The 144179-nt window shown below is 35.6% G+C and overlaps 4 protein-coding genes and 1 pseudogene across 4 annotated transcripts; 2 read left to right on the top strand and 3 right to left on the bottom strand.

Moving 5' to 3' along the window:
• Positions 1-20936: 20936 nt before the first annotated feature.
• Positions 20937-27250, bottom strand: LOC114301057 (ribose-phosphate pyrophosphokinase 4). The gene is made up of 7 exons (XM_028245959.2): positions 26758-27250; positions 23566-23881; positions 23324-23419; positions 22830-22898; positions 22591-22719; positions 22353-22452; positions 20937-21471 (listed from the first exon to the last, which is right to left on the bottom strand). Exons 1-7 carry the CDS (start codon positions 27132-27134, stop codon positions 21338-21340), a joined length of 1221 nt encoding a protein of 406 aa, XP_028101760.2. The 5' UTR covers positions 27135-27250; the 3' UTR covers positions 20937-21337.
• A 15709-nt stretch (positions 27251-42959) lies between these two features.
• Positions 42960-51695, top strand: LOC114301050 (glutamate--glyoxylate aminotransferase 2). Its single transcript, XM_028245950.2, has 14 exons — positions 42960-43322; positions 44501-44708; positions 45496-45561; positions 45714-45831; positions 47354-47435; positions 47551-47638; positions 47974-48132; positions 48659-48832; positions 49144-49275; positions 49887-49952; positions 50105-50169; positions 50745-50836; positions 50913-51069; positions 51358-51695. The coding sequence occupies exons 2-14, from the start codon at positions 44592-44594 to the stop codon at positions 51485-51487; spliced, it is 1446 nt and encodes a 481-aa protein (XP_028101751.2). The 5' UTR covers positions 42960-43322; positions 44501-44591; the 3' UTR covers positions 51488-51695.
• A 10398-nt stretch (positions 51696-62093) lies between these two features.
• LOC114301060 (cyclin-dependent protein kinase inhibitor SMR6) lies at positions 62094-62408 on the top strand. The gene has a single exon (XM_028245962.2). It carries the CDS (start codon positions 62094-62096, stop codon positions 62406-62408), a length of 315 nt encoding a protein of 104 aa, XP_028101763.1.
• A 30882-nt stretch (positions 62409-93290) lies between these two features.
• Positions 93291-95845, bottom strand: LOC114301070 (uncharacterized; annotated as a pseudogene).
• Positions 95846-98077: 2232 nt separating this feature from the next.
• Positions 98078-100324, bottom strand: LOC114301059 (uncharacterized). The gene has a single exon (XM_028245961.2). It carries the CDS (start codon positions 100146-100148, stop codon positions 98328-98330), a length of 1821 nt encoding a protein of 606 aa, XP_028101762.2. The 5' UTR covers positions 100149-100324; the 3' UTR covers positions 98078-98327.
• Between the last annotated feature and the right edge of the window lie 43855 nt (positions 100325-144179).

Raw genomic sequence — 144179 nt, forward strand, 5'->3', positions numbered from 1 at the left:
CAGTGGCATATATGATCCTAATTCTTGTGTAATATCTTATTGTCTTTAACCAGGAATTTTCTCCAAATGAACCCCTAAAACTGGGAGAGGCTTTCTCAAAGCAGAACATTCCCTTCAACACCAATGAAACACGCATTGATCTGCCTATCAATCATCAAGAAGTGTTGCAAAGATATCAGATAGTGTTTAGCTCTCTCACAGTTATAAAACTGAAGTTGATGACCACCGGTTAACCAAACCAGAGACCCAGAACTAAAAGCCTTCCCGAGAACTCCATTTCCGACGATCTCTTCCCCAGCAATGGTGAGAGCAAGCAAAAACTTTTATCACTAAAATAGCTAGGCAACTTGAGCCGTTGGACAATGTATTTTGCTAATGGGTATGCTTTGTCCATTTGATTTGGGCTGTCAAAAGTTCCAAAACTATTTTTGCAAAACTATTCTCTGGGTTGAGAACTTCTCTGGTAATTTAGCTCATAGAACATCTATTTCGATTATTTTTTTTCATTTGAATTGAATTTTCTCTGGGTTGAGAATTTTCTCTGGGTTGAGAATTTCTCTGGAGAAAATTCATAACCTTAGATCACACTTTGGGGTCATTCCACAAGATCCAACTCTTTTTTGTGGGTCTGTGAGATTCAATCTAGACCCCTTATCAGAACACACTGATCAGGAAATATGGGAGGTAAGGTTTCTAAATCTGACTAGAGCTAAAAGACCAAATTTTGACTGTTCTACTAACACGAAAAAAAAAGGGGCGTAAAACTACTATTCTAAGTGGTTATACATGTTCTTGAATTGTTATACTAATTAGCTGTGGATCAGAAATACTAATCACTAATTGTGAAGTGTAAATGGCATGCAAAAATTAGAAAAGAGCCAGAGAAATTTGTGCAGTGAGAGAATTTCTCTGGAGAGAAGTTCAATTTTCTCTGGAGAGAATTTCTCTGGGACTGAAATTTTTCTGGACAAATTTTCTCTAGATTGATGTTGAGGGACCTTAGACATCATGAAAATATTTGATGTCCTTTATACTATGAAATCATAATATCAGGGACCTTAAAAAAAATACCCCTTTAATATAATAGTACATAATCTTATTGATTTCATTATTGATTAATATAAATTTATTAATTTTTCTCATTTTTGGTTTTTTTTTTTTTTTCCTTCAAGTATATGTTAAAATTTCCTTTTAGCAAAAAGATTTTTTTTGCTATACTTATTTTGGTCCTTCTTAAAACAAATTTCTGACTTCACCCCTGCTCCTCTCCATACTTTATTTCATGACCTGATTTGCCTAATTTCATCAAAACTATTTGACGCCTCTTCAATCTCCGCAAGCCTGCATATGACTGGCCTTTATGATTCTAAAACTACGGGGACATCTGTACACATGAAATCACTTTTGGATGAGTTGGTAATATATTGGTGTTAGGTTTTTGTAATTAACAATCTTGTTTAACAAAACTTCTTTCAGTTGTAATTTTACTCGATCTTTTACTTCAGTGAAGCTATGAGTATTTAGATGCGAATCAAACCATAATTGTGTCTATGCAGAGGACTTTGTGATTTTAATCCTATCATGTTTACCACTTCGCTGACTATGTCAGGGATCGAGCTGCCCGGTCAGCTCGTGGAAGTCTAGGGTCAGCGCCCTATAGCGGAGTCGAAGGGCAGTGCCTTGAAGCAAAAAGAAAAAATGCAGTCGAAATTATTTATTCGCTCGAGCGAAGAAATGTGCGCACGACTGAAAAATCTTTGCTCTCAGAAATTTTCATTGACTGCAAAAATACTGAGAAGGTTTATTGTTCGCTCGAGCGAGCATTCATTCGCTCGAGCGACATCGCGGCCTTGTTTGCTATAAAGCTGTGTTTCAGTCAAATTTTAAGGTACGACTTTCAGATCTTCTTTTTAGGTGTTAAGGTTTTCATCTGAAGCTTCTTTACTTGTTTCCTTTGATATCTGTGAGAGTTTATATCATGAATTGAGTGGATTATATCAAAGAGTTTGTTTATTTTGTTTTATTCACAAAAGAGAGAGTTGTTCTTCGGTGGATTCCGTGAAATTTAGCCCTGAAGCTTTGGTGGATTCTGAAGTAGCTTATTGTTGTGAATTCGACATCCTCATTGTGAATTCAACGTTAAGCAAGACAATTTCGAGATGAAGACAATGGTGGAAGAGGTACATTGGGATCGATTCAATTTGGGCGTGGATTCACTAGGTAATTGAAAGTACTCTTGTGTAATTCCTTTTTTTTGTCTCGTTAGTGGATTGTTTTGTGGCTTTTATCCTTGATTTTTTTCTCACAATTGGAGGCACTGTAATTGTGATTTTTCCACATTAAATCGTTGTGTTGATTTGTCTTTGATTGTTTGATTAGAATTTTTATTTAAAATTTATACATAATCATAAATCAATATATCAGAAATTTTAGATTTTTCAATTGGAAACACAAACAATAGAGAAAATAGAATCTTTATTTTCTTAGACTTGGTTTGTCTAACCTTCCATCTTTTCTTCATGAAGGTTTTGGCTATGTGAGGAGGAGAATTTGTTAGCAGTCAAGTAGTTCGATTCTACGTTTGGATCTTTTTCTCTATTTTTCGAAATTCTCTTCTCCATAAAAAGATCATGACCAGTATGCACATTGCAAGAAATGCAATAACAACTGATAGATGCCAATTATTATGGCGAACTCGTGCCTCTTCATTACTGATAAACCCAAAACAAAACAAAACAGTTAAAAACATATACAAGTCCTGTAAAAAAATATTTGGAATCTTGTTGATGCAAATAGAAATATCATATATGTGTGCTGGGAAATTCTTGCGTTTAATATTTATGGATCAACAACAGGAAATGATAGGCGTAATAGAAATGAATATCATATCAGAATTTTTTTAACACAGAATGAAAGAAGTTAAAAAATGGGTATCCTACATGATAATACGGTTAAATAGAGCATCCACATTAGTCTCACCAAATGTAATTTTTGGTTAAATATGACTAGCAAATCATAAAATTTTTGCTCCATCAGTCTCAACAAAGTATTTCTAAGCTAGCTTTTGGTTGAATTTCCTACAGTACCTGAACAAATTTGTTGAGGTACTATTCATTAGTTATTCAATAGTTTATTATTTTTTTGAGACAGGTTAATCTGTTTTTTATTATATTTTCTCACTCACCAGGCGTCCTCTCGGATGTCCACCCAGATATCCTTGAAGAAAAAGAAGTTTAGCTGAATTTTAGCCTAACCGATCGACCGCCCCTCAGTGGGTTTGCCTCCTTCAGCTACTGCTCTCTGCTGTTGCTATGGTGCACTGGAAAAAATATATTTAAATTAAAAAAGATAAAATAATAAAAAATAATATTTTAATGAAATAGAATTTTAGAATAGACAGTTTGATGGAATGTGTACATAAAAAAGAGGTTAACTAAAATACAAAAGTAGATTTTGGATTATAATTTGGCTTAAAATTTGTTGAAATTGATGCGGATGCTCTTACACTTTGAACTCGTGTACTTTCACTCAAATTTTACTTTGATCTCTTTAATTTTAAAATAAAAAAAAAAATTAGTCCACGCACTTTAAATTCAATTTCAATTTGGTGTTTCCGTCCCAATTTCCGTTAATTTTTTTTAGAAGACAAAAAAGTGTCCCAAAATTGTTAACTGTAACCTCCAACTTAAACGTAATGACCAAATTGAAACTAGGTTTAAAGTGTAAGGATTATAGGAACCAATATTTGAGTCAAACTATACAAGTGAAATGCGTAATTAACCCTCTTTTTTTTTTTTCTCTTTTTTCCCCTAAAGTTTGCTACAATGAGAAACCTAAAGTCAATAGAAAATATTTTCTATGATTAAGAAAAAAATAAACTTATTTGGGTCAAAAATATTTTTAGTCACCATTGGCGCCACCACCGCTGCCGCTATCACCCCACCATCACCACTCACCACCACCCTAAATGTGAAAATTTCTATTCACTTTTTCCTATCATCGTGACAATTTAGACAAATTGAAAACCAAATTGATACAATTGAAATATTAATTACCAAAATTAAGGGTGCATAATTTGGGGACAAAGAGCTATATATATTAATGTAATTTTCTAATTAATCAAACCTCTTGGATTTCCCCCCCCCCAACATCTACCAAATTGACCCAACACCTACCAAATTGAACAATAAACAAGTTTAGAATTCCCTAAAGATCATATTATTTAGGGCAAATTTCACGTTATCCATTATGGTTTAACTTATGTACGGATTATCCCTTTTTATTTGGAAATAATTACATCGATTTTTTATAGTTTGTGAACTGAAATATACCGTTAGGCCTATTAACAATTAAATGAAAAAAACCTAAAATACCTAGGTATATAAGTAACCTAAGTGTATGAACTATAAATATTTTCGTCATTTGTTTGAGAGACAAAATGCACTGTACGGGGAGCAAATATTCCGGCAAGCCCGTACTCCTTTCTTCCGAGCTCCGTTTATGTCCGATCACCTGCGAGCAAATAACGGTGAGCTACCCGACGGTGTGTGGCCGGAAAAACCCTTCGACGGTCAAGTTAGCACACACCTTAGGATAGGGAGAGAGAGAGAGAGAGCAGTGTTTTAGTGTAAGAATTTCCTTACAAAGTGTTCCTCTTGCGCGTATGGGGGGCGCAGACATGCTTATATACCCTCTGCGCCCCATATCCACTCCCAGTCAACTCCTGACACGTGGCTCTGCTATCCCATCTGTCAGCATAAACCTTGCTGAACATCACCTAATCTCAACTACCTGCCTTCTCAACTGGAGCCCGGCAGCCGAGCTTCTCTATCCACGGCTGGGCTGGGCTTAATACCCAAGCACTTCACTAGCCAAGGCCAAGGAAAACCGGGCTAGGCGGCATCTCGGCAAAGCCTAGCCCGGGGCACCTCCTATGGTCGGCCTTCCTGCCGATCAAATGATTACCTCGGCTAACCACGCCTTTCCGGGTGCCGGTCACTCAGCTTGACTGGCTCCGCCATTGCCTGATCAAGCAGCTCGGTCCAACCGAGCACTGCCTTGCCGAGCAGCTTCTTTACGGTCTGGTCGGCGCATGTTTGGCCTAACTCCTGCCCGGCCCAATTCCTGGCAGCCCGTCAACGGGTGGATCGCCGGTCATCTCGGCCCCATGCATCATTAGGCTCTAAATCTGCTCGGCCATTACCTCGGCCCTACTCCAGATCATAAATCTCCCTCTCATGCACTTAACCCTATGTATATTTTATTGCATGTGCGATTTACTCCCTTGAAATTTGAAAATGAGCATATAACCCTTTTATATTTGGTACGTATTTCATACTTGTTGTTAAATTGGACGGAATATTTAACAGTACACTTAAGATAGTTATTTTTGAATAAGAATGGGATAATCTACACATGGGCAACAGCACAATGAGTAAAGTGAAATTTGTCATATTATTTATGTATAGGTTTCCTAGATAAGATGGAATAACTTGGAAAGAAAAAGAAATAGATCTTCAACCAAAGTTCCTACTCACCGGCCTTCTGAGGTAGACCTACATTCTTCTCCATGGGCACAAACAACACCCAACCGACATCCAAAAACCCCGGATTCTGAGACAGTATACTGTTAAATTTCTCAATCTCACTTCTTTTAGAATGCAATACCCGACAACGTATCGTGAAGCTGAACTGTGTAAGTCATCACAATCTGAGACTCACTTTCCAAACACCCACACAAAAGATCTATTTGAGCTTCTTCTCCTGCTTGATATGACCCTTCTTCTCCCCCGTGCTTCCAAGCCTGCCCGCTATAGCAATCATCAGAAACATGCACAAACATGTCATTCGGCTGCAATGTACACACCGTGCTATAAAAATGACCTTCAATCACCCCAGACGTGCATGCTATTCACTTGTTTGCAAGAACACAGCGCTGTCACTACGTAGTGTGTGTGCTTGTTGACATCGACAATTGGGCTAATTTGCGATGTGTTGAAAGAGTAAAAAGTGGAGATTTGTTCCTTGCTGATATTGTTGTGTTGGTAGAGTAAAGAAGTACAAGTGTTGATTTGCTTCGAGCAAGGAAGAAGGTTAACACCGGATGACTGGGCATAGCCATCGGAGGCAAAAATTGTGACAAAAAGAGTTGTCAGAAGAAGGAGAAGGAATGCCATAGATTTGGGCATTCATTCATGTGAAGGAAAGGAGGAAAAAGAAATGGAATTGTGAAATTTTGATAGGTGTGTAGTTTTTTTCATTTTTTTATTTTTTTTTGGCTCTCTTGTCATGACATGGTTGTTAGTTATCGATGGGTTATGGGTCCAGAGAGACTAGCTTTTATGTGGAAACTGCCAGTTCTGGTATGGGTACTAACAATCAAAGAGATGACAAGTCCAAGCCTATAAATAATGAGTTTGTAGTAAACAATGATTCAAAAAATAGTCAACTATATTAAAATTTTGTTATTAGCTGTATCCTTTGAGGTATTTTGTCGATGATTACAAGTTAACAATGGCGACAATATTTTGTCTGTGGTTCACCAAGAAATGGAAAAATCATTAATAGAATAAATAAGCAAGGTAAAATGTAGCTGGAGGAGTGTGCACTGCACATGTAAAAGCCTTTTATTCATTTAAAGATCCGCATTGAGCCGGGTGTGAAAATGGTGTTCAAATCTGCATTCATAACTGTTTTTGTCAGCTGGGCTGGGCTGCCCAACCCTTCCCCAACGGGCTTGCTGGCCAGGCCAACGAGCCATCTCTCATGAACCAACAGGCTGATCTGTGGGCTGAGATTCAGGGCTATTTTGAAGTTTTTTTTTTTTTTTGCCTATTTCATAATTTCTACCAGGTTTATGGATCGACGGGCTGCCTTTCACAAGCCTACAAGTCGGGCTGAGTTTCAAACCTTAGGCTTAAACCTAACCCAAATCTTATTCAAGTAGAATAACTCACCTGGGTTATGGGCTTAGGCTTCGTCTGAGAACAAATTATTTTAGTAATTTTTGTTTTTTTGGTTAAAATATGAGGTTAATGACTTTTTAATTTTTTACAAAAAGATGTGTAAAAAGTAGAGAGAAAATAAAATTTTTGACTTTTTGATATGAATTATAAATTTTTTTAATTTTTTTTTTATAATTTTTTAACTTGTAAACTAAAACTATTATATGTCAAATGAGACCTTAGGCTGAGTAAAAGCCCGACTATCCTAGGCTAGGTCACAGGGCTTTGGGCCAAACGAGGATCCCTTACTTGATTATGTGTTTGTGGTATGGGTATTGAGCCATATGTGAATGGCAGTGGCTAAGGAGTTGAACATAAAAGTTCTATTATAGGATACTATTGAACATCCTATGTTCAATTAACATTGTGAACTGACATTTTTTTTTCCTATTTAACATGGCAACACTTTTATCAAAAATTCGCTTTAATCATTATACTTTAACCAAAATCTCACTTGGTCTTTCACTTTTAATCTTCATCAAACTCATTACCAGTAGATTGATGGAAGGGAGATCTTACAATTTGATTCAAAATGAGATTATGTTGAAAGCGTGAGGGTTGGTATATTACATTTTGACCCCTTTCTCACTTTGACTCATTTATGTATTTTTTTTACTTTGGCCTTTCATATTTCAAATTTTTTTCACTTTACTCCTGCAACTAATTTATGTTAACAATTAGACAGAAAATGTCATAATAACTATCACATAATATAAAAAAATATATATTATTATATTAGACTTTAAGTTTATGTCAAAGGTATGAGTTATATATAATAAAATATTTTTATATTACATAACTGTTAATGTGTTATTTTCTGTCTAATTTTTAACAGAAATTAACTTTAGGAGTAATCAGGGGCGGCTCCAAGGCATGGTCAGGGGTGTCACCCGAACCCCCTGGTTGAATTTATTTATTTATTTATTTATTATATAAATATTAGATTTTAGGAAAAAAAATTAGTAATTGAACCCACTAAAATACAATTTTGAACCCATAGTTTTAAGTCCTACTATTTTGAACCCACCAATTTTGAACCCATATTAGATATTAGCATGTCTTTTTGCTTAAACAATAGTATCAATATATTGAAATATTTTTGTTTATAATTTTAGAATTTAAATTAATTTGTTGATTTTTTTCTCCATAGGTGATATAATGATTAATGTGAATTTTCTGTAAGATATATGGTATTTAAGTTTTTGATTGACACCACTGACAAAAATTCCTAGAGTCGCCACTGGGAGTAATGTGAAAAAAACTTGAAACATGAAGAGTTAAAGTAAGGAAAAAAACAAATTTTAAAAGCCAAAATGGGAAATTAACCAAACATAAAGAAGGCAAGGTGTAATTTACACTATAATTAACCCAAATAAAAATCAAAAATCAAAAGGGGCATTTTTATGGCAAAATTTGGGAAAACATAAGAGCTGTATTTGTGGTTAGTTGAGTGTATTGTATATTTTATATACATAGGATTTGCTATTTCCATCGACCATGCTTGGTTTTATAGACCTCATTGTTCATATGGAAATGGATATTCCCCCTTTGTTAACTTAGCTGTTAAAATTCTTTCCTTTTATATAAATTTTGTATTTCTTATAGCAATCTTGGTTTTGATTATCCCTTACATTCCATTTGTTTTCCCATACATGATATTAGTGAATATAACCTTGAATTTGCAGGCTCAGGACACAATTTTTTTTTATTGGATCGCCCTCATAGAAGAGCATAAAATAAGCTCCAAGTGGCATGTTATCTACCTATTTAGACTTCAAAGAGGAAAGTTGACCAGTTTTGAATTTGATGATAGAATTGATTAGGCCTCCAATAATTAGATAAGCATATCCAATTCTCTATTAATATTAACGTCGTACGCTTCAATTTGGGTGGAAGTTTCTACAACTTAATTAAATTAATAAATCTATAATCTTTGAAAAAGGGAAATGCTTTTTCAAATTTATTTATTTTTTATTTTTTTTGGGTCCAAAATTGCTCTACATCTGCCATTATGACTGATGTGGGGCAGAATAAACTGGGAAAAACTAACGGGTTCACCTAAAACCCCGGCTTTCTTTCTTAATATTCTATGATTCTAAAGGAACATCATCAATCAATCATGCAAAAAACTGAATAAATAGAGAAAACTTGGCTATTGGAATCGATATGATGAATCCAAAAAGGTTGTTGAACACCAACATTCCAATTTTTTTTAAGAATTAGTTTGACTCAAATATCATTTTTAGTCTCTATAATTTTAATTTTAATAATTTAATCCTTACACTTTAAGTATAGTTTCAATTTAATATAACATTGGACCTTTTTAACTCATGACAAATAACGTAATGACATTTTATATATCTTTTTTTTTTTTGCAAAATACGACTTTTTTAACTTGTTACCAAATGCCAGAGTTTACCTTTAATTTTGTTGGTCATACCTGCCAACCTGCTTTGGCCGAGGTAACCATCATCCCGGCCAAAGAGTTCAAAAATTTGTTGGTCAAACCTACCAACTTCCAGCAGCCTAGATCCCTATCTCGGCTTAGGAGAGCTAAATATTGGTTATTTCTGCTAACCTTCTTCAGTGCGGATCCTTATCTCGGCCTAAAGAAGAGCTAAATGCTTGGCCATTCTTGCCAAACTTCTTGATTGCCCCCCAGTAGGGCAAAGACTTGTTGGTCAAACCTGCCAACTTTCTACAGCCTAGATCCTTATTTCGGCTTAGGCAAAGTGTTGGTTTTTCGAGCCAACCTCTTCAGCCTAGATCCTAATCCTAACTGAAGAGAGCTCAAAGTTGGTTATTTCGGCCAACTCTGAGCGAAGTGTTTGGTTTTTCCAGCCAAACGCCCTGCAACCTGGATCCTTATTCTCGACTTAGGAGAAGTGTTGGTTTTTCCAGCCAACCTCTTTAGCCCAGATCCTAATCCTAGCTGAAAAGAGCTCAAAATTGGTTATTCCGGCCAACTCTGAGCGAAGTGTTTGGTTTTTCCAGCCAAACGTCTTGCAGCCCGGATCCTTATCCTTGGCTTAGGAGAAGTGTTGGTTTTTCCAGCCAACCTCTTCAGTTCAGATCCTAATCCTAGCTGAAGAGAGCTCAAAGTTGCTTATTCTGACCAACTCTGAGCGAAGTGTTTGGTTTTTCCAACCAAACGTCCTGCAGCCTGGATCCTTATCCTCGGCTTAGGAGAAGTGTTGGTTTTTCCAGCCAACCTCTTCAGCCCAGATCCTAATCCTAGCTGAAGAGAGCTCAAAGTTGGTTATTCTGGCCAACTCTGAGCGAAGTGTTTGGTTTTTCTAGCCAAACGTCCTACAGCCTGGATCCCGATCCTCGGCTTAGGAGAAGTGTTGGTTTTTCCAACCAACCTCTTCAGCCCAAATCCTAATCCTAGCTGAAGAGAGCTCAATGTTAGTTATTCCGGCCAACTCTGAGCGAAGTGTTTGGTTTTTCCAGCCAAACGTCCTGCAGCCTGGATCCTTATCCTCGGCTTAGGAGAAGTGTTGGTTTTTCCAGCCAACCTCTTCAGTCCAAATCCTAATCCTAGCTGAAGAGAGCTCAAAGTTGGTTATTCCGGCCAACTCTGAACGAAGTGTTTGGTTTTTCCAGTCAAACGTCCTGCAACCTAGATCCTTATCCTCGGCTTAGGAGAAGTGTTGGTTTTTTCAGCCAACCTGTTCAGCCCAGATCCTAATCCTAGCTGAAGAGAACTCAAAGTTGGTTATTCCAGCCAACTCTGATTTTATTTAGAAAGGATTGGTCAATCCTGCCAACCCACTTTGCCCCCAGTTGGGCAAAGATTTTTTACTTGGTTAGTCCTTCTTGTCAACCATGCTAACTTTTGTCGAAGGTGTTCTGTTCGACATCGCTGTTTGTGCCGAACTCGGCCTTGGTGTTTGTTCTGAATCTGGTCACAAATGTCTCTGCTAGTTGCGCCCACGAAGCTATGCTACCTTCTGGCAACCTCTCAAACCACGTTAAACCCAGGTCACCAAGGCTGAGGGTAATGGTGCGTTCTCTATTGTCGGAACGAGCGGTAAGCTCTGCAACCTTGCTAACGCTTTGTCTGCTGGTTCATAGGCAAGGCGTGGCTATGGAATTCCAACCTCGACGCTCCCATGTGTTCTAGGAACCAATCGTTGTAATGCGAAGACTCTGCGGGGGTCGCAAGCCTGAGTGTCTTTTCTCCTTCGAGCCCTTTCAGTCTTCATTCTCTCAGGCCTGGAGTAGCGTGTCCTGGAAGTCTTTGATTGTGTATCACTCGACCTGAGGCTTCTACTTTTAGTTTGTGATAATGTGACTTGTCTGTCACGATCTTCTGAGTGGCAAGAGTGTGTGTTGCCTTTTATCTGGTGCTTCATCGTCTCTATATCAGCTGCCATTCTTCTTATTACTTCGTCTTGCTCCCTTACGCGATCTTCGAGAACCTAAGGATCCATCTTCCGCCTCTGTCTATTAGGACTTTGAGAGCGGTGTGGACTTAAGCCCTGTCTTTCTCTTGCTTCTCTCTGCGAATTCCTTCGCTGGGGATCTAATTTTGCCATGGGTGGGATAGAAGGTAAACCTTTGTGCCTCCCACCCCCTTCTGGTGTTTGCCCATCAATAGCAGATTACGGTAAGTCTTCATTGTTCGCCATTGCTTTCAACTAGAGAGGAAAATTTGATCAAGAGGTTTTGCTCTTTATGAAATTTCCACAGACGGCGCCAATTGTACGAGCACGAAATAATTCTTCTCGTATGATCCTGTTGATCAAGTTTGCGCTCCTCTAAACGTCGTCGCTTTACTTCCTGAAAACACAACTGTGAGCTAGCTAGCGGGTGTGTATCGGAAACCCGTACGTCCGATGCCTAAGTTAGCAACTAGACAATAGACAATAAGTTCTGTGTATTCTAGAGTAAGAATTGGGATACCTGTACATAGGTCTGGTCATGAGCTTTTATAGACTTTACTTTGGCACAATCCTAGTAGGATTCCAACTCTCCCTATGAGAGTCCTCCTAGGAATCACACACCATACTTACTACCAACCAAGTGAGATGGTTTTGCATAATCCTAGTAGGACTCTCCTCTCCTTAGCAGAGTCCTCCTAGGAGTCATACTCCTACTCACTACCAACCAAGTGAGATGGTTTGCACAATCCCAGTAAGACTTTAACTCTCCTTAGCAGAGTCCTACTAGGAGTCTCATCACTGCAAGCCAAGTGAGATGGCTGAACCCTTTACCTCGGTTATATATTTCTGATCGAACTGCCTTGTCTCGGTCCCCTGTCATTCGGACCGTGTGATCGAAAGCCGATCTATCGAATGCCACCTTGCTGAGCTATACAAAGCTCGGCCATCGCCATTGATGTTACCTCGGTTTGCTACAGAACTTTCTTTACTTCAGCTGTCATCTTTAACTCGGCTCTGTGCTCAACTAAGTAATGGAATAGAAGCATCGACTGAGCTATACCTAGCTCGGCTATCTGTCTTACCAAACACCTCGGCCAACCCTGTATAGCTCGGCTATCTGTCTTACCAAACACCTCAGCCAACCCTTGGGCCTACTATTTAGGTAGCTCGGTCAACGCCCTTGCCCAGTTTGGTACTCAAATAAAAAGGGACCGAGCTACCCGTCGTCCATACTCCGACCCTTATCTCGGCCCATTACGCAGCCCAGCTCCCAAAGAAGACTCTTCCTAACTCGGCCCAATTTGTTTACAAATTACCCTCTCACTTCTGTTCTTCTGCTACAACTCTTGAACACACACAAAATCTATGGATTCATGCGTGAGTACGTAGTAGAAATCATATATGACGTGGACTTTTAAAAATGGTCTAAGTTACGATTTTTTGCAGAGGAAATATCATTTTGTCCCTAAATTTTTTCACATTTTTTAATTTAATCTCCAAATTTCGTAAAATATCAATTTGTCCTCCAAACTTATGAAATTTTGATCAATTGGCCTCTGAAGTTACATGCTATCTATAATTAAATGGAACTTCTTGAGGTGACATCATATTTCATTTAGAATTTCATTTTATCCCCCAAAACTATACTTTAAAAATTAATAAGCCCCTCAAATATTAAAATATATATATATTTAATATTCAACTAATAATTAATAATTTTTTATCTCAAACATGAAATTTTAAATTATAAAAAAAATTAAGTATTAGTCATGTTGAGTATTCTTTAGACAGTAATTGAATTTAAAAAAAAAAAAAATTCCTACTCAATTTTGAAATTACTATTAGTTCGTCAATTCTATTGAAAATTTGGAGAATAAACTAATTACAATTGTGCGCCCGTGCATATATAGAGTAGCCAAGAAATTTTCGACTCAATAAGTTTCTCTAGGATCAACTAGAGATAATTTGAGACCTATGAAACACAGGTATAGGTACTATATTAGTATAATACAGGTATATCGATACAGTAAAATCTAAAAAAAGTAGGATACGGGAACAGCTTGATACGTTTGTAAAAAATATTTATTTTCAATTTGGAATAATATAAAATTTGATTAAATGGTTTGATTTGTTAAGATTCAACATAAAATTGACATTTAATGTCAAAAGTACAGGCATAAGATAAATCAAAATTAAATGTCATTATATTAAATAACTTATAAACCATAACTTTTTTTTTAAAATCATGCTAAGCATAAAACTAAAAATGAAAAAGAAGTCTAATAAAAAGAATTTTATCTCTATAGTAGAAAAAAAGATTGTTTGGACTGAAGTACGGCACAACTTAGGTATATATACTAGGTATGTTTGGGTATGTCAAAAATTAAGAAAAAGAAATACCATACGTCAATGAGCACCGGGAACAGGTACACATGTTTGTCGAAGTACCCATACTTCATAATCTTAAGATAATTGTAAATGAGGATTTTTTTTTTTTGTGTATGTGCGCAAAGTATATATTATTTTAATTTTAATTTTTTTCATTATTGAGATGAAAAAATTATTTATTAGATATTTAAATTTAATTTTTTTATATTTGAGGAGCTAATTAATTTTTAAGATATAATTTGGAGAGCAAAATGAAGTTTTAAATGAAATTTGGTGTCACGTCTGCAAGTTTCAGTTGATTGTAGATGGAATGTGACAGTATGGGTCAAATTAATCAAAATTTCAAAAGTTTAAGGGGCAAATTAATATTATACAAAATATGAGATCAAATTAAAAAATAGGTGAAAATTTGAAAGAGAAAATGTTATTTCTTTTTTGTTTTTGAGATAAAAAGTTTTAAATGTTCCTAGTATGTTAAGCTGGTGTATAAAAAAGTTACCAATGGCGAATTATGTTGTCGGCCCTAAGGTGAAAGTTATTTTTGTTTTTGTGCAATGATGACTTTAGAAATTAGAAATTTTAACAGATGGGGTCGGCCCACAAACTTAAGTTTCACAAATTTTATGAAGTAAGAGAGAGAGAGATTTTATGAAGTAAGAGAGAGAGAGAGAGAGAGAGAGAGAGAGAGAGAACTTTTAGACTAAACAATATCTACTCTATTTGGTTTTGAGTTTTTTTGTCTTTCATATTTTGTTGTTTTTAAGTTTTTTGTTTTTCATTTTTTAGTCAATTTTTTTTTCTTTTTTTATATTTTTTATGGGCTAGATGAAGCTAACTTAGATGTACCTAAAAATTAAAATATTTTTAAAAATTTAGAAATTGTACTGAATTTTGTATATATATATATATATATATTTTTTATGTTTAGTGAATTTTTAAAATATTTTTTCACAAATTCTTTACTTATTAACACTGTATCTGATTGAAGAATTTGGGAAGAGATTTAAAAAGGAAAAAGGTAAAAGTAAATAAAATGTGAATAAAATATACTTACGTTTCAGTTAATTTTATATACCTTTTTTTTTTTCTTTTTTCAAATTTCAAACTAAACACAGCGTAAATGAATAAATTGAAAGAGTTTTATAGAACTCTTAAAATAGCCAAAAAAAACAATCGATCATATATAATAATTCTAGGCTTTTGACCTTCTATTTTTATCATGGAGTTGAACTGGTTACATTTGCACCATAACAATATTGTCAATTTTAGACACTTCCACAAATCCCAACCACACATAGATCACATTTGAGAGTCCCTTCAACATAGGGTTGTTGCCTTTCATACCCTCCAAAAATAGCCTAAAAGCTCGACCACCCTAGCTTCTCCATCACATTTTGCCTATATATACTATCCTTCACCTTCATAACAAAAATGTCAATAAACATTCCACCACGAGCAATATTCAAACAAAAAAATAAAATAAAATGGAAGGAAGAATTAGAGTACGTGCAACAATCTTCATCTTGTGCTCTATCTTCCTTCCGCTAGCTTCGAACGCTAGGCATCCACTAGCTTCGGGCTTTAGGCATAGGCATAGGCATGGAAAGGTCGCTAGGCATGGGTTTGGTGGGGTCACTCAATTGAAAGACCTACAAGTCGGATTCTATGGGAATACCTGCCCACAAGTTGAGCAAATTGTGAATGAGGTTGTCACTAAAGCCTATAAAAAAGATCCAGGCGTTAGTGCTGGCTTTCTTCGCCTTTTTTTCCATGATTGTTTTGTCCATGTAAGTTTTTCGCAATCTTCTTTCTTATAATTAAGTAAATCCTTATCTATCAAATCAGATGACCTACTCGACAATAGATTCTAACCAGTAAAAAAACTAAGATTGAGATCACATTTCTTTTTCTTTTGTTTTTTTGTGACCAGAATGACTTGTTCATTGTTCTGAAATTATAGATTTATATTATTTGGTATTCAAATTTTATCAAATTTTCAATTTGTAGAATTAATTTTGTCAAAAAAACTTATAGAGGTTATCTTGGAGAATGCAAAATCTATTTTCTTTTTAAATTATAGGTTCAAGTTCAGCCATGTCATTTGTATTCAATTTTTGTACATATTTTCAATTGGTATAAGAATCTTGTCAACAAAATTATATATATATATATATATATATGTATAAAAGTATTATTACAAGATCAAACTCAGACAGAGAAGGATCAGACACAGAGTGAAAGAGAGAGAGAGAGAGAGAGAGAGTTCTTATGATAGAGAGGATCTTTAGAACACAGATATGTTTGGTTTGTGTTTAAGAGATGTGTTTTAGAGATAAAAAGTATGAAAAGTTATTTGGTTTGATTTTTTTCAAAAGATGTTTTGAAAAATTATTTTGAGAGAGAGTTTTGGAAAAAGTGATTGATTTGATGTGTGTGAGAGAGAGATTTGTTTGGAAAACTTGTTTGGTTTATAAGTTTTGAGAAATTTCTTTTTGGAAAATTTATTTGGTTTGATTACTTTTAAAAACTTATTTGTAGAGAAAATTTCTCAAAATTTTTTCAGAAATACAAACCAAACGAACCCAGAATCTTTAGCCCTTAAAGTCTTGTTTTTCCAATTACTTAGAATACCATTATTGAGAGTAACAAAGTTTTGGTTTTACCATATAAATAGGAGAAAAATTGACTCAATTTATTTGGTTTGCAGGGCTGCGATGCCTCGATTTTGTTAGATAAAACTGCATCTGGCGAAAAAGTAGAGAAAGATTCACGTGCCAATGGGCAAGGAATGAGAGGACTCGAACTCATTGACGAGGCCAAGGCAAGAATAGAGGCTGAATGCCCTGGAATCGTGTCCTGTGCCGATGTATTATCCTATGCAACCCGTGAGGGTTCCGTCATGGCCGGTGTCCCGCACTACGACGTGGCAGCGGGCCGACGCGACGGTCTCATTTCCCGAGAAACAGATGTGGCTGGCAACATCCCACTTCCTAGTCAACCTCTTCAAAACATTTCACAACTCTTCATCAGCAAAGGCATGACCGTAGAAGATATGGTGGTTCTAATCGGTTCACATTCAATTGGCATTGCTCACTGCCCTACCTTCCTTTACAGGGTAGCCCAGTACAATCCCACTGTCAAAGTCGACCCCAAGTTGACCACAGCAGATGCCAACAATATCAGAAATACATGCCTAAGGCCGGTTCCATTTGAAGCCCTGGCACAAACATTTATGCCATTTGACCCCGTCACACCGTTCAGGATGGACAATATCTTCTACAAGAACCTGTTGGAAGGGAAGGCATTGATCGAGTCAGACCGGTTAATGGCTGACGACATCACGACAAAACAGACAGTACAGGCAATGGCTGGCAATGAACAGAATTGGCTTGCAAAGTTTGCCGATGCCATGGTTCGATTGGGGATGGTGGATGTGAAGACCGGAACAGAAGGAGAGATCAGGAGAAACTGTCGGTTTGTTAATTCAGTCAACCCTCAACAACCTGGCGATAATAATGGTGGTTCAGGCATTGGTTTTGATAAAGAGGATGAAAAGCAGTTCCGCCAAATCATTGGTTCAACCATATTTGTGCATTGAGAATCAGATTGGAAATAGCAGCAGGATTTGGTGGTCTAGACATGTTTGATCAATTCATTTCCAAGTCTTTTTAATGTGATTTGAATTTTTTTATTTTTTTTAGTTTCAAAAACAAAAAAGCATTCCCAAGAATGGAAACAGCAGATGACTGAAGCAGTCTAAGAAACAAAAATGCAAAGCAGAATGGAAATTTTGGTGTATCATAATTTTATTTTATTTTATTTTATTTTTTGAACATGTTTGTTCTCGTGGGTGTGTATGCATAAATGGCAAGCACATCATTGAATATAATATGCAACAAAAATTAAACAAACAAAAGCAAAAACAAAAATAAAAAAGGCAGTTACATTAACATCATTCAGTAGAACAATTTTTTCTTTTTTTCTTTTTTTTTCTTTTTTTCTAGTGTTTGATTCAATAAAAAATAAAAATCAATGAACTTTTGCGTGAAAATGGTTTCCGGACCAAACAAGACAAACCATTATTATCACACAGCGGCCGCCAACCCTTCACAGATCCCCCACCACCAAGAGAGGGGCAAAGAGGGGTCCGCTTGTGCTATCCAAAAAACAAAAAAAAAAAAACCCTCTTTATTATCGTAGCTATTACTTATCCCCAAATAATACAAACTCGCCACCTCTAATTTTTTTTAAAAAAATTTAAGTGGTTCCTCCCTAGAGGTTTACCAAAAAAAAAAAAAAAAGGTTTTAAATGGCCACTACTTCATATTTATTGGCAGTTAATATATAAGGGGAGAATTACATCCCAATGAAACAGGGGGAAAAAAAAAATCACAAACATATATGCCTCCGTTTGGGAATGAAGGTTTGGGCTAAAATAGTCATATAAGAAAAAATAGGATATTTTAGCCCAATAAAACAAAACATCACATCCTATCCATAATCATTATATTCTTTCTTTCACAAAAAGTCAAAAAATCAAAAAACCCTTCCCAAACGAAACTTTTTAGCTCCATGCTAAAAAAGTCAAAAAGCCAACCCACTTTTTAAACGAACCCATAGAGAGGGGTGAGAGTCACACTTGCACCCTCCCCGTTGCACCCATTATTACAGAATCACTTGCATTCTACATATTTTTATATATTTTCTTTTCTGTCTCACTGCGTTATAATTTCGCCATTTATAAAACTCGAAACATTAGAGAAATGTAATATGAAAAATTAATTTACCATAACTACGCCATATATAAAATTAAAAACATTAGAGAAATATAATATGAAAAATTAATTTATCATAACTAGTATCGAATATAAACCTAACCTACAGAGAATAGAAGAAGGTGGATGAGTAGTCAAGAACAAACTAAATCATATTTATTGAGAAAAACATTTTTTGAAATTTTAATGTCTATTCTATGATATATGTTTTTAATTAATAGGGCAAACTTTACTTTACCCATGTGATTTGCGCTATGTGCGGATTAGTCCTATCATTTAGAAATAATCCCATAACTCACGTGGTTTATGACTAAAACGCACATTAACCTCTGTTAACCGAACTTATAAATTAACCTTTATGCCCTTTTCTTCTTCATCTTCTCTCTTTTGAATTAAACCTGCAAAAATATATATATATATATATACACACCCCTATGTTCTTTCTTCCTTTCATGTTGTCAACTCTAACAAATTTCATTCCAACTTCTGCAAGCAACTCACAACTAGGCACTCACCCATTCTCACCATTCATTAATAGTAAATGAATATATATAATCTGTATATATATGTTTGGATTTTGAACTTAGAGATTGCAGATGATGTTGCTTGAGTTGTTGAGTCTCTTAATGGACAAAAATTGATAATGAGTGGTATGTTGGGACAACTCAAAAAATAAAATAAAAAAATCTAAGAGAGAACTTGAAAATATCATGGGCTAAATCTGTACATTAAAAATTTAGATCAAAAAAGTATTCTAACAATTTCCAATCTTTCCCCAATCCATCAACCCAAAACTCGAAAGTGGTTATTTTTGATTGCGGGACATGTTTACTAGTTATCATCTTTTGGCAATGAAAATTCTCAGTGGACAAGTTAATTCAGATCCCAATTTAAAAAAAAAAAAAAAAAAAGGGATCGTAACAGTAGTATCGGTCATGTGTTTATAACTCAGAATTCAAAATGCTTTGCAACTGTATATATATAATTTGTAAATGTATATATATTATCCAATCATTTAACATTGATTACAAGTTCATATATATATTTATTTATTTCTGGGTCAGTGCCCATTGCCCCATCCAAAGAAGGAGTAGAGGAAGTTGTAGTATAGTGGGTTGGAGTTCAAGAATAGAAAGAGAAATAGTAGAGAGAGAATGAGGGAGAAGAATGGCATGCTTTTGTAAATTTAAAAATGTGTAAATGATATTTTAGTTTTAAAATAAAGCTTATTCTTTTCATGGGTATGTGAACTTCACAGTCACAGTCAGTTAAGTTGGATTGAAAAGTAAGTGGTGTACCTTGATCCACAAATTACATGGGGATTATGTGGTCAGTGGCGGAGGCAGCAAGGGACGTGTCCCCTGAATTTTGAGATTTTTTTTAAATTTTTTTTTATGCTTTTTTTTGCAAATATAAAAAAAGAAGGTGACTATTGGTTCAATGGTTAAGACATAACCTAATAACCTTAAGATTATGAGTTCAAGTCTTGGGATTGTGCATTATGTCAAAGGTTAGGTGTGTGCTCAATCTTTCTCTTCCCAAACACACATTAATGTGTACTAATTGGACGTTGTTGTTGTTGTTGTTTTGTTGCAAATATAAAGAAAATATTTTAAATAAAAAAAATTACAAAAATATTATTTGAGTGAAATGTCAATTGACATTTTAAAAATTATGAGAACAATAATGATTGTTTTGAATGAAAATGAAGAAACTATTATAAACTATATCATCTATAAAAAATTTATTAAAAATTTTGCATGTAATGGTGATGTCATTATTATTGACATGCAAATATAAATAATCTCACTATAAAGATATGAAATTTATTGGATTGTTAATTATATCTGACATGTGAGATTCACTCTTTATGTGTTTATTTACTATTAATTGGTAATATCACATACTAATGATGACGTGATATTACCATTATATTGAATTTTTAATCAAATTTTTTATAATTTTTTTTTATCATTATATAATTTATTTTAAGACTTATATCCATATTTTTTTATATTGTCCATGATACACTAGTTATAAATTACATTAATTTTTTTTTTTTTTTTTTTGATGTTTCTCAAAATTAATCATAAAAACTTGCATTAAATATTTTTGTAAAATTTTTCAATATTATAATTAATAACTGCCCCTCTAATTTGATTTTCTAGCTCCGTCACTGTATGTGATTTTGTCCAAACGTTAGGGGACAAACCACATATAGCCCAAACCACACGAGAATAAAGTGAAATTTATCCTAAATGATAACATAAAAGAACGTGGGACACAATTAAAAAAGAACGTAGGACACAATTAAAAATGTTTCAATTTAGTAGAGAAATTATCTTCCAGCTACTACAGTATCATTTATAAAACGCCATCAATAAAATAAAACATGCTTATTTATAAATGCCGGTATAAATTAATGCTATAGTTTTCACTTTGTAATCAAATGTCCAGATTTGAGATTGCATTGATGACAGAGCATACCAATGCAAAGGGCACACGAGCGAGAAGCTTTCATATGTAGGTCTCTAGCAGTGTGGTGTACTCATGAACTACCCATACATCAATTTATTAGTGTTACAATTTGTGAATATGTTGCAGACGGTAGGGAAAATGCTGTCTGAATTTTATTGTAAATCAACACTATGAACACCAATAAATTCCTACTGTCTGTTAGTCTCCTATAGATGTTGATTCCGGGAGAGATGAAAACAAGCACACAATAAACCAACATGTCCCATTTATTAAGAGTTAGGAATCATATGCTTCAAAACCACTGTTAAATTTGAAGGGTAGCGGATATGGAAGCTGCAAGGCTAAGAACTTCAAATGGGGGTCGGCTCTTCACTGCCTGCACTGTCCGTGGACATGAGTCTGTGATCCAGAAGTACGTTAATCCATTCTCAGGACACCCTGAAGGGAACAAGTGCATACAAAGGAAAAAGAGATGAAATTAATTAATGGTTTGGAAGACAAACACAAATGAAAATGCAACTTAGGATAATAGAAGCTACAGGTATTCTTGTCTCTGGGTAAAATTGTCATTTAATTAAAATCAAATCATCAAGCATTCGAAAATAGTTTGCCAAACAAGATTTCCATATTACTTTCTGTTTCTTCTGTTTTTGAAAATAGACAATGAAAAACCATTAAGAAGAATACTACTGCAAAGATCAACATGATATGCTAAAAAAAACTAGTACCAACATGAAGTCGTTGCAACTACATGGTTTAATTTGAAGATAGTTTGCACTCAAATGGTGGGCGTGCTGGATGGATCTAAAGCTTTTTAGGGTCAAGTGTCAAAGAGTACATAAAAAAGAATATGCATCAAGATAGTAAATTCTAAAAGAAGTTTTGGAGGAGTTTCAAGAATGCCATTGAATGCAATAGCGATAAAAAAAAAACACAGGATTTTTCGAACTTCATTGAAGAAAGGAAAAGGTAAAAAAATTAAGGAAAGCAAGAAAAGAAAAAGATGGACTGTATTGCAAACATGGCACCAACCAAATAGTGATAGAATGTCTTCTGGGTTGTATATTTATCACCAGGGAATGAGGCAGGTTAACAAAATGTCTAGCAGAATTTTTTCACAGAAATTCACAAATCAAAGTTCTAATAAGACGAGCTTAAGGGCCTTCTGAGAGGCAACGAGTTCAAATATAAACCTTGTAACTCTACTCAGAAGTGGCCGTTTTAAATCACGGGACAAGATAAAAGCACACAAAAATACTAATAATGAAAAGAATTATCATAATGGAAATACAAAGATGATACATTCTTTCTATTCATACCTCCATTATCATATTCAAAGCGTTCCCATGACCTATTGGGAAAAATTCCATGTGTCACATAGGCACTGATTTTTGTTGCTCCGTGTTTTGCCAACATTTTCTAGAAAAGTCAAGAGACAGGAATTCAAGGATAAGTACAGCCTTGCAAATAAGAGAAAAGAAGAAGAATTCTTGGAGTTCAATGTCTACAACCAGAGATAACAAAAGGTTAAAGCATCATCTTTAAGGATTTCCATACCTGGCACTCAATCAGCGTGCCACCTGATTGTACTAGATCATCAACTATCACAACATGACGTCCTCTAGGGTCTCCCTCTTTGAGCCGTACAATGCGTTGATTGCCTTCCCGAACTTTGGCACAAACAATCTGAGAATCATGCAATAGGTTATGCATAACACAATAGAGATATTTTGATGGATTTGATGTACAAGGTGGTGAAGGAAATAGACCATCCTTATTATGAATAGGAACAATACCGTAGGGAAATGCTGCAGCTGGTTATGAAACCGTTTCCACGCACCATCGTCAGGAAAAGCAATGGATATCTAAAAAGAGAGTGAGAATATAAGAATTGTTAGACATTAAAAAGAATTGAATATGCAATAAATCTCATCATCTAACCAGTGCAAGTCCTCAATGTCAAAGTTAATCAAAACACCAAACCCATCTTCAGCTAAGAAACTGAACTGAGATCTCATGCCAAATTATCTGGTTTAAAATTTCAACAAAATTACACAGGGAAGAAATTGAAATCTTATGATGTATAGTATTTTGCCTGTAGGAATGGGTTCATTTGAGCACCTTTGCATTCAGTATTTCATGCCATGGGTGCCCTTCATCAAAACATTGGGTTTGTCAGCAAAAACCAGCAAATCAAAGACGCTTTATTTCACAAAATTAATTCTGAACAATTGATATATTCTCTTAAAGTCTTCCACAGTTAAAATAAAAAATAAAAGAAAAATGTTACGTTGTTTGAATCGGGGAGCTGTTGAAGCCTATTCTTAAGCAAAGGAATCCCGCTTTCAAAGCATGGTAAAACATTATCACCAAAGTAGAATCTCTCCTGGGCAACAAAAATCAATGAAGCAAAGATGTTCAGTGAATCATAAATAACACTGCAGTTCAAGAAAACTATAAAAACACAAAAACTCATCAGTGAGGTAATGTGAAAAGTACATCAAATCATCAACGGCAGCATATTGGTCAAACCTGCAATGCATGGATATCAAAAATAACCAGACTAGTGGGTCCTCCCCTTGAAATTGGAATATTTGACAATATCCTAGCAAGAGTGAAAGCTGTTGCAACATCTCCTTCCTCCTCCATACGCTCAGAAGTGCCGGTGGGGAAAAATGGAAGGACAAGAGTGAATGAGGAGACAAATAGCTTGGGTAATGCATAGATAACAGAGAGTTGCTCAAAAATCACTCCTGGAGAACTAAATGAGGCAAGAAATGCTACATGTTGTCCACGAATGCCATGAGCATTAGATATGAACAAGTTTGGGAATCCGTCTTGAAATGTCCTAAAGCATTAAATTGCATAAAATGTGTTCAGGAACAAGAGCTTCAACTTCATAGTTCACGCATGGACAAACTGAAACAGCATGCAAGGAAAATTTAGTGAACCAAATTTGTTTGTTGGTTAAGTGCATGCACACCCCCTCAAAATCACTGAAATATTACTTTACCCCCTTAACTTCAATGTTATTAAAGGTGATAGGCGCACCAAGGCGCCAAGGTCTCCTAGGGCTTAGGCTCAAGGCTCAAGGCGCAAGGCGCAAGGCGAGACACAGGCTTCACCGAAGTGAGGCACACCTTGTACGAAGAAAAATATAATTTAATATAAGTAAATACTTTAGGGTTCAACATAAACAAAATGAAATGTTAAACATTTAGTGTTTTTTGAAGATTAGGAATTAGGGTTAAGTTTTCTTCTATCATTGATTTGGGGTTGAATAGCCAATGTATTGACATCTGTAATAAGAGTAGGGATCTTCTGTAACTGTACCATTTTAAATCAATGGTCAAATTTTAAACAAAACCAATTAAAGCAATAATAAAAAAAAGCCCTCAAGACGCAAGCCTTGGGCCAGTCAAGCGCCTTATCACAATCACCTGGCTTGAAACACTATGGCGCAAACCTTGGGCTTGGACGGGACCTTAGTTGCACAAAGCGGGAGCGGGTGCGGGAGCGGGAGCGGGGAAGCGTGAGCTGATAGAAGTTTCTTAGGTTGGGAGCGCCTCGGGGAGCGGTAATATATATATATATATATTAATACAGATTAGAAGTTTTTTCATAAATATTTTTTATAATACACATTAATTATTTTATTTATTTATTATATTTTTTAAATAATATGTTATTGTTAATTTATTTTTTTATTTTTAATTGATATATATATTATAAATAAAAAAATATAACAAATAAGGAATAATAAAATATGTTAAAATAATTAATAAAAAATTAGATGATTTATTTTATAAATTTTATTAAATTTTTTTATTATATATGATTTAATTAGATTTATTATATAACAAATTATATTATTTATTATATAACGAATTATATTATAATTATATTATTTAAATATAACAAATTATATTATTTATTATATAACAAATTATATTATAATTATATTATTTATTATACTCATTGGTCATGTTTGATTCAAAAGACTAATAGTGAAGTATTAATAATCCTATTAAATTAGTGTAGGATTCACTATCCAATTGGATTAATATCCATTGGATTAATAATCCCACCCCTACCCCATTACTAATAATTCTACAAATTTGTTGGATTAATTATCCATTGGATTAATAATCCTAAACCAAAATGTTAAAACAAACATGAGATAATTGGGTCCACGGATTAATAATCTTAATCCCATGCTCTAATCCACCCAATCAAACATGCCCATTAGTTACAAACGGGAGGGGACAGATCTGATCGACGAAAGAGAGAGAGAGAGAGAGAGAGAGAGAGAGAGAGAGGAAAAAGAAGACGAAGACGACCAGGTCAGAGGAGATCGAGAGAGATGAAGACAGAGAGACAGAAGAGGAGGTCGAGAGAGATGAAGACAGAGAGTGAAGAGGAGATCGTGACCAGATCAGCGAAGATCGTGACCAGATCAGAGGAAATGTAACAGAGATCGAAAGCTATCTTCGTTGACTGAATCGAAGATGTGTCTGAGAAACCCTACCATTGTTCACTGTAAGTTTCTCTGAAAAACCCTTCTTCCTCTCATTTCGACATGGAAGGCTAGGGTCTCTCTCTCTCTCTCTCTCTCTCTTTCCCCTTTACGACCCCGTCTTGGACTGAATCGCGTTTCTCTTTGCACAGAAACGCGATTCCTACACGTTTCTCTCTAAGAAACGCGGAATCGCGATTCTTACTCAGAATCGCTACCTAGTTGGACGATTCCTGCAACTAAGGACGGGACTTGGGCCTAGGTGCACGCCTAGGCACGTCTTATCGAAGTCGCCTGACCTGAAACACTACAAGGCGCAAACCTTGGGCCTAGATGGGACTCGAGCCTAGGTGCATGCCTAGACGCCCCTTTAATAACACTGCTTAACTTCTAACCATACATTTAGACCACTCAACTATAAAAGACCGTAAGGGTCAACATGATACAATTTTATAGTTGAAGAGTCGAAATGTATGGTTCTGAAGGTGCAGGGCTAAAGTAATATTCAGTTGAGAGGGTGTCCGTGTAATTAATCCTTAACTCATACTACATTGTAAACATGAAGACAAGGAAAAAATTTATTAGAACCCTATGATTTTCTATTACCAAAGACTATCTGCAATCGTTACTCTTTCTTCTCTCTCTCTCTCTCTCTCTCTCTCTCTTCTTCTTCTTCTTTTTTTTTTTTTTTCCCATCAAATTTGAGTGACAATTTGGTTAAAAGCTTGATCTCATATTGGAACACTCCAACCCTTTATTTTCGTTTTTTATCAAATCTTTTTGAAAAATTCCAAACTTATCCTAAAAACCAATTTTAACCATTTTTGTGAAGTTAAATCATCTTAAATCCTTACTCCTTTTAAAATGCATCAAATTTGAGAAAAAATATGACTTTTGGAAATTTGGGTGAAGCATTTTGTTTATCACTGATTTAGTGAAAATTTTGCCTATCTCTTAATTTAATACAAGATTGATGAGCAAGTTTTTAGCTTATTCATAAAATTTAAGAATTGGTGAATAATTGGAGATGCTCTAAATAAGCCATCTTGCTTCTCATACTTGCATCAAAATGTGTGGAAGATTAACTCAAATAACAATCCATAGAGACAAAAAGAGGTAAAATCACAATGCCATTTGCAATGAAGAACTTAAATTTGAAGTATATCTATCAACTCGTATAAATCTAATGATCAACACAACTACAATACCTCCAGGTGATGCTGCGAAGCTCAATTGCGTCAGATTCAGCGGCGACTCGCTCGGCAAGAGCCTCCATTTCTGCACAGTAGAAGAGGCAAACCTTCTTAGCGCTCTTCACAGTCGAATCAATGGAAGCCATTGGAATCGAAGAAGAAGGAGGAGGTTTCAGGATGATGTGAATCGGATCGCTTCCGGAAACGCAATCGACTGTCCATTTTTGAGGACCATCGAAGCTACTGAGATCGCATCGAATTCTTCGATTGTTCACAAATGATCGAAGGTGTGGAGGCTTCGAAAGCAGAGGAGAAGAAGAGGAAGAGAGTTTTAGGATTTTGCTAGGGTTTCTAGCAGGAGACGGCGGCGGCGGTGGTGGAGCGGCCGGCATTACGGTGTCGTATTTGTGCGCGTTGAAGATCTTTGGTGCGCGCGTAATGGGGAAAAAAATTGACGGTGATGAGTATTTGTTAGTTGGTTTTCCGATTATACCCTTGGTGGTTTTTTGTGGTGAAGGTTGTTTGCGTACTTTATTTGTGAATAATAGAGTTTTGATTGGGTTAATTCGTCTTTTAGTGTTGTACTTTGAACTTGGAATTGACACTGCTGCGGCTGACGTGGAATTGAAATGACTAACTCCGAAGCCGCGTGGTTGTTTGGATTGTTGAGCAAATCAACCAGTCTGCTTGATTCAGTTTTTTTGAAAATTTAATTTTTTATCTTTTGTATTTTTTTTATTAGTAAATATTTTTTAAATTTTAAGTAATTTTTCTTATTTTTTTAAGATGAATATTACTAGATATATCTAAATATAAAATATTTATAAAAAAATATTTTAAAAAATTAATAAATGTACAAAAATATAAAAAAAGATACTGAATTTTTGTATTTTTTGATATTTTAGTATGTTATTTAAAAAAAATTCATAATATTATACTTTTTAAGTGTATTTATATTAGGTGTGTCTAAAAATAAAAACAAGAAATTGCTCAAAATATTAAAAAAATTAATTGAAAATATTAAAATACGAAAAATAAAAAAGTAAAATTTTTTAAAATCCGTTTTCTAAAAACCAGAACCAAACAAACTGAATAGTATTTATTTTCATCTTTTCCCATAAAAAAAAAACAGTATATTTATTTTTATATCCAAATTTTGTGATTTTAAAAGGAGAATATCAGGAAAAAGAAGAAAAAAAAACATAGAAAATAATTGAAATATGGTTGGTGGCCTCCTTTGTTAATGTTTTCAGTTTTAGGCCAAGTTTGGAAAGACTAAATAAGTGCACTTTTTGACTTTTTATGAAATATGAGTTGAATTTGGGTTGGGTTTGAAGTGATGTGTTAGAGAGGTGATGTGACTTAAATAAGATGATGTGACTTAAATAGGATAGTGACTTTTTGACTTTTTGGATTTTTTGGAGGATGCCAAACTTGGCCTTAGTTTACAAAAAATAAAAATAAATAATTTATTTAGTATCTAAAAATATTTTAAAAATAAAAAAATATATATTTAATGAGTTATCGAATTTAATAACCAGCAATAAAGGGGTGGGCGAATATGGTGAGGCCAAAGGTCTTCACTGGATTTAGTGTTTAAATGTGACTGCCTACCCACTAGAGAGTTGCTCAAGGTTGACCTGGGCTCGCTATCCACTGGAATTTTTTTTTTTTTTTTGGGTGTGCTTTTAAAAATTTTGAAATCATTTTATTTTTTTGAAAACGAAAAAAATATACAGAAAACAATAAACAAAAAGGTTAACAAACAACCAATATTTTTGTTTCTTAATTTTTGTTTTTGTTTTTACTTTTTTTAAAAATTGAAAGTAAAAACTTATTTGGTATATTATTTTTGTTTAAAAAAATGATTTCTAAATTTTTGAAAACACACACACGCGGAGAAAAAAAAAAATGCTTTCACTTGTTTTTAAAAACAAGTTTTTGATTTCTCCTCTCCTCCACTACCTTCAGCCACCACTTATTGCCATCGGACACTACCACACATCGCCAATAAGGCCTAGTTTGAGAAGACTAAATAAGTGCACTTTTTGACTTTTTTTGTATTATGTGTAGAAAAAGTAGAGAGGAGATGTTGATTGATGTGACTCAAAAAATATAAAAAGATGAAATAAGTGCACTTTTTTCTTTGTAGCCAAACTTGGCTTAAGTGGCAAGATCTAACCAGTCTCATACGACTTTTTGACGGTTGATCACCGTCGTGATCTTTGACCACCTTGTTAGCTATCTTGTAACTTTTGACGATATTTGATCACTAACTCTATAAAATACTTTTAATCACCCACCATTACCAATTAACACATCTATCCATCGTCCATTTCTAGTCACTAACTGTAACAATTCAGATTTTTAATTATTCTGTAGAATTTATACTAATATTATTTAATCACAGTTAGAAAAATATATAATTTATTTTGTATTAGTATGTGTAATTTTGTAAAATAATATAATTAGTAAAAAAAATTAGGAGTCAAAGTATAAATAAATAATAATAGGTGTGATAGTAAAATAAATAATTAATTTTTTATTGATATATAATAGAATGTAATTTAGCCTCCGTTTGGGAAGTGGGTTGGCTTTTTGGCTTTTTAACTTTTTTGGCTATTTTAGCCTGGGCTAAAAAGCTTAGTTTGGGAAGGACTTTTTGGCTTTTTGACTTTTTTGCCTTTTTTTGTGAGAGAAAAGTGTAATGATTATGGGTTGGATGTGATGTTTTGTTTTTTGTGGCTAAAATAGCCTATTTTGTCTTTTGTGACTAAAATAGCCAGAAAAGCCCGGAAAAGCCCTTCCCAAACGGACCCTTAGTGTTTTTATCAAATAAAGGAAGAATATAATTATTTATAAACCATTGGGGCCAAAATATAATTACTTTAAACTAATAAGATAAATATAAATCTAAAAGGATTTGAATCCAAATCGGAGGAGGATTTGCCGTGGACACGTGGAGGGAAATGGTTCGGCCTGCCTCCTTATAAATGGAGAGTGGAGCAAGATCAAAGAGGAAAAGAAAGAAAAGAAAGAAAAGAAAAGAAACGGAAGAGAGACAGGAAAAGAAGAGAGGAAGGAAGGAAAAAAATAGTGGATGTTGAAAAGATTTTTGGTAGTAAAAAGAAAGAGTGAAGTATTAAAATTAAGGTGAGTTATATTATATTTTTAGTTATCATAATATTTTACGTATATTTTGACTTACTATATTTATTTTACACAAGTTATGTTTTATAAATTATTATAAACTATATTATTATTTCAGTTAGGTGGATTATTTTCTAAATCCTATTTGCTTAAAAGAAAATTCATGGATATGTTTGTTTATATTTTAAAGTATATTTGACTATTACCTTATATATAATTATGTTTTGTAAGCACCACCACAAGAGTCTTATGGCTTAGGGGACTTAAATAACCATTAGTCTCTGTTTAACCACTTTGTAGCCCTCTATTTGTCATGGATCCATTGACCTCTGTTTTGTGTGGAGCAAAGTAATGTGCGGAGATAAGTGTTACACTATTGTGGGAGCCACCTCTATAGTTCGTACGAGTCACCTCTTGAATCCGTACTTCTGTTATGACTATCACTTTTGTGATCTCTGTTCTATTTTGTTCAGTACCGTGGTTATGGTTATTTATTTACATAATTTATGTATTTCAATTTTTGCAGCTTAAATGATTTGTTTACCAATGATTTATTTACCAAACTGAATTATGTAAATGTTTTGGCCTAATTAACTATCCATGGTTATTTCGTGTCCCTTATACTCTTGGTATAATATTTCTCACTCTGTCATATGCTTATAGTTTTTTACCAATTTTCAGGAAACAATACAATTCAAAAATAGAGTTTGGGAAGTCAGGTTGTGAAATAGACACACACAGCACTTATATGTAAATATCGTCTTTTTTTGTCAATAAATTTTGTAATAAAAATAGAAGCTCCGATGATTATTTTGGTACCCTCATTTACATATTACTTTCGCTCGCGTTTATTGATTTGTTTAAGATTTGGCCAGAAGTAACTTCAATTGCTGGCCATCACGATGCTTAACCCTTGGGTACAGGGAGCGAGTCGTGACACCAACTCTAGGAACTCATTAAATATATTTCTTTATATTTATTTATTTTTAAAATATTTTTGCACATAAAAAAAAATATTTTTATTTTTTTACAAAAATAAATGAGAATCTATTACTTATTTTTTGTAAACAAAAAACTGAAAACCTTAACAAATTAGGCATGAATTTTTTTTAATATTTTTATTTTTAATTTTAATTTTTTTGTCGTTGCAACATGGGGATTGTGCGGGGGGCAAATATCCAGGTGAGCCCGCACTCCTTGCTTCCGAGCTTCGTTTCTGTCCGATCACCTGCGTGCACAACAGCGGTGAGCTACCCGGCTGTGTGTGGCCGGAAAACCCCTCCGACGATCAAGTTAGCACACACCTGAAGATAGAGAGGATGAGGAGTGAATGGAGTGTAAGTATTTCTCTTACCAAATGTTCGTCTCCAGCATGGGGGGCACAGACTTGTTTATATACCTTCTGTGCCCCAAATCTACTCCCAGTGATCTCTCGACATGTGGTTCTGCTATCCCATCTGTCAGCACAAATCTTGCTAAACATCACCTAACCCGACTGCCAGTGTCACGACCCAAACCCGGCCCTATGGGTTTAGCACCGTAACCGGCCAGTAATCCGAGATTACTGATGGCCTACAGAACAGTAACACAGTAAAACAGAGTACAGGGCCTGGCGGAAGCCAATACAGTAAATAAATAATGTCCATTGAGCTGTGACAGTCTATATGGAAAAAGACTTTCATACATTATACGTAAACAGTACAGAACAGTATGCACAATATTTACAATCGTTCAGACTAGGGACTCAACCCTAGGTAGCAGTACAGTAAACAGTCAGTCTATACAGAACAGTAAGATGGTACAGAAGGGGGAATTGTAAAACTCCCCTAAGCCTTAACACTATAGGCTCGGAACCTCGCAGTGAGGCACGGTAGTTGGCTTGACAAAACTGGAGTCTAACCTGCGCTCCTAGCTCCGGTCTGGTGGCTGAGCACCTACATATATATATGAGCAGTGAGCTAAAGCCCAGTGAATAACATAATGCGTAAAGAGGTTTAGAATGAAATGTCCTTACAGTAATGAAAGCAGTTCATTAAACAATACTTCAATCTTTCAGTCAGAACAGTTACAGTCATATGTGGTACATCCATTAGCATAGCAGTAAACAGTAGGTCTTAAAGACCGAACAGTAATGATGGTCATCAGTCAGTAAACAGTAGTGGTTCCACGAGGGAACCGACAGAGATCTCTGTAACAGTATAACAGTAACAGTAAACAGTGGGTGCTAAGGATGCCACAATACAGTTTAGAATATAGGACATACATTCATTCAGTTAACAGTAGACAATTCAGAAAACAGTACAGTTCAGTCGTTCAGAAGATATTCATTTATGAACATATCTTTACACAATCGTTACTCACAGAGTTTGGGCTACAGTGTGCTAGAGCGTGTCTCCCCAGTCGCCAACCCTACAGAGTTCACAGGTTGAACACACACTAAGCTACACAGTTGGGAAATATCATAACATAATCCCTAATTGCCTCGGTGTGTTCTACATCTATATCCTCAACAAGATGTCTTAAACTAGGCCTAAGAATGCCTAGAATGGGACGAGGATGCAAAGATGTACTCAAAAAGCAGTTTCAGAATGTTCAGAAAAATAGAGTCCCGCTCGAGCGCAGGTTTACCCGCTCGAGCGGACACGTAACAATGGTACACGCTCGAGCGTAAACTTTCCCGCTCGAGCGTACTGTAAAAGTACTGGATGGGTGAAATCTCCGCTCGACGGACGCTCGACGCCCGCTCGAGCTTGAGACACATGACTCCGCTCGAGCGCCCAATCCTCCGCTCGAGCGGAATGTAAAACAGTGCAGAGATACTGGATGCTCGGATTCCACGCTCGAGCGCCACTTTCCCCACTCGAGCGGAAGTGCAAAATCTGGGAATTCCAGATTGCACCTCCAAGCCAAAAACCAAGTTCAAAAGCATCAAAACCGATCCTCTTGGGCTGAATTTCCAGAAAACATTTATAAACACATAGAATGACATGGTTCAAAGCTCAATTTTAAGAAATCAAAGCCCAAGGGTGTTTAAATCAAACTCAATTTCAATCCATTTTTCAAGCACAAGATGAACATGCAAACATGCATGAATTCAAATCATTTTGAAGCTCCAAATTGAGGCTCTAAGGGGCCAATTGATCCAGAAACAAGTTGAAAACATGGACCATTACAAAATTATGGACATGCATGTACCATTTACCATGAAATCAACTCCCAACTCAACAATTCAACCATGCATACATGAATTATGCTCTATATCAACATGTATGAACTAAAACATGACTCAATCCTCAACTTTGACATGAATCATGCAAGAGCAAGATAAACAAGAGGGTGATTACTCTACCTTAGGTCTCCAATGTAAGATTAGGAGCTCAATTATGGAGGCTATACATCAATTCTTCAATCTCTCCAAGCAATTCACAAGCACAATTGAGATGAAATCCAAATTCTCTCACTCTCTCCCTCTCTAGGTCGGTTGAACAAGAAGAAGGGGCTGAAGAAGTGTTTTGATTCAAGTGTAAGGCTCAATATGTGTGAGTGAAGTAGTGGTCCAATAGGGGTAGTTTGGTAAATAAGGCCAACCTTGCATTAAGTCAATATTTAATCTAATCTAATCATACCTAATCAGTTTTCAAATAAATATACCATAAAAACATATTAATTCTAAGGATCATAGAACACTAATCAATTCTCGGTTCGGCCGCCGATAAGGCCTTCAATTAGCAGTTTGAACATAAAACGTGAACAGATCAAATGAACAATCAAACAGATAGAATGCAATTCAAACAGATGTATTCATTCAACTCAGTTTCGATTTCGGTCAGTCAGTTCAGTACTTTTAATCAGTTCAATTATCAGTCATAATCAGTTCAGTTTAACGGTAATCGGTGGTTATTCGGTAAACAGTAATGAGGGTTGCTACAGCCAGCCCACTCTACTGGGAGGGAGCTCGGCAGTCGGGCTGAATCTACTTGGTTGTCGACGGCCATGTTGTGTTCCATGCCCAATTGCTTCGAGAACTAAGATCCTTTCTAGCCATGCTCGGCAGCATTTCGGTGGAGCCGACCTTCAGACTGGTCGTACCGGTCAACCAAAGGCCATCTAGCCGGGCTTCTGGCACAAGCTTCTCGACCGGGCTAACAGTGTGCGCCATCGACCGAGCAACACAAGTTGCGCGGTTGTCACCTGCGCAGATCTAAGTGGCTCGGTCCATCTCTGAGCAGCCCCAACTCCGGGTAAATCCAAAGTTATCGCGGCCCAACACACTATTGGGCCTCCAATTTGCTCGGCCTCTAACTCGGCCCATAACCGGCTCATAATTCTCCCTCTCAGGGATGATTAAGATTTAAGTTGATGCAAGAAAGAATTATAGAGTTTTTTTTTATACTTTTTTTATTTGTACTACACACGTGTTAACCCAAGGTTATTCAATTTTAAATTCTTATTAATTTTGATTATTGACAAATATTTAAAATTAATTTTATTATTCATGTTTTCAAAATAATAGTATACAAATTGTGCTTCTAGAAAATTTATGATTCTAGAGTGCTGTTTTTAAATGGTTTTAATCTCTCAAAACATGAGTTAGCACTTGTTTGCAAAATTCTATTTATGCTTGAAACATGTCTAACGGTCGACACTAGAGTGAAGCTCAAAATGTCTAAGTGTTCCAGAAGCAAGAGTCGACACCAAGACAGCAAGGGTAAACACTAAATTTAAAAATGCATTCCAGAAGTAAGGGTTGTCACCAATAACAGCAAGGGTTGACACTAAATTTCAGAATACAATCTAGCAGCAAGGGTTGACACAAAAAACAGCAAGGGTTGACACTAAATTTCATAATGTAATCCAGCAACAAGGGTCGACCAAGAATCATAAGGGTTGACACCAGGAACACCTAGAACAAAACTCAGAGAAGAAAAGAAGAGCAAAGGGTCAACACCCAAGTTGTGGGGGTCGACACCTGTAAAATCTGGGTTTCAGAAATACAGCTGCAAAATCAGATCTGTACTGACACAGCCCCTTTTCTCAATCACTTTTTCAGAGTTATGTGCAAAGTATGTCATTTTTTCTGACCCCTGAGCAGATCTTCTAGCACCATATATTCTCCATGAAGTTGACTTATGAGATTAAGCATTAAATTAAAGCTTGTGTATTTAATGAACCTTCTCTTCCCAAGACCCGCCTACAGTCTGCCTTCTCCATACTCTGATCAAACCCAGCTAGAAGATATCTTCCATGATTTGCTCCAATGGCTAGAACATGTGTTTTCACCTCTCTTCAATAGTTAGAAACCATTAATGCTATAAAGAAGAAGCTCTTCTAGTTCAAAAAATACACTTCTTCAATACAAAAAACCAAGAGCATTCAAGAGCAATCATGAGCTTTTAATATACTCCATTGTACTTTCATTTTCACATCTGAGTGAGTCTTAAATTACCTGTGAGCCTACACTTTCATATCTATCTTTTGAGAGAGAATAGTTGTAAAAGAAGACAGTTGTACCTCATGTAATTGTTCCTTATTTTCTTAGTGAAATACTTGTAAATTGAGGCATTTAGTTAATAGGTCCTCAACAGATTGAAGTAAGTCCTTTGTAAAAATCTACAAGCTAGGTGAATCTTGGTGGTCCATTGATTCATATTAAAGAAATTCTCAAGAAAGTCTCTTGAGGAGTGGACGTAGGCTGATGAGCCGAACCACTATAAATCTTTGTGTCAAGCTCTTCTCTCCTTTCTTTTCCTTTTATTTTCTGTGCACTTATGAATTTTCTGCTGCATTTAATCTCTTAGTCTTTGAAATCTTTTTCTGGCCAAATTTTTAATTATCTAATTCACCTCTTCCTTCTTGGGTTGCTTTCTTATATAACAACATGTTTTACTTATGTTTCATTATAATTTTTTGGGAAAATTTGTCTAAGGTCCCTCTCTCATTTTTAGTAATGGAAGAGATCCATAATATTATTTTGTGATGTCTAAAGTCCTTGAACCCTTGATACCCGCATATCACAAAGAAATTTGATCCCCTCAAATCAAACTGGCCTCTCCCTCTCTTCCTTTCTCTCTCCGCTCTTCTCTGTCCAACGAACTCCACTTCCATCGCCGGAGCTCATTGTCGTTATCGTCCTCCGTCAAGCGAAGCTCAAAGCATCGTAATCTATGGACGGTTTCACCGATATCGAAATCGAAGCGTACAGCAACGAGAAGCTCCGAAACGTTTCGTCCAAATCACTGTTCTACACTTAGACACTATCGAAGTTGAGAGCGTAAGTGAGAGGATTGTACTAGAATTTCCCTTGCCTTGCTCATCCTCTGCCAATCTTGCTCCGATTGAACTACTGTATGAAAGTCTTCCATCGTGCCCCAACGACGATCTCTGACCACTCTCGAAGCTTTTTCAGAGCGTTGATCCCTCGAACCCATCACCTCTCTTCCTTCTTTTCTGTCCTCATTCTCTGCCACCACTGCACTTCCACCATCATCGATTTGTTCGAACCACCGAAGCAAGGGATGTAGAAGTAGAACCACCTCATCGGGAACAACATTTCGGCCATTTCTTCATTCAGTTCTACATCTTTGTGAAAGAATTCAAGGCCTTTATTAGCTATATGTGTGTGTGTGTGTGTGTGTGTGTGTGTGTGCGCGTGCGTGTTTGTGTGTAGGGGGTTCAAGGTTAGAGAAGTGATTAGAAAGGCAAAACTATGTTAATGGTCCAATAATGGCGGAAGTGGCTGAAGAATGAGTAGCAGCAACTATTTAGGAATTGGAGAGTGTGTAGCTAGGTGAGGGTGAAGCAAGTGGCCCAAGAAAAAGTGTATGGCAATACCAAATTAGGCAGCATCTCCCCTAAATCCCTAAAATTCCTTTTGTTGAACCTTAGGAAATGGGTCCTATATATAGGCTTTTCCTTGGTACCAAGAGGATACCAAGTGGCCAAATAGATAGAAGACATGTGTCCCAGAGTATTACATGAAATATTCTGCCTTGAGCCACCAGGCTAAAGGTGCCACGTGTCCCTCTGCATGTACAGTGTACTATCTGTTTGCCTTAATAACTGCCTTTTTTGAGCCTCAGCAAGTGTAGTTGCAACGAGAGTGTTTATTGCTGCAACTCCCTTTTAAGCCTTAGCAAGTGCAGTTGTAGCTGGAGTGTTTCCTTCTGTACTTGTCTTTTCAGTTTGAACCTCAGCAAGTGCATTTGCAGCGGTGAACCTTGCCGCTGCACTTGCCTTCTCAGTTCTATTTGGCCAGAACATGCATTCTCAGGACTCCATTAGTCTGCTATCGACTATGTTCGTGTTCACCTCAGCGAAGCCTCTACCCTTAGCCACCTAACCACAAACTCCCCAGCTTCCCAAAGCGAACACCACAGCCAAGCTTGTTAGCAGCTATACTATGCCTTAGTACCAAGACCAAGGGGGCTTCCTTAGTCTTGTTAGTACGACTAAGGTAGGTCCATGACCTGGGTAATGGAAATAGAGTCCCTTATGTTCGGGCTACCTTGCTCTCATTTTCGCGGGGTTGCTGCAGTAAACTGATATTTCTGGGCCTGCTATTAGCTCCAACTAGTAAGTCTTGATGCCTGCTATCAGTGCCAAGTTAATAAACTTTGGGGCCTCCTATCAGCCCTAGGCCAGTAATGCCTTGGGGCCTGCTATCAGCACCAAGCATTAGCCTCTGCTTGCAGAGGGAAGCCTCTCTCAAAGGCTGCTATTACCTTGATAGGATATTGCCTCTGTAACTTAGTTGCTGCGGTAACCATTTCCCGCGGTGAGTCCAAATAGTAGAACCGAGAATATTAGAGATGGCGGTGCCAACATAATGCCACCGCAACTTGGGTGCTGCAAGTACTGTCTTTGCAACTTAGTTGCTTCGGTTTTCTCTTTTCCTCAACAATTCCAGATGGATGTGGTACCGACATTACTTGGAACGGCGGCGGTACTGACATTACTTGAAATGGCGGCACTGAGACGAAGTGCCTCTGCAACTTGGCCTTTGCAACTTGGTCACTGCAAGTGTTGCCTTTGCGACGTAGTTGCTTCGGCTTTCTCTTTCTTTCAGCAACTTTGGATGGCGGCGGAACCGAAGATATTAGGAATGACGACGCTGAAGCAAAGTGCCTCAACAACTTTCCCGTTACACATGTTTCCTCGGCAACTTTACCGCCGCAGGTATTGCCTCTGTAATTTGACTTGGGCATTTTTCCTCGCGGAGTCCATCTGGAGCCCTAGTGGATCAGACCTGCCTCGCCCCACTTGTTGGCCCACTTCCATTGGGCTTTGGCCTATGCTCCTTTTTTTATCCCTGGTCGCCTCTTTGGAGCGATATCAGTGCTTAGGTCCATACTTAGTTTGGGGTTGAACTTCTGACCCTCTACAGTGTGTAATTTTCTTAATCAGAGAAACAGAGAAATTTCCCTTCATGTCCGGCGTTCGACCCTTGCCGACCGACCTCTTCCTTCCTTTCCTACATCGTCATTTCGTCTATCTCAAGTCCCCGATCTGTCTCAAGGAGAATCACTGTAAGGATGAAAACGAGCCTCGAAATGAAAAATCACAGAAAATGGAATTTCTCTGGGTTGGAGAGGGGAAATTTCTCTAGTTTGAGTGAATTTCTCTTGGTTGGAGAGCAGAAATTTCTCTGATTTTGAGTGAATTTCTCTAGGTTAGAAAGGAGAATTTCTCTTATTTTGAGAAAATTTCTCTTGGTTGAAGTGAATTTCTCTAGAAAGTTGATTTTCTATATGAAGTTTAGAGAAATTCTCTGGATCGAATTTTCGCTGAATTAATTTGAGGGACCTTAGACATTATTAAAATATTAAATATTCTTTATACTATAAAATCTTAATATCAGGACCCTAAAAAAAATCTCTTAATTTTTTTCATTTTATATTTTATTGATATTCTTTCATGTTAAATTAGTACCTCATTATGTGTCATTTTATGATTCCCCACTACCCCCAAAATTGAGTTAAGAGAAAAAAATTTATTGAAGTGGTGTTTATTCATTATAATTTCAAATTTCAAATTTCTTCCTAAAGGGTGTTTTCAAGTTATGCTTTTGTGTTAAAATTGAGTTTTAAAACATGATTGTTAAAAGTAATTCAAGTTCAAAAAATAAATTTAAAAGTGCTTAGATTTGAGAAATAAACCTATAAAAATATGAGTTTAGTAATCATAAAAATTAAAAAAAAAAAACTCCTTTCAATCATCAAACATTTTATTCATTTCTTAACCTTTTCCTTGCTTTTCCCCCATTCCTTTTATCCCTACTCAAACTAGTTAACTAATCAAATTGATTTATGATAGGCATATAATATTGAAAATCTTATCGGATGAATCAAATTCAAAATGAAAATTCAGTATAATGATGATACAATGTTATTATTGACAAGTAATATTTTTAATCAATAATAAAAGTAAATATGAGAGGGTGAGCTCACTATTTTTGTGGAATTTTTTTTATTTCAGAATTATTATGTAGTTGTCACTCTATTGATTTCCCCTTATTTTGGATCCTTCTATCCTTGCTAAATCTGGTTAACTCATCAAATTGATTTTTTCTTTCAACAGAAATCAAATTGATTTCTTGGAGCAATATAATATTAGAAATATTACTATATGAGTCAGGTTGAGACCCCCATAGCTGTTTTGGGTCCTAATCTAAACAAAAGGTCAGGCTGCATAAACAAAAAATAATATAAAAAATTAAAAAAATAATGCTTGATTCCGCTTTCTTTGTGGCTGCCGGCTTCCAGATGACACAGAGGGAGAAAAAAATCTAACAAAAATAATCAAATTAATGTTATATAAATCAAAAAATCTATATAAAATTATGTGTCAAGTATTATATGAAGTAATGAATTTTATAAATTTTTTTTACTAAAGTGATGTGTTATAATAAAAAAAGAGAATTTTTTTTAAGGTCTCTGATATTAAAATTTTATATGATAAATAATATGTAATATTTTCATAATTATTGTGGTCGCTTAACATTTTTCTAGAGAAGTTTCGTTTTAAAGAAATTTCGATCTAGAGAAATTTCAAAACACAAATTTCTCTAGGTTGAAATTTTTCCAATTTGCTCACAATTTTCTCCGTGTTTTAATCAGTTTTCTCTAATTTGCTCACAATTTTATTTGTCCTTTGACCAAATCAGAGAAAATTGTGTTTTGATTCAATTAAACTAGAGAGAAATTTAGACTTGGGCAAAGTAGCAACTCATTACAATTTTCCGTTCAATTTAGACTAGTGTTGTTACTTAAGCATCATCGTTATAGTAATGTCCATATGCTATCATCAATCCAAAACTTAACCTTGAGATGTAAGAAAACCCCTCTTCTGTCTCTTCTTCTTCTGCAACTCTTCTTATTAAACCTGAGCTTATATTCACCTCCATCAAGTCCTTTGCACCCGCAACTGTTACTAATCTCGACCTTAGTTTTGACTTCCTGAGCTACATTGCCGATGGAATCGGCGACTTTGTCACCCTCCGAATCGACCATAGGTCTACTTGGGCCACATCTCCATATCTCACATCGATGGCATCGGCGATTCCTCCAACAAACTCACTGGAGAAGTCACCACCTTTGGCCTCTTGGAACCATTGCTTCACGCAATCGGATACCACCGATGACAGCGGCGTTGTGCGGTGGTTCTCCCTATCACCATTGTTGCTATTGCCATTCTTCTTCTTCCACATCTTCTTCTTCTTTTTCTTCTTCTTCCAACTTTAATTCGTTACCAATTCTTGTGAGTTTAGTATTTTTGGGATCCAACTACTGTTGTAGATTTAGTTGTTGTTGCTTTTGTTTGTATATATATATATATATGTGTGTGTGTTCTCGGTGGGTTTGGAAGATAATTTGATGAATATTTGATTTCATGATTCAAATTTTGAGGATTTATATAAGGTTTTCAATTAAGGGAGATAAAATTTTCGATTAAGTTTTAGGAGAGCGATAGGTTCAGTGTGAGAAGAGAGAATGAGAGAGGGGCTATTATATATGGATGTGGGTGAGAGATTTGAAGTTACAAAAATATATTGTGAATCTTTCTTATTACTAAAAATTGGAGATGGATGTTAAACTAATTATCCCCAACAAAGATTTGAAACTTATAATGAATTTAACTTTAATGATATGATATCAATAATAGAATTCGTTTGTATAATATCAATCATATTGAATTTATTATTTTAAAATAAAGACCCATCATCAACATAACTTACATTTTTGAAAATGTCAAATGTTACACTATTATTATTAAAACACTCTTCTCCAACTTTTGATAGTAGGAGAAATTTAATATATATTTTTTATTAATTAAGATCTCTTAATGAAATTTTTCTATAATTATATCAAAAAATTTTTGAAATTTCTTTGTGTCGGGATAAAACTTCTCCATGTCAAATTTTTCCTGTAAAACTATTAAGGGATCCTAATTACTATGAAAATATTGTGTATCATTTATCTTATAAAATTTTAATATCAAAGACCTTAAAAAAAATTCCCTTATTATTATTATTATAAGCAATTATAGCTTTAAAAAAAAATGGCTACAGAAAATACACACAGAATGAAAAGAAAAACTCGTGAATCTCACTTAAAAAAATAAAATGCTGCTTAATCTCAAGATTGCCACTGGGTGTATGGGGTTTACCTCTTTTGTGTTTTTTCATTAGCTTATTTTTGCCTTTAGTGATTTTAAAAAAAATAAAATTTGAGAAATTTTAGAGTTTTAGATTCTACTAGTCGCGATGAATAGAAAAATTAATTTTTTTTATAAGAATTAAAAAAAATTAGAAAAAACAAAAATAAGTAAAAAAAAATAGACTTTTTGGCTTATTTAATTTTTTTTTGAAATTTTTCAAAAAAAAAGAGTACTTTTCAAATTTCTCTATACAAGATCGACCAGAAAAAATATTTTTAACATTATTAAAAAAATTCACTAAAGATAAAAAAAATAAAAAATTAGTGACTCATTTAGCACTTCCCAAAACAATAATAGCGAATAATTTTGAATGAAAATTCTTTAGTTTGGTTAGGATAAAAATAGTAAAAAATGAAAGAAATGAAAGAAAAAAATTCTAAATTTGTTTAGTTGAAAGTGGTGAAAGCTACAAGAAAATTAATTTTCTTATACAACTCATAATAGTATGGTAATTAAGTTTTCAGTTTCTTTCAAAAAAATACAATAAATAAAAAAAATTAAAATTTGTTATAAAAGTAGTTACTTATAATTAAAATTTTTATTTTCTTACAAAATTTTCATCCTAATTAAATTTATACAGAAAAAAGATATTTTTTTGCTTTTTCTTTTGTTTCACTTTACCTTTTACTATTTTTATTTTTTATAATTTATTTATTTCTAATCAAACGGATGAAAAATTTGGAAACATAAAAAAAAATTTGAATACAACTCTCAATGGGTCTCTCCAATTGTACAATTGAATTATGTGCACCTAAAAGAAATCATATCCGATTATAAGAAATAGAAAATACTGAAAACAATCCTTTGATTTTCGTTAATATTAAAAATTGTATTAAAATTTTAAATAATTTAATATTTTGTGAGATTTAATTGACAATGGCTTCATTAGCGGGACCAATAAAAAATTTATCAAAAATGGAATATTCCTAATCTATGAAAAATTATTTGGTGCCTATGAGGCACTACGTGTTTATATTATTCACCAATCATGATACACCATATCTTTTATATTTTTTAATCACCTAACATAAAAAAGTAATGTTAGGGATATCAAATTTTTTATCAAACAAATGACCAAATGTCTCATATAAGTATAGAGTACACAATTTACAAACCCCACATCTATGTGAGATATTTGATTATTTATCTTGTTGAAAATTTGGAGTGTATAGTATTTTTCAACATAAAATTATAAATTTTTTTTAAAAATCTCAAAAATTATATTAAAAATTTTATCAAATATAATGTGAGACCCACACACATATATAAGACATTTTAAAACTTTTAATAGAATTTTTGATATATCTAACCTGACTCAAAAAAAAATTATGAGCTCTATTTTTCACGTGGCACGATACCTGACACCACCAAATAGCTTCTCAAATTTTATTCAAATACCATGACACTGAAAAAGACCAATGTGTGTGATAGAGGACAGGTTCAATGTCTACCAAGAGCTCAAAGCTCGAAGCTACACCACACCTGTTCCATGAGATTTATCCCCAAAGCCTCTTAAATATTTGAAAAATGAACCCAATTCCAAATTCGAGTAATCCATGATCTATCTACCACGTATCAGTGGCTGTGGTATGTTGCCTCTGTGTTCATGTGATTCCAAATTACCCTCATAAAATATTCTCACTCTGTTGTTGCCACTGTGTCTCTAAACCACTGAAACTCTCTTCTGTCTCTGCCTTCCTCGCACAACTCCAAAGGTATCAACTTTTTTTACTCAGTTGAAATCCCCTTTTAATACAACAATTAGACCCTTGATTCCTCTGATTAATTTGGTTTTTGGTTGTGAAATTAGGAGCTATGAAATGGGTATTGATTTGTTTTATCATATTTTAGTTGTGATTTTGTTGATTTGTGTTAGGTTTTAAATGGGTTTTGTAGTGTGATTGTCTTCTTTGTTTCTTAATTCTTTTTATTTTCTGCTGATTGATTCAATTTGCATTTGTATGTTAAATGGGTTTGTCTTAATATAGTTGTTTATTTATTGCAAAAGAAAAAAAAGAATCCCCTTTGGAAGTTTCTCACCGACTATGCGTCATGTTGTTGATGTGTAATTTGTCTCTGCTTCGTGGTCAGAGTTCGAAGTCAGACTTGGGTTTGAGTGTTTGCAGTGTCACATGCATTGGTTTATAAAAATTATGGGTTATGCAATTTGAATTTGACCATCGTTTATGATAGTTGTGGCATGAATTTTGGATAAAATAAAAACCAGTGGAACCGAACTGAACCAGACGGTCTGAGACCGATAAAGTTTGGTTATTGGTTGCCTTTTCAAAAGGCACAATTTGGGTTTTGCAAAATTTTGGTTTTCAATCGATTTTTCAAGATTTGTTTCTGGTTTTGAGATTTTTTTTCCGCCAATAAGCATTGAAGTATTATGTTTAAATATTTTTTTATATTATGACGTTTTGAGCTTTATTAGAAGATAAATGATCAATACTTTTCCTTTTTTAAATAAAGTCTTAGAGATGGAGCATTTATTGAGCAATCCCTCTTCATTTATTTTTGATGTGATATTTTATAGGTTTCTATAGAACTTTTAAAGCCTCCGGTAAATCTCTCTTTTACACTAAATTGAAAAGCTGACAAAACTGAACTGTAACATGTGGTCGGTATCAATTCCTCAACCACCAAAACTAAGGGTTCAGTCTGCGCTAAATTTTCTTTTAATCCCAACCAAGCCGAATCATTACATCCTTAATAACAGAACATGGATCAACATTCAAAACATATAATATGGATTCCGCATACCCCTGTTTCAAATCAAAATCCATTTAATTATGTAATCTTACCTATTGATGTTATCATCCTTTTTATGTGTTTCATAATTTTAACTATTATTCTATGTGATACATCATACATGTGAAAATTCTCACAGGTTAAGAACTGAGTGCATCAGTTGCTGTTTTACCTCCTGCCCGTAATCTGCGAAATTTTGGTGGTTTTAATTGGACAATATCTATTCCACCATGTCGCCCAAGGCCTTGGACTATGAGTCATTGAATGAAAATGTGAAGAAGACTCAATATGCCGTCCGAGGCGAGCTGTATCTTCGAGCTTCTGAGCTTCAGAAGGAAGGGAAGAAGGTATATATATTTGTTCTATTGGAATCTTCCTTCCTGACAATGTGGTATTTTCTCACTTGAGTATGCGTATCTATGTCTCGGCACTGGAGACTTGAGCTAGACTTTTTGTTTGCTTTTGCCACTAAAAATTGGTCTTAAATCTTGTTTAATACAATGGTTTTGGCTCCTAAATTACACTAAATAATTATGCACGTGATTTTTATTTATTCACTATTGTTACTGTTATTTTTCTTTTCATCCTTTGTGTGTATGTTATTGTTTGTTGTTAATTATTTTATGATGGCCTTTTGGGCATATATGCAAGTAGCTGTTCTGTGTTTTGATGAAACTCTTGGTTGTGTTTTATCCTTAGTTTTTATACGATAAAGAAGTCCCTGGCTAGATTTTTGCACTAAAACTTATGGGCACATGATTGACTTTACTGCTCTTCACAAACGTAATTGCTGGTTTTGATTTCACACATCGAACTGTATGGAAATTCCGCATCAAGTCTCATACATCGTGTCTTGTTGGACCTTTTATTAGAAGTCAATATATAAACCAACCCAAACCAAACCAAGTCTTAAATCCCATAAAATGGAGTTGGCTATTAGAAGTCAATACAGAGCGTTTAAATTTTGTATCCTGTCCATAATTAGGCACTAGACACGAGGTATCAAATATGGTTTTTTGGACCTTGTAAGACCATTAACGGAGACAGATAAATGTGTAATCCTTTTGATTATTTATTCCTTATTAACTCTCTCCATCAAATGTTCTTGCTGTCTCATTATTTCAATTATTGCAGATTATTTTCACGAATGTTGGCAACCCTCATGCCCTAGGACAGAAGCCACTAACTTTCCCTCGTCAGGTAAATCACTATCGCAATATTGCTGTTTGATCAATTCATATGTTGTAGGAATTACTGTATCTATTCCTCCAATTTTATAAACCTGAATTGTTTGGCTTTGTTGTGAGATTATAGTATTTTTGGTAAAAATTCACTAAATGATTGTATTTCAGGTGGTCGCTCTATGCCAAGCTCCATTTCTGCTGGATGACCCTAATGTTGGACTCATATTCCCTGCTGATGCAATTGCAAGAGCTAAATATTATCTTTCATTGACTACGGGAGGTCTAGGTATCGTCTTCTCTATACATTGTTAAGAAAATAGGTTTGTCTCTCTGTTACTAGAAAACAGTAATATCCTAGGGATTTAAGTCTTGGAATGTATGTTTTGAAACATGGTATACTTTCTTTCCAAAACGGTGACTTTAGCAATTCAAAGTGATCCCAAAAATATTTTCCAATATAAACCTTGAAGTTACCTTAGGAGGAAAAACAAATCAAATATAATAAAAATAAAGCCCAAGGAGAGTGGAGTGTTGGGATGACAATGTTAAAAATGGGTCATGATTTTCATAGAATTGTGTTGTAACATGACTAATTTGAAAAAGAAAAGCAATATTTTATTGGATGTGTAATTGTTAAGAGAAAATTACTTTAGAAGAATCTTAAATTGTAATAGTGTAATCTAAACAAGTCTACCCTTATCATACCACATTTTAGGGAATGCGGTAACAAAAATTTGGTTTAGGTCAAATCGACAGAGTGGATTCGATAGGGAAAACCAATTTTTACAAACAAACAAACTGATCTGGCAATGTGGTTGGTGTCCTATGCCTTGACAGATTTAAGGACTTCTTTGGAGGTTGTAATGTGAAGAAACAAAGATGAACAAACTGGAAATGTGATTAATAACACTTAAACTTGTCACTTAATTACAATAATTAAATTACAAGCTTCATAGCATTACAATCGACAGGGCCAAATTGAGTTACAAGCACTGAAATTACTGTTAATAGACTCCTAAGTTACAAAAATACTCCTAGATAAGTTACTGCTACTCCTAGATTTCACAAGTGTTGTGAATTTGGTTGAAGGCCCTCTTCTCTTCAAATTCCCAGCTCTTATATGGCTTCACTGACCATGCCATGCTGCCATGTGTCCATTTGCTGGTGGTAACTTCCACTTGCCCATGATATGCAACTGTTGCAACTGCCTTTAACTTTCTTTTCTCTTGGAAGTGCCACGTATCTTGTCTTTGATCCTTGCTTTCAGACCACCATCTTCATGCCCATGATTCCTGGACCCTTATTGATTACGCCCATGCTCCTGTCGACAGAGGATTTAAATTTTGGTGCCAACAGTGGTGTACCACATTTCCACTCCCATTCCATTTACTGAAACAATCCACATTCCAGCTAACATAGGTTTGACTAATTTAATAAACACTATACTAAGGCTTCTCAAGGTGATTCTCCTTCTATGGTTTTAGTCTCTCTGTCTTTCTCTACACTTCTTTTTGTTCACAATTCTGGTGCTCTTAGACTTCCCCAAGTCTGTTCATCTCCAAAAGTCTTCTATATTTTCCAGTCATCCACCTCAATGTCCTGATTTCAACTTCACTTGATTTATTAACAATTTAGTACACCATTCTTGGGTCCTTGCATTGTGTGCTTTGTAAACATAGCTAATTTCCCAGTTGTTTTTACAATTTTTTTTCATCAAATGGTTGGAAGTGAGAAGTGCAGTAAATGAGATGCTGACTGAGAACACTATCAATATGTTTGTTTAATTAGTTACCTTGACAATTAATTAGGTGCTTACAGTGACTCAAGAGGCCTTCCTGGAATAAGGAAGGAAGTGGCAGAGTTCATTGGAAGGCGTGATGGGTATCCAAGGTGATGATGCTTGATGTTATGTTACACTCAAGTCTTTCTTAACAGCTGAATATTGTAAACTTTGGATCTGGATTTAAAAATCTGAAAGTATTTTTGCTTCATGCGTTAATAACAGTGATCCAGAACTTATATTTCTCACCGATGGTGCCAGCAAAGGAGTAATGCAGATCTTGAACACTATTATCCGTGGTGATCGGGATGGGGTAATTAATCTTCACAGAAGGACTTTGCAAAAATTCCCTTTTTTAGAAAAAAATTATAAAATATATATGTTTTTTCTCTTCATTCACCACCAAGCCCGGAGCTACATAAAACCCAAGGGCTCCCCTCCCCTCCTAAAAAAACATTAAAAAAATCCTTTTGGCTTTGGTTTCATGGATGATATATAGATTATTTTTGCTTTTTTGGAATATTGAAAAAATAGAGGTAGACATCTTATTTATTCATTTTTATGTCAATTAGTGAAAATCCTTTGAAATGGTGGTCTTCTTATTGTTTTTTCCTTCCTAATTGTGAATAAATTATGTTCTGTTGCCAGATATTGGTTCCAGTTCCACAATATCCACTTTACTCGGCTACAATATCTTTATTTGGCGGTTCTCTTGTTCCATATTACCTGGAAGAGACAGCAAACTGGGGTCTTGATATTAATAACCTTCGAGAGTCGGTTGCTAATGCCCGCTTTAAAGGAATAACTGTAAGTATGCCCTTGCTTTTTGTTTGACTGACAAGCAACATATTATAACTATTTGAAAACTCAGAAACTTGGGGGCTCTGTTTAGTTTCAGTACTTGGCTTTTTTTTTCTTCTTTCGAAAATAGAAACAAATTTTACAAAAATAAACACCAAAAAAGATATTTTTGAATTTTCAAAAATTATTTCCTTCCTAAAAAAGAGAGAGCCATATGAAAATAATGAGTGCTTTTTAATTTTGTAATTTTTCACTAACGTAGTTTTTAAATTTTTTTTAAGAAAACAGATTCTAAAAATTCAACCAAACAGAGCATTGATGTCTGGAGGACTAGAAGATGAGGGGCCTTAGTTTTTTCTTTTGTTTTTTGGATAACAGGGAACCCCCTTGACCCCACATTGAATTCATCGGTCCTATCTTGGCATGGGAACCTAGAAAAGCTATTTTGTATTGGCTTGTTCCATGGCATCCGTACCCTTCAATGTTCATACATATACATCTTCTTAGCTTTTATATTCTTGTGTATGATCAGGTACGAGCAATGGTGATTATAAACCCTGGAAATCCTACTGGCCAGTGTCTCAGTGAAGCTAATCTGAAAGAAATTTTACGGTTCTGTTACAAAGAAAATTTAGTCTTGCTTGGGGATGAAGTTTATCAACAGAACATTTACCAAGATGAGCGCCCCTTTATGAGTGCCAGAAAGGTAATAGATCTTCATACCATTCGATAATATTGTCCCTGAATTTAGGGAGCTTCTATTTGCACACCACATTTTGTCTCAGTTCACACCATTTGTGCTTCTATGATTTCAACTTCCAAACAAAAATTAGTTGTTCAGATATTACCTACCAAAAAGGTTTATATCTGAACAATTCAATTTTGTTTAAAAGTTGATATCCAAACAGTAAAATGGTGTTAACTGAGAATTTTTGTGGTGTGTGAATATAACCTCCCCTGAATTTTATTTGGGAGCTCAAAATCAAGTGACACCGTATTGTTGTTCTACTCTGAAAGGTTATGTTGGACATGGGACCACCCATAAGCAAGGAGCTTCAACTTGTTTCTTTTCACACCGTGTCAAAAGGATATTGGGGTGAATGTGGACAGCGGGGTGGATACTTCGAGATGACTAACATACCTCTACAGGTTTGCCTTGCTGTTATTTGTCTAATGCTCTTCAACATGATTCTTGAATTGTGAACCAGGCCTTTTTTTCTTTCCGAAAGGCTTTTTTGGAAAGTATTATCAAGGTTTCGAGATTTATCCAAAAAAAATAAAAAATTATCAAGATTTCGGGCATCAAAACTGAATCCAAGGTTTCAAGGAAATATGAAATTCGCTTTGCAGTTCACAAAGAAGAAAATGAAAAGTTTTAACAATAAATGATGTGATCAACTAGATTTCTCCCACTGTTTTTTCTTCTCATTTTCTCTTTCTTTTTCCATTTATTTCCTTAAACCTGTGTTTGGATCAAGGATTTGAGTTGGGATTTGTGGAGGAAAAGGAAAAAGGAAGAGAAAAGTTAATGAAACATTAGTTAATTTTTTTTTCTTTCACTTTTCCATCTCCTTTTGCTTCCCCCCTACAAATTCCCTCTCAAATACTTGATTCAACACAGCCTAAGGGATACTGTTCATGCCGCTAACAAATGAATTACGTCATGTCTTTTCATTTACTCAAGCTAAATAGATCTTCATTTGAAAAAGTGTAAAACATGTTTGTAAAGGCACTTTATCTCTATCACTTGATTTTTGCAGACTGTTGATGAAATCTATAAGGTGGAATCAATATCACTCAGTCCAAATGTTCCTGGGCAGATATTTGTAAGTTGGAATCCAGTTAATCATTTGGTTGTGTTGTGTGTCAGTCATGAAGTAAATTAACTTGCTTAAATACAATATTAATTTTTCGTTCTTCATATTTTACATGTAACTGTCTCTAGGAGAGAAGAATACTGACTCTTTTACTTTTGCAGTTAGGACTAATGGTTAACCCGCCGAAACCAGGAGATATCTCATATGACCAGTTTGTTAGAGAGAGGTATATTGCTGATTTTCAACCTTATATAAGTTGGTCATTGACGGCTCTATTATTGATAAAATGATCACATGAAGCCTCCATGTTTTTCAATCATTTTGATCTTAACTAGTATTGATTAGGATTAAAGCAAGTGTCAATACTTTCCATTGTCACCAATTTAAAGAGTTCTTATAGACTAATAAGATTTTTTTGCAAAAGATAACTATATTTGTTTCTTCTAGCTTTTTATTTCTCGTTTGAGGAACTGGTGAATCAAACAACTGCAACGGAGAAACAAAATGATTAGACGAAAAGGGAATGGAAGTTTTTTAAAGCAACGACACAATAAATTTTGTAAAGCATGGTCATTTGAGTAAAGAGTTGGTTCTACACCTCTCGATGCAGAAGCTATAGGGAAAGAGAAGAGAATAAGAGGGACACAACCCTAACACAATACGGCCACAACCTAATGCTCAATTTCAATGATCCAAATCAAAATAATACATATGGCATCCAGAAATGTTTCTCCTTTTTTCTTTTTTTTTTTCTTTTTTTGTGGAAGTGAACAATTGTGTTTCTCTTAATAATGAATGCAGCAAAGGTATCCTTGAGTCACTAAGGAGGAGAGCTCAAATTATGACCGATGGGTTCAACAGCTGCAGAAATGTTGTTTGTAATTTTACAGAAGGTAAAACCATTTCTCATTCCATTTTCAGTTTCTTGCACTTAATGAAATTTGTTCACGTATATGGGTGAATGTTCAGGCGCCATGTATTCCTTCCCACAAATACGCTTGCCTCCAAAAGCAATAGAGGCTGCGAAAAGGGCTGGAAAGGTTCCTGACGTGCTCTACTGTCTCAAGCTCTTGGAAGCCACAGGCATCTCCACTGTCCCAGGTTCTGGATTTGGACAAAAAGAAGGGTAACTACTTAATCTTTTTCTGTTCATCATTTTGGAAGCCAATTGCCCAGCCCAGCCCAGCCCAGCCCACATTATAATCCGTCAAAAAAAATTTGCCCAACCCAGCACTATGATGGGCCTAAACTATAATCCCAATCCCTATAAATCATGGCCTTAGCAGGATTCAATCTCAAGTTTTTGGCCCAACTAGACTTTACTAGCTAAGCTAGAGATGGCACGTTCTTTATATGCTTGCGTTTGTTGCAACTTGAAAACTATTATTTTGTCTGATGGCTTACCTTTGTGTAGGGTATTCCATCTGAGGACAACCATCTTACCAGCTGAGGAAGAAATGCCTGCAATTATGGCCAGTTTCAAGAAGTTCAATGACGAGTTCATGGAGCAATATGAAGACCACAGAGGTTATTCGAGGATGTGATGAAGGTGCATAATTTCCTAATTTGTATAATTCTCTTCAGCTCCTGCAAGGTATTTACTAGTGTACACTCCTGAAACATTGTCCTTTTGTCTCTCCATACAATTGGGATACCAATTTATTTCTGTTAAAATTTAGCTATGGCTTCACATGTATCTTCATATCCTCTGATTGGTTCTACTATAAAAAAAAAAATCACTTTAATATTTTACCTAGATGACTCCACTCCTAAAATCAACAGAATGCTAGATTAGAAATTAGATATGCATAATAGGTGGAATTTTTTTAGGATCTCTTTGTCCTATGTTTGGATGGTGGAATTTTTGATGGAAACGAAAAAGATTTATTTCTTTTACTTGGGAAAATGAGAACATGATATGCTTTATTCAGAGATGGTAGGATCCATTTGATTGTCGCACACATGTTATGGAAGAAAGTGATTTTTGAAAAGGAGCTATAGGAAGATGAAATCATTAAAAGTTGCCTTTCTATATCCATTTTGGTGATTGACTTGCAAATGTAGACATGAAATTAAAGAATAAAATTGCAACTTAGGGTTAATTGGAAAATTTAATGAAAAATGGGGGAAAACTAATCTATGTATCTATGTAATACTATTATAAAGTGAACACCACTGATAGTATTCTGAAGCTTCTCTCTCCTTAAGCCAAATGTCTATTTCAACATCAAAAAAAAAAATAAAAAATAAAATAAAAAGATAAAGGAGGGGCGTGTGACTCAAACATCAAACATTTTGTTTGCTAAAGAAGACACTTACTACTTGAGTGGCATACAATATATAATAAATATGTTGTTTTATTTTATTTATTTGAATTGTATATGCATCTCGTGTGGCAACTACTGGTATACTTAATAAGTAGAATTTTTTTAGGATGACTATGCTACATTTTGATCATGGAAAAGTGGAGGGAAAGGAAAGGAAAGGAAAGGAAAAAGAGAGGAAAAAAAAAAAAAAATATATATATATATTTTTTTAAAGGGAAAATGAGAACATTATTTGCTTTATTAAGAGATGGTAGGATCCATTTGATTATCGCGAATGTTATGGAAGAAAGTGATTTTTGAAAAGGAGCTTTTGGAAAAGGAAATCATAAGTTGCCTTTGTATATACATTTTGGAGATTTTATTTATTTATTTATTTTGAACAATATACAATTTGGAGATTGACTCGCAAATGTAGTTATGAAACTAAAGAATAAAACTCCAAAACCATTGGGTTTATTGGGAAATTTGATGACAAATGGGGCCTCAACTTTGGTACTATATATATATGGATTTATTTATTTGGCATACTATAGGATGCTATGAGGTTAGTAAATTTATTTATTTATTTACAGTGGTTCTATCAATTCGAACTTGAAGCTCTGACCTTTTAATTGTTCCAAAGACAACTACATGGGCCAACTTCCCTGTTCTAATACGGCTTTATTCAACCAAAAATGTGAAAATAGATTTACTGATTTTGAGATAAACCCACCAGAAATATTGCAGAACTATAGACAGCTGACTTTGAATTGACAAGAAGTTTTATTTTAGCTCAGACAAGGAGATTTCTTTATATTCTTTATGTTGACTGACTTACTTAAAAGTATATATCACTCTGTACATTACTTAGAATATGTGTGTAGCAAGTTATTCGGTGCTGGCGGAGTAATGCCTCAACAAAAATCATAGCAAGCCTTAATTGATAATAATTTTTGGTTTTTCACATTTGTCCTGGAATATATAACAATGCTTGCATCAGCCAAGTTTACAATAAATAAGAAAAATATATCTTTTATTTGTTCGTGTTACCTTTTTATTTTTTATTTTTTTTTATTTTAATATTTTTTTGTTTTTTGTTTTTTATACATGGCGAATATCATATAAGTAGGCTTAAAGGAAAAGAAGAGGGGTGGCAAGAAATGAAACCGTCTTGCTGGTTTTAGCCCGAGAAATGTTAGAGATGTTTTAAAGGGATTCTTAAAATATGATCTTCAAATTCACTCCTAATGATGTGTGGCTAATTACATATATTATCAAATTTAATTTTTAGATAATCTTTAAAATACTAAGAAAAACTTGCCATTACACATTTTAATTTTTAATTTTTAGATAATCTTTAAGTTTTAGACAGAAAAATACTAAGAAAAACGATGTCTAATTTTAATTTATTCATTCTAAGTGTGTATTCCAATATGCAAGTATTGAATTTGGACTACACATCTTTTTTCTTTATATATATATATATATATATTTATGTTTGAATTCTTAATTCCTAACATTACTATTAAAACTTACCATATTGAAACCAACTTCAAAAAAAATATAATCCTCAATTCTCATTTTCATATCATCCTAATCACTTTGACTAATTCTTCCTAAAATAATTGCATTCTTTACAATTAACCTATCCTTTTTTTATTTATTTATTTATATTTATTTTTTAAAATGATTATTGAGTTTCGAATCTTAATATCAACCTCACAATATATGTCACAAATTAGCACCTAGCTCAAAAGACAATTAGCTAATAAAACAACCTATTTTTTCCTAATTGAAAGTTCTTGGACAAACAGACAAAGAAATAAAATAAATAAATAAAGAGAGACACAACAAAATAAATAAAAATTGAGTGGACATAATAATGGTATAATGTACACTAGTCTTTAGACTCTTGAATCAAGTGGATAAAGTCAGTGGCTTTATTTACTTCATTGGTCTAATCTATAGTGTTTATAGCCAAGCCGTAATTCATATTTAGTTCAATAATCCTACAATTATTAAATTTAGGTCCTAATACGTTACCTAACATTTCTCCATTCAAAATCTTTTGTCCCAAAAACCAAATGGTAAATATCCACCATTTAGAATTTACAATTGGTTCTTATATGGTTAAATTTGTAACAAATTAAAAGTTGACATACAACATGTCATGTGAGTAAAATTAGTGAAAGATTTGTAAGTTCTTTTTTTTTTTTTTTCTTGTCATAATTCTTTTTTTTTTTTTTTATCAGCAACAAACAAAGATATATTAAAACTTAAGGCCAAGAAAAATGACGATAAGGCATCCTCTACAAAAAAGATGGAAAAAAAACAAAAAGAGACAAAAAAAAATATAAAAAGACAAACATTTACTACTACACAGTATAAACTGACACCCAATCGATAACAAGCAAAAAAAGCGGAATCCCTCAGAATACTGAGCTCGCCGAGGCCCAAAAAGACGCCAAGTATCTCACCATATCCCATAAATAGTCTATATCCCGAGCAACTTCAAAAACAAGCACATTTCTTTCCAACGAATTGACCTAAAAAATTGCAAAGACGACACCACTCCAAAGCACTTTAGCCCTCTTCGACTTTTCAAAAACTTGAAAATCAAATAAGAGCATTTGAGCACATCCTTTTGGGGCCACCCACATCACACTACCCAATCCAAACACCCTATGCCACAACCGCCCAACCACCGAGCAATGCAAAAAGAGATGATCCAAAGATTCTCTACTTTTACAACACATAATGCACCATTGAGGATTAAGACACCGCAAAGGTCTCTTCTTTTGCAATGAATCATTTGTCAAAGTGCCCCCATGAACCAATATCCACATAAACACTTTCGCCTTAGTAGGATCCCATGCTTTCCAAATCTTTTTATGAAACAGAAACTAAGGTACATGAGAAGTATTAATGATTTTATCAAGAAAGGATTTACAATTAAAAGAACCCGACGAATGAATATTCCAAACTAACCTATCCTCCAAAATTGGAGATAAAGAAACATTTTTGAGCCTTGACAACAGAGATACTAATTCCGGAACTCTCTCATGAAGATTCCTGCTGAAGTTAAATTTCCAAAAAAAAGAATCCGTCACAAACGCAACAGAACAATTATAAGACTGAGAAATGCTATACAAAAGTGGATAGGACGTAGCCAAGGACAAAGAGCCCACCAAAACATCCTCTCAAAATTTGACCTTTCCCCATTACCAACCCTCACATAAATAAATCAGGACCAAACTGGATAAATTTGAAAAAGGACTTCTAAGGAGCACGCCCGTTACCTCTCGTGACCATCTAAGAATCCCTACCATTAACGTGAGTTCCATATTTACTTTTAATAACACTAATATTAAATTATTCATTGAGAATTTTCATACATTGGGATTCTTATATAATGTAACGGTTGTAACTAAATTAAGGTAGAGTGGACAAATCGTTTTGGAAAATGCTATGGATCTCAAATAATTTACCTAATTTTCTATCAAATATCTCACATGGTTGTGGGACTCACATAAGCCTACATGTGTGTAGGTCCTACACTCATGTGAGAAGTTTAATATAAAAGGGCAAATTACATATATCCCCCTTGAGATTTAGCAAAATTACAAATACCCACCTGAGATTTGAGAAATTACAGATACCCCCTGAAGGTACTATTTGCATAACAAATTAGGGGGCAAATTGTTATGAAAATATAAACCTCGAGGGGCAATTTATTATGAAAATATAAACTTTAGGGGAGTATCTGTAATTTCCGAAACCTCAGGGAGTATCTGTAATTTAACCAAACCTCGAGAGAGGTATATGTAATTTGTCCTTAATATAAAAAAATTTAATAAACTATTTAGAATCCATAGCATAACTCAATGGTTTTTGAAATAAAGGTCCTCATGTTCAAAAAGAATAAAAGCTCATCCGTCACATTTCACAAATGTATTCAGTGTGTTTGGTTTGAGTTTTCTGAATTAAGTTTTTTAAAAAATTGACTTTTTTAGTTTTCGTATTTTTTTGTTTTTAATGAATATTTTTTAAATTTTAAACATTTTTTTTTTTACTTTTTTAGATGCACCTTACTTAGATGTATCTAAAAAGTAAAAAATTTGTGAAAAAAATATTTTTAAAAATTAATAAATACATAAAAATATAAAAAATGTACTGAATTCTTGTATTTTTTTTGTATTTTTGGTATTTAGTGAATTTTTTTTAAAAAAATTTATATATATTTTTTTACTTTTTAGGTGTATTTATGTTTGGTGTGTCTAAAAAGTAAAAAAAAAATACTTAAAATATTAAAAAAATTCAATAAAAACAAAAAAACATAAAAAATAAGAAAGTAGAATTTTCTGAAAAGTGTTTTTTGAAAAGTAAAAACAAGCAAGGTGATTAGTTTTATAAATTTCACATTTGTAGCAAATCATACAATATCCATATTTTTTTTGGATAAACTATTCATATTTTTTTTTTATTTAAATCTAACTACTATAACGTTAATGCATTTTAGTTTGAAGCCTATGGTTAATAGGTGGGTTGTATGCCATATATTTGCAAGTATTACAATATATACAAAATAAATCTCAACCATACATTGATATTATTTTGTTAGTATTTGTAATCTATTTCAGTGTTTTATTGGGTCTTACCTAACTGAACCTTAAAAACCGAAAAACATGAATAAACAACCAAAAAAACAAGAATATTATGTACTAATGAGAATATATGTCACATGTTCAACCAACAAGAAAACAAGAAGTGAATTTAGAACAATCTTATATTTATCATATTTTTATATAATATATTACACTTCTCATCTTTATAGCTTGATTTAAATTTTATTTTGATCTTTATTATTTTAATATAAATAATTTGATTTGTACATTTTAAATATAGTTTCAATTTGGTATTCTTGTCTAAATTTTTGTAGGTGTGTACCTCAAGAGACTAACAAGTTTCCTAAAATTATTAATTTAAACCTCTAATTTGAACGGAAAAATCAAATTAAAACTAAATTCAAAATGTAAGGACCAAAATTTTTAATTTAAAATAATATGGACCAAAATAAAATTTAAGTCAAATTAAAGGGGTTAAAAGTGTAATTTACCTTGTTTTAATACCATACAGTGTTGGAAAATTCTACTTACACCACAAAAAATTCTTTTTACACTTTTAATTTCTCATTACACAACACATAAAAATCAATTATCTCTTTACAAACACTAAATATCCAGCATAACCTTCATCCTTACACTCCCTAACTCTACTCTACCACAATCACCACCTTTGGCAGCCATAACCTTCAAACCATAACTCTTCCACCTCCACCTCCGCCTCCAATCACTACCCTGCAACCTCTGACCACTGTGATCACCACTTATCGCCACGACTACCACCAAAACCCTAATTCCTCAATCCACACACCCTTCACCACCATGTCCCCCAACCACCACCACTGCCTCTGCCGCCGGTGCCAATCCGAACCCTCTTTTTGCCTTACGTACCCCCCACTCCTTATTATTCTCTCTCTCTCTCTCTCTCTCCATCTCCCTCTCCCTGTGTGTGTGTGTGTGTGTGTGTGTGTGTTGTGTGCAGTGGTAGTAGATTTGGGTCTTAACGAATGACGGAGACGTGGTGCACCATGGTTGTAATGGAAACGATTTGTCGCTACAAATATCGAGCAAGGGTTCACAGTGTAGAGAATGGTTGAAATGAGAGTCAAAGGCGGGAATGAGGAGTTGTAGTTGTCGGAGATGGCCATGACACTACAACATATAAAAGTTTTAAAGACCAAATGTTTTGATCTCTAAAAGTGAAAATTTTATTGCAAAAGACATTTAGAGACCAATTTCTATCGTCATGAAAATATTTGCTAAAAGGTCGTCCCGAAAAGTTAAAAACAAGACTTTTAGCGACAAAATTTAAAAAATGTCACTAATAAATAGACTTTTAAGGACAAAATAATTTAGTTTCAAAATGGCTTATTTTTTGAGACAAAAAATTTAATCCCAAAAGGAAAATAATTCATCATTAATGTCTAATTTTCGTTACTAAAAATATAATGACACTTCGCAACAAAAATATTTGGTTCATAAAAAATAATTTTGTCTCTAAATTTTGGTCTCTAAAACCTTAATTTTTTGTAGTATAAGTGTGGTTGGTTTGTGGGGAAGAGTGGTGACGGTGGTTGGTCGTGACGGCTGAAAGGAGGTCGCAAAAAGAAGAGGAGAATTTTTTGGTGGAAGAGGGGCTGTGATTTGGTGGTTGGAGGTGCCGACAATGGCTTCCGGAGTTGTCAGCGCTGGAGCCACAGCGTAGATGGGCGGCGATGGGCGACGGCGACATAGGTGGCTATGGTGGTGGTCAGGTAAAGGGGTTCAAAAGATGGCGAGTGAAATGAGAAATTAGGATTTGTAGTTGTTAAAGTTTTTGAGGGATTTTTAGTAATTTTAATTAAGGTTAAAATTGTAATAATTTTTTTTGAGAATTTTGGGGTGTAATGAGTTAGAATGGTTGTGTAAGTAGAATTTTCTTATAATGTTCATGATTTGTCAATATACCATTGGTGTAATAGTCCTGCCACTCATATATATATATATATATATCTATAATATAGTGTTGACAATTAAATTAACACATTAGATAATAAGATAAAATGACAAAAATAGATAATAAATCTTCAAAGCAAGCCTAAATAGGTGCCGTTTGGTAACACTTACGTTTTCAGTTTTCAGTTTATATTTACAAAAATTTAAAAAACTCAAATAAAAACTTGTTTGGTAAAATTTTTGATTTATAAATCAGTGGTCTCAGTTTATAAATTTGGCAAAAAAATGAAAACACAAAAAATGTGTTTCCATTTTGAGTTTTCAGTTTTTTTTTTATCACCCAACACTAGCTACCACCCACCACCATTTTCCACCACCGTTTTCCGCCACCACCATCCGCCATCCACCTGCCATCCACCCGCCACCACCCACCACTCGCCACTACCATCCACCGCCCACCACCACCACCTACTTGCCACCACCACTCACCACTCACCACTCACTTGCCACAACCACCATCCACCACCTGCCACCCACCACCACCACCACCACCACCACCAGCCACTTGCCACTCACCCGCCACTATCACCACCACCACCGACCACCACCACCACTACCACCATCACCCACCACCCACCTACCATCACCACCCACTCGTTACCAACCTACCACCTGCCACCGTCACCTATCCACCCACCCGCCACCACCACCGTCCGCCACCACCTGCCATCCGCCACCCACCTGCCACCACCACCTGCCATCGTCACCCACCCACCCACCCACCATCACTACCTGCCATCCGCCACCCACCACCCGTCACCGTCACCGTCACCCATCCACTCACTATCAGCACCCGCCACCTACCCGCCACCACTACCCACCTGCCACCACCACCCGCTACCACCACCACCACCACCCACTCGTTACCATCCGCAACCATCACCCATCCACCTACCCACCACCACCACCAGCTACCCACCAACCACGCCGTCACCACTTTTCACCACCGTCTTTCGCCGCCACTTGCCACTACTCGCCATTTCTCACTCTTTTTTATATTTTAAATTTTTTTTAAACATTTTGTTAATTACCAAACGCGTTTGTAGTTTATGTTTTTCTAAAAATAAACAAAAAATAAATAAAAACCAATTTATAAAATTTTTGTAAAAATAAATTAAAAACATAAACATTATCAAACACACCCAACTGTTCAACTCGTTTGACTCATTTTATCATACTTAAACACCACCAGTAAACTCCAACCACTTTCCGTCAAACTCTTGCCATGGCTTATCACCCTCGTTAGCTTTGACCATCATCTGATGACATAGCTGTAAATTTTATGAGTGTAATAATATTAATGATCTTTTTAAAGTAAGTAATTAGTAATAAGAATAATTTATAATACATTATTTAAACAATATCACATGATATTGAAAATTTAATTTCCAATTTTAACGGCTTAAAAAGAGAGGAATGGCGCCAAAATCCAGGTCAATTCTAATTTCTAATGTACATGCAATTTGCAGCCCTTGGTCAGCAACTTTCACGGGCATCTTCATTTTTCTCTGTCTCTCTACCCTTTAAGCTTCGTTTTTGCTTAGGTCACGGTTTCCTCGGGTACCCTCTCTAACTCTATTTCTTATTGGGCATAGCACAACATTTAACCTTACTCTCTCTCTCTCTCTCTCTCACATTTATTATTCATTTAAAGCCTCTTTTTACCCGTTTGAAAAAGGAAAATGTTTGTAACCTCTTTGTAGCCTCCTTTTACTAGGGTTGACAATTTAAAATCGACCCGATGAGAATCCGATCTTCCGATCTCGAATATAACGGTTATTTCTTAAAAAATATTCTCGACGGGTCGGGGATAGTGACAAAAAAATATTTTCGATAATTTTCAGGTTGGAGACGGGAATACATATTTCAGTCCCGGCCCGACCCCGGCCCGAGCACGCCCCGATCAGTCCCCGTGTGTATATAGATATATATGTCTCAGTCCCTTGTGTATATAAATATATGTTTAGAAATTAGTGGCTAGGTTATTATTTTATCTCAACCACTCTCTCTCTCTCTCTCTCTCTCTCGCGTTCTTCTCTCCCCTCTACTCTTTGTGTGACTCTCTGTGTGACTGAGAGATGAGAAAGAAGCGAAGGTCCAACCCTCCGTTCCGTCGCCTCCTCCCCTCCTCGCCTTCACCACCGTCCTTCATCGCCTCTTCTCCTCCTCCCCGTAGTCCACTTCGCCCATCCATGACTACAACGTACACAGACTTCGATCGACTCTCTGTGTTGATCTGCCACAGACTTCGATCACAGACTTCGATCTACCTCCGACCACAGACCACAGACCACAGACTTCGATCAGTTTCTACGGCGGTAGATCTACCTCCGATCTGTTTCTACGGGGGTAGATCTGCTTCCGATCTGCCTTCAATCTGTTGCTATGTTGATTTGTTGATGATATATATATATTTTTTGTATTTGATCTGTAAGTTGTACACTGTATTGTTGGTTTTTTTTTTTTTTTTTTGGACGGGGAAGTTTCGAGGTCGGGGAAACCCGATCCCCGTTAGGAGGCGGGAGTGGGGGCGGTGATAGGCTCCGCGTCGGGGATTGGGGCCGGGGATGGGGACATTTCTGCCATCGGGGATCGGGGATGGGGAGTGTGATCCTCGGCCCCGACCCGCCCCGTTGCCATTCCTACCTTTTACCCGTTTGAAAAAGGAAAATGTTTGCAACCTCTTTGTGTATGATTCTCATATTTTTAAAATGATTTTAACCTTTTACGTATATATAGAGTCTTTTTATGTATGTGATGAGATTTATATTATGAGTGATTTAGATTTATATAAGTCTTGTAAGGTCTGATAAATGTAATGATCTCAATCATTACTCTTTAAAAAGTTACAAATCAGTGAGACAATAAAAAAAATATTTATATTTTCATGATAATGTGTATAGTATAAATCTTTTGTGTCTGTTACAACTCTGTCTTACTTTTCAAAATTTTATCAAAAAATATTTCATTTATAATACAATTATCCTTTCACTGCCCAACTAATTTGTAATTTTCCTTATTTCTTTCTCATTTTCCCTCTTCTCACCTCATCTCCCCTTCCCTCCCCTCCTACATAGTTTCTTCATTAAATAAAAAAGTTCTCATTCCAAGAACCCAATTCCCTTTTCTCTTTCTTTCTCTCACTTTCAAGATTTTCCCACTTGTTTCTTCACATTCCACCCAAAAAACCCATCTCATTCTTATCCTTTTTAATTTAGCTGAAGAACATGGGGTACCCAGAGAAGCCTCAAATGGAGGAATCAGAAGGCAAGAAATGGGTTATTGCCGGAATTCCGCTACGGAGTCCATTGAAGCCGATATTCACAAATCCAGTGCAGGAAAAGGATGATGATGAAGACAAAGAGTGTTCGACGACGCCAACGGCCGAAGAAGCGAGAATTCCCAGCAGACTTTCGTGTCCGCCGCCTCCAAGGAAGCAAAAACCGGCTTCGAGGTGTCACTACAGTGGTGGTGCTGTTAGAGAGTTCTTTAATCCACCAGACTTGGAAACTGTTTTCATACGCCGTGTTGAGAGGGCTTAAACTGACTTTTAGGGAGGTTTCTTCTTCCACCTATGTTGTTCTAGTCCATTTCTGATTTTTTAGGGTTTTTATTTTATTTTTCTTGGTTATGTCTCTTTTAGCTCTTAGAGGCCTGGACTTGGAGAGTTCATGTACATGGCTTTTAAATAAATAACATGGTAATTTAACTTCAGTTCATTGGTTTTTTCCTCTCTCTTTGTAGTTTTCTTCTTCATAACAAAAACAAAAAGAAAAAAGTCTTCAAAAGCTTGTAACCAGAGTTTTAAATATCAGTCAATATATACTGAACTAAATCAAGGCTTAAATTTTTTAATATTTATTAATATATTGGTCGATATTATTTGATATTAGCTCATGTAACGGTATTATTGATATTAGTACATATTTCTGAAATTGTTATTTAAAATCACCATAACTCTAGAGCCATTCAGTGCTTATGCTCGGTAATTACTTGATACATATGAAGCATGGACTTTATGTACTCGGGATTAACAAGGGCCAAAAAGTTAGGAACAGATAAATTAATCAGAGAACAAGACAATCTTCTCACATGAGTCTTACATTTCTGTGATTCTAGAGAGTTGTATCGTATCTCTCCAGTTTTGTATTTAGTTTCTGTGCAAGTAACAAAACTGTAATGCAAAGTCCCAAACACTTTTGTGACCAAAAAAAAACAGAAAAAAAAAGAAAGTGTGCTTTCATCTTGAAATAGAGGTGATAAGTAGTTACTGCATTAGTTCATGTATATATAAATCTAGAAACATTCTTCAATTTTTTTTTGTTTTGAACCTAAACATGGTGATAGTCTGACACCCTTTTTTATCTCATCTTCTCCTCTCTTCTCCTCCTTTTTATGCTTCATACTTCTTCCATTCTCTCTCTCTCTCTCTCTCTCTCTCTCTCTCTCATACACATGCAAGTCAAAAAAAAAAAAAAAAAATTCTATCTAACTAGAGAAAAGGGCCTAACAGAGGCAAAGGTAAAAAATCCTTTTCACGGCATGAGATGCTGCTTAGATGCTTTAAAGCTGATTGACAAAGACATGTCCCTCTCAAATAACCATCAAAGCCAATATATCTCCTCCCAAGTACTTTTTATGCTCTGTGTCATCACTCATGGTCCACTCTTTCAAGTCTTTGTTGTGTGTCCCACCATCACGCCCCAATGACTCTTCACCCACCAATGAGGGTTTGTGATAGTGGGAAGGTTCTGTCTAATGCTTATGTGATAGGAGAATGGTAAAAAAAGACAGCAGCTACATATATGGAGTTATGGATTAGAATCCTATGTGAGGTGCATCTCACAGTTATTATAAAAAGAGAATTTAATGTTTAGGGAGAGAAGATTCTTGAAAATGGTTATAAAGGAACTAGTTTTTGCTAAAAATGCGAAGTGGTCACTCTCTTCAAGTGTACCAATCACACTCCTCTTCGTATATATGGAAATTGCTAATCACCGCCCAATTTTAATGTACGTATGAAACCTGTACACAAAAATATATATATATATATATATGTATATATAATTTTTATAAAATTATAAAGTTAGTTATTTGAAAATTTGAAAGTATATAAAAATTCAATTTGTAAAAAGTACAATGAAAATTTTAATTATTTTAACTTTATTCTCACTTTTACAACAATTAAGTAGCGAATATTAGTAGGGATTAATGAAAAAAATATTATGAAATGATTCATGAAATTTTTTTATCTTTTGATTAGTGGGTGATGTTTTATTATATGCGTAATCCAATAGTGGAGAATTTTTCATGATCATCTTCATGATATTTTTTCGTAATTTCTAAAATTACTCATAAGTAGTTTGTTTGAAACATAAATTGCAATGTATTAGTCAAATCAAATCTTCAAGTATCTAAATGTTAAACATTTTGTAAAAAATAACAATTTGTTCTCAATATATAACTAGCACATTTAGGGTGACAATTTTTCCAATATTTTTTTTGTTATTATTATTATTATTATTATTTTTTGGGATAAATCATTGTTAAAAAAATTGATATTTTTTATAATTTTTTTTTTTTTTGTTATTGAAAAAGTTGAGTGGATTCTTTTGAAAGAGTAATTTTTTTTTTCTTCTTCTTTTTTTTTAATGGTTATCTTTTCTTAGTAAAAAAATAGATAGGTTTAAAAATTTGAACTTAGTCAAAAGTTAACTAAAAAAATACAAACCAAAGACAATCTTAAAAATGTGAGATGGCAAAATCTCATTTTTCAGCGACTGTCATTTTACCTGACTGAATTCTATTTTCATCTCTAACTCTTATTTTCAAGTTTTTTCCCTCCTAAAAACTAATTCTCAATTATGTATACACATATATATGCTTTGAATGCCCAATTATTTAGATGACCACTTAAGGACAAAGTGAGATACATTAGTTGCAGTGATGATTTTTGTTTGTTAATGGACTGTTCATGATAAAGCTGATCAAAACCCAGTTTATTTTATGAGTGGAGAATAATGTGCATGATGAATCCAATTAAAGCAAATATTTTATTTGTATTTTTTTTTAAATGAGTGACAAGGGGAAGTTCACCTATAATCTTAAGGTTCCCTTTGTACATTAAACAAAAACCTTTCTTGGGATCGGAGCTTTTTGAGAAAAGCACTATTGTTTCAACACGTCTTCACTAATACTCCAAGCTTAAAAATAATTTTTTTTTTTTTTTAAAAAAGAAATATTTACAGTTTCTTCAATTATTGGAGGGCACGTGAGGGGAATTTTTTTTTTTTTTTTTTTTTTTTTTTTTTTTTTTATGTTTGGGGGAATCTGATCCCTACTAATGCAAAAGTATGTCTTTAATTTCTTTTTATGGTGGGGTTTGATGATTGGTTTTTTAGTATATTTTTTTATTTTTTTAGAATTTAAATAAGTTATGTATTTGGTAGTGGTCAAAAATATTTAATTTTGGATCTTTTTAAATTTTCTTTTTGATGAGAAATTATTGTATTAAGCTTACAATATTTTATAAGGGCACAGTGAAAGTTTTAAAAATATTAAGGGTAAAATTGTCATTTTAATTTTTTTTTAAAATTATATTTTTTATTTATTTAATGGAGAAGTCATTCCAAACAATTTTATTTGCTTTTGGCTTCTTTCTACTTAAGAGTTGGTTATTTGGTATATGTTTGGTATTGCTATTAGAATTGATTATAAATTATAACTTTGAGCAAGAGTTTCTAATAAGTATTTGCTTAAGTTAGTTATAAATTGAATTTAAGAAAAAATAAAAAATATTAAAGTACAACTTTACTAAAGATAGTTTCTCACATGAAACACCCGCTAACTAACTTTTAAAAATCAACTCATTGAAATGGTAGTGAAATATTTATATTGGGTATGGTGATAATATTTCTCCCATTCTAAAGCTCGCTAATTTAAACTTGGACGGTTTACTCTAAACTTGATTCAGTTAAATGCACTATAAAACCAAACTCTTTATGATTAACTCAATAAAAACTCGTTTGAGATCATTTGAAATGTGAACAAACCAGATTTTATACTCTGCTCGACTTACTTCTACCTCGATTTATTTCTACTTGTGGTGTTGTAATCAACTATTCATATTTATTCCTACCTCGTTTTGGGCTTACCTTTTTAAAGAAATTCCAAGACCTTTAAACTGGCATGACTGTATAATTTGACTAAGATCTCATTTGACAACTTTTAATTTTAGTTAAAAAGTTAAAAAATCATTATAAATTGTCACATTATTATTTTTATTTATTTTTACATCTTTTCGTAAAAAATCAAAAAATTATTAAAATAATATATTCCTAAACAAGGCCTAAGTTTTAGCCTAAACCATTCAGCCCGATCCATTTTTGGGCTTTAAATTCAAGGATTGGGCTAGTTACACAAAGTAAACACTTCAATTGAGGCCTGTGATCACTAGACATCTCTAACTCTCTGTAATGGTGTTTCCATTGGAAAGTATTAGGGGTCTTCTGGTGAACCGGTAAACCGATTTAATTCGGTTCAAATGTCGGTTTGGTATGATTTTTTAAAGTAATGGCTTTGATTTTGGTTCTAAAAATAGTGAAACCGTTTAAATCGGTCCTGTTCTCAATTTCAAAGCTTTGATTATGATTTTGAACCAAATCGGACCGTGACATATTTGTTTAATATTTTTTATATAAAAAAATAAAAAATAAAATGTTTTTTATAAGATTTGAACACTAGCCATTATTGTAAAATTGATAAACTCAAACCAACTTAACTAAACTAATTATTATTAATTTGTTTACTAACATAAAATACATATCATATTTATTGTTATATAAAATTCTTAAAATCGTAAACACCAAACCTATTTTTATGGTTCGGTTCTGGTGTAGTTACATAGGTTGACGGTTCGGTTACGATTCTAATTTTTTTGGAGCCGTAAAAAATAGTTCAATTCTGAATTACTCTAAAACTGGACCAATCTGATCTATGTACACCCCTCAAAAGTACATAAAATTTATATTTTGTTTCCCTGAGTTAAAAATATTCTCACTTATATTTTCAAATTCTTGAAACCCCATAATATGAAAGTTCACACAACGTTTCCTATAATAAAAAGAAAACAAGTTCATTTGGATAGCAAAAAAAAAAATTCAATTTTGAAAACTGAAAAACATTTTCCCAACACCGCTACCACCATCCCACCCCACAAGGATGGACCTAGAGGGAGTAAGAGGGGGCGACTTACATATCAGCTCTCTCTACATTTGAAAACAAAAATCAATGATTGCACGACTTACACCATTTTATATATGAAAGGTGGGATTCAAAGTGTAAAATTTAGCAATTTTGACAAAAAATATAATAGTAAATTTTGATTTCTCACAACTAGTGCCGATAAATTATCTTATAATTGATCTTTTTACCTTTTATATTTGCAAAAATTGATGCTATAATTTATACTTTATTTTAAAAAATTTTGTTAGACTATGTGGTTGTTTAGCATGTGCTAAAATAGCACATGTTATTTTAATACATTATTTTATTTAGGTCACAATCTTTTTATTTAAGTCACATCATATCTTTATCACATCATTCAAATCCAATTCATATTTCATATTTTTTTTTTATAAAAAGTTAAAAAATATATTAATCTAGAACTTCTCAAACAACCCCATTGCCCACTTTATGTTAGAATCCTACATCCATCCCTGTTTAGAATCCTGCAACCGTCCATGCCACCCCACAACCACCTTTGCCGACACCATTACCACCGCTATCACCCGTCAATAACACATTACTTTAAAGTCACAAACGTATATGGAAAAACATTTCCCACACAAAATATTATTTTTGTTGAAATAAACGAAACTTTCCTTCTATACAAGTCCTGAGATAGTAGTTAGCGGCACATATAAGACGAAGGGGTGGAGGAGCAGATAGAAATATGAGAGAAGGCCTTAATTTTGAAGTATATTTTACAAATAACGTCTAGTGCTAGTCATGAGTAACATCACACAAGATAGAAGACCCTCCAAGGGATCATTTGATTAAATTGAGCAATCACCAAAGCTCCTGAAGATTATCTGTTTCAACATCCAAGTCCGTAAAACTGATACAATACCTATCTGATCACAACCACGAGAACCCAAAAATTCTATCATCATAAATCTCAAGAGCTGCACCTAAAGTACAGTGTCAATTCTACTACAACACCACCCCTACCAACAGTTGTAATTGAAGATGTTATCAAATTAGATATAATAGAAAATAATTAGATAATTTAGTAACAAAATTTGAACAAGTCAATGTCTTTAAAACAGAAATAATTCCTTTCAACTGATAAATGAGGGAACAATCCAAGTACACTTCAAAGTCTGTCTCCACACTTGCAAGAAATTCACAACACAATCAGAGTTCCAATGCATCAAGTGAGGGGCCTCCGGAGGTATTAAGTTTGAAGCAACCATCTTTGCAGCCTACTCTAATAACCTCCTTTAAAATTGTCATGAATCACCCACTCAATAATGCAGGGGTGTATATATATATACAAATATATCAAGAACTTATGAGGAGCTGCTGAATCCCACAAAACCTCCAGCAATGTCATCTAAAGCTATGGATGCTCAGTATGAAAGTAGCATATCTCTTTATAAATAATGACATAATTTTCCACCTTGTGTGCATGGAAATCCATGACAACGATGTGAGTCAACATTAGCATACCAGCACATAGAATGTATGTAAACATAAAATTTCAGAACATAAACCTTACACTTTGGATCATTTACCATGTGTATTATCAAGAGATCAAGACAAAATGACATACCTGAATCCATTGATGAACGGTTAAACGGAAGCGTCTGATTGTCAATAAAACCTTAATATTGACTTGGTTAGAGCCTTCTAATCCTTTCCCTTATGTGCCTTATGTTTCTCCTTGAGAGGATTTAGAAAACAAAACAGTATTCTTGTTTTTTCACTCTTGGGAAGGAATAGGGACCATAACCTTTTAAAGGTTGTAATTGGTTTTCATAACTGAAAGGTAATGAAAACCAATAAATTAACCATTATTGGTTTCATAACTGAAAGGTAATAAAAGCCAATAAATTAACCATTATTAGTTTCATAACTGAAAGGTAATAAAAACCAATAAATTAACCATTATTAGTTTCATAACTGAAAGGTAATAAAAACTAATAAATTAACCATTATTATTATTGGTTTTAAAACTGAAAGGTAATGAAAACCAACTTTAACCAATATGTTTTAATTTCTATTTCTGCCCCTCATAGAAATAGAAATTATACAACTAGTATCTACACATTAGGTCCATAACACATATACCCTTAAGCCTATTAACTAAATTGAATCACTTAAATTGTAGGCTTCTTATAAATGATAACACCACATTTAATTATGTGGTCCCATTGAGACATTATCTAACAATCTCCCACTGGACCACATATGTATCCTGAAAAATGTGCTTAACTTTAGTGAGCTCAGAAATTTGTTATCATAACTTGAGGGTATCCAAACAATCTTGTCCATTAACTATATTAATATAGGATCAAAGCGGTCTTCGTTACATCAATCGTAACTCGACCCACCAATGGTCACGTATACTAATACAGCTAAATGACATAGATCAATCATGGATGCGTAGCATGGAAATTACATGTGATGTGATCCATACATGCCTATTTCCAACTGGTCCTACTTAACTTTATTGAGATCAATACTTCACAATACGTAACAGAGCGTAATAAACTGAATACTTCATTTCTGCAGAAATTAATCTAATTACATAGATAAAACTCAAGACTGACATAAAGCAGTAATATAAATACAAACTCCCACTAAACCAGAATGTTCTCAAATAGAACAACACCCATCTGAGCAGTGTGCTCATGAAAGACCTTGGGTGGTAGTCCCTTCGTAAGTGGATCCGCTATCATGGAGTTTGTCCCAATGTGCTCTATGGAAATCTGTCCACTCTGCACTCTTTCTTTTACAACTAGGAACTTGATATCAATATCCTTTGATTTTGTCGAGCTCCTGTTGTTATTGGAATATAAAACTGCAGACTTATTGTCACAATATATCTTAAGTGGTCTTTCAGTGCCTTCCAAAATACGCAACCCAGTGACAAAATTCCGCAGCCATATCCCTTGGTTTGATGCCTCATAACATGCTACAAATTCTGCAGCCATGGTGGATGAAGCTATGAGCGTCTGCTTTGCAGACCTCCAAGAAATTGCTCCGCCAGCTAACAGATAAATATAGCCTGATGTGGATTTCCTACTGTCTTGGCATCCAGCAAAATCGAAGTCGGAATATCCAATGACCTCTAACTTATCCGATCTCCTATATGTGAGCATATATTCCTTTGTTCTCTGTAAATATCGCATAACACGCTTGACTGCTTTCCAATGGTCCATGCCAGGATTACTTAAATATCTGCCTAACATGCCAACTATAAACGCAATATCCGGACGCGTACATACTTGAGCATACATTAGACTCCCTACAGCCGAGGCATAAGGAATCTTCTGCATTTCTTGAATTTCAAGACTGTTCTTCGGGCATTGGCTGAGACTAAACTTGTCTCCCTTAGCAACTGGGGTTTCACCTGATTTACAATTTTGCATGCCAAATCTAATGAGTATTTTTTCGATATAGCTCCTTTGTGATAATCCCAGAATACCTCGAGAACGATCTCGGAGTATTTCGATTCCTAATACAAAGGAAGCATCACCAAGATCTTTCATTTCAAAATTCTTAGATAGAAATCTCTTGCTGTCATGCAATAAGTTTATATCGTTTGTGGCAGGCAATATGTCGTCAACATATAAAACCAAAAATATGTGTTTACTCCCACTGAACTTGTGATACACACATTCATCAACAACGTTAGTTTCAAAACCATACGAAGTGAGAACTTGATGAAATTTGAAGTACCACTGACGAGGTTGAGGTTGTAGAGTTTGTTCCTCAGGAACAATTACCTCATCTTGAATGGGGGTTTGAACTATATTATCTTGAACAACATTGTCAGGTTCTCGAGCAATGACAGGTATAGGAACCTGTGATTGGTCAAAAGTAGCAGTAGGAAGTGGGATTACTCCTGCTTCCTCCTCAAAGACAATATCTCTAACTGGATTTCTCCCCCCAAACTCAACATCCTCAAAAAATGTTGCAATTCCCGTCTCAAATATTGACCTATTTGTGGGATCATAAAACTTGTATTTGTGGGATCATAAAACTTGTATTTGTGGGATCATAAAACTTGTAACCCCGTGATCGTTCGGCATAGCCAATAAAGTAGCTGCTAATGGTTTTAGAGTCCAATTTTCGTTCATGAGGTTTATAAGGCCTCGCCTCAGCAGGACACCCCCACACATGCAAATGTTTTAGACTAGGCTTTCGCCCAACCCAAAGCTCATAAGGTGTTTTTGCAGCTGCTTTAGTTGGCACCCGATTTAAGATATAAGTTGCTGTCTTTAGAGCCTCACCCCAGAGGGACTGGTAAAGTAGAATGACTGATCATACTTCTTACCATATCCTTAAGAGTCCGGTTTCGTCTCTCAGATACACCATTCATGCTAGGTGATCCTGGCATGGTGTATTGTGGGACGATTCCACATTCCTCCAGGTATTTTGCAAACAGTCCTGGACGTTGTTCACCTGATCCATCATATCTGCCATAGTATTCACCACCACGGTCAGACCTGACACTTTTAATCCGTTTGTTGAGTTGTAACTCAACTTCGGCCTTAAATTTTTTGAATACGTCCAAAGACTGTGATTTCTCATGGATAAGAAATAGATACCCATATCTGGAATAGTCGTCTATGAATGTGATAAAATAATGTTGACCATTCCAAGACGCCATAGGGAATGGGCCACAAATGTCCGTATGAATTAATTCTAAGACATCTGTAGTCCTATGGGCACCATATTTCTTTATTTTGGTCTGTTTTCCCTTGATACACTCAACACAGACATCAAAATCTGAAAAATCAAGAGAGTCCAAAATTCCATCAAACACAAGGCGCTCAACTCTAGATTTAGAGATGTGACCTAGGCGTTTGTGCCATAATGAGGCTGAATTTTCCTTAGTTAATTTACGCTTTGTACCTCGTGATTCCACGTGCAAGGTTGCATTATAAGATGCAATAGTTTCGAGCAAATATAGATTATCAAACACATTAAGTAAACCAGTACCAACAACATTGGAATTAATAGACATACTAAACTTCATATTTCCAAAAGAACAATAATATCCCAATTTGTCCAATACAGAAACAGAAATTAAATTCCGTCTAAAGGACGGTACAACAAAAGTGTCTAATAAATCCAAATAATAACCAGTTTTCAGTAATAATCTAAAGTGCGCTATTGCCTGCACTTCTATCGACTTGCCATCACACACAAAGATGTATCTTTCAGCATCAGTTGGCTTTCAGTAGTTCAGGCAACCCTGCATAGAAACACATATGTGAGTAGTAGCACCAGAATCTACCCACCAAGTGTTTCTTGGTACTGAAGCTAAATTTATTTCAGAACAGACCAAAACATGAAATGTACCTTTCTTTACACGCCAGGCGACGTATTTGGCACAATCCTTTTTTCTGTGTCCGGGCTTGCCACAAAAGAAACAACCATCCTGCACTTTCTGTTTCTTTGGTTCCGGACCCTGAGGAATAGCAACTTCCTTTCCCTTATGCGTTCTTTTGCCCGTATGCTTGGAGGTGCTTGCCAGATGAGCACTTTCAGTCCTTTCTTGCTTCAATCTCTCTTCCTCTTGCACACAAAATGAAATGAGCTCATTGAGAGTCCATTTCTCCTTCTGGCAGTTATAACTGACCTTAAATTGGTTAAATTGTGCAGGAAGAGAGATGAGAACTAAATGCACGAGCAAATCATCAGATAAGTCGAGCTTTAGTGCCTTAAGTTTTGAAGCCAGATGAGACATTTCCATGATGTACTCGCGAACATTACCCTTGCCTTTATACTTTATTGAAATCAAGCTTGCTAAAAGCGTGCTTGTTTCAGCCTTATCGTTTTTAGCAAAACGCTTTTGAATTTCTGAAAGAAATTCACCGGCAACGGTAACATCCTCTGTTATTGCACCCCGAAAAACTTCTGGAATCCCACGCTTCATGATCATAAGACTTAGCCTGTTAGAACGATCCTACTTTTCAAAGTACACAGTTTCCTCAGGAGTACTTTGTGCAGTGAGAGCATTCGGTTTTGGCATTCTTAATGCCAAGTCTATGTCCATGCAGCCGAGAACAATCAATATGTTCTCTTTCCAGTCCTTAAAGTTTGTTCCATTTAACATTGGAACATTGTTCATGTTGGCAGAGATTGAAGTAGTCGACATTAAAGCTGAATAGACAAGAAAATAAAAGGAATGCTCACATTAAGTTACCAAACAGATAATCTCTAAAAAAAAAAATAACAACATCTCAAGATACCTAGCACAACATTAATACCAAACCTTTGGGTAGTGATATTAACTGTAAGTGGTATTCTTGTTGTAATGATCAAACATTGACAATAAGTTATGTCAAATAACAAATCTATCTTTTGATAGATTTATTATTCACATTAGGTTTTCTTGACAATTGGCACATGTTTATCACCACAAAATGTGTGTGTAATTCTGCCAAGTTTTAATCATGTCTTTGGACCGATAAATACCCGCATGAGATACACAGACATGAACTTCAAAACATTCCATATAAAACAATCTAGACAAGAGAGATCACTTTTGTGACATCTTGTTTGAATTGACTTATATTGAGAATGTTAGAAAATTAAATTTCTGTAGACGTTGTATGAAATTACATTAAATTTAAAGATTTCTAAATTTGTGACCCCGTATATGTTATATAATCTGAAGCAATTCCAATTATATATATACATATATAAATAGAATTGACGGGTCCAAAAAAAACTGCCCACCGAATCATTTTACAATGCCAGAAAATAGATTGCCATTTTCACAGAACAAAACAGGAAAAAACAGAATTTACATCCATAAGAAAATTCAGAATCTGATTCCAGGAAACTAAATAGAATGAATAAAGCATATCAATTCTGATAAGACACATGATATGTTGGCTCTGATACCACTTGTAAACATAAAATTTCAGAACATAAACCTTACACTTTGGATCATTTACCATGTGTATTATCAAGAGATCAAGACAAAATGACATACCTGAATCCATTGATGAACGGTTAAACGGAAGCGATATACCCTTAAGCCTATTAACTAAATTGAATCACTTAAATTGTAGGCTTCTTATAAATGATAACACCACATTTAATTATGTGGTCCCATTAAGACATTATCTAACAATGTAATGTGAAATGTTGCAGCAGACTCTTAAGATCCTCAAGTCTAACTCTTACCATACTTCAAACGAAAGATCATATAGATTTACGAGGAAGTACAAGATGCAAATTCAGATGCCCTCGTAAACTGGCATATAACAAGGCTGGATTTCGGCAAAAAACATAAACCCGATAATCAGCGATCTTTTTGGGAGCACAAATTCTGGTTAATCCATTTTCTGTGTAACCCAAAATTCAAGTTGACTTTATGACTATGAAGTTTGTTTTCTCAGGGTATTGGTCTATCATTTTTCCTTAGTTTTGGTTGGTCTCATTGTTGTAATGAAATCTTTTATGACTCATCATAAGCACTCATTTCCTTTTCCCAATAGAGTTTTATGGTCTATACAAAGAGATTCTTATAAAAAAAACTCCTTCCTTTGCGTAATAGGGTAGGGTTGGTATAGTGATTTTATATCATATCATAGAGGATCAATTCCAATGAGCCTTTCAAACTAGTACTTTTTGTAATGGACTCTATAGCTTCTTCAATAAACGGTGGTTCTTCGATCCAGTTTTGAATGATGACTGCTGTAAAATAAAGGCACAAACACATCTTCTCAATTGGAGTGTCATATTTCTCTTGCCCCTTATTAAGGCAACTTGGTGGTAAACAATAACTTCAACTATATCAGACCAGACTTAACAGGTAATAAATTGCTTTGGTGTTCTATGATTCACTTCCGGATAATGAGTAGGTAGTTTGATCCTTTTAATTTTTCTCTTCAAACTTTTCACAAATCTGTTCTTATATGTTACAACTACCCTGCCTTTTAAGTCCAATCTCGAACAAAAAGCAGTAGTAAGCACCAATCATACGTATAGCATTTCTTGAAAATAGATTTAATGGTTTCACTCTTCCTATCTACTTGACCATCTTACACATGCTATTCTCATCTAATAGTTTACTATCAGATCAGCTCTCATCTCTATGACACTATTAAGACCGACTAATAACTAAATATGACATCTTGTTAAGGACTCTCTTTTGTTTTTCCTCAGCAAGATTCATGATTGTTTGCAAAACCAATGTAGAAAGATCTATAGCAGTTCTATCTTTGAAAAAACAACCAAGCATTGACAGTCACTAAATGCAGATTGAGGTGGTTAATTGCCTTGGATACCAATTTTTTCACCTCGGGAGGTTGAACAGTCACTAAATGATCTGCCCCCATAAGAGCAGTCAACAACACCCTTGCATTCTTGAAAGCCTCACTGTTTCCAGCATGTATTGCAAGGTAGCAGATTAGAATGAGTACATGCACAAATGTTGGTTCACCCTCGTTCAACAGTCCCATCTCAGGCAGGAGGGACACCATCAAACTCAATCTGGTCGCCGCCCCTCAACCTTATGGCAGAAATTAGCATTGACAGACAGTGCAACTCTTTAATCACCCTCACCAGTTGGTCTACAACATATTTTGCAGTGGGAGAGGTAGTCTTAAAGGCTGTTAGACACAATAGCGACAATGAGCCGGATCGGACGCTCGTAGAGTGAGCCGGCTTTGGAGGCGGAGTCAGAGAAGCGGAGGGTGGACCGGAGCGGAGGAGCTGGGAGATAGAGTCGACTTGCTTAGCTAGCTCGGCACACTCAGCCTGGAATATTTTGGCCTCGTGGACCGCCTCTCGTATTCTGTCGGACAACCGAATTGGGAACGATAACTCTCCCTTGATTGGTTTCTCTCCGATGCTTCTATCCATCACGCACTCTCAAACCAGTGTAAATGTAAATGGGTAAAAGAATTTTATTAGGGTTGGAATTTGATATCACTGGTCAGGTTCGAATGGAGGAAACGACTTTCCGAAACTTTTGGTAAAGTTTTGTTGCGGTGGGTTCGTCCGTCGTACTAATAAGTGCTCCTTTGGTTATCATCATAGGCTAAAAAAATTTAAAAAAAAATTACAAAAAATTATAAAATTATAAAAGACAAAAATTAAAAAAGGAAAAAAAAATTTTTGACATTCTAAAGTCAAAAAATTAAAAAAATCAACTAAAAAGTCATTGCCAAATGACTCCTAAACAAGAAGGTTCCCTACGCAGATATGAACAACACTATTTTTTTTTTTTTTATCAGCAAAAATATGAACAACACTATTACATTACAGGTTTGGATTGAAATAAAATTAAAGTTTAGATTAGTCTTTGATGACCCTTTTTTTTTCTAATTAAATATTTTACTCAAAAAGTTAAAAAATTATTAAAAGTTATCACATCACTCTTTGCTTTTTTTGTACATTTTTTTAAAAAAATAAAAAATTATTAAAATAACATGTTTCCAAACAATGCTTTCCACAATTTTTATTATTTGTTTTTGAGAGGGAGATTCATTAGCCGGTTTGGGCCGTGTTAGAAGCCGGGCAGGTGATGTCCGAGTGTGTTTGGGCCGAGCTAATTTGGGCTTGTCCAGAGGCGGTTTTGTTCGGTCGAGGCCCAGGACCATGTTTGGACCGAGCTACTTGGGCTTGTCCATGGCCAGAGTCGGTTTTGCTCGGCCAAGGATTAGGCCCCGTGTTTGGGCCGAGCTTACTTGGCCGAGATGGTCGCCTGCCAACCCGGGTTCCATGGTTCGCACGTTTAGCTCGGCGGGAAGGCCTTCTGTTTACCGGCTCAACCTGTCTTGAACTCCGCTCTGTCGGAATGCTACTAAGCTCGGTTGTGATGGAGCTCAGCAAGTGGAGCCCTCAGACTCGTTACGCAGCACGGTCGTATGAGGTCGAGGTGATGCGCTAGGCTGCCTAGTTCCCGCTAACGTTGTCTGGCGGTTTGGTTAGGTGGTGTTAGCTAGATTTGTGCTGACAGATGGGAGAGCAGCTCCACGTGTCAACAGACTAATGGGCACAGAGCTGAGTACAGAAAGTATATAGGCATGACTGCGCCCCTCATGCTGGGGATGGAACACCATTTGGTGAGAGAAAACTTAACATTCATTCAGCTCTTCTATCTCTCTCTCTCTCTCCGAGTGTGTGCTAACTTGATCGTCGGAGGGGTTTTCCGGCAACCCATCGCCGGGTAGCTCACCGCGGTTGTGTTTGCAGGTCGATCGGATAGATTCGGAACTTGGACGAAAGGAGTACGGACAATATCGAATATTTTTTCCCTATACAATTGATGCCATATGCAGGAAAGCTTTGCAGACACAACCTTGTCCTCCGAGCTCATCCGATCACCTTCCATGGCGAACAACGACGAAATACCGTTGTCTGCCATTGATGGTGTTACCCTGGAGTCAGCTAGAAAGAGAGATGGACTCCCCGTCATTCAGAACATAGCGGACCTGGAGACTTCCCCAGGAGGACTTCCAAGAGATGTGCGAGATAAGCGTGCTAGAAGTTTTGGTCACTCTCGGAGCCCAGACGGACACCGGCAGCGAAGAGAATCGCACGCTAGACGTCTGGAGCACAAGTTAAAGGACCAAGACACCGTCATCCGTAGAATGGCGGCGGAGATGGAAGCACTCAAACGACAGGTCAAGGGGAAGGGTGTTGTTGGAGTGGGAGACCACAGTGAGCGCACCCAACCACGTCGTTCAGGCAGCTAGAATCAGCGATACACGCCCTCCTTTTCTATCACCAGAAGTTACAGGGTTGGAGATTCAGACGCTCCTGTAGAGAAATCTACCGCGCAAGATAGTACCTACCATCCCTCGCGTTCGACGACGACGTCGAGATATTTCTACTCCATTCGCTTAGAGGACTTGTGGGTTGTTTTGAAGGAATGGGCTTGCCGACGAGAGGCTCAAAGGGTGCCGGCGTTCCAGCGGTTGTCTTACGGGGGTCACGCCAGCGAGGAGGTCAAAATGCCACCACTCCGCCTAGCCGTGCCTGTCCCTCTGGACACAGATTTGGCGAGGCTGAACGCCACCCCCTTCTCCCTTGAGATAGAAACCACTCTGCTCCCAGCGGGCTTTTACCAGCCCAAGTTTACGCTTTATGATGGAAAGACTGATCCATACATACATGTAAGCCACTTCCGGCAGGTTATGGCCGGACATAGGCGCAATGACGCCCTTATGTGCCTTATTTTCCCATCAAGTTTGGGCGAGTTGGGCTTGAAATGGTTTGAGAGGCTGCCGAAGGAGAGCATCGAAAGGTGGTAGCAGTTGGCAAAAGCATTCGTGACTCGTTTCAAAACCAATACCAAAATGCCAAAGGAAGTAGACCACCTTCTCAGTGTCAAGATGGAGTCGAGTGACACTCTCAAGGCATACAACTCCAGATACTGGAAAACCTTCAACAAGATTCTGGATTGCTCGATCAACTTGGAAATCACCCAATATAAGCGCGGTCTCCCGGTCGGACATAGGCTGCGGGACTTGCTTACAATGAACCAGCCGACATCCATAGGGCAACTAATGCAGTGCATCAATGAGCATATCCGAGTAAAGGATGATGCGGCAGCGTCCACTGCGAAGACAACACCGGTGGTGACAGACAAGAGGGCGGCTGGCAAGGTACACACGGTCGGACAGGAGACTAATCGTCCAAATGATCACGCCGAGGAATCTGATTGTAGACCAAATCATCGAAACCGGGGTAGGGGTCGACGAAATGACTGAGCAGAATATCCCCGCGATGACGCGGCTGATGCCAACAGAAGGTTGAACGCTCGGACGGGCATCACCATGGTATTTAAGATTCCAATCTATCGCATACTTAGCGAAATCCGTGACGAGGATTACGTCCGGTTTCCTGCTAAGCTAGGCGATGTGCAAAAGGGCTTCAATCCGCGGTACCGCTGCACATATCACAGGGAGCGCGGACACCGGACAGAGGGCTGTTTGTCTTTGAAGCAACACTTGGAGGAGTTAGTCGCAGCCGGTCACTTAGACCTTTACATTGATGGGGCGTTAAGGCCGCGCATCCCACCCCGGCTAATCCGAATGGACCGGATGACTTAGAGGCGTCCCCTCAAGGAGTGGTCAATGTGATCCACGACATAGTGTAGCCGGCGTGTGTAAGCGAGCTCCGGGGAATGATAAAAAAGGCGGAACATATGAGGGAAGTTTTGTCAGTTCAGCCCACGATCAAAAGGGGGAAGATCGAGAAGAAAGATGTGATTAGTTTCTTATCTAGGGACCTAGAGCGTATTCAAATGCCGCACAACGACGCCCTAGTAGTCACCCTCCGCGTCAGAGACTTTGATGTCAAGCGCATCTTGATTGACCAAGGAAGCTCAGTTGAGATTATGTACTACGACACGTTCAAGCAACTCAAACTCCGGGATACAGACTTGGCACCGGCAACCTCGCCACTAGTTGGTTTCAAATCACAGCCAGAGTGGTCTATGGAAAAGATCATCTTACCGGTCAAAACCGGATCCGTGGTCAAGCAGGTAAAGTTCTGGGTATTGAAGGTGCCGTCCACTTACAATCTGATCCTCGGTAGGGGATGGCTTCATGCCATGCAGGCGGTAGCATTAACCTATCACCAGGTTATGAGATTCCCCTCGGCTATGGGGGAAGTTGAGGAAATTTGAGGCGATCAAGTCATATAGAAGCAATGTTTCGTGGCAGTGAATGGGAGCCGAGTTGCCAAAGGCTTCGTGCAAATGATTGAAGGTCCAAAAGACCAGAGTGTCCTTGATGATGTGGGCACTAGGGCCGAGGACATGGCTGTTGAAGAGCTGGTAGAAGTATGGATCGACACGGAAAGTCCAAATAAGTTTTTTTTGCTAGGATCCAGCCTGACCGCCCAAGAACAGACCGAGATGGTAGAGTTCTTGATGGCGAATATCGAAGTCTTCGCATAGACGCCATATGACATGCCTGGCATCGATCCGAGCTTTATTTTCCACCAACTCAATGCTTTTCCTAATGCATGGCCTGTCATTCAAAGAATGAGGAGATCGGCTCTTTATCACGCCGAGGTAGTCGCGGAAGAGGTAAGGAACCTGCTAGAAGCACGGGCTATCCAGGAAGTGCACTACCCTCGGTGGGTTTCAAACACAGTCGTAGTATCCAAGAAAAATGGGAAGTGACGAGTTTGCGTTGATTACAAGACGGTCAATCAGGCTTGCCCGAAAGATAGCTTTCCTCTACCCAAAATAGATCAGCTGGTGGACCTCAAGGCCGGGCATAACAGGCTCAGTTTCTTGGATGCCTATCGCGGTTATCACCAGATCGCCATGCATGCTCCCAACTGCGAGATAACCTCTTTCACTACCCTAAGAGGGCTATTCTGCTATTGAGTCATGCCTTTTGGTTTGAAGAACGCCGAAGCGATTTTCCAAAGAATGGTGGCCAAAATGTTCGCTCCTCTGCTCGGCCAGACGATGGAGGCTTACATCGACGACATGGTGGTCAAAAGCAGGCAGCAGGCTGACCACTTGTCCGACCTAGCCGAGATGTTTGCCATTTTTAAACAGCACAAGTTACGCTTGAATGTGTCAAAGTGTGCCTTCAGCGTGAGATCCGGGAAATTCTTGGGCTTCCTAGTCACAAACCGAGGCTTCGAAGCGGACCCCACACAAATCAAAGCCGTACAAGAATTGAAGCAGCCCAACTCGGCAAAAGACGTGCAGCATCTTGCCAGTATGGCAGCCGCGCTTAATCGATTCATAAGCCGGTCATCAAATCGCTGCCGCCCTTTATTTCGAGCCTTGAAATCCAAATTTTCATGAGACAAGGAATGTGACAAGGCTTTGATCGAGCTGAAGGCGTATTTGTCTTCAGCTCCATTATTGGTGACACCCAAGCCTGGCGAAGAACTCTACCTATATCTGGCAGTTTCTCAGCATGCAGTTAGTGCGGTGCTTGTCCGATCAGAGGGTATCTAGCATTTCCCTGCGTGAGCAAAACCTTGCTACCAGCAGAGTCGAGGTACTTGCCATTGGAGAAACTTGCATTAGCGTTGATGATGGCCTCTAAGAAATTGGCGTACTACTTTCATGCTCACACAATCGTTGTGTTAACAGAGTTTTCCCACAAAGCCTTTTTCAAGCGAGTGGATTTCTCTAGGCGAATCCTCAAGTGGGCGGTCGAGTTGGGACAATTCGACGTCAAGTTCCAACCTCGAACTGCCATAAAAGCACAAACATTGGTTGATTTTGTTGTTAAATTCTTGCTTGGAATTCATCTAGTATGTTCGGTAGATCTCGCCACGGTAGCCGAGGAAGTGAATGAAGGCTCAACGAAAATTGCACAATAGGGTGATGGTGGCGACGCGGAACTTGTGCGCTCGTCCGTAGCACCTCCTGTCGGCATAGTACAACAGCTCGGCAATGCGACGGCAGACTTGGGCATAATAGACCAACCTGTTGGGTCCAGTACCATATCGCCGAGGGGAGATGAAATGGAACCGAACAGTAGTGAACCTGAAACCGAACAGCCGAGTGCCCGTGATCCCATCAACCTTCACGCCTCCCAGGACCCCTCAGAGTATTAGAAACTCTTCGTCGGTGAAATGTGGAAACTTTTCGTAGATGGAGCCTCAAATCGTCATGGCACTGGGTTGGGCATAGTTTTGATCTCACCAGATGGTCTGACCATCGAGCACTCTATCACCCTCGGATTCCCTGCGTCAAACAACGAGGCTGAATACGAGGCGCTATTGGCCGAGCTTAAGAGCGCGCTTCAGTTGCGCGCATCCGAGCTGATGGTTTACAGTGACTCCTAACTTGTTGTCAACCAAATGTCCAGGGTCTACGAAGCTAAAGACGACAGAATGGAAAAATACCAAGCTCTCGTAAGAGAACACATCAAGCGATTCCAGGCAATAAAGGTCCAACAAATTGGTCGTGAAGAAAACGGCTGTGCGGATGAATTAGCCGGCCTAGCTTCCATGGTCGACAGAACTTCTCCCGGCCCTCTCCTGATTGAGTTTCTTCCAAGCCTAGTATCGAAGAACTCGGGCAGACAGAAGTACTCTGCACCGAGCTTGGCCATTCTTGGATGGATCCCATTATCCTCTTCCTGAAAGAATGGACCCTTCCGGTCGATAAAAAAGAAGCACATAAAGTCCGGGTGAAGTCAGAGCGGTTTTGGCTCTCTCCATCTGGCGCTTTATACAAGAAGTCATACACCGGTCCTTACCTAAAGCGTGTACACCCAAACAACGTGGAAGCTTTCCTGTACGAAATTCATAAAGGCATATGCAAAAGTCACATCGGGGGAAGATCTTTGGCCTACCGGGCTATCTCGCAAGGATATTGGTGGCCATGCATGCAAGCGGACGCCCAAAAGTATGTTAGAAAATGTGAGAAGTGCCAGAAGTTTGCCCACCAAATTCACTAGCCGGCTAGAGAACTTTTTCCCCTCACAAGCCCGTGGCCTTTTGCGATGTGGGGGCTAGACATAGTGGGACCACTCCCAACGGCACCAGGCAATTGGAAGTTCTTCATTGCAGCTACAGATTACTTCACCAAATGGGTTGAAGCTGAGCCCTTAGCGACTATCAAGGAGAAAGACGTCAAACGGTTTGTCCAGCAGAATGTGGTAACACGGTTTGACGTCCCCAAGATTCTGATTTTTGATAATGGCATCCAATTTGACGGGCACTTATTCAGAAGATTTTGTGAGGAGTTGAAGATCGAATTCTACAACTCGACCTCGGCTTACCCGCAGTCCAACAGCCAAGCCGAAGCATCAAACGAGATCATTCTTGATGTGTTGAAGAAAAGGCTTGAGAAAGCCAAAGGAAAATGGGTCGAGGAACTCCCAAGTGTCCTTTGGGCATATCGGACGACCCCGAGGCGATCTACCGGGGAAACTCTTTTTGCCTTGGCATACGGCATGGAGGCGGTCATCCCATTGGAAATCGGCATGCCCACCATCCGCAGTGAAAATTTTGAGCCCGAGATGAACTCTGAAGCTGTCGCCCTGGAATTGGACCTAGCTGATGAGAGCCGGGAAAAAGCTTTGATCCACGTGGCCGCATACCAACAAGAACTATCCAGGAAATACAACAAAACTGTGCACCCTCGACCGTTTAAAATGGGCGACTGGGTTTTAAAGAAGGCCATGGGCAACACACTGGTGCCGGGCGAAGGCAAGCTAGGGGCAAACTGGGAAGGGCCCTACATGGTAACCGGTCTAGCGGGCAAGAGGGTATACCATTTAGAAGATTAGGATGGCAAAGGTGTACCCCGGCCATGGAATGCGGCTAACCTCAAACTGTACTATTTTTAGTGTTTTTCATTCTTATGTAATTTTTTGAGGAAGGATTTGTTTTCCCCACACTTTCGAATGTAACACTCTTTTTGTCAAATATAATAGAAGTGACTTATCTTTGCTGAAGCATTTTGTTGTTTTCGATGCCTACTTTGAGGTTTCAACCGAGATGTTTTACCCCGGTTAAATGAGTTGATGATTTACTCAACTCTGCGGTTTCAACTAAGATATTTTACTCCGGTTAAATGAGTTGATGATTTACTCATCTCTGCGGTTTCAGCCGAGATGTTTTACTCTGGTTAAATGAGTTGATGATTTACTCAACTCTGTGGTTTCAACCGAGATGTTTTACTTCGGTTACATGAGTTGATGATTTACTCATCTTTGCGCTTTCAACCGAGATGTTTTACTCCGGTTAAATGAGTTGATGATTTACTCAACTCTGTGATTTCAACCGAGATGTTTTACTTCGGTTACATGAGTTGATGATTTACTCATCTCTGCGGTTTCAACCGAGATGTTTTACTCCGGTTAAATGAGTTGATGATTTACTCAACTCTGTGGTTTCAACCAAGATGGTTTACTCCGGTTAAATGAGTTGATGATTTACTCAACTTTGTGGTTTCAACCGAGGTGTTTTACTCCGGTTAAATGAGTTGATGATTTACTTAACTCTGTGGTTTCAACCGAGATATTTTACTTCAGTTAAATGAGTTGATGATTTACTCAACTGTGGTATTAGCCGAGATGGTTTACCTCGACTAAATGAGTTGATGATTTGCTCAAGGCTTTAGCCGAGATGCTTTGTCCCTGCTAAAGGGGTTGGTGATTTGCCTAACTCAAAAGATTTAGCCGAGGTGTTTTACCCCGGCTAAAGTAGTTGACGTTTTGCTTAAAGGTTCCTGCCAAGATGATGAAACATAGTCTAACAAACAATGCAACAGTTAAAGAAATCAAAACTTTCCATTGATGATAAACTGCATTACATAAGGTGGGGCAGGTAGCCCGGTTTCATTCTTTTTTTTTTTAAAAAAAAAAAAAGAAGAAGAAAGAAAACTAAACTAAGGGGGAAAAGTCAGCGAAGTCATCCCCAGTTGCAGTTGCCTCCAGGTCGACTGTGGTTTTGGTTTCTCGAGCGCCGGACTTAACCTGGCCGGCCTTCTTCGGGGGGTGTGCTCCCTTGGCATCCTCCTCAGCATTTTCCCGGCCTTCTTCCTCGGCATCAGCTTGTAATGCACTAAAGACATCATTTGCATACGGCACCATATAGGCCGGTAGAAAGGCAACAGGGGGAGAGGTAAACACGTCGGTTCCAGATCCTTGGCCGAGCTGTTCGCAAGCAGCCTTCCAGCCGGAATTGAAAAAAATGTCCTTGGTGGCCTCGACTTGCTTGGTGTAGCTTTCATCGGCCTCCTTGAAACCTTCGTTGTTTGCCTCATCCAGTTCATCCTTCCTTGCTTGCTTTAACGCATCTAGCTCGGCCTGGAAAACGTCCCGTTCCTTCTCAACGGCTCCAAGTTGGCTGAGCAGTTTGGAGTTGTCGGTATTTGCAATCTCTAAAGAAGCCTTCGACCGCCCCAGCTCGGTTTGAAGGTGCTCAACCTGGCTGGCAGCGTTGGTCGCCTTATGCTAGAGTCTATGAATCCGCTCCATCACCAGATGTTGTTTCTGGATGACCTGCAAGAAGAGATTTTGAATAAAGAAAACCGATCGTGCAAACACTTGGAAAATTTTGAATAAAGCATGCGAAATTCTTACCCGGGTCATAGACTTGACCGAGGACTTCACGAGCCGGGTGTCGGGCACGTGGTCGCTGCCGGTTACGTCGCTCAGCAGGAGGAGAGCTTTGGTTAGATCGAAGGCTAGGAGGTGTTCCTTGTCGCCTTTGACCGAAGCATTAGCCGGGATCTCCTTACCCCGGTGCTTCAACTGAGGCTTCCAAGATAGTGTTGGCTCAGATGCGACTGTGGCTTGCTCGGTGCTCAGCTCCGTAACGAGCTCGGCTGTGGGATCGGTCGTCTGAGGCCTTTTGACTCCGCGACAGTTGACGCCAACGTAACCACGGCCCCACTTGTTTGACCGGCAGCAGCTGCGCAGATAGGGATGTTCAGCTGCTCGGTGGATGTGGCGGTGATGAGATTTTTTATGCGACTTCGTTTAGCCATCTCCTTTGCTTCGATCAGCTGAATTAGGGGCATGTCCGGGAGCGTTGGATCGGGTGGTGGAGACGGTGCTCGGAGAAAGTCGGTCACTCTACTTCTACAAGGAGCCGAGTAGCGGTAGCTCGGTACGTAACTGAGAAGTTCGTGGCAGTCTCGGTGGCTATACCTCAGCGCGGCTCTGATGGTAGCCTCGTTCGGATTGTAGTAGTTTGCTTGTAAGGCTTCGATAGCTGCAAAATAGGAAAGAAGAAAATGGCATTAGTACAGAACAATGAAGGAAAATAGATTGACTGAGCAGTGAGCACGGCTTACATGTTGAACCGAAGTTCTTGCTAATGTACCAGTCGGGCACGTCGGCTGTCTCATAATTACCAGACACCCAGAAAAAGTCATCGTCATGCATATCTATATCCGGGGTGCCGGTTACGAGTTTTTCTTTGCCCGATCTAATTTTAAATAATAATTAAGCCCGTCGCCTGTATGGCCCATTGTGTATTGGCGCAGAATCTCGGCTAGCCCAAGGTTCAAACCGAGCCGGTTGTTTAGCTCGGCCACACCATTTATTATTCTGAATGTATTGGTGGAGACCTGTGTTGGCGCTAGCCCGATACGCCTCAAGAACTCACATATTAGAGGTTGGGCCAGGAAGCGTAAACCACCCTCGATTATGGACAGCACGGTGAAGGGGCATGCATCCAATCTACCCCATGGTGTGGTATCCTTGGCGCCGAGCTCGAGATGTACGTTTGTGGGGACACCATATTCTTCCCGAAACGCGGCAAGGGCAACCGGCGTGTCAACTAGGATGCGGTAACGCCCCATGGGAAGCCGGTTGGTTTTATCACGGCAGTGTGTTTGGCAAATTTTCATTTGATGGCTGCTCGGCTGTTGAGAGCCTCAGTGTTGGTTCTGGTCTACTAAGACTCTGCAGTAAGAGTAAAGACAAGTGTAAGTGGGAGCGCGGTTATGCAAAACGAGCTCGACTTTAGCTCAGTCAGATGGAGTGCCAGACCATCTCGGTCACAAAGGTAAACCCAGAAGCTCAGCTGCTCAAGTGGACCAGATATTAGCCCGGTCAAGCGGTCAAGTACTCTGCTACCTTGGTTCTTACAGGAGTTTTTGTAAGCTCACAACTTGCTCGGTTTTGGTGTTTTTTGGGATCAAAAGAAGACCTGGAGCCCGGTCCGCCCCAAATCCTCGTGTGTTCATCATGGAAGTTGAAGAACAGTTGAGAGAGATGGGGCAGGGGTGGTTTTTGGGGAGCTACATCCTAAAACCTATTGCTGATGTGCCCTAAAATGTGGGTTTCAAATGAAAAACAACGAAGAGAATCGAAGAACTTACCAGTTTAGAGGCAAAAGTCGAATCTTCGAGCACGAACGCAGTCGAGAGTAGGAATGGTGTTTGAGTAGAGAGGTTGGCACTGCAGCGTTTGGACGTCAGGAATGGAAGAAAAACAGTAAGAAGAAAATATAAAGGGGCAGGTGGCGTGTTTATAGGAGAAAAGAACTGCCAAAATTCAAATATAAAGAGACGGCTGGGTTGGCTGCTCGAGGCCAATAAATGATCGACGCGTGTCCATAATGGCGGCGACGTCAGTACTGAAAAGACAAGATGGCAAGTTGAGGCGTCAACCGAGCAAGTCTAGAAACTGAGCATGGGGATTAGTGTGGTTAACATCTTGCGGAGGAAAGACCAACGGAGAATGCACTCCGGTCGGATCATGTAATCCCAGTCACGCTTTTATGAACGGAATTAAGGGGCAATTGAGAGGGAGATTCATAAGTCGGTTTGGGCCATAGTAGAAGCTGAGCAGGTGATGCCCGAGCGTGTTTGGGCCGACCTAATTTGGGCTTGTCCAGAGGCGGTTTTGTTCGATCGAGGCCCAGGACCATGTTTGGACCGAGCTACTTGGGCTTGTCCATGGCCAAAGTTGGTTTTGCTCGGCCAAGGATCAGGCCCCGTGTTTGGGCTGAGCTTACTTGGCCGAGATGGACGCCTGCCAACCCGGGTTCCATGGTTCGCACGTTTAGCTCGGCGAGAAGGCCTTCTATTTACCGGCTCGACCTGTCTTGAACTCGACTTTGTCGGAATGCTACTAAGCTCGGTTGTGATGGAGCTTGGCGAGTGGAGCCCTCGAACTCGTTACGCAGCACGGTCGTATGAGGCCGAGGTGATGCCGCCGGGGTTCCTAGTTCCCGCTAACGTTGTTTGGCGGTTTGGTTAGATGGTGTTAGCTGGATTTGTGCTGACAGATGGGAGAGTAGCTCCACGTGTCAACAGACTAATGGGTGCAGAGCTGAGCGCAAAAAGTATATAAGCATGACTGCGCCCCCTATGCTGGGGATGGAACATCATTTGGTGAGAGAAAACTTAACATTCATTCAGCTCTTCTATCTCTCTCTCTTCGAGTGTGTGCTAACTTGATCGTCGGAGGGGTTTTCTGGCAACACACTGCCGGGTAGCTCACCGCCGTTGTGTTTGCAGGTCGATTGGATAGATTCAGAGCTTGGACGAAAGGAGTACGGACAGCATCGAATATCTTTTTCCTGCACAGTTTTGTTTTAAAATTTTTGATGGTCGGTATATTTTTAAAATGTTCATGAGTTTCATTTAGTGTGTTTAGTTTCATTTTTTTGAAAATTATTTTTTTTGTTTTTAGTAAATATTTTTAAAATTTTAATTATTTTTTTTTTACTTTTTTAGTTGCACCTAACTTAGATGTATTTAAAAAGTAAATTATTTATGAAAAAAATGTTTTAAAAAATTAATAAATATACAAAAATACAAAAAATGTACTGAATTTTGGTAATTTTTTTTGTACTTTTGGTATTTAGTGAATTTTTTCAAGATTTTTTTCACGAAAATTATACTTCTTAAGGATTTTTATGTTAGGTTTGTCTAAAAATTTTAAAAATTACTTAAAATATTGAAAAAATTCAATAAAAACAAAAAAATTAAAAAGTAAAATTTTTTGAAAAGTGTTTTTAGAAAACTTAAACCAAACAAAGTGATTAGTAGTACTGAATAATTGTTTTTCAATGAGTCTTTTCAAATTAGTAGTATAATTATGTTTAAGTTTGTGTAGAATTCTATATGTAATAAAGAAAATACATAGTAACATGGCTATCTTAAAAAAAAAAAAAAGCCCTTATAACGTACCACCTAAGCATGAGAAAACATTACTTTTAATAATATATTAGTAGTTAACCCATGCAATGCACTACTATTTTTTTAAAAAATAACTGATGGTACAATGTATGTTATAAAAGAATAATTTTAATTTAAAATTAAAATTAAAATTAAAATTAAAGTATGATTTTAATTATTTATTTTGATAATATTTTGTAATTTTATAAAATTGTTAATTGAATACTTATATATATTAATTTTATTTAAATTATTTGTGCATTTTGATAATTTTTTTTCTATCATATTATAAAAGTATAATTATCATATAATAATTTTGTATGATATATATTAAATTATAAAATAGTAAAATAAATACTCATTTTGATATTGAAAATAATAGTAAAATGAGAAGAATTAGTAATATAAAATTAAAATTAGTTATAACTATTTAATTATCTTTTATATTCATTTGAAAAATAAAAATATATAGAAATATAAATTATATAAAATTTATTAAAAAAATTAAATATAAATATGTTGTAATTGAATTATCGTATAATGATTTTATATGATAACTATACATATATTAAATTATAAAATTGTAAAATAAGCACTCTTAATTAAATTAAAATATCAACTATACCAAAGAAATTCAACAACGATTAACCAAGAAAGAATCACATAACAACATGTAAACCCAAAAAGAAAAAATAATGAAAATATTCAAACGATAGATACATCCCAATATGTGAAGTGATGTCAAAATATAAAAGAACTTACTGTTCACCAATTGAAAAAATAACTCAAATAGTAAATTCAAACTTTAGAAGCTCTTCGAGAGTATCACTGTTATGCGGGTTTTTTCTTCTGTGAATTGTGATTATATAAAATAATGTAAGAAATGAAGTATAATTTCATATATAGAATGACAGTAAAATTTAAACGACAAATTCATAATATAGAATAATATAGAATTGGTATATGATATAGAATAATGTACGGGAAAATAAGAAGGAAAAAAAAAAAAGAAGACAATTTAGCATTTAAAAAAAAAATCCTAATATGCTTGAAAGTTTTAAAAAGAAAAACGTGAAACGCAAATTAGTATTGGGTTTATGAATTTTTTCAATTTATCATGAAAAATATTTGTTAAATTGAGAACATATAAAATAAATAAAGTTAATATAATTTAAATTAGGTTGGGTTTATGTAGAACACTATATATAATTAAGTTAGTATAATTTAAACAAAAATGTTTGAGACCCCCTTTCCCTCACCCTCTTTGACCCCCTCTCTTTTTTGATTGGCTTTTTTTTTTTTTTTTCTTCTTTCCCTTCTCCTCCAATCACCACCCACCACATGTGTGTGAGGTGTGATAAGGGTGGTGATTGGAGGGGATCTCTATCAATGCTCTAATTTAAATTAAGTTGAGTTTATGTATAACTTTATATGTAATTAAAAATATATATATTAACATTACTTCCTTACGCTATGTTTGGTTGAGGGATTTGGGGAGGGATTCGGAAAGGGAAAGAGGAAAGGTGTGTGAAACTATGTGAATTATGTACATACCTATATTTCACATAGTTTCACACATCTTTTCTATTTCCATTTCCCTTCCTTTTTCATTTTCCTTTCTGAATCCCTACTCAAATCTCCCAATCAAACACAGTATTAAAGAAAAAAAAAAATAAACTCTTATAATGTGCCATTTAAATAAGAAAGAATCACTAATTTTAATAATATATTATATATATATGATTTACACTTTTAATATTTTTGACCTTATCTAATTTTCATTTTGAAAAGGTTTGGATGTCCAGTTGGGGACTTGGTCCTTGTTTGGGGAGGAGACCCATTCCAATCTTCCAATGACCTTGTTTGGGGAGGATTAATTTCCAATTGTACTTAGGCTTCGTTTGGGAAGCCATGGTTTGGGTTTTTTTTGGCTATTTTAGCCACAAAAAATAAAATAGGCTATTTTAGCCATAACAAACAAAACATCACATCCAACCCATAATCATTACATTCTTCTCTCACAAAAAAACTCAAAAAAGCCAAAAAGTCAAAAAGTCCTTCCCAAACCAAGCTTTTAAGCCCAGGCTAAAATAGCCAAAAAAGCCAAAAAGCCAAAAAGCCAACCCACTTCCCAAACGGAGGCTTAAAACTGTGTTCGATTGAAAAATTTATGAAGAAATTTTAAAAATAAATAAATAAATAAAATATATTTATAGTACACATAATTTTATATATATATATATATATATATATTTTTTCTTAAATTTCTCTTCAAATATTTTAATTGACCAAACACGGAAAAGAAGTCTTCACGTGTGTTTGCCCAATCAGTGCAAGCCACGTAGCCTATCATACTTGCTGCCGCCAATCACGATCAAGTCCGCGACGTATGAGTCGTCCATCTCAGCTTCCTGCATATATATATATATATATAGGCTCAGATTATTTTTGAAAAAGCAATTGAAAGCTTTGATAGCAGGGGAGGGAGGGAGAGAGAGAGAGCGAGTTACCAAGAAATTTCTTCGTCCCTAGCGTTCTCCAATCATCCCGATCTCACCTGTAAAAATGGTAATTTGTCATGCTATGTTGTTCTCTCACTTCAATTGATTAGCAATGTAATTTTGTTGATTCGATCTGATTGAGTTTTTTGACATTTTTTTTTAAAATTTTAAATCTTCTCTCGAAGGTCTTCAAAGATTTCTTATCATAATAATCATCGATGAATATGTTTAATTGGTAGGAATTGCAGAATGCGATGATTGTATCAACCAATGCCATAGTCTTCCACAATGCCAAAGATTAAGACTATGTTTGGTTGAATTTAAACATTTCTTTTCTCTTTTGAAAAATTTTCAGAAAAAAAGAGCTAATTATTTTATCTTTTCGAGTGCGGGAATAATATTTAGATATATATATATTTTTTAGTGTTTATTTTTGTCAAATTGTTTTCATTTAAAAAAAAAAAATTAAGCAGTAAAACAAGTTCTAATTTTTTTTCAGTTTTCACATGAATTTAATCAGAAAACAAGTTCTAATCATGGTCTAGTTTATTTATTTATTTATCAGTTTTTGCAAATATTTGATTTGTGTTTGGGATTCATTGATTTTTTTTTATTATTATTAATGATATCATTATCATCATCGTTATCATTGTTATAACATCTTTTGTGGTAATGGAAAACATGCAATAGTCTATAACTTTCTTATGCTTCTCAATATTAACCTTGTTAATAGTATGACTGCAAATTAGTAATTGCAGGAAAGATAGGTTGTGTTTGGATCTTAGATTTTGAGTAGTGATGATTTGTGGAGGGAATGGAGAAAGGGAAGAGAAAAAGTGATTAAAGAAATTTTTATTTTTGTCACTTTTTCTTTCCCTCTACAAATAGCTATTCAAATTTAAGATCCACACATAACCTCAATCTTTGTTTTGGACATAAAAAAATTTAGGATGAGGTTATTGGCTTGTATATATATATATATATATCGCTGTAATTTGCCACACAATCCAGAGATGTTTCTAAATCCAAAGGGGTGGGATAGCGGTTGGAGATCCACCAAAACAGTTTTAGGAAATGTATGTAGTTGGTATTCTTTCTAAATAAATACCCACAAATACAAAAGGCATTATAAACAATAGCCATTGTTGCCTAGCTTGTAAATGTGAAATTCCTCTTTTGCTTCATAAACTTAAACACTCCCTTGTTTGAATGTATTGTTATAAATTGTATTTTGCAGACAACATCAAGGCGTCTTGCTGATAGGAAGGTGGGGAAGTTTGAGAAGAACATTACCAGGAGAGGAGCTGTGCCAGAATCAACTACAAAGAAGGGAACTAACTATCCCGTTGGCCCTGTTCTCCTCGGTTTTTTCATATTTGTTGTTGTCGGATCATGTAAGATTTTCCCTTAGTTCCCTTTAATATTCTGGTTTTTCCACACATTCATCACCAACTAACATCTTTTAAATCTTTGAGGGAATAGATTTAAAAAAAAAAAAATTTTTGGTACGACCATATTAAATTTCCCATCTAACTGATTGTACATGTGGGTAATTTTTGTTAAAACTTTAGAAACATATTGTCTGAGTAAATCTTGTTCAGTATAGCAATGATTTCCCTTAATCTCCAGTAAATTATATGTTTGTTTTGATTAAGTTACTGATTTGATAGTTTTATTTTATTTTTATGACAGCTCTGTTTCAGATAGTGAGGACAGCTACAAGCGGAGGCATGGCTTAAGCAAATCGTGTGATGGTGTAGCAAATGGCTACTTCTTGTGATGTGTAACTTCTTGTTAGCATAATTTTAGAGATCGAGCTTTTGTTTACAAGACACACTAGCATTTGTTAATCTATGTTGTGGAAAGTTTGAAAATGAATAAAAATCCCCACCTTCTTACTTTGTCTTATATATATATATATATAGTCTAAGGATGATTAAGAGTCTCTCCTGTGGTTGTATTTGGATTAAGAATTTGATGGATGTGGTTAGTGGCGTAGCCAGGAATTTTCTTTAATGGGGTCATTTAAGAAAGCATCATCAATGTCATATATCATATTTTTAGTTATACATAATCTGTCAACATTAACATTCACATAATACTCTGTAAATTTCATATATTCCCAAATCACATTGACAAAGTAACCCAAACTAGTGAAATTACAAGTAAAAATAAAATATTGGGATATTAACACCATTACTTTAACAAAAATAAGTAAATATCTACACTACTACAATTGTCCACGACGAGTTTTTATTTTCTGAAATTGCTGCATAATGGCCTCATTAGTTATGCTATCAAACAAATCTTTTTCAATATATGTAACCAAACAATCATTCATTCAACTATCATCCATTCTCTTCCGCAATCGATTTTTTATGAATTTCATTGCAGAGAAAGATCTTTCCACAGTTGCAGTTGTGATTACTAGAACCAATGACAGTTTCACAAGCATATAGACCAAAGGATATACAATATCTCTCTTTGTCTTTACTAACTTTTTTGCAAGGTCACCAAAATCTTTCAATTCAAAAAACTCACTGTGTGAGTGCATATCAACAACATAGTTTTCAAGTTGATTCTCAAGTGTCAAGAGGTCCACTGTAGAAAACTCAGATGGATATAATTGAGCAAGACGAACCAATCTCGATTTATCAAAAGAACAAAATGAGTTTCTCGGATTCAAGCAAGCCACACAAATAAGTAACTCAGTATTCAACTCAGCAAAACGACTGTTTAGCTCTTGAAGTTGCATATCTAAAACTGTATAGAATAGCTCAATGCAATAATGGTGTAAATTTGTAATTTGTGGGGCCCTACGTCGCGATCTCCCTGGAAGTATGAATATATCATGCATATTAGAAATAGGGATATCATGCTTTTTGCAAAATAAGGAAATCTCAGTTAATAGAGATTCCCATCCTTCATCTTGCATTGTTTGCAATCGTTGCTTGCACACTTTGACTAGTGACATAGCATTTATAATGTCTTGATCCTTCCTTTGCAAAGCTTGAGATAATTCATTTGCGATTGACAAGACATTTTTCATCAGGTGTAGATTAAAGGAACAATCAAAGGATTCCAATGCACATATAAAAGTACGAGCATCAGCTCTTTGCTCCGAGTATGAGCCATCCTCTTCAACAACTTCAAGAACACTTATCACTGAAGCAAACAAGGCAATCAAGTTTAGAAGTGTTCCATAATGTGATCCCTAACGCGTGTCACCGGCCCGCTTAAGACCAATTTTTTGATTCATCCCTTGCCCACTTTGAATCTCATCATTGCTTAATGATTCTGCAACTTTAGTAGCTTGTGTCTCTCTAAGCAAATCCCGACGGTTACAAGAAGCTCCAACAACATTCAATACATTACTAACCAAATTGAAAAGCGAAGCAATATTAATGTGATTTTTTGCAACAGCTACAAGAGTCAATTGAAGTTGGTGAGCAAAGCAATGAACATGAAACGCTTCTCTATTCTTCTTCGTAATTAAGGACTAAAGACCATTGAATTCACCTTGCATATTACTTGTTCCATCATAACCTTGACCACGTATTCTTGATAAACTTAAACCAAGTTTAGAAAACAATGATTCAATTGCTGCCTTAAGTGATAAAACAGTGGTATCCGCAACATGCATGAGACCAAGAAACCTTTCTATAATGATCCCTCTTTTGTCCACATATCATAAAACAACTACCATTTGTTCTTTAGTTGATACATCACTAGACTCATCGACTAAAATCGCAAAGAACTGATTTTCAATCTCTTCAATGATGGCATTGGTAGTTTCACATGCAGCACAATTTGCTATATCTTTTTGAATCTCAGGTGTAATTAACTTCATATTTTTAGGACCCTTTTGCAAGACAACCTTGTTTATGCTCTCATTGTGATCAGCAAGAAACTGTAAAATCTCTTGGAAATTTCCTCTGTTACTTGAATTCTCTGATTCATCATGACCACGGAAAGCCAACCCTTGGCGTAAAAGGAATCTTACACAGTCAACTGATGCATTTAAGCGAGTCCGATAGTCAATCTTAGCTTGACTTGATTGCTTACGAAAAACTTCTTGGATATGTTGTTTTTGCTTCATTAAATCTTTACACTTCTTCCAAGCTTGGTTATGAGCACTCTTATAATCTCCAACATGAATTGCTAGCCTTTCTTTTTTATTCCAAGATGTGTAGCCTCCAATAACAGAAGTGTCACCTCTGGCTTGTTTTCCAATGTCGACCTTAAATAAGTAACAACACAAACAAAATGCAGCATCTTTTTTTATGCTATACTCTAACCAATTGCCAAACTCTTTAAACCATTTTGGATTAAATCGACGCAAAACCACACCGACATCTCTTTGTGGAAATTTGTGGCTACGAGGTTGACAAGGGCCTTTTAGCAAATATGCCCTTCTAATCTCATCTTGATCATTAGGATGATACTCTGATATTTTTTTACGTAATCCAGGATCTGTGGGAAGAGTTTCCAAGTCAATATGACTTTTCTTGGAAGCAAGTTCTATCTGATCACTACCATAAGTTTCTTGGATAGGAGATGAATCTTGTGACACAATCAATTTTCTCTTTAGAAATTTATTCATAGTGGCTTGCTTGGAAGAATTTTTTATCACAAATTTATCCATAGTAGTAGAACTGATCCTAAAATTTTAATAAGAATAAGATGTATTATTAGATTCACACATCATACAAAAGCAATGATAAAAAACAGATTTATAGCATCCATATATATATATATATATATCCTATAGACTTCCAATTCAAAATACAATGGACAAACACAAATTTATCATATGTAGTTCATAAATAGAATTCAAAATCATCAATATAGTGAACTAGTAAAATTAGAATTTGATGCAAAAGAGTTTAACAGAATGCTTGTTCAAGATCATCAATATTATAAGCCCCAAAATCTGAAAACTTAATAAACCCCAAGAAAAACCCTAGGCATAGTTGTTGTATAATCCCAAATATTGACAAACCCATCATCAACACAATTGAATAACACAGAAAAACGTAGAGAAGGTTTTAGAGTGAAAGAAAGCTAACCTTGGTGCCACAATCAAAGACCAAAGTGCCTAAACTAGATCAAAAGTCTTGGCAATCACAACTACCACAGCGAATGAACAAAGACCCGAATGAATGAACTAGTTGCTGTAACTGGGATGGAACATTGGAGAGAAAAAGAATGAAGGAAGAGAAGAAACAACGTGAGAGTAAGGTAAGAGACACCCAAAGCAATAGTCAAGGGAGAGAACCAAAACTAAAAGTCGCTGTCCAGTCTCCAGAGTAAACAAACGTTTGGTTTATTTCTAGAACTAAAAAGCCTAAATTTCTGAATAATGTTTGATTTTGTTTTTATCTATTGGGGTCAATTTGTAAAAATTTAAATTTTTATTTATTCTACTGGGGTTAATTTGTAAAAATTTAAAATTTTATTTAGACCCACTGAGTTCAATTTGTAAATATTCATAATTTTTTTACATATATCCTATCAAAAATTTGAAGTGACCAAAGCATAGCTACGCCCCTGGATGTGGTGGAAGCACAATTCAAGCATATCTACCTTACTCACTCTTTCATGTGATTGAAGTTTCGATTCACTGAAATGTTTTTAGTATTTGAGGCCATGTTTGTTTTGTTGGATCAGATTACATAAGACTATTAATCTAAGTGTTTGAATTTAAGATTTAAGGAGGGTTTGTTTGCAGAGAGAAAATGAACCAGATTATGTAATACTATTAAGTGTTTTTCTTTTTGTTTTAACAAATGTTTGAATTTAAGATTCAAGGAGGGATTTGTAGAGAGAAAATGAAAGAAAAAAGGGAAGAAAAGTAACAAAAAATTTAGTTGATTTTATTCACATTTCCCTCTATAAATCTCTTTCCAACTCAAGATCCAAAGTCTACGAATTAGGAAGGAAAATGTACTGAATTTTGGTAATTTTTTTGTATTTTTATTATTTAGTGAATTTTTTAAAGATTTTTTTTACGAAAATTATACTTCTTAAGTATTTTTATGTTAGGTGTGTCTAAAAATTTAACAAATTACTTAAAATATTTTTAAAAATTTAATAAAAATAAAAAAATAAAATTTTTTGAAGAGTGTTTTTATAAAACTTAAACCAAACAAAGTGATTAGTAGTAGTGAATAATTGTTTTTCAATGAGTCTTTTCAAATTGCTGGATGGCACATGAGGGGGTTCTTTTTTGATTCAAGGAGAATTATTTTGTTTGGGCAAAAATGATTGACTCATCAATAATTTTTAATAATTTATTTTATATTTTGAATATGTAAGCATATAATGCCTTTATTATAGGGTGAACACACAATTAACATAATGTTTTAAAAAGAAAGAATAATTACTCATGTTTTAGAAAGTTTAATCATAGCAAATAAGACTGTTATTATTGATTGAGTGCACACACAACTACATATCGACGGGATGAAATAATTATTAAGATATCTTGTTAAGGACTCTATTTTTCTTTTTCTTTTTTTCCTGAGCAAGGTTCATCAAACCAAAATAATAATGTCAAATAAATGGTTACTACCAAATCTATAGCGCAGCTCTGTCATTGAAAAAACCAACAAAGCATTAACTACAATGATTAAAGAAGCTTAAATTGTTGTCATTCTCAATATTGTTCCTGATCAATCTCATGTATTCCTAAGCTTTGATTCAACGCTGACAAAGAAAAGGGCCCAAAACTAATAAAAGCAACACCTTCCAATGAGAGCAATCACTATATAACCACTAACATAATAAAATTAGCAAGCATCAAAACAGATCCAAAGTGAAGACAAATCAATTTGAAATAAGAGGAGGGATGGAGCAGCGAAGGAAAGAACAAAGGTCACAAAAATGTAGTATCTTGTTCACAAAAAAGGAACTAATCCATTACAATATGAACAGCTATGAACATGTAGTATTAATTAAAATAATGTATACCACTCTTTTCGCACAACTCTATAAATAGATGAATTGTACCTTTGCGCATTGAACAATTATGTATATTCCTATCACCTTCTTTTTACTTTTCGGACAGAATGTATCAACGGTTTTCCCACGGAACAATCGGACTTCAACCATGCCCATACTGTTACTTAGGGGGCATAAGACTGCTTATGAGCATGGGCACCGGCATGATACAGATTGAGGTGATAAATTGCGTTTGATACCAATTCTTTCAACTCGGGATGTTGAGCAGAAACTATACGGTCTGCCCCTTCAAGAGCAGACAAAACCCGAGCTTTTTCCAAAGCCTCACTATTTCCGGCATGTATTGCTAGGTAGCAGAGGAGATTCAATCCATGGAACTGCAACTGATCACCACGTCTCAACAGTCTCATCAGAGGTAGAACACAATTGAATTCGATCATTGTCTTTGAATGCTCCATACAAAGAAAATTCTCTGGGCAAGCAAACTTCCCAAGCGAAATGGCAGCTTCAGTTGCCACATCTTGGTTCCTATTGCTAAGCTGCTCAACTAGAGGACCAATAACCCTTGTCTCTCTTGCTGGAAAGGTACGAGCCAGTGAACCAATCGATTTTATAGCAGGAATTTGGAGTGATGGACTGTCCAAGTCATTGATCACCCTCAAAAGTTGATCCACAACGGCTTTCGCAGCCGGAGAGTTGGTTTTAAAGGCTGCCCGCCTAAGATCAGCATTGGACCCAGCCGAAGCTGTTATCTCCATAATCGCAATCAAACAATTCAATTGCAACTCCCCTTGTTCCTTCTCAACAAGCTTAGCCAAACAAAGCAGCCCTTTCGTCTCCGTTATCTTCCTACTATTCCACACACTACCCCTAGCAAGCATCGACAAAGCCACAGCACAACTAATTTTCAACTTGTTCTTCACTTCAGGCTTCTCATTCTCTCTCTCTTTCCTATTGTTCCCACCTCGATTACTACCATCTGAATAAAACGACAACGACGAACTCAAATCCCGTCTATGATTATTCAAATTCTTCACCATTTCCTTATTAATTTGAAAAACAGAGTGAATGCTCTGTTTAGCCAATTGAATCTTTGGGTCATCCACAAAAGTCTCGAAAGACAACAATGTCACAAGTGGTCTAATTACATTCTCTCTAGCAAATTCGTCTTGCACAACAAAGTCATGCGCTACCATTGCTGCCACTAAATTCGCTACCCAAATTTGAACCCTCATGGGGGAATCACCCAAAACCTGAACTATAATCGGAACACCGAGTTCATCGGCAATTAAATGAACCCTTTCTTGATCATTAGCCAAGTGAAAAAGCACAGTCGCAGCCGCAATTTGAGCGTCCGGAGACGAGCTCTCTTTCAAGAGCTTCAACAATGGTGGAACCCCACCTTCCTCTGCTATAATCTTCTTGTTACGATCATTATCTTGAGCAACAGAAGCGAGTTGATTTGCAGCTTCAATTCGAATACTCAACTGACCCATTTGAATTGAAGCAATAAAAGACCAAACCCAACTCAGAATAGGATCGTTACTCGCAATTGGGGGTAGAGAAGGAGCAATACCTCCATTAGCAGAGGAATCGAAGTCGAAGACGCTCAAGAGCCACTTCAAATCGCCGATGGAAGCGTCGAGAAGGTTCTGAAGTTTGCGAAAATCGGTTTGGGAAACGATTGTGACGACTCTGCGGAAGATGCTCCGGCGCTTGCACTTGCGGAGGAGGGTTAGAGTTCGGGTGAGGGTTTTGGAGACGTCGGAGACGATGCGGCGGATGGGACGGTCGTAGAGGGAGGAGGAGGAGGAGAAGCGGACGGTGGAGCGGAGCATGTGGGAGATACGGTCGACTTGCTTGCCTAGTTCGATGCAATCGGATTGGAACAACCCGGCCTCCATGGCTGAAGCTTGGATTTGGTCAGAGAGAAGAATTGGAAGGGACAAGACTTCATCGATTCGCTTCTCTTCGTTGCTCGCCATCAGAGACTCACACAATCGATTAGGGTTTTGGGTTGGAATTTCGGCGGCGTCGGCGCGGTTGGTCGGCAATGATACTTTTTGAGTCTTCGCTCCCGCGGGGATGTTTGTGTGTGTGGGGGTGCTTTGCTTTTGTTCTCTTGGAAATTGTGCTTTTGGATTGGAAAATCTTGTTTGTTTGTGTCTGTGTTTGTGTTTGTTTTTTTTTTTTTTTTTTTTTTTTTTGAAAAATTATAAAATAAAAAGAAAATTTTTTAGAAAATTATTTTTCAAGGATTTGTATCTTGATCTTATATTTTAATAAATTCTATTATTTAGATATTTAATTTATTAAATTTTAATTATCATATTTAAGGTATTTTATGGATATTTTAACTCTTATAAATATTTTTTGAACGGTTAACAATTTGATAATGTGAACATTTATATTTTATAATGTGAATATTTACATTGACATGTTAACATTCACATTGATGATAGGCACATTCACATTGACGATGTGAACGTTCACATTGATGGTGTAAACATTAATATCACGAAACATTCACACTATAAATATGAATGTTATTAGGGATATTTTGGTAACTATATCACCCATAAGACTTATTGGAACATAAAAAAATAATGTAAATTAAATAAAAAATAAATAGGTGAAAAAAGATTTATAAAAAAGTGTTCCTAAAATAAAATAAAAAATTTTAGAATGTCACGCTTGTAACAAAATAAATTCGTAAATTTAAATTTTATTAATTTAAATTTAAATTTTTTTATTTACTTTCAATCTAAATCATAATTTTATTTTTTTTGTAAATAAAATCAACGGAATGAAAATAATTTTTTAGTTATTAAACTCAATAATTTTAGATATTTTTTGTACACCTATATTGAGTTTACAACAATGCTAGAGGGCCACAATTTTGGAGGCCACAATGGCTCAAAACTGTCAAAACGACGTCGTTTTGGCATATTTTGCACCCAAAACGACGTTGTTTTGACAGTTTTGAGCCATTGTGGCCACAAAAATTGTGGCCCTCAAACATTTTCCTTGAGCATAATAGCTGAAACATAATTTTGCCATCGATTTTAGTTAATAAAAAAAAATAATTTAGATTAAAATAAATCAAAAAATTATTATTTAAATTGATAAAAATTAAAATTTCAAAATTTATTTTGTTATAAGGGTTAAACTTTGGTCTTTTTTTAATTATTGTTTAAAATATAAAAAATTATTTTTATTTTATTTTTTGTGTTTAAGAAAATAAAAGTAGATATTTTTGGAAAATAAATTATAAAAATAAAAAAATAAAAACACAAAAAAGAGTGATACTTGTTTGTTTATCCATTTTTTATGTGAAAAATATTAAATTATGTATTATATTTTGGTTAAGTTTGGCATCCCTTAAAAAAGTTAAAAAGTTAAAAAGTCAAAAAGTCATTATCATATTTAAGTCACATCATCTTATTTAAGTTACATCACTTTTCTACTATATCACTTCAAACTCAATCCATATTTCATAAAAAGTCAAAAAATATATTTATTTAGATAATTCCAAACAATCCTTTTGTTTTCAGGGACTTTTTTATTGGATAATAATATTATGGATTGACGTCGTGTGAGACGTGCTTTGACTAAAAGCTCATGGGTGCGGCGAATGTATAAATTTACATTTATTATAATTTTTTGGAGAAAATTGCAAAAAGTTGGAAAAAACTAAACAATTTGCAAATAAGTGAAGAATTCGAAATAATTTCAAAAGATGGAGAGGTTCGTTGGTTAACGTTTTCAGTTTTCAGCCTTTTAGTTTATAAAAAACTAAAAAAATAAAATATTTATTTTTGTACAAAATAAATCAAAAATTTGTTTAGTGTATAAAAATATTTCTAAAATAAATAAAAATAGAAAAATATATTTGATAAGTTACAAGAGTTGGTGGTCAAAATGGAGGATAGATAGATGTGGTGATCAGTAGTGGTAAGTGGCTAGAGATGTCTACCGAATTAGTGATTGAATGCTATCAAAGGTTATGAGGTGGCTTTAAAGATGTCAGAAGGTGACTGAAAATTACAATGGTGATCGCCGTCCCATCAGAGAGTCATTGGAAGTTGGCCGAAGCTTGCTACCCAATGGCGGTGGGTGGCGGTGGCCGTGGCCGTGGCGGTGGGGGTGGTGGGTGAGAGAAGAAAGTGAATTTTTTTAAAAAAAAACAAGTGAATACACATTTTTTGTGTTTTTAAAAATTTTGAAATTAATTTCATTTTTTTAAAAAAAATAAAAACAATATAAAAAACAAATTTTCATTTTTAGTCGTCAAAAAAAAAAAAAAAAAAGGGTTAACAACTGACCCCTAAACATTTGATATTTCCCCTTTCTAAAATTACCAAATTACCCCGTTTCTATTCTTTACTAACAAACCTCTCCTCTTTCTCCACTCTCTTGATCGCTTCCTCCACTATTTACTACCACCGAAAGCACCACCAAACAACACCACTCTTCATCATGCACTATAATAATCAGAAAATGGTTGGTTGTGGGTTTTTGAAAAAGTAAAAATAAGAAAAATGCTCCTGACCCCTTTTCTCCCCCACCCCCTGTTGGATCAATCTTCTGTGTAAATAAAATAATTTGAAATAAAATCAAACAAAATAAATAAATAACATACCAGATTTATTTATCGAATCGAATTAAAATTAAGACCAAGTCGAGTGTGTGACACTCTGTCCTTAAGACAAATTCGCCCCACTGCGGTGCTTACGGTTGAGTGGCGTCTATCTCCCAGGATACAATGATTTTCACAAATTTGTAGTAGCAATTCAAACAAATTTGTTCGACGAACCAGAACCTTGTGTTCTATAACTCTCTGAAATTTTTCCTAAAATAATATAAAGAATAAAGGACGCATGAGAGCAAAATGAAAGCAAGGAAAATGAATTTTCGGAATCAATCAAAATTGGAATGGGGCTGCCTTTATATAGGCTTTGTTGGCACCTTTCAATTTGAATAGAAAATGTATGAAGAAGGGACATACCATTCCCTTTAAAATAAAGAGACACCATGAAAGGTTTGCACCATTTCATTCAAATGGAGGTTTGACCCTTCATTTAAAACAAAAAGACACCATGAAAGATTACACCATTTCATTCAAAATGGAGTCTATTTCAATTCACAACTATCTCTTTATAAATTTTCCAACAATCCCCCACATGAATGAAATTGACAGAGAGAAAATGCAACAACATGATGTAAATACAGAGAATACAGAAATTGGAAATATTCTGCAAAGGATAGATCGCTTTTGGCTTTGAACCTTTCCTTGTGAAATACTATCGGATTTACTAGCTAACCAGTGAACATGATGTCTTGAATTGTTTAGCCGTCTGTGTAAACCAAGACAATAAAACTCACACAATATATCTCCAGACACAGTTTAGTTCTCACTATTGTGTTCATTTTGGCCTTGAACAACCTGGTCTTTCATGAGTGCTCTAAAGACTTGTAGCCCTTCACAAATCTTATAGAACCGGCCCAGTTCACACTCACATAGGTGATTCTTATGAAAAGTATCCTGCCATACTCCACTAGGTTTACCTAGATATAAGAATCATTAAAAGTATTACTTAACCTAAACCGCTGCAGACATCACTATTTCATCAAAGAAATGGGTAGGAGATAAACTCCCCAGTGATCCTTCTGAGTCATTCACAACTCGGTTGTCCCTTTGAACCTAGATCTTGGGATCTCCAATCAACTGGGTTGGGTTGCCGTTGTGGTAACTCTTATTTAATAGGCTTTAGTCCCATTCCCCTCGATGAATTCTCAACTAACTCTCTTGCTAACCCTTTGGTTAGTGGATTCGCTATGTTGTCTTTAGACTTAACATATTCTATGGACATAATTCCATTAGAGAGTAGTTGTCTTACGGTATTATGTTGACGACGAATGTGTCGAGACTTACCGTTATACATATGACTCTGTGCTCTACCAATTGCTGATTGACTATCACAATGTATGCATATAGCAGGCACCGGTTTTGGCCAAATTGGAATATCTTCAAGGAAGTGGCGAAGCCATTCAGCCTTTTCCTCTGCTTTGTCTAAAGCTATGAATTCAGATTCCATAGTAGACCTAGCAATACAAGTCTGTTTGGAAGATTTCCAAGATACAGTCGCCCCACCAAGAGCAAAGACATACACACTGATGGACTTTGAGTCTTTTGTATCCGATATCCAATTTGCATCACAGTATCCTTCAAGTACTGCTGGATATCTAGTATAATTAAGCCCAATGCTACGAGTAAATCAGAGATATCTAAGAACCCTCATAATTGCTTTCCAGTGTTCTACTCCCGGATTACTCGTATATCTACTTAATTTACTTACTGCATAAGCTATATCTGGGTGAGTACAGTTCATCAAGTACATTAAGCTTCCAATAATTTGGGCATACTCTAATTGAGAAATACTTTCCTGTACATTCTTAGAAAGATACAAATTAATATCTACATGTGTTCTTACAAGATGATCATCATCTTTGCTAAATTTGTCAAGTATTTTCTCAATGTAATGAGGTTGTGACAAAGGATATCCTTCTGATGCTTTGGTAATTTTCATACCAAGTATTATATCAGCAATGTCCATGTCCTTCATGTCAAAATGTTTATTCAACATTTTCTTGGTAGTTTTAATCATGTCATTATTACTACAAATGATGAGCATATCATCTACATAAAGACATACAATGACATAACCTTTATCTGTGTTTTTAATATAAACACATTTGTCACACTCATTAATTTTAAATCCATTTGACATCATTGCCTTGTCAAATTTCTCATGCCATTGCTTTGGCGCTTGTTTTAAACCATATAATGATTTAACTAATTTACACACTTTCTTTTCTTTCCCTGGAACAGAAAACCCTTTTGGTTGTTCCATGTAAATTTCTTCATTTAACTCACCATTTAAGAAAGCGGTTTTTACATCCATTTGATGAATTTCTAAATTGTATAGAGATGTAATGGCAATTAGCATTCTAATGGATGTTATTCTAGTAACCGGTGAGTATGTGTCAAAGTAATCAAGACCTTCTTTTTGTCTAAACCCTTTGACCACAAGTCTTGCCTTGTATTTGTCAATTGATCCATCCGCTTTCAATTTTTTTTTTGAAAATCCACTTGTACCCAAGAGGTTTACAATCTGGTGGCAAGTCCACTAATTCCTAAGTGTGATTTTGCAAGATGGATTCAATTTCACTGTTGACAGCTTCTTTCCATAAAGGAGTTTTAGGACTGGACATAGCCTCTTTAAAAGTTAAAGGCTTATTTTCTAACAAAAATGTTAAGAAATCTGGACCAAAAGATTTTGAGGTTCTAGCACGTTTACTACGCCTAGGTTCTTTTTCCTCATTTTGGTCTAACTCTTGCTCTTGATCATGTTCTTGATCATTACTAGTAATAGTATCAAAAGATCTCTTATTATTACTAGTCTCTTGTCCAGTTTTATTTGGAAATACATGTTCAAAGAATGATGCATTCCGAGACTCAATAATAGTATTTACATGCATTTCGGAATGTTCTGATTTATGAATCAAAAATCGATATGCACTACTATTCTTGGCACAACCAATGAAAATGCAATCAATGGTCTTAGGACCTATCTTAGTCTTTTTAGGACTAGGAATAGCCACTTTAGCCAAACACCCCCACACTTTTAAGTATTTGTAGGATGGTACTATACCATGCCACATTTCATAAGGTGTTTGATTCACTTTCTTTTGGGGTACTTTATTTAAAATATAATTAGCAGAAAATATTGTTCCCCCCACAAGTTCTGAGGTAATCCAGAACTGATTAACATGGCATTCATCATTTTTTTTAAAGTCCTAGTTTTCCTTTCAGCAATTCCATTTTGCTGAGGTGAGTAAGGAGCGGTGGTTTGATGAATTATTCCATGTTCTTTACAAAACTCACCAAAAGGTGATTCATATTCACCACCTCTATCACTTCTAAGTTTCTTGATTTTCTTACCAAGTTGATTTTCAACTTCATTCTTATATTAAATGAAAGTTTCCAAAGCTTCATCCTTGGTTCGAATTAAATAAACATAACTATATCTAGTATAGTCATCTATAAAAGTGATAAAATACTTTTTCCCACCTCTAGTTTGAATTGATTTAAAATCACAAATGTCACTATGAATTAATTCAAGTGGTTCCGTACTTCTTTCAATTGAATGAAAATGAGTTTTAAATAATTTTGCCTCAACTCAAATTTCACATTTATGATTTGAATCAATGTTAAATTTAGGTAAACATTCCATATTAATTAATCTACGCAAAGATCCATAATTAACATGTCTTAGTCTACCATGTCATAAATTTGAAGACTCAAGCAAGTAAGAAGAAGATGTAGTATTATTAATAACTGAGGGTACAACGGTCATTACATTTAACTTGAAAAGGCCATCAGACATGTAACCTTTTCCTCCATACATCCCGTTTTTGGTAAGTACAAACTTGTCACTTTCAAATACTAGCCTAAACCATTCTTACTCAACAAAGATCCGGAAACTAAATTCTTGCGAATGTCCGGTACATGCAGCACATTGTTGAGAGTGAGTTCATTTCCAGATGTCATCTTGAGTACAATCTTTCCTTGTCCTTTAACTTTGGAAGTTGAGGAGTTACCCATAAAGAGTTGTTCACCATTGTCCACTATAGAATAAGATGTGAACATCTTTTTGTCGACACAAATATGGCGAGTAGCACCAGTGTCCACCCACCATTCTTTAGTATTTCCGACAAGATTTGCCTCGGAAACAACTGCAGAAAAATTGATATCATCTATACCATTGGAAATATTATCCACTTCAGTCACGTGGGCTTGAGCAGGTTTCTTGCTTGTTCTTTTTTTGCTTTTGCCTTTGCTACGGCAATCTTTGGCTCGATGTCCCTCTTTGTCACAGATGTAACCTTTGCTATTAAACTTGTACTTTTTATTATCCCCCCCCTTTAGAGCCTTGTGATGAACTTTCTCCAGAAGACTTTCGTTTCTTGATTTTTGAAACATGTTCCACCACATTTGCCTTAGACTCCATAGGATGCTTACCAGCCCGCTTTTCAGAATTGCGGTTGTCCTCCTTAATTCTCAAACGCACAATTAATTCGTTCATAGAAATTTCTTTGCGCTTGTGTTTGAGGTAGTTCTTGAACTCCTTCTAGCCTTTTGGTAATTTTTCAATTAAGGCTGCAACTTGGAAGGATTCACTGAGAGACATGTCTTCTGCGTGAATGTCATGCAGAATGAGTTGAAAATCTTGAGCTTGGCTAATCACAGTTTTTGAATCAACCATTACAAAATCCAAGAATCTGCCAATCACAAATTTCTTTGAGCCGGCATCTTCCGTTTTGTACTTTTTCTCCAACGATTCCCAAAGTTCCTTTGCTATCTTGATTGGACTGTAGACGTTGTATAATGTGTTGTCAAGTCCGTTCAAGACGTAGTTTTGGCAAAGGAAATCGGCATGTTTCCAAGCATCAATCGCAGCAACCACTTGCCGGTCGGTTTCATCATTTTTCAGGATAGGAGCATCTTCACGGAGAAAACGAGCCAGGTTCAGAGTTGTAAGATAGAACAACATTTTCTGTTGCCATCTTTTAAAATCAATTCTTGAGAACTTCTCTGGCTTCTCTCCATGATTTATTGGTACTGTCATCACAGGAGAGGGGGTTGGTGCAATTGCAGCCACTACAGTAGTACTTGTTTAGGCATTTGTTTCAGTAGCCATCAATTCTAATTTATAAAACAAATTTATAATTAGAATTTTCACTACACAGAAAATTAAACCAAATTCACAGAATTAAATTCTGTAAAAATAAAAGAAACAAGAATGTAACTTTTATTTTCCAATTAATTTGAAAATAAAATAAAATTTTATTTAAACAAATTAATTCCACACAGAAAAATAAATTCTGTAAAATAGAAGAAATAAAAACTATAACTTTTATTTTTCAATTAATTTAGAAATAAAATAAAATTTTATTTAACCAAATTAATTCCACACAGAAAATTAATTTCTGTAACACTTCAATAATTAAGATACTGAAACAGAATTTTAATTAATGAAAACTCAGAAAATAATTTCTAAAACCCAAAATTAATTTCTGAAAAAATTCCACAAAAATATATTCTGAATTGTTAATGACACCAGTATCGTACTACTAGTTGTTGTCAAAGAAAAGAGACAGCATATTACTACTATCTGTCAAATAGCATATAATCACTATTTGTTTTTCCAACTAGAATATTATTTTGTAAATCCACAGAAAATAATTTTCTTCCGAAATTATTTACGAAGAATGAAAAAAGAAAACAAACGAAAATTTTTGTAAACAGAATAATTCGAATCTGTCTTAAGATTGTTGGATTAATCTTCTATGTAAATAAAATAACTTGAAATAAAATCAAACAAAATAAATAAATAACATACCGGATTTATTTATCGAATCGAATTAAAATTAAGACCAAGTCGAGTGTGTGACACTCTGTCCTTAAGACAGATTCGCCCCGCTACGGTGCTTACGGTTGAGTGGCGTCTATCTTCCATGATACAATGATCTTCACAAATTTGTAGTAGCACTTCAAACAAATTTGTTCGACGAACCAGAACCTTGTGTTCTATAACTCTCTGAAATTTTTCCTAAAATAATATGAAGAATAAAGGACGCAAAAGAGCAAAATGAAGGTAAGGAAAATGAATTTTCGGAATCAATCAAAATTGGAATGGGGCTGCCTTTATATAGGCTTTGTTGGCACCTATTCAATTTGAATAGAAAAGGTTTGAAGAAGGGACATATTGTTAGATAATGTCTCAATGGGACCACATAATTAAATGTGGTGTTATCATTTATAAAAAGCCTACAATTTAAGTGATTCAATTTAGTTAATAGGCTTAAGGGTATATGTGTTATGGACCTAATGTGTAGATACTAGTTGTATAATTTCTATTTCTATGAGGGGCAGAAATAGAAATTAAAACATAATAGTTAATTTATTGGTTTTCATTACCTTTCAGTTTTAAAACCAATAATGGTTAATTTATTGGTTTTCATTATCTTTCAGTTATGAAAACCAATTACAACCTTTAAAAGGTTATGGTCTCTATTCCTTCCTAAGGTGAAAAAAAAATAAGAACACTGTTTGTTTTTCTAAATCCTCTCAAGGAGAAATATAAGGCACCAAAGGGAAAGGATTAGAAGGCTTTAACAAAGTCAATATCAAAGGTTTTATTGACAATCAGACGCTTCCGTTTAACCATTCATCGATGGATTCGGGTAAGTTTTAGTCTTGTTTTCTTGATGATATACATGGTAGATGATCCGAAACATGAAGTTTCATGTTATGAAATTTATGTTTACAAGTGGTATCAGAGCGGTTATATCATGTGTATTATCAGAATAGATATGCTTTTATTCATCCTATTTAGTTTCTTGGAATCAGATTCTGTTTTTTTTGTATTTCTGTTTTTCCCTCTGCTGCAAATTCTGTTTTGTTTTCTGGAAATGGAACATAATTCGGATGGGCGGTTCATTTTTCAAATGGTGAACATCATGTATTTATATATATATGTATATAATTGGGATGGATTCAGATTATATAACATATACGGGGTAACAAATTTAGAAATCTTTAAATTTAATGTAATTTCATACAACGTCTACGGAAATTTAATTTTCTAATGTTCTAAATATAAGTCAATTCAAACAAGATGTCACAAAAGTGATCTCTCTTGTCTAGATTGTTTTATATGGAATGTTTTGAAATTCATGTCTGTGTATCTCATGCGGGTATTTATCAGTCCAAAGACATGATTAAGACTTGGCAGAATTACACACACATTTTGTGGTGATAAACATGTGCCAATTGTCAAGGAAACCTAATGTGAATAATAAATCCATCAAAAGATAGATTTGTTATTTGACATAACTTATTGTCAATGTTTGATCATTACAACAAGAATACCACTTACAGTTAATATCACTACCCAAAGGTTTGGTATTAATGTTGTGTTGTGCTAGGTATCTTGAGATGTTGTCATTAAATTAATTTATTTAGAGATTATCTGTTTGGTAACTTAATGTGAGTATAATTGTTTATTCCTTTTATTTTCTTTTCGATTCAGTTTTAATGTCGACTACTTCAATCTCTGCCAACATGAACAATGTTCCAATGTTAAATGGAACAAACTTTAAGGACTGGAAAGAGAACATATTGATTGTTCTCGGCTGCATGGACATAGACTTGGCATTAAGGATGCCAAAACCGAATGCTCTCACTACACAAAGTACTCCTGAGGAAACTGTGTACTTTGAAAAGTGGGATCGTTCTAACAGGCTAAGTCTTATGATCATGAAGCGTGGGATTCCAGAAGTTTTTCGGGGTGCAATAACAGAGGATGTTACCGTTGCCGGTGAATTTTTTTTAGAAATTCAAAAGCGTTTTGCTAAAAACGATAAGGCTGAAACAAGCACGCTTTTAGCAAGCTTGATTTCAATAAAGTATAAAGGTAAGGGTAATGTTCGCGAGTACATCATGGAAATGTCTCATCTTGCTTCAAAACTTAAGGCACTAAAGCTCGACCTATCTGATGATTTGCTCGTGCATTTAGTTCTCATCTCTCTTCCTGCACAATTTAACCAATTTAAGGTCAGTTATAACTGCCAGAAGGAGAAATGGACTCTCAATGAGCTCATTTTATTTTGTGTGCAAGAGGAAGAGAGATTGAAGCAAGAAAGGACTGAAAGTGCTCATCTAGCAAGCACCTCCAAGCATATGGGCAAAAGAACGCATAAGGGAAAGGAAGTTGCTATTCCTCAGGGTTCGGAACCAAAGAAACAGAAAACGCAGGATGGTTGTTTCTTTTGTGGCAAGCCCGGACACAGAAAGAAGGATTGTGCCAAATACGTCGCCTGGCGTATAAAGAAAGGTCCATTTCATGTTTTGGTCTGCTCTGAAATAAATTTAGCTTCAGTACCAAGAAACACTTGGTGGGTAGATTCTGGTGCTACTACTCACATATGTGTTTCTATGCAGGGTTGCCTGAACTACCGAAAGCCAACTAATGCTGAAAGATACATCTTTGTGGGTGATGGCAAGTCAATAGAAGTGCAGGCAATAGCGCACTTTAGATTATTACTGAAAACTTGTTATTATTTGGATTTATTAGACACTTTTGTTGTACCGTCCTTTAGACGGAATTTAATTTCTGTTTCTGTATTGGACAAATTGGGATATTATTGTTCTTTTGGAAATATGAAGTTTAGTATGTCTATTAATTCCAATGTTATTGGTACTGGTTTACTTAATGTGTTTGATAATCTATATTTGCTCGAAACTATTGCATCTTATAATGCAACCTTGCACGTGGAATCACGAGGTACAAAGCGTAAATTAACTAAGGAAAATTCAGCCTCATTATGGCACAAACGCCTAGGTCAGATCTCTAAATCTAGAGTTGAGCGCCTTGTGTCTGATGGAATTTTGGACTCTCTTGATTTTTCAGATTTTGATGTCTGTGTTGAGTGTATCAAGGGAAAACAGACCAAAATAAAGAAATATGGTACCCATAGGACTACAGATGTCTTAGAACTAATTCATACGGACATTTGTGGCCCATTCCCTATGGCGTCTTTGAATGGTCAACAATATTTTATCACATTCATAGACGATTATTCCAGATATGGGTATATATTTCTTATCCATGAGAAATCACAGTCTTTGGACGTCTTCAAAAGATTTAAGGCCGAAGTTGAGTTACAACTTAACAAACGGATTAAAAGTGTCAGGTCTGACCGTGGTGGTGAATACTATGGCAGATATGATGGATCAGGTGAACAACGTCCAGGACCGTTTGCAAAATACCTGGAGGACTGTGGAATCGTCCCACAATACACCATGCCAGGATCACCTAGCATGAATGGTGTATCTGAGAGACGAAACCGGACTCTTAAGGATATGGTAAGAAGTATGATCAGTCATTCTACTTTACCAAAGTCCCTCTGGGGTGAGGCTCTAAAGACAACAACTTATATCTTAAATCGGGTGCCAACTAAAGCAGCTGCAAAAACACCTTATGAGCTTTGGGTTGGGCGAAAGCCTAGTCTAAAACATTTGCATGTGTGGGGGTGTCCTGCTGAGGCGAGGCCTTATAAACCTCATGAACGAAAATTGGACTCTAAAACCATTAGCAGCTACTTTATTGGCTATGCCGAACGATCACGGGGTTACAAGTTTTATGATCCCACAAATAGGTCAATATTTGAGATGGGAATTGCAACATTTTTTGAGGATGTTGAGTTTGGGGGGAGAAATCCAGTTAGAGACATTGTCTTTGAGGAGGAAGTAGGAGTAATCCCACTTCCTACTACTACTTTTGACCAATCACAGGTTCCTATACCTGTCATTGCTCGAGAAGTAATTTCGAATCCTCAACCAGACAATGTTGTTCAAGATAATATAGTTCAAACCCCCATTCAAGATGAGGTAATTGTTCCTGAGGAACAAACTCTACAACCTCAACCTCAAGAATCTGTGCCATTAAGGCGATCCACCAGAGAAAGGAGATTTGCATTTTCAGATGATTATATTGTATATCTCCAGGAACATGAGGTAGAAAATGGAATGTCGAAAGATGATCCAATCAACTTTCGTCAAGCCATGGAAAGTTTCAACTCTCATAAGTGGATAGAAGCCATGAATGAAGAATATAAGTCTATGCAAGACAATAAAGTTTGGGAACTTGTCTCATTACCAGTTGGTGCGAAGCCCGTAGGTTGTAAATGGATATTTAAAACCAAAAGGGATTCAAATGGTAATGTGGAGAGGTATAAGGCACGTCTTGTAGCCAAAGGCTTTACTAAAAAAGAAGGAATTGACTTTAAAGAAACTTTCTCTCCAGTTTCTTCGAAAGATTCTTTTAGGACAATTATGGCGCTTGTTGCATATTTTGATCTTGAGTTGCATCAGATGGATGTCAAAACAACTTTTCTTAATGGTGACATTAAAGAAACAATTTATATGGTGCAGCCAGAAAACTTTGTGTCAGGAGACCCAAAGAATATGGTTTGCAAATTGACTAAATCCATCTATGGACTCAAACAAGCTTCTCGTCAGTGGTACTTCAAATTTCATCAAGTTCTCTCTTCGTATGGTTTTGAAACTAACGTTGTTGATGAATGTGTGTATCACAAGTTCAGTGGGAGTAAACACATATTTTTGGTTTTATATGTTGACGACATATTGCTTGCCACAAACGATATAAACTTATTGCATGACACCAAGAGATTTCTATCTAAGAATTTTGAAATGAAAGATCTTGGTGATGCTTCCTTTGTATTAGGAATCGAAATACTCCGAGATCGTTCTCGGGGTATTCTGGGATTATCACAAAGGAGCTATATTGAAAAAATACTCATTAGATTTGGCATGCAAAATTGTAAATCAAGTGAAACCCCGGTTGCTAAGGGAGACAAGTTTAGTCTCAGCCAATGCCCGAAGAATAGTCTTGAAATTCAAGAAATGCAGAAGATTCCTTATGCCTCAGCTGTAGGGAGTCTAATGTATGCTCAAGTATGTACGCGTTCGGATATTGCGTTTATAGTTGGCATGTTAGGCAGATATTTAAGTAATCCTGGCATGGATCATTGGAAAGCAGCCAAGCGTGTTATGCGATATTTACAGAGAACAAAGGAATATATGCTCACATATAGGAGATCGGATAAGTTAGAGGTCATTGGATATTCCGACTTCAATTTTGCTGGATGCCAAGACAGTAGGAAATCCACATCAGGCTATATTTATCTGTTAGCTGGCGGAGCAATTTCTTGGAGGTCTGCAAAGCAGACGCTCATAGCTTCATCCACCATGGCTGCAGAGTTTGTAGCATGTTATGAGGCATCAAACCAAGGGATATGGCTGCGGAATTTTGTCACTGGGTTGCGTATTTTGGAAGGCACTGAAAGACCACTTAAGATATATTGTGACAATAAGTCTGCAGTTTTATATTCCAATAACAACAGGAGCTCGACAAAATCAAAGCATATTGATATCAAGTTCCTAGTTGTAAAAGAAAGAGTGCAGAGTGGACAGATTTCCATAGAGCACATTGGGACAAACTCCATGATAACGGATCCACTTACGAAGAAACTACCACCCAAGGTCTTTCATGAGCACACTGCTCATATGGGTGTTGTTCTATTTGAGAACATTCTGGTTTAGTGGGAGTTTGTATTTATATTACTGCTTTATGTCAGCCTTGAGTTTTATTTATGTAATTAGATTAATTTCTGCAGAAATGAAGTATTTAGTTTATTACGCTCTGTTACGTATTTTGAAGTATTGATCTCAATAAAGTTAAGTAGGACCAGTTGGACATAGGCATGTATGGATCACATCACATGTAATTTCCATGCTACGCATCCATGATTGATCTATGTCATTTAGCTATATTTGTATACGTGACCATTGGTGGGTCGAGTTACGATTGATGTAACAAAGACCGCTTTGATCCTATATTAATATAGTTAATGGACAAGATTGTTTGGATACCCTCAAGTTATGATAACAAATTTCTGAGCTCACTAAAGTTAAGCACATTTTTCAAGATACATATGTGGTCCAGTGGGAGATTGTTAGATAATGTCTCAATGGGACCACATAATTAAATGTGGTGTTATCATTTATAAAAAGCCTACAATTTAAGTGATTCAATTTAGTTAATAGGCTTAAGGGTATATGTGTTATGGACCTAATGTGTAGATACTAGTTGTATAATTTCTATTTCTATGAGGGGCAGAAATAGAAATTAAAACATAATGGTTAATTTATTGGTTTTCATTACCTTTCAGTTTTAAAACCAATAATGGTTAATTTATTGGTTTTCATTACCTTTCAGTTTTAAAACCAATAATGGTTAATTTATTGGTTTTCATTATCTTTCAGTTATGAAAACCAATTACAACCTTTAAAAGGTTATGGTCCCTATTCCTTCCTAAGGTGAAAAAAAAATAAGAACACTGTTTGTTTTTCTAAATCCTCTCAAGGAGAAACATAAGGCACCAAAGGGAAAGGATTAGAAGGCTTTAACAAAGTCAATATCAAAGGTTTTATTGACAATCAGACGCTTCCGTTTAACCGTTCATCGATGGATTCGGGTAAGTTTTAGTCTTGTTTTCTTGATGATATACATGGCAGATGATCCGAAACATGAAGTTTCATGTTATGAAATTTATGTTTACACATATCCCTTCCTTTAAAATAAAGAGACATCATGAAATGTTTGCACCCTTTCATTCAAATGGAGGTTTGACCCTTCATTTAAAACAAAAAGACATCATGAAAGGTTACACCATTTCATTCAAAATGGAGTCTATTTCAATTCACAACTATCTCTTTATAAATTTTCCAACACCCCCACCCCCACCCCCATGTGAGGGTAGGTGATTGGAAGAAAAGGAAAAAAAAAAAAAAAAAAGGCTGACCAATGAAAAAATATCGGGGGTCGTGGGGTCACCCCCACTGGGGGTCTCCATCAACGCTGTAAAAATAATTGTCTGACCTCATTGGATTACTATCATTCAAAATTACAAAAATATTACATGTAATTTCATTTATTATATTATTTTTTTCATTCTAAAACACAAGTAAATTGGTTTTATGGGCATTTATGACGTCGACTTTATTATTTTGTGTCTAAAAAAAAATAATGTAAAAATTAAAATTATGTATAGCATTACTCTTGAAAATTAGAAGAAAGTAAAATAAAAGAGAAAATTTCATTTTATTCCAATGATCAATTACACCCTTAGATTTCGAATAATTTTAATTTTAACTCCAAAATTTTTTAAATCGTATCAATTTGCCTTACATCATCACATTTAAACGGAAAAAATAATAAAAAAAAAAAACATTTTGATCACAAATTTCAAAATAAAGATGTAAACTCATCATCTTATCTAAACTCACCATCTTTCCTCACCTCTTTCCTCACCATCTTTCCCACTCCATCCACCCCCTAAATTACCCAGAACCCTCCGCCACCCTCCTCCTCCTACCTCCTCCATTGTCATCTTCTTCAAACTTCTCTGCAACTCCTCAATTTCCCTTTCTATGCCCCAATGTTGTGAAGCCTTAAACCATTGATTGAGTCCACCACTAGATAAACATGTTGGGCATACCTCCTTATTGGAGTGTGGAACCCAATTGGTTTGTTAAAAGAATTTTAATTTGGTTTGGTTTGGGTATAATATATTTTATATATATTATATCTAATTTTTAGAGACCTAATTCAGTTTGGTAACAATTAAAGTTTAATTACAAAATTCAAGATTCAACAATATATTTAGATATATTGTTTTGTTTTCCGGAGTAGCGTGCTGTGGCTGCCACAGATATTGATCAATCAATTTGGTGTGAAGAACGGGGACTGAAGGAAAATTAGTGCTCTGTTTTGGAAGATTGATTGACCAATCAATATGTGAAGGGAGCTTGTGGTTGGGTGTAACGACCCAGAGCCGTATACCATGATTACCAGTAATTAATTATGTGTTAGTGTGATTTAATTGAAGATTATCTGTTGAACTTAGAAGAATATCGGTTGAGATGAGAACTTCGGGACCGAAATTGATGACCGTAATGGGTTCAGAAAACGAAATGGAGCACGCCTATGTGATACCGGGAATTATTAGAACCATTTGGGAAAATAAATTGAGGACTGAATTTCGTCTGATTCGTTAAGTCTTGTTTGGCTCAAGATTATGGCACAATTCTATTTTTATGGTATATATATATAGATAAAGATGTTGACCATGTTTTGACTCCAAACAAAAGAGAAGAAAAATCTGAAAAGGAGAGAGAGAGAGAGAGAATTCGTGAGAAAGGGGAAGAAAAGGAGGAAAAAGAGAATCAAGCTAAATCTTCCTCAATTAAGGAATCAAGGTAAGGATCTTCTCTAAATTCTTGAAGTAAGGCTGATGCATCAATGATCTCATGTTAAATAAATGGATTGAAGGGGAAATTATGTTTAATTTGAGCATGCATGGCATGAATAGATGATTTATGGTTATATTGGTCATATTTTGAGGAAGAACCTCCATAGATTTAAGAATGAAGCTTTTATGAACATGTTTTATGATTTTTCATCTTCAATCAAGGTTGGATTTTGCATGTGATGCATTTGGGTTTAGTTTTGAAGCTTAAATCAAGTGGTTTTAAGTATTTTGGGTCTTGGATTTCATAAATGTGGAAAGTGATTTTGTAAAGAGGAGAATGAAGCTTGGAAGAAGAACCAGAAATTCGGGTTTTGCTCTGTACGCTCGAGCGGAGGGAAGCCCGCTCGAGCGGTGAAAACAGCCTCCCAGCAGTTTTGGGACTTTTTACAGTACGCTCGAGCGGACCAAGTGGCGCTTGAGCGGGAAGGCCTTTTTCAAGAAAATTTTTGGGGAAGTTGCAGACTTGATTTTAACATGTTAATTGCATCATTTATCATCTTATGAACATGAAATGAGTATGAATCAAAGTAAAGAAAGATTAGAATGAACATGAAATGAAGTAAAGGAAAGAATGAAGTGCATGAATTACAGGATTTAATGATGATGTGTATTGAGAAATGTGTTATAATGTTGATATTTGCAGGTCAAGATTTGAAGACCGTGCATTCGGTTTCGGAAACCCTCTGTGAGTAGCATTTTTGTAAAGATATGTTAGTATGATCTATGTTTAAAAGTGCTATGTTATGCTATGGTTTTGAAATGATAAATGTTTTCTGTGAACGAATGTCCAATTTGCGAATCTAGTATGGCATCCATAGATAGTTGGGTCATGGGGGCGGGAACATGCAGGCCCATGCGTCATGAGTCATGGGGAACGGCATGGAAGGACAAGCCCATGACTAGTTACGAGATCTCGTAGACTGTTGACTGATAGACTGTTATGAAAGGTTCTGTGGAGTATGCCATTACGTATGTTCTTAAGATGACTGATGACTAATATATGTTTATGATTGATTTATCGTGAATTTATGAAAATGTCGGACTTCGTTCACTAACCTCTTTACTGTTATGTTACTTGCTGAGCTCTAGCTCATTGTTTATATTTATGTATTATAGGTGAGCATTCTGGAAGTCAAGCCTAGGCGGAGTCCGAGCCGAGCCGCCGTTTTGAAGCCTACCCAGTGTTTTGTGTGCTCCGAGCCGGGGCTAGGCCTGGAAGGCCGTTTTGTGAGCTTTGTCTTGTTGTATCTGTGGCGTGAGCCTATGTTTTGTACATGAATTTTGATTATATGTGATGTAATATAGTGGGTAAATTAACATTTTTGGCATGTAATGTATGTTCATATAAATGCACAGCTCTTTGGACTATTAGTGGTTATTGTCTTCGCTTCCGCGAGCCCCTTTTATTTATGTTTTGTATAGCAAGGCCTGTGGTAATCTAGGATTACTGGCCGGTCTCGTTGCCAAACTTCTAGGGGCGAGTTTGGGGGCGTGACATTGGGTAAGTTTTTTTGTCTCATGTGGTGTGTTTGAAAGCACTATTTGGGTCACAGATTTGGTACAGTTTAATTGTATTCTACAACTCTGGTTTGGAAGATTTTGGTTCATCTATTTGGTGAGGTCTTTCCTCTTATTTATTTGTGATTATTTGGAATTCACCTAAGGGTGGTTTGTGAGACTATTTGTGTCTCGTTTGTAATCATTTGGAAACTTATTTGGTTAATAGTGGAATCAGATTTCGATTTCGTGGACGTACCTCACATTGAGGGAATCACGTAAAAAATTTTGTGTTGCTTTTGATTTAATTTTTCCGCATTAGTTTTTGTTCTCATTGATTGATTTACTTGTAGGGAATCACATATTTTCCCTAACAACTGGTATCAGAGCTTACGCTTTATTTGAGTTTATTTATTTGTGTAAATCAATGGAGGGGAATGTGGGTTGTATGTCTAGCTTCAATGGAAGCAATTGGGTAACTTGGAAACTAAAATGAAGGACCTGTTTTTTTGTAAAGATTTGTATGGACCCATTGAGAGTGATAGTGACAAACCCGAGGGTATGAAAGATGATGAATGGAATAGGCTTAATCGAAAAGCTGTTGGTGTTATCCGTCAATGGATTGATGATAGTGTATTTTATCATGTTGCTACTGAAACTTCAGCACATGATTTAAGGAAAAAATTAGAGGGCCTTTGTGAAAGGAAATCAGTCACAAATAAAGCTTTTTTGTTTCGTAAGTTGGTTAATTTAAAATATAAAGAGGACAACCCTATTCTGGAACATTTGAATGAAATAAAGAGTATTGTTAACCAACTTGCTTCTATGAAAATTATTTTTGATGATGAATTACAGGTTTTGATGCTACTTAGTTCTTTGCCCGAAAGTTGGAAGACTTTAGTTGTGACCGTTAGTAATTCGGCGCCCGATGGAGTTGTCACAATGGGCCAAGTCACTAGTAGCCTGTTGAATGAAGAAACTAGAAGAAAATCAGCGGGTTCCTCTCATTCAGAAACATTTGTTGTGAGAGGCCGAAGCAAAATAAGGAGGAGGAGTAAGACTCCTCATGGTCGTGATCAAAGCCGTGACAAATCAAGAGATGGTTCTTTTTCAAAGAAAGACATTGAATGCTATTATTGCCATGAGAAGGGACACATGAAGCGAGAATGCCGAAAGCTTAAGAACAAAAAGAAAAGGCGTAACAAAAGTGTGAATAAGAAGAAAGAAGACACAACAACAGTTACTACTAATGGTGATCTCATGGTCGTTTGTGAAGTTGATTATATCAATTTTGTGGGCCAAGAGAGCAATTGGGTGATTGATTCCGGTGCTTCTTTCATGTGACTTCTCGAGTTAATTTCTTCATTACCTACACCAAAGGAGATTATGGTTCTGTTCGAATGGGTAATGAAGGTTTGTCCAAGATTATCGGCATGAGTGATGTTTGTTTGGAAACAAATTTGGGCTGCAAGTTGTTGCTTAAAGATGTGAGGCATATTCCCGACATTCGCCTCAATTTGATCTCTACCGGGAAACTAGATGATGAAGGCTACAACAACTAATTTGGTGATGGAATATGGAAGCTCACAAAGGGTTCTTTGGTGGTGGCTAAGTGTAAGAAGACTCATACACTTTATTCGATGCAACGAAAAATTTGTAAAGGTATTGTTAATGCACTTGAAGATGATACTTCTACCGAATTGTGGCACAAGCGGCTTGGCCACATGAGTGAAAAGTGGCTGTAAGTTTTGTTCAAGAAAGAGCTTCTACCCGGTTTGAAAGGTACACATCTTAAAACTTGTGTTCATTGTTTGACAGGTAAATAACATAGAGTTTCTTTTCAGAAAAATGTTACTTCTAGAAAAGAAAATGTTTTGGAGTTGATTCATTCGGATGTTTGTGGTCCTTTGAAAGTTAGAACACATGGTAGTGTACTTTATTTTGTTACTTTCATTGATGATTATTCAACGAAAGTTTGGGCTTTTCTACTAAAACCTAAAGATCAAGTTCTAGAAGTATTTAAGTATTTTCAGGCCATGGTTGAAAGAGAAACATGACAGAAATTGAACTGCATCCGATCAGATAATAGTGGTGAATACATTGGGCCATTTGATGAGTATTGTCGCAGCCAAGGTATTCGGCACTAAAAGACAGTTAAGAAGACTCCTCAACAAAATGGCGTCTGAGAGGATGAACCGCACCATTGTGGAAAGAACAAGGTGTTTGCATTCACAAGCTGAATTGCCAAGATCTTTTTGGGGTGAGGCAATGAAGAAGTGGTTGACGTGATCAATTTGTCACATTCCTATCTTTTAAATGGTGATGTTCCAGAAAGAGTTTGGACCACTAAAGATGTATCTTATGAGCACTTGAGAGTGTTTGGTTGCTGAGCTTTTGTTCACATTCCAAAGGATGAGAGGTCCAAGCTTGATAGTAAGTCAAGACAATGTATTTTTCTTGGCTATGGGCGTGATGAATTTGGGTATAGATTGTGGGATCCAGTCGACAAAAAAGTCATTCGAAGACGTGATGTTGTGTTTCTTGAAGACCAAACAATTGAAGACTTTGGCAAAGATGATCAACCGGAGCCAAAAACTAGTGATCTCATTGATATGGATCCATCTCCTTCATCTTCAGTTGATGATGAAAATAGGAGAGATGTGCAGCCACCTGTTGAAGATGTAGAGGATGATGCTAATCCTAATGAAGTTGAGCCAGAAATTGAGGAAGAGCATCCAACTCAAGAACCGCCACCACAACTTGAGTTGAGGAAATCTACAAGAGACCGACAACCTTCAAGAAAGTATCCTCCCAATGAATTTGTGTTGATTTTCGATCAAGGGGAGCCTGAGAGCTACCAATAAGCAATTGAGCATGCAAAGAAAGGTGATTCGAAAAAGGCCATGGAAGAGGAGATGAATTTTTTATTTGAAAATCACACCTATGATTTAGTGAAGTTGCCTAAGGGGAGGAAAATTTTTAAAATTAGTGGGTCTTCAAATTGAAGAATGATGGCAAGAATCTGAGATACAAGGCACATCTTGTTATGAAGGGCTTTGGGCAAAAGAAAGGCATTGACTTTGACGAGATTTTCTCACCGGTTGTAAAGATGTCTTCTATTCGGGTTATACTTGGCATGGCTGCAAGTATGAACCTTGAAGTTGAACAACTTGACGTGAAGACTGCATTTCTTTATGGTGATCTTGAAAAAAAAATTTACATAGAGCAACCGGAAGGTTTTGTGGAAAAAGGGAAAGAGAAATTTGTTTGCAAATTGAAAAAAAGTTTGTATGGTCTCAAGCAAGTCCCGCGGCAATGGTACAAAAAATTTGATTCTTTCATGATGTATAATGGTTTTTCTAAAACCACTTCGGAGCATTGTGTGTTTGTGAAAAATTTTCCCAATGGTAAATTTATTATTCTTTTACTTTATGTTGATGACATGTTAATTGTGGGTCAAGATTCTACCATGATAAACAAGTTGAAATTGGAGTTGAGCAAGTCTTTTGCTATGAAAGATTTGGGACCAGCAAAGCAAATTCTTGGTATGAAAATTGTTCGTGATCGCAAAGAGAGGCTGATTTGGTTGTCTTAAGAAAGTTACATTGAGAAAGTTCTTGAGAGGTTCAACATGAATAAAGCAAAGCCGGTTGGTTGTCCACTTGCGGGTCACTTCAAACTTAGTTCAAATCAATGTCCTACAAGTGAGAAAGATAATGAAGAGATGTTGAAAATTCCTTATGCTTCAGCAGTTGGTTCTTTGATATATGCCATGGTTTGTATAAGGTCGAATATTGCTCACGCCGTTGGTGTGGTGAGTCGTTTTCTCTCTAATCCGGGTAAAGAACATTGGGCGTAGCGGTAAAATGGATTCTAAGATATCTTCGAGGGACTTCGAAGGTGTGTTTGTGTTTTGGGGATGGTAAGCCGATGCGTGATGGGTTCACAGATTCTAACATGGCCGGTGATATTGATTCTAGGAAATCTACTTCGGGGTATTTGATGACTTTTGCAGAGGGAGCTGTGGCATGGCAATCTAAATTACAAAAATGTGTTACTCTCTCAACTACCGAAACTGAATTTATTGCCATTACAGAAGCTTGCAAAGAAGAGTTATGGTTGAAGAAATTTTTGCAAGAGTTGGGTTTGAAGAAAGAAAAGTATGTGCTTTATTGTGATAGTTAAAAGTGCTATTCACTTGAGTAAAAATTCTACTTTTCATTCGAGATTGAAACACATTGATGTGAGATACCATTAGATTCGTGATGTGTTAGATTCAAAGTTGTTACAACTAGAAAAGGTTCACACAGATGATAATATTTCGGATATATTGACAAAGACTTTGTCGAGAGATAAACATTTAAAGTGTCGAACTTTGACGGGTATAGTTGATATCTCCACCTAAGTCGGTAGGGGCAGAATTGTTGGGCATACCTCTTTATTGGAGTGTGAGACCCAATTGGTTGTTAAAAGAATTCTAATTTGGTTTGATTTGGGTATAATATATTTTATATATATTATATCTAATTTTTAAAGACCTAATTCAGTTAGGTAACAATTAAGATTTATTTACAAAATTCAAGATTCAATAATATATTTAGATATATTATTTTGTTTTTCGGAGTAGCGTGCTGTGGCTACCATAGATATTGATCAATCAATTTGGTGTGAGGAACGGGGACTGAAGGAAAATTAGTGCTCTCTTTTGGAAGATTGATTGACCAATCAGTCTGTGTGAAGGGGGCTTGTGGTTGGGTAGGTTTTTTTGTCTCATGTGGGGTGTTTGAAAGGATTGTTTGGTATAATTTAATTGTCTTATACAATTCTAATTTGAAAGATTTTAGTTCGTTTATTTGGTGAAATTTTTTTTTTTATTTATTTGTGATTATTTAGAATTCACCTAAGGGTGATTTGTGAGACTATTCGTGTCTCATTTGTAATCGTTTGGAAACTTATTTGGTTGATAGTGGAATCGGATTTCGATCTCGTAAACGTACCTCACATTGAGGAAACCACGTAAAAATTCTTGTGTTACTTTTGATTTAATTTTTCTGCATTAATTTTTATTTTGCATTAATTGATTTACCCGTAAAGAATCACATATTTTTCCTAACAAAACAAAACTAGGTAACCATAAAATCCCGAGAAAAAAAAAAAATGTAAAATTACCAATATAAAACTTTGTCCCATAATCATCCAATTGGCCAAAAGTTCCAAACTGTCAATTCATTTCCTATGATTCCTCAACAACCATCCACAACCCATATCACATATCCATAATATATTTATAAATTTGAGGTTTTTGGATTACCAACACAAGGTTTTTTCTTTCATGAGCTTGTACATAAGGACACAGATTCCTTTTGAGTGGACAGCTTCAGCAACGATGAAGAGGTTGCCGTGATCGTGGACGATGACTCACAGCAACACCAAAGTAGCCATACTGGTGACGACAACGAGAAAAGCCTTCATCTTCAGTGGTTGTCTTCGAACCCATAACGAGACGGCTTGGATTGACCCTCTTGGTGGTCTCATGGTGGTCTGTGGTTTGGGGATTTGGATAGGTGGGTGTTTGATTTGCGGCCACGATGCGGCGGCAAGAAAGTGAGGGAAAAATAGCAGATTTACTGGGTATAGAAGAGGAAACAGTTAGGAGTTGGGAGAGCAGAGAACGAACAAAGAATCCGAAGCCGATGAGAATTTGTGATCGAAGCCGGAGGGGAGAAAATTGGATTGAGCTGAGCAGCAAAGAGCAGAGAGAATGGGACTAAGTCAAATAGGGTTTCTGCAGAGAGAGAGAGAGATTTAGAGAGAAAAATGAGAGGTTCTTGAGCAAGAAAAAATAAAGGGGGGAGAGAGGGAAATAGAGGGGGGAGAGAGGGAAATGGAGGAATTGCAGAGAAGTTTGTGGAAGATGATGGAGAAGGAAGGAAGAGGGTGGCGGAGGGATTTGGATAATTGAGAGAATGATGAAAGAGGGGGATAATGGGTGACTTTGCATCTTTCTTTTGAAATTTAAGGTTAAAATGTAATTTTTTTTATAAATTTTTTTCTGTTTAAATGTAACAGTAAGAGATAAATTGATACGATTGTAAAAATTTTAAAAGTAAAATTAAAATTATTCAAACTCTGAGAATGTAATTGATTATCGAAACAAAATATAGAGATAAAAATGAAATTTTCTCTTCAATAAAACTTAACAATTTGTTCTTTAAGTTTGATGCCATTTATATGTATTTTCCTTTTTCTTTTCTCACCATTTTTCAGAAATATAAAGTAGAAGGCGAATATGATGGAATTCGGATCCTCGGCCGCCCTACCCGGCAGCCCCCCAAAACGACGTCGTTTTGGGGGATTTTTTGTTTTTGTTTTTTTTTCTTTTCTTCTTCTTCGTTATTGCTTTCTCTCTCTTCGAACAGAAACTAGAGGGGAGGGGAGAGGGAGAAGAGGGAGAAAGGAGGAGGGAGGAGGCTGTGAGCTCGCCATCGCAGCTCGTCGCCTCGCCGCCGGCCGTCGCAGCCGTCCGATCGTCGCTAGATCCAGCTCGTCGCAGCAGCTGCACCGCCGTCGCCTCCGCCTCCTCCCCCACTGGTTATGGCCCCCTCCAGTCCGGCCCTTCCCTTCCTCCTCCTCCTCCTCCTCCTCCTCCTCTCCTTCCTCCCTCTCTTCCTCTGCGTTTTTTTTTTTTGAAAATTTGCCCCCAAAACGACGTCGTTTTGGGGGCTGCTGGAAACGGCTGTCGGGTAGGGCGGCTGAGAATCCAGACTCAATATGATGAGCATCAACTATTTTCCAATCAATTATAAATATTAATAATTAAAATTTTATAATTTTTTATGAATATATAATTTTTTTCAACTTGTTGCCAGTTGGATTTTCCAACTAGAGTGTCTTGTTAGGTTTTTGTGGGTGTACTAAAGAATCTACTTAATGATCTAAATTATTTAATATGTAAGCTTCGTTAAGTACTTTATCTCTTTAAAAAATTATATTAGTCGGATATCAATAACTACTTGATTAGATTACATTTGTATTTAATAATTTATTTTTAAAATCATAATTATCGTTGACACAAATTTAATCTGATCAAGTGATTATTGATATTCAATTAATGTGGATAAAGTAATTTACAAGTCCTAAATATTAAACGATTCGAATCATCGATATAAACTCTGCAATAAGTTCACAAAATCCAATAGCATGTTTCAGTCCGAATTGAATTGGAGAAAAGCCTAACCTATTTTTTAAATCCAAATAAAGCATTATGCATGTTACCATCATCACATCAAATACACTTTGGAGTTATCTTTGCTCTAAAAATAACGCTCTTGGATTTTCAGTTTTTAATTCGTATTTTTAAATTTTTAATAATTTTTAAAATATTTAAATATTTTTTTAGGTTAACTTAATTTTAATATATTTAGAAAGTAAAAAATATTATATCAAAATCTTTAAAAAATTCATTGAATACAATAAAATACGAAAATGTTTTAAATTTTCATATATATTTTTTATATTTGGTGAATTTTTTTATAAAAAATTTCACAAATATTATACTTTTTAAGGGTATTTAGATTAGGTATATCTAAAAAATAAAAAAATTTACGAAAAATATTAAAAAAATTTACTAAAAAAATACAAAAAAATAAAAAATTTAATTTTTTTTAAAAAACAGACTCAATTTTCTAAAATCAAACATGGTGAATAATATTTCCTTGTTAAAGTTACAATGTCCAATTTGAAGACCCCAAATTGAAGACTACAAAGAAGTGAAGTTTTGGATGAGTTTGATGGCCACTTGAATCTAGTGTTTTTATTTATTTATTTATTTATTTTATTTTTTATGGTTTTTTAATTTTCAATTTGTTGATGTAAAAATCCCTCTTGTGTGAAGGTTTGTTTCCTTCATTGTGGAAATCTTTTCTCCTCCTCTATGAAAGTTTGGATCTTTCATTCTATGAAAAATATTTATCCCTTTTTAAAATTTTGTGATCCTACTATAACAAATTGATCAAATCTTTTATCAATTTTGAAGTGAAATTTTTTCTTTTTAATCTAAAAATTTACAATGTCCAAAACTGCTCGGCAGGGGGAGTGTACACTTTAAAAGCATTGGTTAAAATGTTTTAAATAGTAATAACTTATTTATGTCACCTTCTTTGTGACTTGCATTGGCCCTATTTGGTAGGGCTTATTTCAGTTTTTAACTTAATTTAAGTTATTTGATGTGTTTGGTTTAACTTAACAATACAACTTATAACTTTTTGTAAGTCAAAAATCAACTTATTCTTTGAGTGAGAGAGGAGAAACTTAATTTATAAGTCAAAAATCAACTTATGTTCACATCTATAAGTTATAAGCTATAATTACTTTTCCACAGCTCTACCAAACGGGCTATTGCAGGTGATATTTAAGATCATGTCAAATGTAATGTTAAATGCTATGGAACAAGTGACTAAGAAAATTTTAAAAATTGTATAAAATTTATTTTTTTTATATAATATTACCTAAAAGTAATTTATTTAGCCTAACAATTTTTTTTTTTGGTCCTTGGTTGAGAAAGAATATAAATTCTATTGCATGAGATATTAATTTTAGGGCAAATTACATATACCCCTTGAGGTTTGGCTATATTACAAATACCCCCCTCAGGTTTGAGAAATTACAAATTTCCCCCTGAATGCTATATTTACATAACAAATTAGGGGGTAATTTGTTATGAAATTTAAACCTCAGGGGGCAAATTGTTATGAAAATACAAACCTCAGGGGGCGGGATGTAATTTTCGAAACCTCAGGGGGGTATCTGTAATTTAACCAAACCTCAAGGGAGGTATATGTAATTTGCCCTTAATTTTATGTAATGGGCACACTATTAAAATATACATTTGTAATAATTCACATCTATCCGAGAGAATGACACACCAATGTAATGTATTAAAAAAAAGTGTGTCTTAGGCCAAGTTTGGCTAACCTAAAAAAGTACACTTATTTCATTTTTTTATCTTTTTTGAGTTATACCAATCAACATCTCCTCTCTACTTTTTCTACATATAATACAAAAAAAATCAAAAAGTACACTTATTTAGTCTTCCCAAATTTGATCTTAATAACAAATGTAGCATAAGAAAATTGGAAGTAACAAGGGACAATTGATCACAAATGTCAATAGGTTGAATTTTATAACACATAAAACTTCCAAGATGTACCATCAAAAAAAAAAAAAAAAAACTTAAAAAAGAAAGAAAAATGCTTTCAAATTTTATTTCTTCAACTTTGAAATCCGTTCTGAAGAGTTAATAGTAGATTTCACTGTGATTTGATATTTTAGTAGTTTGTTTGTTTATTTATTTATTTTTATCATAATATTAATGCTCTATTAAAATATCATAATTAATATTCTGAATCAATTCCTGAAAAAAAAATAAAAAAAAAAAAAAAAATAAGTCCTAGCGATCGCTACTTTAAAAAATAATCAAATGATGACTTTTGAGGGGCAAGAATTCACCTTGGGCCAACAACCATGAAATTTGTAAGAACAATTGATGGGCTTCCTTCATACTAGGGCCTTGTTTGAAAAGACTAAATAAATTTATATTTTTTATTTTTTTGAGTCATATTAATTAACATATTTTTTTATTTTTTTATACATTTTTTTATAAAAAATCAAAAAGTACTCTTATTTAGAACATCTCAAACAATTCCTAAATTTTTATTGCAAAATTTACTGATAAGTTTTATACATAAAGTTTAAAATTTATCTAGTCTCAAAATAAAACAATTGCATTAATTAGTCATATATTTTTAATTGTTGCCAAAAAATTTTAATTAAAAATAAATAAATTAAAACGTCATTATACTACATCACTGTCGGACTTCCGTTAGAAGGTTATCAGAGACTCGTCGAAATATTCAACATCACTGCGAAGTTGCCTGAATATCATCGAGAAATTTGTCGGAGTATTGCCAGAATGTTCCGAATATCACCGGAAGTCGTCGGAATGTCTAGAATATTCGTTAGACGTTAAGAATATTGCAAGAAATCCAACGAAATGTCTAAAATATTGCCAAAAAAAAAAATTAAGAATAAACTGAAAAATTAAAATGAAAAAATATATCAAAATTTGCTAAATGTTGATAAATTGAAAGAAGAAAAAAAAATCTAAGAATAACAAACAACAACAATAAAAAAAAACATATATTATTTTCAATTTTTGTAGGGTTTAAGCAAATAATTTCTTATATTGATCAAACCAAAAAGTAAGTTTTGAAAACTATAAAATGTTACAGTTTCAAAATATGATTTTATTAAATATGTATCCTTATTAATCAAATTGAAAACACATGTTATGAAACTGTAAAATTTTACAGTTTTAAAAGATTATTCATTTCAACACCAAAAAAAAATTAAAATTGTAAAATTTTATAGTTTTCACCGCCTGTAATTAAAACTCGAAAACAACTTGTTTAGAATTTAAAAATTTTCTCCATTATAACAAGAAAATAGAAGTGTGTAGTACCGAAAAAATATTAAAATTGAGAGATCGAAGAAAAGAGACAGAATAGAGAGACACTTATACCCGACAACTATTTTTTTGTTTGGATCTAGCCAGATCTATCGTAGAATTGAATAGATTTATTCATTTTCTACGTCAAAAACTCATCTCTTTTGTCGTCAGTAAACACAAAGTAAGAAGTTTGTCACAAATGTCAATAGGTTAAATTTTATAACACAAAGAAAACTTCCATGATGTACCACCCAAAAAAAAAAAAAAACCTTAAAAAAGAAAGAAAAATGTTTTGGAACTCTAATCCTTAAGCTTTAAAGTCAGTTCTAATGAGCTGGCAGTATATTTTATCCACTGTAATGTGATGTTTTGGTTTTGATTTGTTTGTTTATTTTTTTATTTATTATAATATTAATATTCTATTAAAACACCAAAATTAATGCTCTGAATCATTGCTGAAAAAGAAAAGTCCTTGCGATCACTACTTTAAAGAATAATGAAATGATGACTTTTGAGAGGCAAGAATTCACTTTGGGCCAACAACCATGAAATTTGTAGAAACGATTGATGGGCTTCCTCCATAGGTGTTCATGGGTAGGTATGGCTCGGGTTTAGCTATGGCCCGCTAGCCGAACCAACACGTTCGGGTTAAAATATCAAACATCCGTTGTTGACCGAACAGTGGATCGAAATCGACCGAATCAAAGACTTCGGATTGATGGTCGGATCGGTCGATTTCGAATATTTGGTAAGGTGGAGAAAAAATTGTGAAAAAAGAAATTGAACCCAAACGTACACACACACACACATATATATATACCTATGACAGAGAGTAGATGAAAAAAATGCAAAAAATAGAAGAAGATAGACAGATTCAACATGTCACAAGCATTATCATTCATCACTAATCGCCATCACCGTTCATTTACCCCACCGCCATCGCCTAATTGCTATCACTCATCGTCGCTGTTGTTAACTATCTTGTCCGCCACAACCACCATCACTTACGAAATAAATAGAGGAGAAAAAAGAAAGAGAGAGAAACAGAGAAAGGAGAGAGAAGCAATGGAGAGAGGAGCTCAGCATCAAAACAAAAGAAGAAAAATGACACAAAGAAAACAAAGATCAGAGATGAAGGTAAAGAGAGAGAAACATATTTCTCTACTTGATAAAGACAATAAGAGGCATTGAATGTATAAAAAGTAGGCAGAATGTGATAAGACTCTCTGTTTACTACCAAGACAATATAAAAATATTATATTAGTTAAATATTGAAATAGAGAGATAAACATTGGTTAGAGAGAAAGTCTTTCTTGGAATAGAAAGAGACAAACATTGGTTAGTGGGAAAGATAAACAACAATTAATAATAGAGATACATTTCAAATGGCTATTCTTTTAATAAAAAAAAAGGTCGGTCGGTTCGGCTTAGGCGGTTCTATTTTCCTAAAATCCATTTCCGACCGTTAAAAAACATATTCAGGATCTTTTCAACTGTAGCCAACCGTTCTCTATGACGAAGTCGACTATTTTGGCTCGATTCGACTCGGGCCAGGCGGTTTAGCCAGGTCAGTCAATAATTTGAATAGCCCTACTCCATACTGATTTTTTATTGCAAAATTTACTAGTAAGTTTTATACATAAAGTTTAAAATTTATCTAGTGTCAAAATAAAATATTTGTACTAATTTATCATATATATTTAATTGTTACTAAAAAAATTTAATTTTAAATTTTTTTTTTGAAATGCTGATATATTCCACTGCCGGGCTTCCATTAGAAGGTGATCAGAGACTTGCCGAAATATTCAACATCACTGCGAAGTTGCCTGAATATCATCGAGAAATTTATCGGAGTATTTCCAGAATGTTCTGAACATCACCGGAAGTCGTCGGAATGTCTAGAATATTTGTTGGATGTTAAGAATATCGCCGGAGACTCATTGAAATGTTTAGAATATTGCCAAAAAAAAAAGAAGAATAAACTGAAAAATTAAAATGAAAAAACATAGCAAAATTTGCTAAATATTAATAAATTGAAAGAAGCAAAAAAATCTAAGGCCTCGTTTGGCAAGCGGTGATTTTAGCCAAAAATCTAAAAAGTTACTAAAAAAATCAAAAAGCTAAACCACCTATACCAAAAAGTCAAAAATTCTCTTTTCTATTCGCTTTTTGCACATCTTTTCGTAAAAAATCAAAAATTCATCCAAAACATACTAGTTTTTTTTACATCATGTTTTAGTCAAAAAGTTAAAAAGTTACTAAAAAATTTTGTTCTCAAATGAGGCCTAAGAATAACAAATAACAACAACGAAAAAAACATATATTATTTTCAATTTTTGTAGGGTTTAAACAAATAATTTCTAATATTGATCAAATTAAAAAGTAAGTTTTGAAACTGTAAAATGTTACAGTTTCAAAATATGATTTTGTTAAATATTTATCCTTATTAATCAAACTGAAAGCACTTGTTATGAAACTGCAAAATTTTACATTTTTAAAAGATTATTCATTTTAGCATCAAAAAAATTGAAATTGTAAAATTTTATAGTTTTCACCGCTTGTAATTAAAGCTCGAAAACAACTTGTTTAAAATTTGAAAATTTTCTCCATTATTACAAGAAAATAGAAGTGTGTAGTACCAAAAAAATATTAAAACTGAGAGATCGAATAAAAGAGACAGAATAGAGAGACACTTATACCCGACAATTATTTTTTTATTTTGATCTAGCCAAATCTATCGTAGATTTGAGTAAATCTACATCACATTTGAGTAGATTTATTCATCTTTTACGTCGAAAACTCATCTTTTTCGCCGTCAGTAAACACGAAATAAGAAGTTAGTACTCGGTGGTTGCCCGTGAATCCCAATCAATGGTGTTCACCGGTCACCAATGACTGTAGATTAGAAAGAGAAAGAAAATAAGAAAAGTGTGATTGTCGTCGTCGTTGTTGATATCAACGATAAAAAGAAGAAGTAAGGTGTACGGAAGAGAGGATAAGATAAATAGATATAAGACTTTTGAATCTACTTAAAAGATTTTGAGATTAAATAGAATATATATTTTTCAAAAAATACTTTCGAGTAATTTGCCCTTTTTTTATTTTTTTTGTCTTGATGGCCAATTTGTCCATTAGGAGTTGTTGTTAGGGAAAATATATGATTTCTTACAAGTAAATCAATTAATGAGAATAAAAATTAATGCAAAAAAATTAAATCAACAGCGACACAATAATTTTACATGATTCCCTTAATTTGAGGTACGTCAACGAGATCGAAATCCGATTCTATTATCAATCAAAAAAGTTTTCAAACGATTACAAACGAGACATGAATAGTCTCACAAACTATTCTTAGGTGAATTCTAAATAATCACAAATAATTAAGAGAAAAAATCTCACCAAACGAATAAATAAAAATTTTCAAAATAAAATTATAAAAGATCCAAAATAATAATCCAAATCAATCTTCACAGTAAAACCTTTTTCTGATGAAAATAACAAAGTGAAACTGAGAAACTCCAAAGCAAATATACAGAGTCACCTAACAATCAAGATTGAACCCACCAATTGACCTTACCCAAAGGCAGTCACACCGCACGCACATGTATCACAAGCACACCCACCGAATTAATTTATGACGGCTGCTCACACCTTCGGGAAAAACAAAGACAATATTTATATATATTATTGAATTCTGAATTTTTTTTATCAAGCTTTAGTTGTTACTAAACTAAATATTAAATACTTATTGGGTTTTTAAAAATTAAATATATATATTAAAAATATATTATAATCAACATCAAACTAAATTAAATAATTTTAATAAATCAATTGAATTTCATACTTTACTTTAAAAAGCATACTTAACACTCGGTGATGTAAATTTAAATAATGGCTTACCAACAAAAACAAACAACCGAACGAGGGCGACAACATTTTAAAAAGTGGATATTGCATCATCAAAAAGCATTCCAACTATAGCTGAGCCATGAAATGTCGACATTAAATAATCAAGCGTGCCTTTGTATTTTATTTGTTCTTTCGTTATTATGGAGTCAATAGATGACATTTTATGACTTGGATACGGCACGGGATGGCAACACCATTCATGTCCTACCCATAAAACATTTTCAGGTGTATATTTAATGTTTTTGGAGGGCGGTGATGATCACAATGCTCATGAGTATGATGAGCAATAGGATAAGGTTTGCTGAAAATGAAGTTGGGCTTTTGATCTCAACTGTCTTGATAATCAACTAGTCAAACACTAATTTCAAAATTGAACACAATTATTTCATGTCTCCGTTTGGAATGTGGGTTAATTTTTTGACTTTTTGATTATTTTAGTTATTTTAGCTTGGAATTAAAAAGACTCGTTTGAGATAAATTTTTTGATTTTTTTTACTTTTATAAGACAAAAAATAAAATGATTATGAATTAGATGTGACATTTTGTTTTATTGACTAAAATAATCAATTTATCCTATACAACTATTTTAACTCAAAGTAATATCTCAAACATAGCTATATAAGGTGAGTTTTACTTTTTGTTAAGTCGCACATCTAATGTTCACGTGTGGCTCACCCTACATACAAGAATTCATGCAACCGTTTTGTTTCAAAGCCTTTGTGGCATTCAAAATTGGTATATTTGACTAGTACAAAAGTAAAAATAAAAATTAATTACAAAATCAAACACACCTCAACTTTTTTACTAGTAAAATGTGTCATAAGCACACCTTGATATGCCTCAACGGCTTTGGAGCAAAACGATCACATGAGCCATTGAATATAATATGTCTTAAGCACATCTGATGTGCCTCAACGGCTCTCGAGCAAAACGATCCACATGAGTCCTAGAATATAAGGTGGGTCACATGTAATCGTGTGATTTAAAAAAAAAACTGTTCAGGTAATAGCCTAAAAAATATCAAATAACTTTTCACTGTGCATAATCATTATTAAAAATGTATGAACATCGTCTATTTTTAAAGTTGACTCAGTGGTTCATGTAATTATTCTTTAAGACAGCCATTACGATCTTTTTATTGTAATCTAACATATTAATCCACTAGCCATTACAACAAAAATCACCTTTGGCGACTAAATTTTTAGTCGCCAAAAGTCCCTCTTTAGTCGCCAAAAGTAGATTTTTTAGATTCAGCGACTAAATTTTTTAGTCGCCCATTTTGTCGCCAGTACTTAGGCGGCAGAGGTATTGGCGACTAAACAAATTTTAGTCGGCAAAAACAGGTGTTTCAACGACGAAAGTGATGGTCGCCAATAGTGAATTACACTTTCGGAAATTATACATTCAGCGACTGATATTTTAGTCGCCGATAGCCATGAATCGCTGACCAAAGTCATTAGTCGCCCAAAGCAACACTTTTGGCGACGACTAATTTTAGTCGCCAAAGGTATTCCGTGAAAAAAAAAAAAAACCTTATTTCTTTGCATTTGCTGAGTTTCGAACCACTAACCCTTTCACATTCTAAACCTTTAACCAAACACTCCCTCCATTATGCCACTATAACATCACATGACTGTATATGCAATATATATTATTTATATAGTATATTAATCGGTATTAATACAAAACTAATTATATAAATATAATTATTTTTATTGAATATAAATTATGTAAAAAATAAATTTTTTATTAAAAAAAAATTTAGGCCACTTTTGGCGACTAAAACCATTATTTAGTCGCCAATTCTATTATTTTGGGCTACTAATGATTTTTTTGTCGCTAAAAAAATTAGTTCCAATTAAAAATATGCACTTTTGGCGACTAAACCTGTTTTTAGTCGCCAAAAACATCACCTTTTGGCTACTAAACTGAATTTTAGTCGCCAATACTCAGTTTTTAGCTACTAATTTTTTTTTGGTAGCCAAAAAGCTTCACTTTCAGCGACCAATATGTTTTTAGTCGGCAAAACACCTACAATTGGTGACCAATCTGTTTTTTAGTCGCCAAAACCATCACTTTTGGCGACTAAATTATTTTAGTAGCCAAAAACTGTCACATTCGCTAAAACCCCCAGATTCGGCGACTAAACTGCCTTTTAGTCGCTAAAAACCTTGTATTCGGCGACTAAACTGTTTTAGTCGGCAAAAGTGACCAATTTTGGCGACTAATTCCATTTTAGTCGCCAATTCTACTACTTTCAGCGACGAAAAAAGAAACTTTAGTCGCCAATTCTGCAATTTGTTGTAGTGAGCATTTTATAATTTGCACGCACAAAAAAGAAAAAAAGAAACAAAAGTCAAATGCCCATAAAATAAATAGATGCTCCATGCAACTCATTGCAGTCGTGTCTTGATCTTGAGTTCACTTACCCCAAAAAAAAAAAAAAAAAAAAGTCGTTCTTGATTTTTTTTTTTAAATTTTTTTGTAAAGTTTGAATTTTTTTTAAAAAAAATAAAATTGTTGTATAGTGTAACAATCCGAAAATTTAAGTTGTTTTTTAAATTTTATACTAGTATTATAATTGCATGTGATAATATATTATTAAATAATTAATAACAAATACAGAATCTAATTTGGTATTGGATTATCAAATATGAGATTAATTAGGGATTATTATTTGGAGTCAAATTAACAGAAATATAAAATTATAATACTAATTTGGCCAAATTAAAGTTAAAGATAGTAAATAAATAAATATAAAAATAAGAATAAATAATAATAATAATAATAATAATAATAATAATAATAATAGGTGTGATAGTAAAATAAATAAATAATTTTCTGCTAGTATATGATGAAGTGTAATTTAATTAAAAATTAATTTATTTATATAATTATATTAAAAAATTAAGTTAAAATATAATTATTTTAAATATTTATTAAAAATAAGTACCAATTTATATAATTTATGAACGAATCTTTGGGAGGATTCGCGCTGATAACGTTGAGGAGGTGGTTAGTGTGGAAAGAAAAGAAAGAAAGAAAGGATTCGCGCTCATAACGTTGAGGAGGTGGTTAGTGTGGAAAGAAAAGAAAGAAAGAAAGGAAGGAAAAGGAAAAAGAAGAGAGGAAGGAGAAGGGAAAGAAATAAAGGGAAGGAAGAAAAAAAATAATGGAAGGTGAGAGGGTGTTTAATACTGAAAAGAAATAGTGAGATATTAAAGTTAAGGTGAATTTATTATAATTTGAGTTACTATAATATATTCTATATATGTTTTGACTTATCATAATCTATTTTATACAAGTTATATTTTATTAGTTATATTAATACAAGTTATGCTTTATAAATATTTCAATGACGTGAATTAATTTCTGAACTCTATTTGTTAAAATAAAACCCATGGATATATTTGTTTATATTTTAAAGAATATTTGTCTATGACCTTATAAACAATTATGTTTTGTAAGTACAACCACGGGAGTCTCACGCCTTGGGGGATTTAAATAACTATTGACCTCTGTTTGACCACTTTGTGGTTCTCTGTTGTTATGGATCTATTGACCTCTGTTGTGTGTGGAGTAAAATGTTGTTCGGGGATAAGTGCTACACTGTTGTGGGAGCCACCTCTAGAGTTCGTACGAGCCACCTCTAGAGTTCGTACATCTGTTATATTCTGTTCGGTACCGTGGTTATGGTTATTTATTTACATAATTTCAGTTCTGCTACTTAAATGATTATTTGTTCAGACTAAGTTATCTTCAATATTTTAGTTACATAACTATCCATGGTTAGTTTGTGTCCCTTATACTTTTGGTATAATGTTTCTCACTCTGCTATGTGCGTATAGCTGTTTACCAATTTTTAGGAAACAATGCAATTCAGAAATTGCTTTTGAAAAGTCTTAAATGCAGGGATACGGAATAGACACACACAGCACTTTTAGAATATTTTTATGTATAAATATCGTCCTTTTTGGTCAATAAATTTTGTAATAAAAATACAAGTTCCAATGATTATTTTGGTACCCTCACTTGAATATTATTTTCGCGCGCGTTTATTAATTTGTTTAAGAATTGACCGGAGATAACCTCTCTTACTGACCATTACGATATTTAATTCTTAAATACGGGAAGCGGATGGTGACATGTAGTTCGAAATTGCTACTACTTAACATAGAGTGCATGTGTTTGGTCATTTAAGTTGAATCTATTAAAAAAGATTTTAATATAAAAAAAAAAAAATTGTTGAAAACTTTCCACCGACATAGGTCATACTAACCCTTGTGTACGCATACTAGATTAAAACATGTGGCATAGATTTTTGGTCTTTGAAAACGAAAGATGGACTCGGAGGTTTATTGTTACGATACTTAATTCTTTTACTCTCGACAATTTTATAGATGGAAGTCTAAGCGTGTGTTTGGGAAGGAAGTTTCAGGCTAAATTAGCCACATGCGGACAAAAGAAGCTTATTTAGCCACATGACGACAAAAACCATGCAACGGCTTGGAGAGGAACCCTTCTTCGGGTAAATTTACCTAAATACCCTGACATATCCCTCTGAATCATTTCGCCCAAGCCTCATTCTCTCACACAACACAACCGCCCTAGGGCACAAAAAGAAGCGAATGAGGCGATCTCTGGCAACCAGCGGTGACGACATTTGAGGCAGCTTCGCAGAGGCGATCGACACCGGAGTAACTGTCTGCAGCGGCGAAGACGACTCGCGAACAAGTCGGCAAATCGGACGGTTGGGGCCTAACGTTGGCGGCGGCGAACAAGAACGACAAATCACAAACACCACCGATCTTCAGGTAACTCTTTCAAACCCTTCTCATTTCGTAGATCTGTGCGAGTGTGTGTGCCCTCTGCTTAAGGTTCATGTGTGCAGTCCCTTTCTCTGTATACAACGTTAGGATTTTTTCCAAATTTGGAAGGAAGTGTGGACTCTCTTTTTTTAATTTTTTTCAATTTTTTCCCCCATTTTGGGTTCATTACAAATTCAGTTCATTACCGACCTATTGAAGTGATTCGTCGTGCTTGGGTTCACACATTTGGGGCACAGATCTATATATATATATACATATATCTGTTGTTATATAGAAATCTGTAAATCTGTCACTAATGAGGGCCGGACTATGATTTTTTTAGGTTGAGATCCGTAACACACTTTGTTCTTCTTTTCATTTTGTTCTTATAATTATCATTAAAAATGAAAAATTTCAGATCACAAGTTCGAATTGATGCATTCAGTAGCTTAATGAAATCTGATTTATCAAATTGATGTACATGGGTTGTTCCATTGCTAGTCTGTAGCCATTTTCGAAATAAATTCTGAATTAAATCTGTGAATGCACTTATCAACCACACAGGTAATGCTCTGTTCAGATTCGTAAAACACTCTGTTCTTCTTTTGATTTTTCTCTTATAGTTATCATTAAAAATGAAAAATTTCAGATCAGAAGTTCGAATTGATGACAAAATCCTGAATGAAATCTGATTTATGAAATTGTTGTATACATTGTTCCACTGCTACTTGTAGACACCCCATTTTTGACCGACCTTAAGACTCAGACGTCATCGATTGAGCACTCGGTGATTGCGCATGTTGTGCTCGTTTTGAGGTTTCGGAGTTCTTGGCTGAGAGCCTCGCCTCCGGACCTCGGGACCCTTTGTACTTTGACTCGATCTGCGGACCAAGTCTTGTTTTTTCTTCCCGGAGGGAGGGAGAGGTCTTGTAGACCATCTCTCAGTGGTCGTAGGCTACTTTTCGTGGTCGTAGGCTACTGTTCCCACTTGGAGACTAGTTTTCAATTTTTGGAGCCGTCTGCCGTGCGCCTCGGCTTGGGACCGCTTAACATTCTCCGTTTGGCACGATTTTTGGAACACACCTCGTTTCCTCTGTCTAGCGGGACACTATGGTCCGGGAGACCACTTTTGTGGTCGTAAGCCACTTTTGATGCTCGGCAGCTGGTTTTTGGGGCTTCCGACCGCGCATCTTGCTTTTCGAACCCTCGTCTTGCATCTATTTTGGTTTGTTTTGGGTACAAACCTTACTTTTCTAGTTTGGGAAGTGGTACAAGGGTGGGAGACCAGCTTTTATCCTTGGAGACCACTTTTTTCCCCGCCAACCGATTTTCTGGTCGGGAAACTGGTTTTCTTGGTCTTTGGGCCACATTTTCTAGTTTCCCACCCCACTATTGGCTTGTTTTCAATGTGGAGACCACCATTCCCCCCTGCCGACCACTTTTTTCCTGGTCGACCACTTTGGGTGATTGGCCGACCACTAAAAGTAGTAGGCCGACCACCTTTTCTGGTCGACAGCTTTCTCTCTGTTTTGTCAGGCTGAATGGATGCCAGCTGTGCCAGCTGGAGGGCACAGACTGTATCCTCTATACACGTGTATGGAGGGATTGCATCCAAGTTTCGCTTCTCCAAGAAGCTTGAACCCTTTGGTTTTTCTATAAGTGAGGCTCTCCCTCTCCATTCCAGAGGTTCTGAAAATTGGTTGAGGGCCATACATACTCTCTCTCCTTCTCCATATCCCCCTATCCCTCTCTATATTGAAGCCTTAAAGTGCATTTTCTTCACACTTGTGTACACAACTTCATAGCCAAACACTCTTACCTTCTTGCTGAGTTGCTGGAGGGTCTTGAGGGAGCTCAAGAGTTGGTTTTGGCTCAGAAAATTTGCTGGTATTGCAGTGCTTCAAGGGTAACCATCTTTGCTCCCATTTTTAGCTCTATTTTGATCACTCTCTTAGCCATATTTGTATGCTTCTCTTGGATTAACTTTAAACTACAAAAAGCTTTATTTTTTAGTACTTAACATGTTTGTTTCAGCCTTCTTGGGTGTTGGGGGTGTTCTACCCCCTTTTGTGCCTTGTTTGGCCTTGTTTTGTGCCATGCCTTAGGGCCTTTGAGCTAATCCTTGCTTGGCCTTTTAACTACTGAAATCTAGTGAATTTTCAGTGGTTGGCATGTGGTTTTGAGGTCCTAAATCAGAGAGGGGTGACCTTCTCTCTTTTTGTCTTGTTTACTTGCATTTTGGCCTATCAAAGGAGCATACATTTTCATAGTTTCAAGGCTTGGTTCAAGCACTTTTTGGTGACTTTTAGGGCCTGCCTAGACTTTGTCCATGGTTGGTTTGGTCACCCTTGGCATGCTTCTCATATGTGTAGTGTATTCTCATTTATGGCTCATTAAGGTAGCATGTCAGTGGGTTTTGGTCATCATTTGACATATTATGGCTCTTTTTTTGGCTGGTTTAGTAGCCTCTCACATGCTCCATATGCTTGTAGTGTAAATCTTGTTTACTAGCTTGGTTCGCATGATGTTTTGGCTCTTTATTCTAGCACATTTTGGCTTTGCTCCAACATGATTTTGTTCATATTTTGGGCTGCCTTAGCTCTATTTTGAGGCCTCTTGGTTGAATGATGCTTGCCATGCATGCTTGTTGTGTAATAGCCTTGACTAGCTTTGAGTTTTGAGGTCTCTTGTATGTTTAACTCGAGATATTTGCATGTTTTGGCATCATCGGGAATGTTATTTCAGAGCATGTAGGGCTTCCATACTTCCATATTTTTCCACTCTTTGAGTGCTCTTTAGAGTTATGCTTTTATGCCCTATTTGTGAGCCATTGCACGAGCCCTATTTTTGTGCCTTTCAAAGCCATCATCCCAACTCATTTTGCTACTATTTTGGGCTGCATAGGATCTGTTTGGGGTTGGTTTGGTCATTTGAGCATCGCCTTACATGTCTCTAGTGTAATATGCTTTACTAGCTTTCGATACTTGAGCTTTTTAACATGCATTGCGTGAGTTGTTTGCATGATTCGAAGTCATCTTGCATGCCATTTCAGTGCTGGAACATATGCCAATGTACTCCATGTTGCATCCTTTCAATGCTTTTGGAAAGTTGTGTTTTGTGCCTAGCCAATGGGCCATTGCATTGAGCATGCTTGCCTTGCCCTTTTGTGCCTTAGTTTCATCATTATGGCCTCTGTTTTGGGCATGACTGAGGTCTACTCATATTTGGTTTAAGTCCATTGAGCATTGTGTATGCCATGTTACTTTGCATTGTGTATGACATATTATTTGCATTGTGTATGCCATATTGTTGTTTGCATGCTCATGTTATTTGCATGCTTGTGTTGCATTGCATTATGACTAGCATATTTGTCCCTTGCATGTTTGCATGTCTAAGTTGTATTGCATCGAGGTACATGCTTGAGTTGCATTGTGTATGCCATGCTTGCTTTGCATTTGTGTTTGGAATAGATGTTAGTCCAAACACGGGAAACAAGGGACGTTTCATACTTAAAGTGATGAAACGTGCCTTAATTCCAGGTCGCCGACGCTCTTGACTATGCATGATAGAGTTTTAGGCTTTATGTGTTTACTTGTGCATTCATTGTCATATTGAATTACAGAATTCGGTCCCTCGGCCATCATGCATCGAGATGCGTAATTGGTGGCCCGAGGGTCGAGACCTATACTCCCTTGAGTTTATGTAATGATAGGGAGGATGGTCGCGCATACATGTGTTGCAAATACTTGCCATGTCCCTTTCTTGCCTTCTGTTGCAGAAAACCAGAAACCAGCAGCAAAAACTGGTCGGCCGACCAGATAAAATGGCTGGCCGACCACTTTTTCTGGTTTTCACCACAAAAACTGGTCAGCCGGTGGTCTCCAAGGCCAATATCTGGTCGGCAGCATCCCTACAGATTCCCAAGGTGGATTTTCATCTCTCTGGAGCTTGGTGCAAGTTTCTGAGATCAATTGCAAATAGAGGCAAATCGGGGCGTCGCAAGGGATTTTCGAACAAGGCGACTCGAGCATGCATGCAGCCTTTGTCATCCAAAGCAGAACTAAGGCAGCCTACATCATATAGTTTATATACTTATTTAATTGCTAGCCTAGTTAATTTGTTAATTAGTTAGAGTTGTGTAATAATTAGCTGTAGCTTGTTATTCATTCTATTATGTAATAACTAGTTTAATTAGATTAACTTAGATTAGCTAGTTGGTTCTGTATTATTCATTCGGACACCCCGTCGAGAGGGCCAACTGTTGTAATAAGTGTGCGTGTGTGTGATGCATGTCTTCCAACCCCCATTTCTTTCTCCCTTTTATTTATCAGCTTACGATGGTTAGTTTTAGGGCATGTTTCAATTAACATCCTTATGCTCACATGTTTGTATCCATTCATTTGTCTTGCATGCATCGGGCTCGGCGCATCATACTAACTGTATTATATTTCAATTCATTTTTGAATACATGTATCAAGTTGCATTTCTCATGAAAATTTAGAATAACCGAGCCTATCTTAGTTGCATTTTGTATGTGTTGCATTAGGCATTCTTGACATAACTAGGATCATGCATTGATTTCTAACATAGCTTTTGTTTTGGCTCGGAGTACTCGGTAAGTGTTTATGCTTTAGCATCCTTGTATGTGTGTGAGTGACTGCCATGATAACATACTTACCATGAGGCTAATTGCTTATGTGATATAACTGCCTAAATGCCTGTGGGTGAAGGTTGGATTACTTGAATTGGAATAATTCATTGATTGCGAGTTTTAAGCCTACTTGAGAGTGGCAAATCACCATGTTTTCTAAGCCCACTTGAGGGTGGCAAACTCCACATTTTAGCCTACTTGCGAGTAGCAAACCGCTTTCAAAAACAAACATGAGATGTTTTGTTCCAACTTAGGCGATCCAGTCTATACTTGTATGCTGTGCGCATCATATAGTAATTCTAGGTTAATAATCGGAATAAGAGCATATGTGTTTTCAAAAACAAGATATCATGTTAGTAAAGGCCGATCTTTGATCGGGCGAGCGGGGGTACTCATTGCATGACCTTCCCCTCTCATACCCAAGTTCCCGAGCCGAGGTAACTTTGGTGATGACGGACACGTGGCCTTAGGCACGAGTCGGGGTTTCCTAAATTTCTCAAAAATAAAATATTTAGGTGACGACTCTGTATCTGGCAAAACAATCCATGTTTGGCACTTCTTTCTAAAAATCAGTTTTTCAAAACGATTTGCCGGATTTGGACTCTTTGGTGATTTATCAATCTCGCATTACACTTTGCAAGATCAGATTATGAACCGTGACATTTGAGTCCGAACTGTAGTGAGCCCAATGAACAAAACGGGATTTTCCCGGGACATTCGGGCGCGTCTACAGTTTCTGGCGACTCTACTGGGGATTTAGAGAACTTGACTCGAATTCATAATATCTTGTTTTGACTACACTTATGTGTTTCTTTACATTGCATTTGTATTGGTGTGCCTAGGACACCGTGTTTGCCGTCTGCTATTCCTAAATGGTTTGGCAGAGGCTCGCTTTGAGAAGCGTGCCATAAGGCTGATCGGTTACGGGCTCTACTATGATGGGAACACAAACCCCGGTTTTTACTGGGGCACCCTTTTTGACCATTCGACCTAGTGCATATTCAGAATCCATAGTGGCCATCCCAAACTAGGACAGGTTGCCTACCCGATTATAGGTTGTCTGAAACCGTTGTGTGCATAGTGAAACCCTAGCGCCTGACAAACTAGGACAGGGAAACCCTACCCCTCCATAGGGGTGTTTTGGCTCTCATTTGCTTGCTATGTGCTTTTAGAGTGTGTCTCTACAGGAATGCATGTATCAGTCCACAAATTTGGGTATTAGGCCTGCGGGCATCAGCGTTTTAAGAATCAATTATATCTGCGGGTATCAGATTCAGATTTGGGGTAGTGATTCGGGAACAGTGATCACTGGTTGAGAACGGTTCATTCAGCATATGTTTGCCAACTGTGTGTTGTCTTTATTTAAGTTGTTATGTCGTCCGTTTTTCTGTTCATTATTTCCTTATTATGCTTTATTTATCTTTTTGCTAGGTAGTTTAGCACAATTGCTTCCGACCAAGCAGATATTCCCCAAGCACTCTGGACTAGAGGTCGTAGACTCTATCGATCTGAGGATCTAATAGACGGACAACCAGTGTTCCATTCTTTACCTCTGGCTGCTAGACGGAGGTTAGTAAGGCCCAGTGTATCGATACCGCGGTTGCCAGATCAGTGGTCCTTG

The sequence above is a fragment of the Camellia sinensis genome, chromosome 10, assembly GCF_055761805.1.
Source record: "Camellia sinensis isolate YWXY chromosome 10, ASM5576180v1, whole genome shotgun sequence".
Lineage (NCBI taxonomy): Eukaryota > Viridiplantae > Streptophyta > Magnoliopsida > Ericales > Theaceae > Camellia > Camellia sinensis.

Bases quoted from the DNA above. Each gene is read 5' to 3' on its own strand.
- LOC114301057 (XM_028245959.2), bottom strand. From the start codon at position 27,134: ATGCCGGCCGCTCCACCACCGCCGCCGCCGTCTCCTGCTAGAAACCCT. The intron at 23,882-26,757 runs GTATTGTAGTTG...TTAATGCTTTAG, and splicing joins CTTCGCAGCATCACCTGGAG to GACATTTCAAGACGGATTCC. The intron at 21,472-22,352 runs GTATGAATAGAA...TGTTCCCTTCAG, and splicing joins CTTTGAATATGATAATGGAG to GGTGTCCTGAGAATGGATTA.
- LOC114301050 (XM_028245950.2), top strand. From the start codon at position 44,592: ATGTCGCCCAAGGCCTTGGACTATGAGTCATTGAATGAAAATGTGAAG. The intron at 47,639-47,973 runs GTAATTAATCTT...TTCTGTTGCCAG, and splicing joins TCCGTGGTGATCGGGATGGG to ATATTGGTTCCAGTTCCACA. The intron at 50,837-50,912 runs GTAAAACCATTT...GTGAATGTTCAG, and splicing joins TGTTTGTAATTTTACAGAAG to GCGCCATGTATTCCTTCCCA.
- LOC114301060 (XM_028245962.2), top strand. From the start codon at position 62,094: ATGGGGTACCCAGAGAAGCCTCAAATGGAGGAATCAGAAGGCAAGAAA.
- LOC114301059 (XM_028245961.2), bottom strand. From the start codon at position 100,148: ATGGCGAGCAACGAAGAGAAGCGAATCGATGAAGTCTTGTCCCTTCCA.